At 44.6% G+C, this 144,179-nt stretch overlaps 1 protein-coding gene and 2 long non-coding RNA genes across 3 annotated transcripts; all 3 read left to right on the forward strand.

Moving 5' to 3' along the window:
- The first annotated feature begins 6,152 nt into the window (after window positions 1–6,152).
- Window positions 6,153–18,096, forward strand: DUSP7 (dual specificity phosphatase 7). The gene is made up of 3 exons (XM_083726642.1): window positions 6,153–7,191; window positions 11,170–11,598; window positions 15,546–18,096. Exons 1-3 carry the CDS (start codon window positions 6,777–6,779, stop codon window positions 15,851–15,853), a joined length of 1,152 nt encoding a protein of 383 aa, XP_083582768.1. The 5' UTR covers window positions 6,153–6,776; the 3' UTR covers window positions 15,854–18,096.
- An 11,046-nt stretch (window positions 18,097–29,142) lies between these two features.
- On the forward strand, window positions 29,143–108,944 carry LOC310838867. The gene is made up of 4 exons (XR_014561188.1): window positions 29,143–29,279; window positions 33,234–33,428; window positions 103,806–103,861; window positions 108,740–108,944. It is a non-coding gene; the product is annotated as an uncharacterized lncRNA (long non-coding RNA).
- On the forward strand, window positions 51,637–57,235 carry LOC310838883. The gene is made up of 2 exons (XR_014561205.1): window positions 51,637–53,561; window positions 56,815–57,235. It is a non-coding gene; the product is annotated as an uncharacterized lncRNA (long non-coding RNA).
- Window positions 108,945–144,179: the final 35,235 nt, after the last annotated feature.

A 144,179-nucleotide genomic window follows, 5' to 3' on the forward strand; every position in this document is an offset into this window, starting at 1 on the left:
TAGCAGTGTGACAGGGAAGGAAAAGAGGCTTGGAGGTGTGTGTGAAGTATGATCTTCAGCCAAGGGATCCAATTTCGCCCTCCCCCCTTCTCTTTTTCTTGTCTTTCCTCTTCCATGAAGACTCTGAGACAGAAGTGGGGACTGATTGTGACATCAGAGGAGGATGACTGGAAAGCTGACTTCCTCAAGGTTCAAAATGTCTCTGCAGAGGTATGTATGTCCATTTGCTATTTCAAACAGTCAGACTACTTTCTAAGTCCCTGGGACCTCAAGGAGAGAAGAGTTTTCCTGTGATGAGCACCTTAACTGACTGTGATTGTTTTCATGACCAGTTTTGCTACCATAAACATTCCAGGCTTTGATCCTGCCTCACTTATTCTGTCCAGCAGAGGGCAGGGCAGTGATACACGTATACAAAACTACTTTTGGAAGGTTTGTGTAGCAGAGAAACTGAGAAAAATATATTCCAAATGTTAAATCTCGCCAGGGTTTCAAATAAGGGTAAGTTCACATTTAATGACATTTCTGCCGTACTTCCCCCTCAATTGTTCTTAAATGTTTTGTTCCTATGGAAGACCCAGCATGAGAAGTAAAGTTTCCATCAAAGGAAAGCAAGTTTAAGTGAAAATACAGAGGAAAAAGTTAAATAACAGCCTCTGAAAAATTATTGACTCATCACACAAGCTACGAAGTATTGATTCCTGGGTATTTTACCTGCCAGTATAGCTAGTACAGCAATGTAAAAAAAGTTCTTTTCTGGGGTTAAACACTTAGAGCAACAATAATTTCCTCTGCCCTGGAGGGAAAGAAGCCACAGACTGAGGATGCTCTGTAAAACCTGCTTGTATTGAGAATGGATGGAGAAAAACAGTAACTAAAATTAAGACAAAGGTGTCAAAAACCTTTGGTCCAGCTTGTTCAGCACTATCAAATCCAACAGAGATCAACTCTTCAGGCCACTGGTTTTCCCCACCTGGGCTGGATTCCATCTTCCGCTGTAGCATGTGCATTGTCAAAGAAATATACCATACATGTCTCCTCCTTACAGATAATCAATGCTGATTTTGGGGGGAAAGTGTTTTTGTGGAACCCTGCCATACTTAGGATGTTGAATTCTATACCAAATTCTATGTGTGTGTTTTGATTTTGACATTTGCTTTGAATTACTAAATACACACTGCTTGTTTCATAAATGATCGCAGTGCTCCCTTCCAGCATTTTGCAGTATTTATGCATTTCCAGGGATATACAATCTCCTGCAAAGACCAGGAATGTTATCTGGGTGAAGTGGAGATGGTTTGGCTTGTGCATACTAGTCTGACAGGTTTGTGCCTGAGCTCTGCACAAGTAAGAGTGCTTCCAAGCAAATCTTTAAAAAAAAAAAAAGTACCGGTATGTATCCAGGTGGAAGCGTCCCATGCTCTTGGACTGTAGTTTATGTACTAGTTTCCAAATCTGGAAAGCCAACACCTGCACTGGAGTGATATAATCACCACCCTGATGTGTACACACACTCGGGACACTGAGGGGGAAGGGGGTATATTTTATTTAGTTCAAGAATAGGAAACAGCAAATGCAAAAATGGCAAGCATCCAGCATCAGAAGCAGCAACAAATGGGGACAGTACCCCCCTCCCCACATTCTTATTTGCTCTCTGAATTCTTTGTTAGGGAGCAAGCCAACAAGTTTTAATCATGGCTAAAGGTAACAGGTAAAGGGACCCCTGACCATTAGGTCCAGTTGTGACCGACTCTGGGGTTGCGGCGCTCATCTCGCTTTACTGGCCGAGGGAGCTGGTGTACAGCTTCCGAGTCATGTGGCCAGCATGACTAAGCCACTTCTGGCAAACCAGAGCAGCACACGGAAACGCTGTTTACCTTCCCGCCAGAGCGGTGCTGTGATGGGATAATGAGCTGCTTGTGCGTAAAAGCTTGATCCCTCTGGGGTTTGGCTGGTCACCCAAACCTAGGCACTAACGGAGCCCCCAAAGCATGACTCCGTCAGTCGCTGGTAGTATCCGACAGTGGGCGTCTACGGAACTTACTCCAACATAAAAGCTGTTTGACGGACATACGCCTCCTGGACTCTCTGCGTGACAGCTTCCGGCGAGGGGTGGGGGTTGCTAAAGGGGGTCTTGTTACCTCCTCACTGTTCTCACTAGAAGTATCCCAGAGCCTCTCCCCCGATTCCCTTTCCGCTGGAACTCCTGCTCTCCCCCTACTGGTTCCTTCTTCTGCTGTAGAGTCTCTCCTATTCTCCTGGAGCCTCTCCACCACCTGTCCCTCCGATGGCAGTTCCCTGACAGGTACCTATTTATCTACTTGCACTTTGAAGTGCTTTCGAACTGCTAGGTTGGCAGGAGCAGGGACCGAGCAACGGGAGCTCAACCTGTTGCAGGGATTAGGGAGACTGAATTGCTATAGGTTGTATTCAATGTCGTGTGAGCAAAAGGCAAGCCTGCACAATGCATCTTTCTCTCCTTTCTCCTGTACGGGGAAATCACATAAACTTGGGAGGTTTGTGCAAAGTGGTACAATAATTTTATGCCCAGTTTGGGGCAACTACTCCTGCACCCACTCACCTAATACAGTCCCATGAGACACAGTCCACAATGTTTGGTAGTCCACCTAACCCTGTGGAGTTTTTTTTGGGGGGGGGTTGGTGGGGGAGCAATGCAGGGGGTGGGGGAAGGGAGGAGCAAATACTCTGAGTGAGCTGCCTTCCACTTCTGCAATACTGGATGCAAATCTATGCCACCTTTTGCCCAATGTGGCCTAACAAGCCGCATGTTTTTGCATCTCACAGTGTCTTTAGAAATTGCAAGCAACAGCAGTAGAAACACAAAGTCTGTCAATGCTTTTTATAGTACCAGTTTGGGGGGGGGGGAACCTTCTGATCCTCCACGGGTTGGATGATGTCAAGGAACGTCAAAATGTTTATTCAGTTCTCCCATATCTGTAGGAGTGTTGCTTGTTTAGTTACAAGGTGTTCCCTCCGTCTTCAACCATTTGACACTGAAATAAAGGAAGGAACAAACCTCACCTGTGTTTCCTTGCTCTGTGGCACCGGAATAGGTAGAGAAAAGGTGAGTAAGAGGCAACATGATAGAAGTGTACGGAATTATTCATGGGCTGGAGAAAGTGGAAAGAGGAACATTTTCCTTCCTCACTTGTAATGCTAGACATCACGGACATCCAATGAAGCTGGATCGGACATCCAATGAAGAACACGCAAGTAGTTCTTCATACAGTGCATAGTTAAACTATGGAACGCTCTCCCACAGTGATGACCACCAACTTAGATGTCTTTCAAAGAGATTCGTGGAGGAGAGGGCTATGGATAGCTCAGTCAGTAGAGCATGGGACTATTAATGGGTCATGGGTTTGAGCCCCGTTGGGCAAAAGATTCCTCCATCGGAGGGTTGGATTAAGTGACCCTCATGGCTCCTTAGGTAAAGGTAAAGGGACCCCTGACCATTAGGTCCAGTCGTGACCGACTCTGGGGTTGCGGCACTCATCTCGCTTTGCTGGCCGAGGGAGCCGGCGTACAGCTTCCGGGACATGTGGCCAGCGTGACTAAGCCGCTTCTAGCGAACCAGAGCAGCACACGGAAACACTGTTTACCTTCCCGCCAGAGTGGTACCTATTTATCTAATTGCACTTTTAACGTGCTTTTGAACTGCTAGGTTGGCAGGAACAGGGACTGAGCAACAGGAGCTCACCCCATCGTGGGGATTTGAACCACCAACCTTCTGATCGGCAAGTCCTAGGCTCTGTGGTTTAACCCACAGCACCACCCGCATCCTTAGGTAAAGGTAAAGGTACCCCTGCCCATACAGGCCAGTCGTGTCCGACTCTGTGGTTGCGTGCTCATCTCGCTTAAGAGGCCGGGAGCCAGCGCTGTCCGAAGACACTTCCGGGTCACGTGGCCAGCGTGACGTAGCTGCTCTGGCGAGTCAGCACCAGCGCAGCACACGGAAACGCCGTTACCTTCCCGCTATAAAGCGGCACCTATTTATCTACTTGCACTTGGGGGTGCTTTCGATCTGCTAGGTGGGCAAGAGCTGGGACCGAATGACGGGAGCTCACCCCACCGCGGGGATTCGAACCGCCGACCTTACGATACCAAGTCCTAGGCACTGAGGTTTTACCCACAGCGCCACCTGCGTCCTTACAACTCTGCAATTCTATTATGGCTACAAGGCATGATGGCTATGTTCTGCCTCCACAGTTACTGAGACAGCAATGTTTTTGGATGCCAGTTGTTGGAAAAAAACAAGAGTGGGGAGTGCTCCTGTGCTCAGATCCTGCTTGCAGGTTTTCTATTGCACCTGACTGGCCACTGTGTGAACAGGATGCTGGAAAAGATGGGCCTTCTTTGAAGAGAAATTACTCATTTTGCTTTAGAGTGTTGATTTGCATAACAACCTATAAAAGTAAAAAGGCCTAAGGGCCATTTCACACCCCATTCAAACTCAGCCTTGCCAGCAAGTTGTTGGGGTGTTTTTTTTTTTTACAAAACCGGCAGCTGCAGCCAACCCCAGCGTCTTGCGTGACTCATCTGCCTATTTTATGCACTTTAGTAAACACGCGTTTCTTGCATACCTAACATTTACAGGTGTGCACTAAAAACACCTTGATCACCAAAAGCTTCTTCTGTGAGAGGAGGCCCCGAGTTGCCCATCGGGGCATGCCGAAGCCTGCACGCCTTGAATAGCATCAGCATGCAAGGAAGCAAAGGCAAAGGGCGGGGGAGCATCGCCTCGCTTTTCACAATGCCTTAGAATCAACCGCACGATAATCCCAGGAAGGCTAACCGCTGGCCTTCTGCGCAAGCCCGCTCTAGTTTCGCTGCTCCATTCACTTCCTCCGGTCCCCCTTCCCGCGCTTAGCGACTTGATACACAAGATTCTAAAAGCCCCGCCTCCCTCCCCTGATAGGCCTCTGACATTCCAACACCGCCTACCTAAGCGGCTCATTGGCGCCCCGTTAAAAGGCGAAAGTCAAGAAGGAAATTATTATTATTATTATTATTTAAATAAAGCAGCAAGGCATGAGGAGCAAGTTGTCAGTCAAGTACTCAGTATGAATGTAGAATCAGAATCCGGTCAATAACACTGAAAGCCGAGTCGTTCTATTCCCCCGCTTATATTTTATTTCCTTTGTATTACTATTTATTTTGTCTGAATAATGCGATCATTCTCCTTCCAGCATCCAGCTCTCTGGGGACAATTCTGGTCGTTTCCTGGGGCAAGCATTGCCTGCCTTTCCCAGGTTTGAAGCCGTATATTATATTTAAGCCCTTGCACGCATCGTGGACTATCCCGCTCATTATAACCTGACGTTGTGTAGAGGCGCACCGAAGCTCCCGACGGAATCCTACTATTTGTCCCACAGAGGCAAGCAAGCATGATAATCTCTGGCGGAGTTGGCTCATGGTACTAGTCCTCAAATCACATGAAAAAGAAACCTCACAGCAGCCCCAGTCTATTGATGTGGGAAGGCTGGTTATTGTCATAAATCACTTGAAGCTGAAGCGGTGGCGTTGAAATGTCTCTAGGACTAGGGACTGAGTACTTTTTTTTCTTTCCACTCCCCACAAGTATTATTATGATTCTCCCTTTCTGAGTGATAACAACTAGTCCATAAACACTGTTGCATTAAGGTAGGAACACTTTACGTGGTTCAGCCACGATCCCTTCTTATTCCTCCTTTTAAAGCGAGGCTAGGGACTTTTCAGGGGCTTTGAACTATTCTAAACAAATGTAAGGAAAAAGAAAAGCATTCCCTTCTGGTGGAATCGATTGCAGGCGCTCCTTGGACCAGATGTGAGTGAGATCCTATGGGTCCGCCGTCCGCCCCCCATTCCACAGCCCCCCTTTATTCCCAGAGGCAAATTTCACGGAGCTCAACGGGGCTTCCTATTTCAGCATCATTTAAATAAACTTGGCACACACACACTGGAGAACGGAGCAAGAAAGAAGCGTGCTTCTAAGGATGCCGAGTCAGGGAGACCGGGGGCGGGACACACGTCTTGGCTAGTTGCAAGTGGACATTTGTAGCCATCTGCCCGAGCGCAAGAGCGCCGCTTTCCCTTTAAGGCGGGCCTCTCCGCCCCGCTGGCCCCTCCCTCTGCGCCGAGTCCCGCCTCTCAGAGCATGACACGCCGATCCGATGGCGAAGCCCCTTTTTAATTGAGGCTGTCAGGCTGAGCCCGCGATGGAGCGAGCGGGGCAACGCGGCGCTTCCAGCAGCAACAGCAGCAGCAGCAGCGCCTTAAACCGAACCAAGTGAAAGCAGCCTTTCCCGGGGAGGAGGAGGAGCAGCAGCCCCGAGAGCCTGGCCAGCGCCTTCCTCGCCTCCCCCATCCCAGAAGCACGAGCAGAGCCAGGCTCTTCTCCCCCGCTCCCTCCCGCCTTCTGCTCCTGCAAGTGGAAGGAAACGTCTCTCTGCTGCGGGCGAGGAAATCGAGGGGAACGCGGACGCCGATCCGCTTGGAGCGCTTGGATCTCCAAAGCAGCGCGGGCTCCTTGGCCGGATCTCTCTCTCTCTCCCTCCCTCCCTTTAAAACAACGATCATATTTTTTTGAAACTAACTCTTTTGCTTCTTCGGTGATTTGGACAGTAGGCTGCAGAGGGCATTCCTCGCTCCCTCTCCCCCCCCCCCCTCCGCACCGCGCCAGTGATTTGTTTTCCACGCGCGGCCGCTCTCCTCCTCCGCTCCCCCCCCTGCGATTTTGCCCTCCCCCACCCTTCCCCCCCTCCCTTGCGATCCTCATGAAAAATCACATCTGGGGCAGCACCCCGCGGGCTCCCATGGCTGCGGCGATGCCGTGGAAGAGCGCGGAGTGGCTGCAGGAGGAGCTGGAGTCGAGCGGGGGCAGCTCGCTGCTGCTGCTCGACTGCCGCCCGCACGAGCTTTTCGAGTCGTCGCACATCGAGACCGCCATCAACCTGGCCATCCCGAGCCTGATGCTCCGGCGCCTCAAGAAGGGCAACCTACCCATCCGCTCCATCATCCCCAACAACGAGGACAAGGAGCGCTTCGCCAAGCGCTGCAAGGCGGACACCGTCCTGCTCTACGACGAGGCCACGGCCGAGTGGCAGCAGGACAGCGGCGCCCCCAGCTCAGTCCTCGGGCTCCTGCTGCAGAAGCTGCGCGACGACGGCTGCAAGGCGTTCTACCTGAAAGGTACCGGGGGCGCGGGACTGTGGACGGGGCTGGCAGGGAGACGGGCAGGGGTCGGATCGATTTGAGCAGCGCGGGGAAGCTCCCCACCCCGATAGCTCTGGTCTGCTAGCTAGCAGCACTCCCCCCCCATCGGAGCGACCGGCGTGGTTCCCGCCTAACAGCAATCCCACCCCCACCCCTAATCTCTCACCACCATGCAGACTGGATCCGGATCCGGATCGCAGCTTTCCCCCCCTTCCGTAGTTCCTGAGGATTCGCCTCCCGTTGTAGTGTGTTTTGGGAATGCCGCCCTTAAGAAATCAGGGATAATAATGGAAGGAAACTTCTGGTCTGCTGTTGCACTTTTCCCACCCTTTAAAGGCGATTATAGCTTTCTCGTTTTGGCGAAGGATTGTGCTCCTGCTCTTTCGCCTTTCAAAATGGTCTCATGTGCCGAGTACGGACAGATATTGGCCGCTGAACCTTCGGATTCCCCTTCTTGTTGCACCTCTTCCCGCCGGCCGGCCGCCCTTCCTCCCTCCCCGCGCGGTACAAATCTCTCGCGTGGGAGACACTATTCCCTCCCATCTCCCTTGTTCCAGCGACGGAAGGTCTTATTCCTGCCCGATTCTTCCATATCTATGAATGGGGCATAAAGGATCTATTCACCGAGTGAATCCTCCATGCCTCTTCATTCTGAAATCCGGTTTGTGAGCATCTGTTTTGGAATAGTCCCTCCTCCCTCTTCCTGACCACCATCCCTAGTTTACCCACCTGGTGTGGATCTATGATCTTCCCTCCTTAGTTGCCCTTTAGGAGATCTCCTCTATACAGACGGAGAAAATTAAATAAGGATCTAACTTCTCACACAGTAGCAACAATCTCCCCTAAAAGACTTATTTCACAACATGCGGTTATTTGAGGCCAGTAACCACAACTGTGGGAAGGGTGGGTGTATTGATCATATGCAGTTCTCCATCTCTTTTTGCACCCCCCTCCCCAAGTTTGATCTTGTGCATTGAGACTAGATCCAGGTGCTTTAGCAGTGCTTCCAGGTGTGTGTGTTTCTGGTGAAGGGTTGACTGATTGGATGTGCTTGCCTTTGGGCAATGGGTTGAATTAAATTACCTCTCTGGTGCCATTCTATGCCATGCTTCTGTTATGCCTCTCAATCTCTGAATGAAGTGCATTTTGAATTGAGATATTAGTTCACTATAAAGTCTCCATTCAGATCTCCTAAAACACCCGCCCCCCAAAAAAGAGGGGCATTGTGAAGCAGTCGAAACAGTCATTCTGAGTGAGCCTACCAGGATGAAGATAATAACTTTGCTTCCCCCAACACACACACACACACACACACACACACACCACAACACTGCTGTGGTCACTGGGCGGCAGGATTGAGGCAGGAACAGTAGGCAACACCAAATCAATATTGTCACTTGCAACAAGGCGGATGGATAGACTGGTAGATTGATTACGGGATTTCTGATGGCAGGAGGGCAGTATATGTGAGGTGCAGAGGAAGGAGGATGAAACTGTTATTGGGGATTCTGGGTCCTCTTCTTTCCTACTATAGGTTTCAGGGCTCTTTTTAGTAGCTGAACTCATTCTGCCATGTTAACTTCTTCAGCTTCTCTTGAGGACAGAAATGCACTGGTGCTTCCCATTCCTTTCTCAAGTTCCTAAATAGTTCTCATGAGGGTTCCGCGTTATTTAAACTGAATTCTGTACTCCTGGCGTCTCCCTCCTTTCTTAACTCCCCCCTAGTTCCTTTAAACTCGCATGCAATGGAGAAAAGGAGGAGTTAAGCTGCTGCTGCTTTCCCTTCGCTTCGCTTTTTTTCTGGGGCCTCAGTGGGAAATGTTTCCAATTAAAATTCCAAAATGGCTTCTCCATATTGTCTTTCTCCTTGAGGAGGGAAAAAAGGGAACCTTCTCTCTCTCCCTCTCTTCCCTTCATGAATGAATATGGCAGGGGTTGTGTATGCTGCTCAGTGACCTTGCCACAACTATGCCAAACCCCTGGAATTTCCAGGAGACTTTTCGTAATGACACTGTTTATCAGATCCATGTAATGACTGCTAAATGCCTCCTTCATGTACACGAAGGAGCAAATTAAATTTCTTCTTGTCTAATTGCTCTGTCGGAAAGAGGCGCCAAAAGAGAAATGATTAGAAGGAATGGTTTTACTCCTGACCTTTACTTGCACATTCAATAGATCCTTGAGTTTACTTAAACAATATTGGAGCAAGTTGCTCAACTCGGTGACGGGTTGTTTTCTGAGCTCTCCAGTTGTGCTGCTGTTCCAAGTGATAAGCGGCCAGCGGCCAAACACTCTATAATTTTGAAAAAGGAAACTTCTGTTCCTGTCTCCTCCTCACCCTCACTGGCCCCAGCATATCTTAATACCTTCCGCACATGTTGAGCAATATCTTTGAGACTAGATCTTACAATGCCTTCTATTTGAACTGGCTCTCCTTAATGAAGTTTTCATTGCTTGGAAATGAACTTTTGTTTTCAAGCCGAGTTGCTGTGAGAGTTGTCACATGCACACCCACCCAGCCCCGCTGCCCACGAGCGCCCCCTTTGCTTTTAGCCATTTACATGACAGGCAGTTAGTTATTCAACAGGTGAAGATTTCTTGTCACTGCATTTTCATGCTAGGAAGTGGCAGCTGCTGATTTTCTGCTCATCTTAAATGCACAGGAGCCGTCTGGGGGAGGGGGTGGGAGAAGAAAAATGGCAGGCATCATTTCTATAATTTTATTAAATGTTAATATTGCCACCCACTTTTTTCTTTCTCAAGTCAAGCATGCATGGCATATGTTAAATATGTGCTTAGGATATTCTTCCTTAAGAAGCAGGTAGTCAGCTACTAGTTTTTGTGGATTTAATTGCTTCAGACTATAGGTGAAGTGTTTTTTTCATGATTGAATGTCTCCCCTTAGCAAATAACAACAGCAGCAACAACAGCTAAGCAGCAACAACCCTACATGTAGAAAGTTAAATGTCTGGGAGAAGATTGAAGCTTACTCTTCTCCCTGATAGTCTAGTTTTCTGATATGCAGGAATTGGTTTTTAAACTGACAAACATTTCGTCATGTAATACTCATTACATCTCGAAAGATTACACTGAGGCACAGATTTCTCACCTCAGAGCATTTTCCTGGCATGGCAAAACGAAAAGGTGGAGCCATACAGCACATTTCAGTAATACTAGTGTAACTGATGTGTGATCAAGTGAAAACTGCAGCAGTCACCTGAAATTTCCTGCTGTCTTGGCACTTCTGTTGAGGCTGCCAACTTTTTTCCTGAGCCCCTGCTCCTGTGCTTCAACAGCACCTTGGTTCCTAAAACATCTCCATGCTATGAAAACTTTCACTGGCTGCTTCCCGGATATTAAATTGCTGTGTAAAGTCACACATGAACAGGCTAGGATTGTACTGTGGTGAGCTGGCAACTGTAATTACCACTGAAGAGGAGGGTGTGAAAACCGGGCACCTGCTAAGAAGTAAGTCCCATGAAACCCAGTGGGACTTACTTCCGAGTAGGCATGTATAGGATGGCAGTGCCAGTGCTTTTTTGAGCCCTTGGTTGGAATTGTAGAGTTGGAAGGGATCATTTAGTCCAACCCCCTACAATGAAGGGATACGCAGCTGTCCCAAACGGATATCGAACCTGCAACCTTGACATTATCAGCACCACACTCTTACCAACTGAGTTATCCTTCCCCTCGCACAGGGTGCAATGCTAGGAGCCATTGCCTTTCCTCCCCACGTGACTGTACACAGAGCAGCATGCTACCAATCTGGGCCTAATTCAGACCATACGCTTGAAGCAAAGAATTTAGGTAAATGGACTTTTCGGGGTGCGTTTAGCTAAGGAGGAAACAGATGGCTAAAATATGTGGCTTTTCCTGGTAACGAATAAGTATTCAGGTATTGGTAGCTTTAGGATGCAAGTGATATTAAAGTGCGCCTTCTCTTCGCCTCCGCAGGTGGATTCAACAAATTTCAGACAGAATACTCTGAGCATTGTGAAACCAATCTTGACACCTCATCTCCTACCAACTCTCCTCCTACATCTGTCCTTGGTCTCGGAGGCCTGAGGATCAGCTCCGATTGTTCGGATGGGGAATCGGACAGGGAGCCTAGCAGTGCCACGGAATCCGATGGGAGCCCGGTCCCAAGCAACCAGCCGGCCTTTCCTGTCCAGATTCTTCCCTATTTGTACCTGGGTTGTGCCAAAGATTCCACCAACTTGGATGTCTTGGGCAAGTACGGCATCAAGTACATCCTGAACGTTACTCCCAACCTCCCCAACATGTTTGAGCACGACGGAGAATTCAAGTACAAACAGATTCCCATCTCGGATCACTGGAGTCAGAATCTCTCCCAATTCTTTCCCGAGGCCATTGCTTTCATTGGTAGGTGTTGGACATCCTGTTCTCGGCGGACCAGCCCCTTTAGCAATCAGTAGTTTTCCATAACTAGTCCTGGGGGTTCAGTACCTGCTCACTGTTAGGTTCCATGCAATACATGTTACACCTCCTAATTTTGGTAGCTAGTGATTGTGCCAGCGTCAGACACTGATTTTCCCTACTTCAGACTTTACTTCAAAATCAAAAAGCTTTGCTTCAGGTGGCTGTGGTGGAACAGTTTTAAAGATGGCTTGTTTTTTGTCTGGGGCTTCAGGGCTGTGCCCTAAACTATAATTTCCACCTTTGTGGGCATTATATTTGCCACGAAACTAAGTTACATTGCAGAGATTTTAAATGTTGTTTAACAAACTACATGCTGGTGTTTTGAGACTGAAATCTTGTAAACTCTTACCTGGGAGTTAGTTCCATTGAAGTCCCTGGGGATTCTGGCTAAGTAGACACATGTAGGGTTGCCCTGTAAATGGTCTATTTTTGTTTAAATGTTATGATACTATATGTCCCTGGTTTCTATTCATGCTGTTTATGAGTAAATTTGAGGGTCCAATAACTTTGAAAACGGAATACCTTTTTGAAAGCTCCTTTGTGTTTTGGGAAGTAGATAAAGCAGGAATTTTTAAGCTTTAGACTTTGGGGGAAGACTTTTCACAAGGAAGTATCTGCTAAGCATCTGTTGTGGAACCCCCTGTGTGCTGCAAATGCTTACAGACATGTTCTGCAGTGCGTACACAGCGAGTATTGCCTATTGGCCCCGACCATCACCATGTGCCACCTGAGAACCAGGATCCACTTACCCATTGGAGGCAAGCTGCGGCAATAGTCTCCTGGCAGCGTTGCCAGGCAGTGAGGGGGCAGTGAGGCTGTGGGTGGGTGGAACCTGAGCATCCCACCCCTGCCTCTCCCTTCTCACTGAGTGACAGTGCTGCTGCAGCAGCTCTGCCTCACCTGGCAAACCACTCCTTCTGACACCTTTCCCTAGGACAAAGATGGGGAATGGCTGGACTGCCGGACACTGCTTGATTCCAGCTAGCAAGGCTGATGGATGGGGTTGGTAGTCCAAAACATCTGAAGGGCCAGAAACTCTCCATCCTTGCCTTGGGGGGCACACACCACTTACCTGCTCCAGGAGATGGCAGGGGAAGATCAGTAGAACTGGGCAATCTGCCTTTCAGAGAAAGCTGCCTGCCATTCCTAGCCTTCACATCATTGTGAACCCCAAAATTTAATGGGACACATTTAGAAAACCACTGAGAAAAAGAAAGATCTGTTTTGCTCATGTTGTGTATGTTCCTTGATTCCTAAAGATAAAGCTAAACATGTGAGCAAAGATGAAAGTTCTGTGTTAGAAACACGTTCAAATTACCTCTGGCTGCTGAAGTCATAAAATGATGGGTGTGCATGTGTGAAGTAGCTAGGCCCTGAACAGGAGTTTATGATTGCTATTTGGAGAGAAAATCCCTATGCTGATCATAACCCCTAAAGGACCTAAAACTTATTTTATTTAAAACTTTGGATCCTGCCCGTCAGCATTTCTGCTTCCATGGCAGCTCACAGATGCTATGAGAATGGGCATATCTAAATAAATTAAATTCAGCCAATTAATATGGCAAGAATGAGCAAGATAAAAACACAGTCATTTAGGGAGTGCCTTCTCTGTTATGAACATGCCTGTTCACAAATGTCATCTTCAGAAGTCCTTCTTTCAATGCACTTGGCTTCTAAGGTGAGGCAGATGACAATTGGAAAAAAGGGTCTTTTCAGTTGTGGCACCCTGCCTTTGTAGTATTCTCCCCAGGGAGAAAACTTTACTGTCTCTTCAGCACCAGAGAAATAACATTTTTATTGACATTTTTATTGGGGTTTTTTTTTAATGCCCACATTGGTCTCAAGAAGTATGTAGGACATTATTGGCATTGCATTTTGAATTGTGCTTGGAAACACAGTGTCCAAATGGATCCTTTCTAGGATTGTTCTAGCTTTCCAGAATTGTTTTTGTGATGCAGGAATAGATATATGGCTGCCAGATAATGGCTCATATTTACCTAACAAATTTGTGTGCCCTAAAGTTGAAAATACAACAGTCCAGGAGTTTGTTTCTGGCTAAGTCAGAATGCACACCCACTACTCAGAATATACCCACTGAAATAATTGAACTAAAGTTAGTTATGACTAAACCTGCCTGTCCACTGATTTCAGTAGGTGTACTGCAAATATGACTTAGGTAATTGGATACAAACCAGAGAGCTGTTTCGTTGAGATAGTGGACAAGTTCTGGTCTGCTTGACTGCACTGTAGGCTTGAAAACCTCAGTGCTGCTAAAGTTGCTTGCTTCTGTTCTGTGTTCTCTAAACCAGTATACTCTGGGGAAAAGTACAAGCTTAGTTAGTTTGTACTTAGTTTGTACTGCCCCAAAACCTCAATATGAAAAAGTCTATTTCTTCTATTGCTCTTATCAGTAGATCATTTTGCTTTTGCTTAAAGGCATGTGAGGGGAGCATGGTATTTAGATACCGGCTCAGTCAAAAAAACATCCCTTCTGTGCAAACCACACTCTGCTTTGGTTTTTATGACAGGAAATGCTTACCTCATTCATTCACTATAAGACTAAATAGAGGGGGAAAGAACCAGTGTTCAAATAGGACACCAGAAGACCTCTGGGGAATTTATTTTGCTTGAAAAGAGGCTGTGTTAGAGCAGTCTTTGTCACCTGGCACTGCTTCGTGACTTCTACAATAATGCGGGCTAAGAAGTCAAACTTGTTCATTCTTTATTTCCCTGCTATCATTGGCTATCTCATCTTTCCGTCTCTGGCTAAGGTAGTTAGGCTGTAAACTTTTCCGGGCTTAACAGCCAAGCCTTAACATGTACTTTTGAAGTAAGTCTCTTTGGCATCAGTGGAATGTAGTTCTGCATAAATGTGCTTTAGGGCTGTGTGGCCTTTGTTATGGGTCAACATGCATATTCACTGTGCAGTGGTGTGTGTGTGTGTAAGTCCTTCTGAGTTCAGCGGGGTTTAATCCCAGAGAAACAAACATAGGATTGCAGCCTCAAACTGACTGCTGTGGGAAGAGACACTGGCCTGTGTCAGTTAGGTGTAGGTATGTACCTTAAATACATGCTGCAGTCAGTCACCGATAGTATTTTTAGCTTGTGAAAGCTGTTTGTGTCTGCCACTAAACAGCATCTCACCTTCCTTTCCCTGCTGCTGTCTGCTTGAATATAATTATTAATCGATGATAACTTTGTGTGTGGAGCTCTGCTGCTATATTGCTTCCAAAAAAATGCCCCACAACTATTTAGCAAGCTTCAGTTTTTCAGCAGCATCTGAAGCTGATTCCGAAAATAAAAGGGACCTCAAAAAGTTAGCAGATTTGGCCTTAGTGGTTGTATTTTGACACATGTCAGTGCTGCCAAGTTTGACTAGTTGCAGCTGGGCACCTAGCTGTTGCTTAATACCAGAATTAAATTTGAAGCGAGAATGGCCTGAACTATGTCTTAAGAAGAGTCAGGGAACTCCAGAGACAGAACTACAATTCTGTCTTCCTTCCTCAAGAGACTTGCTTCCTTATCTTCTCCGTTTTATGACACTTCCATGCTTACATCATCTTTATGTGCCAAGATTTAATGAGCTAATATTTGTAAACTGTTCTGACTACACAGTGCTGATTGCCACTGTTCACGCAACTAGTCATCATGTGAGACTTGAGGAAAGCATATAGTTGTGAGGAAATACAAAGAATTGTGGGTGAAAACTACCAGCTATCCAGCAATACATGGATATTGAAATCCATGTATTATGATGATGATGAATAACAAATCCATTGCAATAATTGACCTAAGCTGTTTGATGTGGGCTTCCATCTCGCCCTGGTTTAAAGAGAGGCAGCTTCTTGTGGTCCAGCATATTCAACCTCTCCCTTTTTTGTCTCTTGCAGATGAGGCCCGTTCTAAGAAATGTGGCATTCTGGTTCACTGCCTAGCCGGCATCAGCAGGTCTGTAACGGTAACTGTTGCCTATTTAATGCAAAAGCTCAACTTGTCTCTCAATGATGCCTATGACTTTGTAAAAAGGAAAAAGTCCAACATTTCTCCAAACTTTAACTTCATGGGCCAGCTCCTGGACTTTGAAAGGACTTTGGGGCTCAACAGCCCATGTGACAACCGCTCCCCCACCGAACAGCTCTACTTCACCACTCCAACCAATCACAACTTGTTTCCACTGAACACTTTGGAGTCTACATGAAGTGGATTTTCTCTGGGGGACACCCCCCCAAAGCCTTGAATCGCTTCTCTTTGAGCATTTCAAATCCATTAAGCGGAAAGTCTTTCCAGCCAGCCTTGAAAGAACTGGTTTCTCCAAGCAGAGCTGTCTGAATTGCTGCTTTACTGAAAAGGCTTGTGCCATTTATTAGTATTCTGATGCTAAATCAAAATGGGTTCGGAGGAGTTACCTTATCAGAGTTACTTAATGTGGGGGATGGCCTGGCATTCTGAACACAGCTGTTACTGGCAATAGCTGCTTTCCTGGGTGTGTAGAGACTGACATGATACACACCGCACACACATGCAAACACACACACACATGTATTACACACGCACACGTTAAGAACGACTTGTGTGTGTTTGCTCGGTGTGGAAAGCAAAGGAGACTCATGCACTTGGCAACATTGATCAATAAGTGTTGGCCTGAGACTGTTGTTTTAAAACCCAGTTTACTTTTTTTTTTTTTTTAAAGAAAAGGAGGTAATCTTTACTCCTTCTTGGGTTCAAGCTCTTTTTAAATATGTATGTACCTGACAGTTTGTACAGACAAGGTTGCAAAACCAGTATTTTATTCTGTTCTTGTTCGAGTTCATGTTTTTAGATAAAAGACGAGGAGAAAAAAATCAAAATGTTTCTATTGACCAAATGCATTTTGCACACTTTGTAAAGCCTTGATATATTCTGGCATGTTACTGGGTACTTGGGAGTGAGAGAGCGAGAAAGTGAGTGAGAGAGAGAGAGAGAGAGAGAGAGAGGAGGGCACCTGTTGCTGCTGCTTGTTAGCATCCGGTTGGCGTTTTCTTGACTTGTGAGGGCCAGTTGGTGATAATACCACTCTCTGCCATGCCCACATTCACAATCTCTTCTGCACTGAATCAGCCAAGGTGACTAAGCGCCATTGTGCTTTCTTAAAAACACCACCTTTTGCCAAAAAAACAACTCGCCCCTACCCTACACCCATTGCCCTCTGGCCCCAGTTTGATGCTACCTGAGTCTCCTCCATCTGAGCTGGTAGAGGCATGTTTTGAGGCTCTTAGCTGCTCTGCGCAGCATATTATGACTGTTAACATCACCCAGCTGGCCTGAAATCATTCCAGTTTCTGAAGCAATGAAAATACTTTCAATGATGTTGGCATTTATCCAGCGCACTTAATTCTGTGTCTCTGTGTGTGTGAATTTGTGTGTGAATTTGTGTGTGTGTGTAGGGAGGAGCGCAGCTGAGAGGTGTGAGAAGAATCAGCTGATTCTGCTATTTTAAAAGACTTGAGCAGAGCAGAGACATTTTGGTGCGTAACCAGTGGACAACTCTCATACAAACCACAGGAGGGCATGGAATTATGCTGTTCAGAAAAGGGGCATGGAAACGTGGATTTTTTTCTTTAGCCCATTTGAGCTCTCTGGTGAACTTTTTTCCTGGGTAACTTCTTTGCTGTGCCTTCTACAACAAGAAGACTTGTTTATATTTCTCACTAATGTATTATACTGGAAGAGGGAGAAGTGGTGCTTATTCCCCCCACCCCCAGGAAGAGGGCATGACGGGCATGGGAAAACTTCCTTGCCTGCAATGTAGCCCCTCCCTTCTTCTCATCTCCCTTTCCACTTTCACTCTCAAAGTAACTTTTTAAAAGCCACGGAGTCCCCCCTCCTCAAAATATTCAGTTTTATACTCCCCTCCCCAATAAATAAATCTCTATGTGGAAGAATGTTTTAATGCTGTTGCATCACAGAACTGGTATGTGTGTGTGTGTGTGTGTATTTTATTTTTTAAAGAAACATTACCAGAATATCGGAATGATTTTTGTCTTTTTTGTTGTTGGTGGTTTTGTTCATTTTTGTTCCTTTTTTATGTTAGCAATGTTGGGGTTGCTGGGTCGTCGGGGCAGGAAGCGTGGAGTGCTTTGTGTGTGGATGAGCAAGCAAATGCGGAATCTCCTAACTGAATCTTACCTCAAGGAGGAATTTTTATTTTTTCAGGGATTTAGACAGTGCATCTGTATCTTGTTAAGCTGGTTTGTATAAAGGCTTCCTGTGCCAATGGTGGTCTTTTTTAAAATAAAGAAAGAAAAAAGAAAGATGCATCCTCTTCGTATAAATGAGAATTTGTTAGCGAGGGACAGTTTTGCTTTCTGTGTTTATGAAGGAAAAATGTGTGACCCTATATATCCTGAACCCAATATTGGGACTTTGTTTATATTGCAAATAAATATTATTTTTTCTTTAAAACCATGTCTCTGTGTCACAAATGCCACTCTGGCTTTCTGCCTCTTTATTCCTTTTGCCTTTAATACACTGCTTTGACCGTGACCGGTGTTTGCTGGTTGGTGTTTGCATGGCATTTGGTTCCATGCGCCGTTTATAATTTTGACAGTCCTGTGGTGAAAGTCTGGGGGGAAAGGGGCTGGATTAAACCTAAAAAAGCATAAAGAACCATTCTGAAAGACTTGACCTCATCTCACTGGCTGAGAACGCGCTGGTTGGCAGGAGTCGTGTGTCGCAGGTTTCTGTTTATTGGGATCCTGCCAGCTACTTCAATGGCGGATATGGATGGCCTACATCTGTAAATCAGCCAGAGCGTAGATTTTAAGATGTTTGACACCTAAAATTTACACATGAGTTAATAGGACCTTTTGGGGCAGCTGGCACCTTGGTTAATCCTGCTTTTCTGGTGCCTGATCTTTACAGACATGCTGAGTTCCTGACAGGAATCAGCTTTCTTGAAAGTAATGGTTGCTCTTGAACTATGACAGGGCCATGTCTCCCTTTGCTTCATTTGGCAGGGTGAGTTTTATTTTGAATGTCACCTGGGAATCGGACTGGGATGAAGGGCGGCTTAAGTCCTTGTCAAGGCTTTATCTGCCCGCCTTATGTGCTGATTCCTGTCAGAAACGCTGTGAACACCCTGTGAACACCTTACACTCTAATTTAACTGTTGGAATTGACAAAATGACGGCCACTTTGCTCCCTACTTCGTTCCCTGCCGGTGGAGGTTTGGTGCTGACTTTGGAGGGAAAAGGCAGCTATTTCCACTGCATTTTTAGGCTGGGAAAAGGTCTATGCCTATTAACTTTTTCTGCTTTCTATCCCAGCTCCTGCCAACCTAGCAGTTTGAAAGCATGCCAGTGCAAGTAGATAAATAGGTCCCGCTGTGGCGGGAAGGTAAACGGCGTTTCCGTGCCATCTGGCACTTGCCACGGTCCTTCATTCGCCAGTAGCGGTTTCATCATGCTGGCCAGCTGGAGCAGAAGCAGGCAAGGGGCATCTAACAAATTAAGGATACAAAATAGTAAACAACGGACCAGTGCCTGGATGCAGTGGTGGGATGGATATGGGAAAACAAGATAAGCTTGAATCTTAGAAAGGTGAAGGCACTGTGGCTGAGAAATTGTTTGCACACTCTCTGAATGAGGACATACACAATCTGCAGGTGCTTATGGATCCAGCTTTGGCTACACCTGCTATGACAGTTTCTGGACTAGGACAGCTTGATCACAGTAGCTGCTTGTAAACTTACAGCATCACACACATTCATTGAGGGAGTTAGTGTTTGGACAGGTGGTGAGAATTTTAACACACAAATGACAGCCTTTGTTTTGTTTTTTAAAAAGGGAATCTAGATTTCAGTTTCTTCCAGAGGTGGTAAAAGTCCCCCAGCATTTGTTCAGGCAGTCTGGATTTCTGGCTTCCTATTTGGCTAGTTGTATACCATAATAAGTTTACATGGTAAGCAAATGTGAAATGGTCATTTGTGTAGCCTCTGTGTAACATGGGAAGGGTAGCAGTCAGTCAACCTGAGGGTGGAAATAAGAATAAATAAGTGGGTGCCCCTGGATATAGCTGCTCCAAACAAGCCTCACCACCCAGCTAGAAACATGATTATTTCAAAAAAGATAGTGTAATTCTGTTTGTTCTAAGGCCCAGTCTGAAACTCAAGAATAGGATGTGTTTTTTCTGAGGGGGGAGCTGGAGTGTTGACCATTTCCCACATTGAGGATGCTTCCAGATTGCCACAGTTTTGTGGGAGGGATTCAGTCACATACTGGAAATTAAGGTTTGCACAATTAAAGTGTATAAAAGCACTCAGGTGTAACAAATTCACATAAAACACACCACCCATTAGGCTTGTTGCATTTAGAACAGTGATGAGGAAATATACTAACAAGTGTGGGATACAAATAAATGGATGGGAATATATATAACCTTCCCACAAATAAATCAGGACGATGAATGCTCATTGGCACATAACCCCCACACAAATAAAATGGATGCTCAATACAGACCATATTTAATCTAAACCACATAAGAAAATCAGGATAAATGTTCGATAGACAGGTGTTCTGGAGGAACCCAGCATGTTATACAGCAGCACATGTGCCTTCTATCTTGAGGACATTGCAACGGTAGTTCCTAAAAAAATTCTTTGACTAGTTTGGAGGATGAATTTAGCATTCTAGATGAAGGATCTTTTAACGCATACATCATTTTATATTAATGTTTGATCTCCAGGGATTATTCTAAAGTCGTATATAAAATAATTTAATTTCACACAAATGTTAACACTGGTTCACTATCCTGCAGTGTGGCTGTGCTTAAAGGACTGGCGACTGTGTGCGTGCAAAACTGATTCACCACAGGCAGCTTAGCGCACAGATGTATTTTGAAGGATGAAAACCAATGAGCAGAGGAGGGTAAACTACTTCCATGCCTTTCTTGCTATATTACAAAATACAGGGGTTTTGAGGACGCTTTCAAAAAGCACATATTAGTACAAACATATATTTCCAGCTGGTCTCACTGGCTGTAGTAAGACTGCTTTCTCTCCTCAATCAGGTATGCTTCCCTGGTTTTTGCTTGACATCCTTGGACAGGATTCAGTTTAATAATAGCATTTAGCATCAACTGTGTGTAAGAGTGTTTCTTTCCCCCTCACAGTAGCTTGTGTCTTTCTGGAACAGTACAGCAGCTATTTTTAGCTCTCTAACTGGAAGAAATAAGCATAAACTTAACATTCTGTGCGAGAGAGGCTGCATCACTTCAGAATGGCTTGATCTGAAGAGGACCCTGCAATAACCACCATGTTACACGTTTGCTGTGCTTGTGACTCAAAGGAAAGGATTTTTGACGTGGCTAGATCTCATTCAGGATCCTTACCTTTGGAATTGAGTGGTATTGCCCTAGCCGTCACAGGAAAGAGCGCTTTGTGGCCCTGGTTTTTCTGGCCTACGGTAGCCAGCCAAGCTGCATGAATGACCCACCTCTGTCTGAGTGTCCCTCACTGTGTAGGAATTGCTGGTATTGTGAATGTTTTGTGTATACGTGTTGCCATGTTTAGTGAGAAGGAAGCTTGTTGGGGAGGGGCGGAGAGAAACGCAATAAAGGCTGAAGCAGGAAAAATGGGGGTTGGTAGCTGAGAGATGGGGAACAGAAAAGTGGGTAAGAGAAGAGAGGGTGATGGAGCTGAGGCCTTGGCGACACTGGGACCTATTAATGGGTGGGATATTTTCTGCAGGGTGGGTGAGTTTTCCTTATGGGGGTAAAATGAGGTTGAGCGAGGGCTGCTCAATTTACCCCTGAGAAGAGGAAGTGAAATTTTGCACGCTTAAGTCACTCCTGGGAAATATGACATGGGCCTTGAAGGCTAAAAGAGGGTTTGCAGGATTTCTGGCTGCGGTACTTCAGTTTTCATTAAATCAGGACATTTCATGTGTTATTGATTATGTGTTGGAGGCCTTTTACTGTTCATGCTTGCTAATGTCAGGCTGGGCCTCGGACACTTGTTGGATAGTCAGGTGGGTGGGTTAGAGATTTATTTATTTAAATTGTTAATATTGATCCTGATTTTGCATTGGATTCTGTTATTGCAGTACTAAGTGTGACTTGTTGATGATGCCTTATTTGTTTTTATATTTTGGCAACAATTGTTTTTAACTGTGTTCCGTTTTGATATTTGTGTAACACGAGTCTCATTGGGCACGGCCTACCATCCAAAAGCGGCATATAAATTAAATTAAACTAAACTAATAAAAAACAGCCTAAACCTATAATGGTGCAGAGAGGAGGAAAGAGAGTGAAGATTATATGGGGCAACTAGAGAAAAGGTGATGATGGGATGCAGAGGAGCTTATTTGTGAGGAAAGAAAAAAACGAAAGGGTGGCTGAGAAATGAGGGTAAGGAGAGACCAATGGGGCAGGAGAAAAGAGAAATGCAGTAAACATGCAATAGTATTTGTTGAGAAGTAGTCTGTCTCGGTAGCTGGCATGCTATAGCTTACTATTTGACATGGAAGTCGGCTTTTGCCAATATCTGACACCAATAGATGACGCAGCCTGACATGCAGTAGCATTCAGAATTGGAATTCTCTGAAAGCTGACATGGTGGCAGTCACTATTTGAGCGTTTCCAACATGCAGAAGCATCTAGCTATTTGACATGTAACACAGAAATGTTGATTGCCAAAACATGACTTTGAGCCTGCCTTCCACGTTGTAGCTGTAGCTGAGGGGAAACGAATACTGTATAGGAAGTACAATCTTAATATGAACACTACATTTCAATTCTTGGTTTTCTAAGGTAGCAGGCCTGGTTTCCTCCACCTCCCACACACACGCACACATTTGTAGCCTTGAAAACATGAGAGCATGTAAATAGTTCTGCTAATCAACACATTGTATTTATAGGAGACTGGCACATGCTTGTTGTGAAGTGCTGCACGTGAAGGTGCTGGATTGAGATCACAGGCCCTCTTGGTTACTTTGAGGCTTCTTCCCCCTTGCCCCCCCTCCCAGCTTTGCTTGGTAGACAGGGACATGGCTGAAAACACCATAAATAGACCCGTGTTGGGCTACTGTTGGAAGAGTGGTCATGCGGCAGTCTTAGGCTATGTACAAACCATACATTTACAGTACATGACTTCCCCCAAAGAATCTTGGGAGCTGTAGTTTGTTAAGGGTGCTTGAAATTCTAACCCTGTGAGGCACGAACTACAGTACCCATGATTCTTTGGGGGAAGCCATGACTCTTAAAGTGCTATAAATGTGCCTTAAATGTTTGGTATGTATGCAGCTATGCTTTTCAGATGTGATGCAAGCCAGAGGCGGAGGCTGACAGGATGTGGGATTGCAATTCCTGTTCCTCTGCAGTTCCCCTGAAATTGATCTTGCACATCTCTTTCCTGTGAAGTCCTCTGCATGTCAGGTCCACTTCTTAGGGCATATCTGCTCCTGATTTGACACTAGTTGACAGCTATTTTACCCACCCAGCTTCTGGCAACGTAGAACCATATGACAGGCAGAAATTCAATAGTTGAAGCTTTGATCACATCATTGTCGTCATCATCATCATCATCATCATCATCATCATTCTATTGTATGCCACACAACAGTGAGTCTCTATGGTAGAAAAAAGCAGTGGCTGTTGAATTTCTGCCTCTCGTGGAGACACGTCTGAAAAATATATGGCAAACTCTCTTTGTGCAGGAAAATGTGCTTGAGAAAATGAGGATTGCAAAGTGTGGGTTTTGAACACCTTCCTCTGAATAGACAACACCATCATACACTTATATAACAGTAGTCAAATTCTGGAGTTGATGTGTAGACATTTTGAAGATGGGGAAAATCAGCCTGAACTGCATGTGGGTGACACGCGCCTTGTATGAGGGGATCTGGTCTGCAGAATTAAGAAGTGGGCCCTGCTCTTAGGCAGACAGAGATGGCTGCCTCAGGTGGTTGATTTTAACTATGAAAGGGCAGGAAACTCTTAGGCTACATGTGCATTTAAAGCACATGATTTTCCCCAGAGAATGATGGGGATTGTAGTTTGTTAAGGGTGCTGGGAATTATAGCTCCTTGAGAAGCAACTACAGTTTCTGGGATTCTTTGGGGTAAGTCATATGCTTTAAATGTATGGGGTATATGCAGACTGAGTTTGTTTTGGCAGTATTTGAGGTCCCATGGAATGGTGCACATGGGATTTTTGGTCTTAGCAATCCAGATAGTCTGGTCATCTTTGGGGTGCTTTTTTGGGGAGGGCACACCATTTCCTGTTCTGTCTCAGCCAGCCCTGATAGTATAAGGACTACCTAATTTCTCTTGTTTCCAGTTTTTCAGCTCTCCAGGAACCTGTATGTCTCACCTACAATAAGCATGGAAACAGACCTGGATAACAGCCAGTTCTTGTGTTTTTTAGTGATAGGGAATCAGAGTCATTCTTGTGCTTCTTGTTTTCTGCAGGCCTCGGGGCAACCTGATACCTGCCTAGCACCCAGTAGCACCCAGCATGGTGGGGCAGCACTGTGGAGCTGGTCTCCCAACACCAGTGTCACTACCGCTTGACTGGCTGGTGCAGAGAGAGGGACAGGGCATCAGTGAAATTGGATCCATGTTTTAAACTGTGGCCAGATACAGACTTCATGGCATCACTCTCAAGCAAAAAAACAACAACAAAACCTCTCTCTCCCCACTCCTTCCCATTGCTCTGATGAAGAGTGCGGGAGAACTCTTAAAACCTGAGCACTATTTTGTGATATTTTAATTGGCTTAATAAATTGTATCCTCCCTAGAAGAGGGCATGTGTTACAGTGAGACCTGGAGACTGACCTCCTGTGTTGTGGGTGGGTTGGATTGGTCAGACACAACACCCAAATGGTAGGTCCCTTGATGTTGGCTTCAATCTGGCCAATGGGGCGCAGTCTAAATGGATCGAGGGACCTATGCATGTTACCCAGAGCTTCCTCTTTTGGCTCATGCATTCGGAACAAGCTAGCAGCGTGTCCTCTGTGCAGCCAAGAGACTTACCTTCAGTGGATCGTCTTGGTGATTTCTCTCCGTTATTCTTTCCCTTTTGTTAATCCCTTCGTTAATTTCCCCCTTTTCAGTTGTCTTCTCCCCCCCCCCTTCTCCTTCTCTTTTCTGAGCGCTCCCGGTTGAGGAGCTTGCCGCCCCGCTCTTATAGCGGCTGGTGTCCCTGTAATTTGGCTGTGGTTGCAGCTTTGGAGTTTTTTCAGCCAACGTGACTTGGGCAATTTGCGTTTGTCGCTCTCTGGGTGCTTTCGTGCTTTGACTAATTTTGCTGCATCGAGAGTTCCCTCCTCGTTGCAATATTGATTTCCATGTGCCCTTTTGAGGAAAGGCTGGTTGGGTATTTGTTTGCGGGCGGAAAACCCCCTTCTTTTCATTCCGGCCTAGGTCCACGAAAGTTCAAAATCAAAAATCAGTGAGAGAGATGCCTGATATAGCCAGGAAAAAGATCAGGAAGGAACTAGTGTTGAGAAGGATGGCTGGACCATTTGAGTGCCCTCCTTACTCAGATTTACACCTTTCGCCGTTGGGTGTGGTGCCCCTGGGGAATTTCATTTAATTCACAATTTATCTTACCCACGAATTGAATCAGAGTTTGTCCCCATTGCTTTCCATGCAATGGAGCAGAAGGAATCAAGGCGTCTGGCACAGACTTCCATGCCGGGGACAGTCTGGTTTGCAAGAAGCCCTTGTCATCTGCTGATGTATCTGTTCCAGTTCCTTTGCAAGTTCCTCCCCTGGGCTCAGCTTGCCATCCCTGCAGGGACCCCCACTGGCCAAGGATCCCTGGCACAGTCTCTGGATTGACCTGTGCACCACGTCAAGAAGCGGCTGGGAACCGTAGCACGTGTCATCCTTGCCTTTGCTCCTCTGAGGTTCCAGCGTGCTTTCGGATATCTGAACGTCATGGAACGGGATTTGGTCCCCAAAGAGACATTCCATCCACCCATCAGGCAAAGGGAACAAAAGGAAAAAGGACGGTGTTACTCTAGAGGAGGAACTCTCCTGGGCTGAGCTTCTCCAGAAAGAACTACCGGATGAAGATGATCCCAAGGACCTGACTTATGAGTCTACCATCTCTGAGATGGACAGCGAAGAATACAAATCTCAGAACGACACCGATGTTAATTTGGAGGTGGAGAAGAAAGATTGATTTTTGATGCTGAAGGAAGACCCAGCTCAGCAGGAGGATCCAAGGAAGGAAAATGGTGCAGGGGAGGAGGCCCTGGACCCCCACTGCTCCAGGGACGGGAGTGAGCAGCCAGACAAGGAGGTGCCTGACAGTGGCGGGGACAGCCCGGGCACGAATCCCACCAGCCCTGCTCCGGAGAGCAGAATGCTCCTGCCATCCTGCGACCCCAGTGCTGAGATGACCTCCAGTGACAACCCCCAGGACCAATGGGTGAATGTGAGCAGCGAATAACGGCAATTGTCTCCTTTCCTGGCTGAGATTGGCACTGCAACATAGCAAGGTGACCATTTCCGACTGTCTGCCCCCTTCCAGCAACCGGATGCCCTCTTTTTGATACGGAAATGTCTTCTCTCTTTTTTGAATTTGCAATAAAGCCTTAATTTTTCACAAAAAAAATAAAATTATCTTACCCACAGAGTACATCAGTAAATGATGCTATCCCTCCTGAGTTGTGTTCTGTCAGGTATGCCACCTTCGACCAAGCGGTCAAGCTGATCAGGAGCTTTGGGAAGTGTGAGGTGGAATCTGCGTTCCACTTACTTCCTGTCCATCCACTTGATTTTAAGTTGCTTGGCTTCCAACTGGATGGAGCGTATTATGTGGATAAGGCCATGCCAATGGGCTGCTCTATACCTCCGTGCCAGCGGGGTTAAGGGATTGGTTACAGGTGTGAGTGGTTGGTAGCGAGCATGGTGCTTGTGTGGCGGATAGGCATTGGTTCAGGTGATAGGGATGGGAGAGAGGTCTCGCCATCCCTATGTGAAGGGTATTCCGTTAAGGAATCCAGGGACTCAACTGGTTTGGTCAACCCCCAAGAGGGGGTTGTGCCCGTGCCTGAGTCCAGGGGGGCATCTGGGTGGTGAACATAGTCTGTTCCCAGCTTTTCGCCTACCCAAGTGTTCACCCTTGGCTGACCTACGCTGGTGCCCTGGGTCAGTGCTGCCTGCAAGGGTGCAGGGAGCCAGTCGAACCAGAGCCTATGCAACCACTCACCTTCTGTAATCAATAAAGTTGTGGCCTAAATTCTGCCAAAAAACAAACCTAAACTTTGAGTCAAGTGTGAATTTACTTAGGGGGGAGGTCTCTGGATCTGAACCTGCAAATGTATTCCACTAAGAATTTTTTTTTTTTTTCATTTGTGCAACCAGCATGGCATTCTTTCTATCTGGGAGTAATTTGCTGGCCTCCTTACCTGGCCTGGCCTGACCCTGCCTAGCCTATAAGAGATAATAGGATAACAGCCCAAGGTGGTTTGACTGCAAAGCAATTCCCTGGTCCTGGAAAGGAGCCACAGAGAACACAATCTAAAGTGAAAACTCATTCTAGCCAGTGACACTTATTTTCTTTCCCACAAGGCTTCCTCCTCTAATCCCAGTATAATTAGTCACTGTGGCATCCAATGGGGCAAATGTAACTTCTCATTCAGAAATCCCCATTTCTTTCATCCAGAGAACCCGCCCCTCGCTTTCACTGGGGTTATTATGGGGCTCCCTACCCACCTTACCAACTTGTTCCCTGTGCCCTTCACCTCTTGCCTGCCTGCCTGCCACGGATGTTTTGAAAAGGTTTGTCTCCTTCCTTCCTCGACGTTATTCTCACCGACTCCCTGGTACCTTTTAAGCTTACGATACGCTGCTTTGTTGTCTCCCCTCCCAGCGTCACTCTTTGATTTCGCAGCCCCAATATGACATCCTAATCTTAGCTCCCTTCAGGATGTTGGAGGAGATGATTGTCAAGATAGCTCCTGGCAGCGAGCAGATCGTGAGGAAGGCAGGCTGTGCTACGTGAGGGTGACGGGCAGCCCTCCATTCCTCTCCTTGCCCTCCCTTTCAGACCTATCTCTTAATCTCTATTGCTGTAGCAAATGGGTAAGCAGGCCATCCTGAAAAGCAGCATGGCTTGCGGTGCCCATGTGGGAAACGTGCATGTCGCAGGAAGCCTTATCAGGCTGTGGCATTTACTCTTCCGCTCCGCTTCCTCCTGCTGTCTCTTGTTTGTTCTTTGTATTGTTGTTACTCGGATAATTATTCACTACATCCCCGAAGGGATGACATTTTGATGCAGATAACACTGCCTCTGCCGAGCAATATTGCACGTGCTGCTGCCGTTAGGCCGTAGCGAGGATTCCCGAGGGAGGGATCAGGACCTGCCGGTGGGCCGCACATCCCTTGGGTGGGTGGGTCGCCAGGATGTCTGCTGTGACCGCTGGGAACAATGCAGCCTAGGGAGTTCCCAGAGAAAGATACAGGCGTCATCAGGCCCAGGCAGAGCGGTTGGGGCAGCCAGGTACACTTGCCCTGGGCCTTGGAGGCCTAAGCTGGCCAAGAGGTCCTGCCAGCTTATGTAACCAGACTGGCTGCTTTTTTGTTTGAGTTTATAACTTTATTCCTATGGGACTCCAGCCCTGGGCCTCAGGCAAGCTTTGCAAAGGCCTGGGCGTAATGATGAGTAACTTAGGCTCTAGTAAACTAGGTTATGTGGGAGAGATGTGGGAACTCTTATCAGCTTGAGGACCATTTTGCCTTCCCTGTGACCTTCCGGGGCCACATGTCAGTGGTGGGTGAGGCAAATAAACACAGGTTTTGCCTTTGTACCATTGGCTGTACATCCACACCTGCTCTCTGTCCTTCATCCAGGCAAGCGAGAAGCATTATCAGAGTTCAAGGACAGATGAAAACATTCAAGGAAGGTTCAAAGTAGAGCTGGTGAGGGGTGTAGTCCAGGAGGGTGTATGGATTTGGGAGTGTCCTGAGGACCAAATAGAGAAGGCTGGAGGGGCCATGAGGTGCCCCATCCCTGGATGAGATGTACGCATGGTCAAATGGGCCCGAGTGCAAACAACACAACCAATTGCTAGGGCCGGTACAATGTTTTAGGGGTTACCGTTGAAACGGTGCATGCTTCGAGATGTGTGTCTCCCAGCCCCTCACTATTCTGGGATGTGCCTCTTGCCGCACATGCCGCCTCTGAGGGCAATAAAATGGCATGGGCCAACTCTGGTAGGAGTCGCATTCCTCTGCCAATTTCACAGCATGTCATTGTGATAACCGCTCTACGGGCACCAGTTCTTCTGCTGGAGAGTTGACAAGCAGCGGTGGTGGTGGGGAATAGTACACACAGTGAGTGTTGATAAATTGTTGAGATGTTCCAGTGCTACTGCAATGGCCTCATAATTTATGATAACTAGGGAAGAGGTACGAAGTGGAGCTGTTGTGTAGGATTCATGGAATGCCAAACATTTGATTGCTTTTCTACTTACGTTTTTTAATTTAAAATACAGTTTATCTGGGGCTGGCACACTCTCTGTCAAGATCTTCAACTTATGTATTTTAAGGCTTTTTGTAAACGCCCATGGGAACGTGGTCTCCCTTCTGTGGCAACTTGTAACCTCCAGGTGAAGGCGATGTATTTCCTCTGGTGTGGTAAGTTTGCTATTATATTCCTTTGCATTTGGGGGTTGTTATTTTGGATGTTGCAGTCTAATTTCTCTTGGTGCTATGAGATAATGTATTTCCATTGTATTCCTGTTTACTTCAGTTGGCACGACAAATACTATATATAGCTTATACCTCTCCTTTCCTCCATTGAGCGCAATATGGTCACTATTCCAAAGTGGTTTCATATCCAGGCACTGACTTAAGACTAGACCTGTTTATCTTCTGCAAGATTGCTGTATGCATGGGCAGAGCATGCAAACAAACAAATCTTCCCTCTCCTTTGCAGCATGGAACCAACAAGGGGGGAAGCAGAAAAATAAACAGAGGAGTGTGTCCAGTGACAGCTCAGGCATAGATTCCTGCCTTCCTTCTTCACTCACCCTATGCATTTGGTTGTCACAGCTTTCACAGCCTGCTTCCTTTTCATGCTATAAACAAAATGTACAGAGGTTAACAGAATGCGGCATATTTGCTGCACATGCTTACTGCTCAGTGAAGCAGAATCATAGCCAGCCACAATACAGAACAATGCAATACACAAGTGGTATGACTTGAATGTTAGTACTCTGTTAAGATCAAAGCAGGAGAGACACACAAACATACACATTGCCTTAGAGGATTCTCTCCCAACCTGGAAGCAAACCCATCGTTTGATGGTAGCTGGGGGTTGGCTCTGGGTCTTAATAATTTCCTTTCAAAGAGCCAGGCAGAAGATTACATGACCTTGATGGAATAGTGGAAGAGACCAGGAACAGAAGGCAGAGAGGATGGCAGGGGGAGGGCCAGGCAAAAGACAGAATGTATTTGTCGTTCTCATGTTTTCTAAGCAAAAGCCTCCTGTTTGAAGCTGCAAGCTACCTCTGTGGCTACAGGAGGTTGTCTAGAGTAGGCCCAGGGCTCTACACTTGCCTGTGTGAGGATGTGGCTGAGTTGCATTTTCACATGCCCAAATGTCGCCAAAAGTATCTGCTAGCTTGCAGCTCTGAAAAGGGGCTAAGCAGTGCAGCGGCTTGCTAATCCAGCTAGCACTCTCAAAGATTATAGAACCAAATCTGGTAATACTATATCATGCAGGGGAATCTGCAGCTGAATTTCACGTGACCCAATTCCCATGAGGCTTGCATTAAAAATAAAGCGGCTGTAAAAAAGAAAAGAAAAGTGAGTGATAAATATTTTAGTAGGGCTCCAGACACATTTTCCTTGCAAAATGGATATAAACGTTAATCTGTTTATTAGTTGGAAAAGTGAAAGGAAATACTTTAAGGACTGCGTCCTCTGTTCTCTTGAAACTGTGTAAACTGAACAGAGAATTATGGTTTGTGGAAGAATGTGGTATAAGGCATCTACTGAAAAAATGGGGTTGATACAGCCATGTTACTGAAGAAGTAAACAAGGGGTAAAAAATAGGGCTGATGCAATACATTTTGGCACCTACAAAATGGTCCCCCCCCCAATTTTGGTGAGTGAAGATCTACACTGGGAACAATGGGGAGAATCAAGTCAACCTTACCTGACAATTGAACTGGGATTCAAGGCCATTGTTGGAGGAAAGGAGCCCACTCTGGACCACACTTGGCTGGTGCAGAAGACCCCAGAGGGCACTCCCTGCCCATTTCCTCCCTAGAGTGTGGGAGGAAACCAGCAGTGCCTCCTATTTACCAAGAGACCACTGTAGAGGCAGCATTGGGTGGGCGTTACCAAGACGGCGGCAGATCTGACTTCCAACGAGCGTGTGATGCGTTTCTTTGAGGCAAGATCTGTCGCCCCTGTGAATCCTGCCGCCTGAGGTGATCGCCTCACTTTGCCTCATGGATAGGCCAGCCCTCGTAAAAATGTATGAGTAGCTTGAAATGAACATATCACGATAGTTATAGCTGTAACATGATTTGCTTTTTGCATATAGCTGCTAAACAACAGTATATTTTCAGTTTACTAAAGCCCCCAATACTAGGGTTCCCATATTTCAAAAAGGGGAAATCTGGACAGAAAAGTTGCTGAGGGTTTTGGTTATTTTTGGTGTGTGTTTTTTTGCAAAAGAAATTGGACATTTTTGAGCCATTCCTGAGGAAAATTGGCAAAAACAACACTGCCATCATACATCCGGATTTTCCTGGACATTTTCTGCCCTGACACTGCTTTATTGAATTTTATAACAAATAATGATACAAATCTCATTCATCATGTTATATACAATTATCCTTCCTCCCCCCCCTCTAGACTTCCCTCAACTCCCCCTCTGCTGAGTTATTTATTTTTATTTATTGTATCCTGCTTTTCCTACACAAAAATAAAATCCCTTATCATTTCTCTAAAATATCTGTTACTCAGATGAAATTGTGAACGTTTATTCAAATCCTGCCAGTGAATCCAGTCCATTCTGTTGTTTCTGCAAAAAAACTGTAAATGGTTTCCAGACTCTTTTGAAGTCCTTTTTGTCCTTCTCTCGTAGTTTGTCTGTTAGCTTAGCCAATTCTGCATAGTTCATCAGTTTTTCTTGCCATTGTTCCTTTGATGGTATTTCTTCTGTCTTCCAGTATTGTGCAATCAAGATTCTTGCTCCTGTTGTAGCATACATAAATAATGTCCATTTTTCTTTTGGTAACTCTTGATTTGAGATACCTTACAAAATGGCTTCAGGATGTTTAACAAAATTCATTTTAAACATTTTTTTCAATTCATTGTATATCATTCCTAATATTTTTTAATGCATTTGCATTCCCAGCACATAGATAAAATGTTCCTTCCTTTTCTTTACATCTGCCCGGACACTGCTTAAGGCTGCAGTATTCTGGATATGTCCAGGAAATTATGGACATATTGCAACCCTGCAATCCATTTGTGGATTATTAACAGAGCTGAGACAACAACAACGACTACTACTACTATTTTTTATTATTTGTACCCCGCCCATCTGACTGGGTTGCCCCAGTCATTCTGGGCAGCTTCCAACAAAGTATTAAAAACACAGTGAGACATCAAACATTAAAAATTTCCCTATACTAACCCGCAATGATGTCCCTTCCTGATGACACCATAGAGTCCTTTTCATCAGAGGCATGAAGTGTAAAGTGACAGCAATAAGGGATTGTACCTAACCCAAAAAAACTAGTAAAAATTAGCTGTGGAAAACCCACCTAAGAGGGTACAAACTCTAGCCCCGAAATCTAAATTATTTTGATGTTTACTGTGTCTGGTGCATTTCTGGTTTATCACAAAGTAAGAGGAAACTGTGAGTGCAAGAGCATAATTCAGAGTCAATCCTCAGAGTCTTTGTTTTGGTTTGACATGTCCCTCCCTGCCCTGCATTCATAATATATCTAAATGACAGCCCTTTGGAATGAGCTTTATAGAGCAGCTACACTTAATAGAAGGGTTTGGCTAGTTCCTGTCTCTATTCCTTTGTTTTCACTTTTGGAATGATAATCTGATTAGGTGAGGCTACTACCTTCCCTGAAAAGCTGGCTCGGTGCCTGACACCTCAACTCAAAGGCCTAGAATTCTTCAAAAGCACTTAGCATACATCGCAGGTTACGGTTATCTTCTATAAGAAACTTTCCACTAAACTCCCAACCTGTCGTACAGTTGCCAAGGCAGGAAGAGAAACAAAGAGAATATCCAGTGAAGTGTGGAAAACAGAAAACTTCTCTTTGCTATATATCAGATCTATGAAACCAGATTAATACAACAGCTGTTCAAAAACCACTGGATGCCCCAGAGGCTAAGAATTCAGCCCCCTCCCATACTGGCAGTGTGGTCATCAAGAAAGTACTTTAGGGCACTTGATGTTGAATTACCCAACAGTGTGTGCTTTGGGTGTGGAGTGTATGTTTGAATTTTAGAATCATGTTGTCTTTTCACGTGTGAGCTGCAACCCTATTAAACACTGGCATTCCTAGCGTGCAGAACTAAGATACATGTCATATCCGGCTAATTTTTCAGAGCTGGAAGATATGGACACCTTCAGTCATTCACCAGAACACAGAGGATCTGATTAATTTTTCCATTTATGGTGGTAGACAACACTTATCGGTATTTAAATGACCCCTCTGTTTGAAGGCCCGTCTAGCCCAAGTCCAATGTAATGACGAAAGACAAGAAGGAGGGAAGCCACCTGGTCACAGTCTTCCCACCATGGTGAGTTGTATTTCCATTCAAATTATATGTAGGAATTTAGCTTTGCACTGTTGTGATCTGTCTTCCCTCTCCTTCCCCCATTCTCCTGATGCCTCAGAGCTTGGGGGGAATTCGGAAGAAAGGTCCATTGCATTGTGCCGGCTCCCACTAGGGCGGAAACTGACCCAAATTCATTATTTTATCATTTGTGCCTGTGCATGTTGAATCAGCATATGTGAATATGAAGGAAATCTGTGTCATATCTGTCCTGGTGCAACGAGTTTCCCCCTCTCCTTTCCCTGCATGCTCCCCTATGCCGTTGAAACTGGTTCTAGGAAGGCTCAGGAGAACCCCCAGAACAGCACACAGATGGAGGAAAGGTGGGATTCTTTCGTCTGGCCAGCTGGGATGCTTGTGCTGATAAAACAATCAGAAGAGTGTGACATCGGATTCCTCCCTTATTGTAGCATATGAACTGGTCATATAAACTCCTCTTCCTGGGTTTCTGTTGGTCACAGTTTAGGTTATTTTACTTGTCAACAGAGAGATACTATGAGCAGTTTATCAGCTGGGCTTTCTTTCCCTCTCCCCCCTCCCTTCTTCCTGAAAATTGCAGCCTGTTTCCTCAGCCTTTATTTTTGCAGACACCCCACTGTCTTTCCCCCATGCTATAATGCTTTTTTAAACTTATAATTGCCTTGCACAATCAACTCTTTTGAAAATTAAGGTACAGTTGAGCTTGCATGCATATGATACCTTTAAATGACATTCAAAGCACACCCACACCCACCCATCCAGAATTCTGGGCACTGTAGTTTGTTCAGGATTAATGGGAATTCTGTGAGAGGTAAACTGCAGTGCCTACAATAGAAGGTACTCAGAATGATTCTTTGAAACCTGATGAGAGTTTGGGAAGTTGTCTGTAATTTGCCATGGTCCACTGTTTTTGAAATATTGTGTAGGGCAATCCTGGTCAGACTGACCTCAGGACTGCTGTGTCAAGCTGGTCAGAGTAGGAACTCCTCTTTCTGCTTCTAGTTTTTCTCTGGAGGGTTGGGGAGACACACTCAGCTACTTTAAATTCTTTACTTTCTCCACTGATGTCCATGCTTAGCTAATCAACATATGTGTCATTTACCAGCCATCCTGCATTGCAGGTCACAAAAGACTCCTTTAATGTTTTGGGAGAAAACGTTTGAGTCTGTGACATTTGGAGTTTTTAAGTACAGCACTTAGTAGCCATTAACTCTTTCCCCACTTATTATTAATTATTATTAATTGAGTTTATATACCGCCCTATATTGGGGCGGTTCACAGAATAAAATCAAAATATAAAACCACAGAATACATAATCAAATTAAACACAACAACCCATTAACCCCCCCCCCCAAACCCACATTTTAAAAGGGCATAGGATGTCAATCAAATCAACCAAAGGCCTGGTTAAAAAGGAACGTTTTTGCCTGGCACATAAAGGTGCATAAAGGCGAACTTCCCTGGGGAGAGCATTCCACGGGGAGCCACTGCAGATAAAGCCCGTTCTCATGTTGCCACCCTCCGGACCTCCGCACACAAAGAAGGGCCTCAGAAGATGATGTCAGGGTCTGGGTATGGGAAGAGGCGGTTCTGGAGGTATTGTGGCCCCGAGCTGTTTAAGGCTTTATAGTCAAAACCAGCACTTTGAATGAGGCCCAGGCCTGTGCAGTCAGACCAGGATTGGTGTAATATGCTCAAACCATCTTGCTCCGGTGAGCACCCTTGCCGCTGAATTCTGCACTAGCTGAAGTTTCCGAACCGTCTTCAGAGGCAGCCTGATGTATAACACATTGCCATAATCTAACCTTGAAGTTACCAGAGCATAGACAACAGTAGTTAGACTATCCCTGTCCAGATAGGGGCGTAGCTGGGCCACCATCCGAAGCTGATGGAAGGCACTCTGGGCCACTGAGGCCACCTCAGCCCTTGAGTGTCAGCAAAGGATCCAGGAGTACCCCCAAGCTATGAACTTGCTCCTTCAGAGGAAGTGTAACCCCATCAAGAGCAGGCAACCTCCCGCACATCAGGTCTAGGGAACCACCCACTAACAGTGCCTCAGTCCTATCTGGACTGAGCTTCAGTTTGTTGGCTCTCATCAGGTCCATTACTGAGGCAAGACACAGGTCCAGCAGTTCCACTGCCCCAGCTGCAGATGTAAAGGAGAAATAGAGCTGAGTGTCATCAGCATACTGCTGACGACATTGCCTCATTTTGGCTCACTGGATGGCTTCCGCCCACTGAGTTTGTCCAGTCCTGTTCCGACAGGTCTCTTCATCTGGTGCAAACCTTCTGCTGCTTCCTCTCTGTCTCCAGTTTGCGTAGGAGGTGTTCGTCTTTCTTAACTTGTGCTGACTTCAGTGTGTGCCCAAACATGTACTGATAACCCACTTTAGGACTCAAACTCTCCTGAGATTATTTATGCACCGAGATATCTTTGTTGTTGTTGTTAATGGAAGCATGTAGACATCTGAAGGGTGTGGAGTGGGGGCTGTTATTTAAGGCAGATGAAGCAACGTTCCCCCCCCCCCCATTTTCATCCAAAAGCTGACTCAAGCTACTGCATAATAGACAATATGTCAAGTATGGAGCATTTCTCAGAAAAGACATTGCCTTTCCTGGGGCTGAGTTTGTCACTGGGAAATGAATCTGAAAGAGGAAGGGGGACACCCAAAAAAACCACAACCAATGGTCTATGTTGCAGATATTTGAAACAAGGAAAGACCGGCCACTCTTTTGTGAAAGATAGCCAAGTTTCAAACAGAGACAGACCAAAAAGGTAAAATTCCCTCCAGTTCAGGTCTGAATATCTGGGACTTGGGGCGCTTCCAGATATTGGATTTTCCACCGTCTCCTTCCACCTGCACACACTGAAAAGACTCTCCTCAGAAACGTGTTGTGCGGCAGCTACAGAGTGGGGATGAGGAAATTTTATTTATTCTTATTTATAGAACGCTTTTCATCATGGATAGTCACAAAGTGGTTTACACAACAATCAACGAAACAAATCTGTCAACCAAAATAATATGGTGTTTAAACAGGACTTTTTCAGCTGGAACTCACCAGAACTCAAATCTAGCATCTCTCAGGTGGCATTATAAGATAACAAGGGAGGCGGTCATGGTGATTTCCATGGGGAAAACTTTCTGACATAAGAACTGTCTGACAGTGGGATTGACTCCCTTCAAAGGTGGTGGGCTCTCCTTCTTGGAGGTTGTAAAGCAGAGGCCGGATGGCCATGCCATGCGTGCTTTAGTTGAAATTCCTGTATTGCAGGGGGTTGGAATAGATGACCCTCGGGGTGTCTCCCAACTCTATGATTTAAAGCACATTCAACACACATTTAAAGCACATGGCTTCTCCCAAAGAATCTTCTGTTCATTAAGGGTGCTGGGGAGTGTGGCTATGTGAACTACAATTCCCAGGATTCTTTGGAGGAGACACCTGTGTTAAATCTGCATCTAACGTGCTTTAAATGTGGGATGTGAATCTGCTTGAGTCCCTTTTAATTAGACATTAAATGGGTGGCAACATTGTTAAACAACCAGGAAATGTTGTCTTAAATGGTTTATAATAGTGATCTAACCAAGAAACCACCCAAAGCTCATGACTTTTTGAATTTACATTTGAACCATCACATTCTGAATTTTTAAATCAATGTATTTTATACATTATATATATATATAATTCAAAAATCTTACATTGCAAAGCCCCCACCCCACCCTGAGGCTGTTTTAGCATGCTGGAGTTATAATCCATTGTGACCTAAGAATGTTATTTTCAGGATGTACAAATTGTCATTATTATTATTTACATGAAACAAGATTCTGTTCCTCATGAAGGTACTTTTCCTCCACTAATGCTCTTGGCATCTATGCAAAGCTGCTATCTTAGCTGGAACACTTTCTCCAAGGGAGTGGCCTCTTTTACTTGTAGGTCAATGAAGACGCATGCTTGTTAAGCTAGATGAGTGCTATTATCCAGGTCTATCAGCAGTGAAAGCGGAGGAATGAGTGCTGAGAGCAAAAGCCAAATTATGATGCTTCTCATTATGAGACTGAATAGCTCCTGCCCACACATTACCTGGCTTTCACCACCATCATTAGTGCCTTGTCTTCATGGGAACTAACTTCCTCTCCAAGTTTTAGGTAACAGATGATCTAACCAGTTGAGTGACTGGGCACACCCTTCAGGGCAGAACAAGAAAGGCTTTCTCTTCTGCTTAGCTGCTGTCATCATAGATCTACAACTGACTGACACATAACAAACATGCAATACCATTTTATTTGTTTCAGGAATTTTTACCCTGGCTCTTCAGGAAAAGAAAAAGAAGAAGGAAGGGGGGCCCTCTCGGAGTAGCTTACTAATCAATAAAAGCAGGGCAACCTCTACTCACAGTTTTACAGTCTAAAATAAATGACACAAAAGGAAAATGGATTGGGAAGGAAGAAGAAATAAGCAAACTCAGGTACCAGTTTCTTGTTAAAAATCCTTGTTCTTTTAACACTAAATTTCATCTGCCTCTCACTTTTATTTTTTTTAAAAGGTATCAGAACAACTTGACAATATAAAATGCAGCATACAAAAACATGTTAAAGCCAGGAAAATTCAAAATGATGACAGATTAACATAAAATCCTCATCCACCAATATATTAATAAGGACCAAGACCAGGGGTCAGCAAACTTTTTCAGCACAGGTCCCTCAGACCTCAGACTATATTTTGAAAATAGAGAAAAGAATGAATTCCTATGCCCCACAAATAACCGAGAGATGCATTTTAAATAAAAGCACACATTCTACTCATGCAAAAACATGCTGATTCCCAGAGTGTCCGTGGGCGGGATTTAGAAGGCAATTTGGCCGGATCCGGCCGCCAGGCCTTAGTTTGCCTACCCATGGACTAGACCTACCTACCCACCCCACTAAAAGATGAGCACCATCATAGGAGGCAGCATTAATGACAGAGGCAGATTTAGGGGGCATAGAGGTTTGGGGGTGCTGCCAGGGACGACACAACTATTATTTAGAATGGAGTGCGAGAGGTGGAGGGGCACCAAATTTTAGTGCTGCACTGTTTCTGAGTGGACCTGCATCCCTTCCTTTCCTTCCTTTGCTACATCCTGATGGTGTAGAGCTGCTGGAGGGAAGATCCTGGTTCCCCAGCAGAGCTGATGGTAGCCCTGCATCTGTTTCTTCTCTTCCGGGAGTGATTGGGTTGCATCCAACAAAGTTCTGATCTGAGCAGACTTAAGTTAGTCATGCCCACTAATTTCATTGGATCTACTCTGACTAACATTAGATACCAGATTATGAGGATGATGATGATAATACGGAAAAGAGCAGCAGCAAAAATGCAAATGGCAGCACACGGAAGGACACACAAAGGCAAAATTCTGCTTTCTTGCTTCTGAGATATTTAAAGGGGGGCATTTGCTTCCCTCCTTGCCTTATTGTCACCTTCCATTTTGTGTGTGTCAAAATTTGTCCTTTTCTCCGTTTGAGCAAGGCTTCCAATTTCTTTATATAAAAAAGGCTTCTTGACTTTGCTGTTCATATATCACACTGTCAGAAAAGGAGGAGGTTATGATATTTGTATCTGATGAGCTTGTGTAGTGAGTTCACAATACATTTCTCATCTATGGATGCAATGTCATGAGCCAGACGCACAGTTTGCCCATCTCCATTTGGCCTTGCATGTGCTAGATACTTCTTATCAGTGGGGAACCACCTCGAAAGAAGATCTGATCATGCTCCTAGCAAGGCCTGAGGGTGTTGACAAGGAAGAGGAACAAGAGGAGAAGGTAGTCTTTCAATGAAAGGAAGGAAGGAGGGTGCGAAACCACTTTATTGAATCGTTATTCCTTGGGTAATAAGCATGCTCACTGTAACTCTTGCTTATTGTGTAAATCAATAAACTAGTATTACTTCATGTATCTACTAAAGTAGACTCCATTCTAAAAAAGCATGTCCCATAATACATTTGTGAGTCTTTAAGATAACACAAGACTCTTCATTGTTTTTGCATTTAACTTGCAGGAGAGAACTGGAAGAATAAAACTTCCATTTGTGGTAGCTGCTCAGGCAGACACTTTTTGAAACTGGGCATGATATCATTGTGGTTTACTGCTGATGATAATACTGCATTCTGGTTGGTCTCTTGGTATTCACAGAAAGCACACCTCTTAGTAGTAGATGTGCATGAGAAAAGTTTGTTTTAAATAACCTACAGGTGTACGTTTTGGGCTGTGCAACCAATCAGGCTGAATTCCAAACCAAATCGGAATAATTCGGACTGAATTGGGGCTCTTATGGATTGGCAATCCTGGATCACCTTGGGGAAAAAGGGGGGGGAGATATTAAACATGCAGTGGGGCGGTGAGTAAGGAGAAGAAGATGACGCAGGTGAGAACTCTCTGTCTGCATCATAGATTACTTCGCCTCCACCCTGCCTGATCCCAAGGTTGTATAAGGTCCAAATTTAGTTTGAGGCTTGGAGCAATCAGGCCTGAATCGGGGCCCAACCAGGACCACCAAATTCAGTCTTGCCTGAACCCAATTGGTGCTTTGTACATGCTGTGTACATGTTCTTAGTATAGAGGTGTCAAAGATCCATCTATACTTTAATTAATAGTTTTAAATCCTTCCAACTCTACAAGTCTATGATTCTATGAAAATACACCATTGTTTTTCAGTCCCGTCCCCCCATACAAATTGTTAATTGTAACTGGAAACAATTTCAGTCAAATTTAAACACACCTAGGCCTGAATGGTTGTGTTTATCAATATCTCTCAGTTCCATAGAGGAACCTGTTGCTTTTACTACATTGTGATGTTGTGGCAAAGTGCTGTTAACACAGTTCTTGCATGAAAATTATAATATAGGATGGCCTTTAACATTTCCATCTCTATTCATCTGCTGGGAAGCTCACATGGGCCAAGCCTACAGAAGCTCCCATGAATCTGTTCATTTTGAGAAGACTTCTGTGTAGGAGAACACCTTGGAGGGTTGTGTGGAAGAGTCCCCTTATACCAGGGGTGCTGAGCATTTTTTCAGCCCAAGGGCCTTCCCTACTCGCACCTCTCTGTCCCCCATCTAGACAAGCAAGAGGCATATCAGAGTTCAGGTACACATTTCAGCCAGGCAAAAACACTTGGGGTGAGAAGCAGGGTCAGTGCAGGATGTGGCCTGTGAATTGTTCCAAGGGTCAGATAGAGGTCCGGAGGTCCAGATTTAGGCTTAGCACTGAGGTTCCCCACTCCTGTTGTATGTCATTGATTCTCTGATTTCTGGTGGTGATGCCTTAGCAATCTTTTGAAAAAGATATGGAATTGTTTGCAATGAGTGTTTGGGGTAGGATCATGTCAACCCTTTAGCCCATACTTGGTTCCACCTGAGTTCCTACTTTTTTTGTCAATTGGTTTAAAGATGGTTATGAACTATTGCATATCATCCGAAGACGAGCAAGGTTGAAAAGTCTAAATAAATAAGTGTACGGTAAGAGTAGGAGTCAATGTAATTAAGTTTCTGTAGGGTTATAAGGGGATAAATTCTGCAATGCAATGGTTATTGAGCTAATGCTCTAACACAGTTGAACAATTAGGGTGTGTGCTCCTATTATTTTACTTAAGCAAAGTATAATACCACACCCCGAAGTAATGTTGCAAGTTCTTGAGAACTAGCAATGTCTGGCCAGCATGTCCACACACGTTTATACTTGTTAAAATACCATCCTCCTCCTGTCTCTTTGGCCCATGAGAACATGTTTAGTGACCCACTTGTTGGTTAGGTTCCACATATTTTATTGACTTTCCAGACTGTTTTTCTGTTTCCATAAGCTGTCACATTAGTGATGATTAACGAAACAAAACAGAGAATTTAGTGTTGTAAATCACGACATAGCTTGTTTGGAAATTTCTTAATGTGAAGATTTGGACTGGCGATGACAGTAATGGCCAGACCCCATTGTTTGATCAAGCAAACGACTGCTTAGAATGAGGTATACCGGCTACTGCACCAAAATAAGGGCAAAAATTATAAAGTTTTAGCAAGGGACTGATTTCCTGGCACAAATATTTAAGATAACAAGAACTGCTTTGTGGGAGCAAACCATTTCTCTCAGCATTTTGTCTCCAGCAATGGACAGCTGGATTCCTCTGGGATCTTCATGAGCAACGTATAGGAGTACTATGGTAATAAACCAGGGGACACCTGGCTTACTAGCAGCACTTGTGAAAAGGATCTAGGGGTCTTGGTGGACCACAAGCTCAATGTGAGTCAACAGTGTGATGCAGCGGGGTGGGGGTGGGGAAGCTGACATCCACTGAACTGTAGTGTCCAGATCAAGGGAAGTAATGACCGCTCTCTGCATCAAATGGAGGGCACCCTCTGCGTGCCCGCGTGCAGCATCCCCGATCCTACGTGACACCTAGCAGAGTCCTCCTGGACTGCCTCTATTTTGCCTTAGTCAGACCACACCTGGAACACAGTGTCCCATTCTGGGTGCCACAATTTCAGGATGTCGACAAGCTGGAACGTGTGCAACTAGGATGATGAAGGGTCTAGAAGCCAAGCCTTATGAGGAACGGTTGAAGGAGCTGGGTATGTTTAGCATGGAAAAGAGAAGAGAAGATGAGAGGAGATATGATAGCCAACTTCATATATCTCAAGGGCTGTCACATGGAAGAGGGAACATGCTTGTTTTCTTCTGCTCTGGAAGGTAGGACTCGAGCCAATGGCTTCAAATTACAAGAAAGGAGATTCCAACTAAACATTCAGAAAAAGCTTTCTGACAGTAAGAGCTGTGTGACAGTGGAACAGTCTCCCTTGGGAGGCTGTGGACTCTCCTTCATTGGAGGTTTTTCAGCAGAGGTTGGATGGCCATCTGTCATGGATGCTTTAGCTGAGATTCCTGCATCGCAGGGAGTTGGACTAGATGACCCCTGGGGTCCCTTCCAACTCTAAGATTCTATGATTCTATGAATTATGCACTGTACTCTAAGTGTGGATTGACATCTTCATAGAGTTGTCCACCATGATCCCAGAGTCTTGTTCCTGGTCAGACACTGCCTGTTCAGACCCCATGACATTTAATGTGACATTTATTAAGCTAGCTTCCTGTAGTGTCCAGGAGCCCCTCAGGATCCCTTTTAAAAAAATGGTGTTATATTGGCCACTTTCCAATCCTCTGGTATGAAGGCTAATCTGAGTGACATGTTACATATTTTTGTACATATATCAAATTCCACATTTGAGGGGTTTTTTTTAGAAATCTCAAGTGGATGCCGCCTGGAACCGGAGACTTGGCAGTTTTTATTTTGTCTATTAGACCTAGAGCTTTGTCTCTTATCGCCACTATTTGCCTCAGTTCCTCATACTCCCTTCCTGCAAAGTTTAGTTAGGCACAGCATTCTGCCATATATCTTCTGCAGCGAAGACAGACGCAAATAATTTATTTAGCTTTTCTGCAATCCCCTTATCTTCTATTAGCACATATTTGACTCCCTTGTCATCCAAGGGTCCAACTGCTTCCTTAGCTGTTCTCTTGTGTCGCCCCCCACTTACTCCATATTTCACACTGCACTATTTGCAAGTTCAACTTTCAGTAACAGCAGATTTAGCTGTGCTTTAAAACTGGGCTTATGCTTCATCTATTATGAAAGCTTCCACCTCCCTCTCTCTAAGGAATATTTATTGATGGGCAGCTATATAAATTTAAATTAAATGCATAGTCCGAATTAAAGATTTGTTCACCTTTTTTCTCCAAACTAGTTTTCCTGGTCTCATGTCATTTTACTGATTTGGTTGATGCCCCTGACTTCTGCTATATTTTCTGTTATTTCTTTTCATGGCTATATAATGACCCAAAGGCTTTAGCCGGTGCTTGTTGAGATGATGCTTCACAGTGCCCTTGATCCTTTCAGTTGTCCTCTCTGTAACTTTTGAATGTCTATGAAGCTGTATCAGTCTATTAGTCTATTGCCCAGTGTTCTCTTTTGACCATCTGCACCTTTCCAAGATCCAAATTTTTTTCTTAGCCCTGTAGCTCTTTACCTGGAGAAGTCTGGGAATGAACACAGGGCCTTATGCACGGGGCTCTATCACCAAGCCCACTTTTTGGTACCTTTTGGAACAAAATAACCAGAACCGTACACTACTCTAATTTTTCTGCGCTGTAGATTTCTTCGATAATGACATTATATTTATTTCTGCTCTCTTTCATTGTGATAACCTTTAATACTGGGTTCGCCTTATGCAAGGAGTTCTCTAATAGTGTAGCTCTCCCGTTTTGCATAACTGGCAACGATAAAATGTGTTGTGGACTAAGCCATAGCTCCTATTGCAGAATAGCATTTTATCTTTGTGCTTTTAAAACTAATGTACGTTCCTAATTATATAACTTCCTGTTCCTATAAATGATTTCCTCACAGCACTATTTGCACAAGCTAGCAATTTACTTTTAAACTGAAACTAGTCTTCAGCTGTGGAATGTATTGTAAGAAAATCAGCAGAGTCCTGAATTTCTAAGTCCAGGAGAAACTTCATATGAGATGTAAATGGATGAAACTTCATTAGAATTGAGGCGTAAGGTTTTGACACCTTACACAGAAAAAGGAAAAAGAAAAACCCAGAAGAAATACAAAAGGGAGAATTACTCCTGCTCCTGTGAGTCTCCAGGTTAGCCTTCATTTGGCACTGCTCCATGAACACCATCGGTCAGAGGACAAAGGGTCATTGGGAACTTGCACTTCCTAACTCCCAGGAAGAATGTCACATCAAAGGGAAAACCAACCTGGCACCCTACCCATTGTCCAGAGAAGATCTGCTCCATCTGCCAACTGCCCTTGGATTTCAGAGCAGACGAGAAGCTCACTCTGGCCGTTGCCATCAGCAGAGGACTAAGGGCTGCTGGTTTGTTTGTGTAGTTCTGCTTACGTGTATTTTCTCTGTTTTGTACTGTTTCAGTCTGCCTTGTTGGTGCAATTCAGAAAGCCAGAGTAGTATAAAACTTCCAAATGAATAAATCAAGCAGGTGTGCCTGTAGCCAGGCTCATGTTCCATTTCTTAACTGGGATCAGCACTTTCAGTCATTTCAAATGCACTGCACTCTTTAGGAAGGTACACACTGGTGTAGGAAAAATCAACCCACAACCCTGTGTATGCTGGTGAACATCATCACGTCAAGGGTCCTTCTGTTGCATGTATGGCTTGTTGGACATTCACTGTCAATAGTGCCTTCAGGTTTTGCTCCTGGCGTTAGGCAGAATGAGGGAGAGGCAGCCACCTCAAGCAGCTGATTTTGGGTGTCACAAAAGAAATGAAAATCATTAGGTATTTTTTTTATACTGTTGGGGAAGTGTTTGTGGATTTTATTTCTGTCTCAGGTGCCCAAATCAGTTTGCTGGCCTTTAGGACTATAACCGCCCCCGACCTGCCGCCCCCGGTGTGTGTGTGTGTGTGTGTGTGTGTGTGTGTGTGTAGGCCCCATTTGCTGGTCTGCCTCAGGCAGCTGAGTGCCCTAGGCTGGTCCTTTCTAATTTGTGTTCCTTCTCCAGAACAAATACACACAACAAATTTCACACCTGGCAATGTATATTACATGCACACTTTCTCCCCCTGCATACATACTGAAAAAGTATTGGAGTGAGCCTATATTTTATGTGGCAATGCATTACAATGTTTTTTTCTCCCCTCTGCAGTAAGAGTGTAAAATGTGAGTGGCAGCCGTGCCTTATTGAATACCCATGATAAATGTGCTTATGAGCTCTGTTTGGGTCACAGATCTCTAGTGCATGTGAATGATGCGCCTCTGCCATTCATACTTCCAGCTTGCTTTGGGAAGCATCACCCCATTGTGAGCACAATTGTTGAATGAAGTATAGAGCTTGCAGGTACAACCAGCAAGAAGGAAGAGTAGCTTTTGCGTCCCAATATAAAGCCCTGCATTGGTTTGAGGTGTGTTGCAGGAGATTTTTTACCCTACATTCGTAAGGGGACTGTATTGCTTTAAAGGACCATTTAATGAGGATTTTTGGGGAAGGTTTGGGGAGCCTTTCCTATAAATTACTAGTAAGCTCACTGAAATGTCTGACGCTGGAGCCTGGCATTCATGTGTGATCAGCCACGTGAATGAAGAACTCCAGGGATCAAAAAAAGAATCACAGGAACAGTTTGTGAATTATTTACAGGCTCTCTAAAATCAGTCGCTGAATAATTGAACATCATGAACAAAGTCATTAAAAAAGTGCAGATTCTCTTAGTAAATTTATGAATGGAAAAAGCAAATGGATAAAGCTGTTTAATAAATCACTTGGTGCAAGCAGTTGAACCAGTTCTGGTTCCACTTCTACGAGAGAGAAGGGGTGGCGGTGAGTTGTTTCAGTTGAGTTGTCCAGTGCCAATGGATAATTAAGAAAACTTGTTGTTTATTGCTTTTAAAAAGAATCACACTCCAGAAGGTGAAGTTGCTTTAAACATAGTTCTTGAGTACTTCTCTGACACCTTCAGAAAATGCTTATTAGTTGGAAGAACACCAGCTTTTTCCAGTAGCCAAGTGACTGACAGTACCAGCAGTGTGGTTTGAGTTGGCCCAGAAGCAAAATGGAGGCCAATGCAGATGAGTTATGATTTGTGCAGTGTGTTCTCTTTGGCTGGTCCCTGTGAAAAGTCACTCTCTTCTCTCAGTTTTACGCTAGATGTTGCTAATGTGTGAGACAAAATGGGACTAGCACTTCAGGGTTAGCATCTGCCAGTAGAAGCTCATTCCAAAACAGTACCCACCCATCCTGTAAGTTCATTCAATGAAAACTAATATTAAAAGCCACTCATTGCATGTATATGATACACGGCACATGAACCTACCCAGCAGAATAACATTTCTCATTACTCTGGGTTGTTTGGATCTGCTGCTGGGACAATCATTTATTGTAATAACATCAAGTAGGTCATTGGGTGAGGAAACTTGAAATATGCTTAAAGATGCCTGTGGGGAAGGGAAGATGTTTGGAATATGTAAGAGTTTCATGCTAGAAGGAGCTGACCTCTTCTGAAGCCAGGCACAAGAAAGTGTGTCACTGACTCAAAGCAAAAAGAAATGGCTAGAAAGAGATACATCTGATGGGGATGGATGAATCCATTTCGGTTTTTCCATTTGTCATTTTCCCAATCTTAAGTTTAGTTCTCCATGTTTCTACATCAGTTTGCCAATCTGCCTTTAAAACATCCTGGTGGGAAATTCACCAGAAATTTAGAGCGAATATATTTTTACATGTCATTTCCCCCAATGTGCATGCGTTTGCAAGCTATTTCCCTTAATATAATGCATTTCCGTATGTTATGTTCACTAATTATGCACAAAAACCACAGAGCCTAGGACTTGCAGATCAGAAGGTCAGCGGTTCGAATCCCCGCGACGGGGTGAGCTCCCGTTGCTTGGTCCCTCTCCTGCCAACCTAGCAGTTCGAAAGCATGTCAAAGTGCAAGCAGATAAATAGGTACCACTCCAGCGGGAAGATAAATGGTGTTTCCGTGCGCTGCTCTGGTTCACCAGAAGCGGCTTAGTCCTGCTGGCCACGTGACCTGGAAGCTGTACGCCGGCTCCCTCGGCCAGTAAAGCGAGATGACTGCTGCAACCCCAGAGTCGGTCACAACTGGACCTAATGGTAAGGGGTCCCTTTACCTTTACCTATATGAGTTTTTCTGTACATTGGTTAGCTGGAGAACTGCATTTGATGGCTGTGTTTCAGTTCGCGTATTGTTTTGGAAAGTGCAAATCAGGTAGCCTTTAAATGTGAACAGGACAGAATTTCTCCCCCTTGTCTAACCTGACCCCACTCTTGTGGAGATATCTCAGCCTGGATTTCTTTGCAAGTGCTGTTTCCGTTGCAAGGCAGACTTTCTGCATTCCTCACTTGACCACGATCTGCACAGAGAAACATCCCATAACTCTTGTGAATGAGTTCATCTTGTGTTTGTCTCCCCCACACCATGCCCTGGAGAAGTTTTGAGAGAACTTTGCATAACTCTCTCCCCACAGCATGTTTTGGAAGCATCTCTTGATCCACTGGGTTTGGAATATGTATTATGATTCCTGTGCCCATGGGCTTCACCTCCTCATTTATATTTTTAAGTAGTACACTGATCTTCCCCTTTCAGCTGAAGAGAACTTCAGAAAATGAAGCAAGTGCAAACTAATGAAAGGAGGGAGGAGGAGAAACAACAGCTTCAGAGATTTTATTACATGGTTAGAAGGAAACTTTCACTCACTTTTATGTAAAGAATCCAGCTCCATTTCCTCAGAACAACACTCTGATTCTATGGATAGGCAATGCATCTCTCCATGAGTCTGTAGCATTTTTCATTCTTTAAAATGTTACTGATTTGGGGCTTAAGTTTTAAAATGCAAAAAGCTTTTTCATTCCTGTTGCAACTTGCTGGGCACAGTGGACATGGCCTCATAGGCTTGACAGCATATACAAATACCCTTCTTGTCATTTGTTACCAAGCACATATTATATATAAACTTTTTATTGCATTCCGTTTCTTTACCCAAGAGTAAACAGACCTTCATTGAACCAAGTAGTGAAAACTTGCAGGGCTGCCTTCTTCATAGCAATGACCCACCATTTCATTTGTTTGTTTCCCCTGTTGAATTTAGTTTTGGACGGTATTCAGCTCCCTCCCTCCATAATGGCAGTACAGTGGTACCTCAGGTTAAGTACTTAATTCATTCCGGAGGTCCGTACTTAACCTGAAACTGTTCTTAACCTGAAGACCACTTTAGCTAATGGGGCCTCCTGCTGCTGCCGCACCGCCGGAGCCCGATTTCTGTTCTCATAGAAGTTCTTAACCTGAAGCACTTTTTCTGGGTTAGCAGTCTTTAACCTGAAGCTTATGTAACCTGAAGCGTATGTAACCTGAGGTACCACTGTACACATATTCACCCCCCCCCCAGTTTATATACCAATATCATGCAAAAATATCACATCATATTTGGTTTGGTTTCTTTGATGTACAATATTCCTTTTTGTGTCATTAAGCTTATTTTCATAATGCATAGGGAGAATGTGAAGGGCAGTACATTGTTTCATCTCAACCTATCAAGTCTCTCCAGGAAAGTTCTTAGGAAGCTGCTGGTGAAGTCCCATTTTCACTGATTCTGGAATGTAGAATGAACCTGTGCCACCATCTAATGAACTCATCCTCTATGTTGGTTTTTCTGGTTGCTTGTACTGGCTTTGCCTATCTTTCCATCAAGGCATATTGCTGTGTTAAATTTTCCCATTCATCCTCCGTCTTCAGCTTTCCAATTTCTTGCTGTTAGCTTTCTAGCTGCAGTTAACAGCGTTGATAACATTTCTTTATATGGTGCATCTGAGTTTTGATCAACAAATGTAGCTGAGATTTTACTGGCTCATTTCTTTCAGTGTGTGATCAGAAATTTACAACAATAAAATCAGTTAGAGAGGAGCTTGATCCCTTGTTTGCAAAAGGAGATTAAACAGGACATAAACTGCAACATCTCTTTAATTTCTGCAAGGGAGACTGAATGGTAATCTAGCATGAATGGGAAACTTTGATCCACCAGATTTCAATGCACATACTCAAGTGGGGCCTTTACATAGTTTGGATGCCGCTGGGAAGGAAGAAGCTTCAGCTGGAGCCAAATAAAGGGACATTGCAAGGAATTCTGTGCAAGGATTTATAACAAGAAGAGCAGCATATGCTGGTGATTTTTGTGAGTACTTCCATGGAGTCTTCTGCCAAAGCTGGAAATATCTTATAAAAGCCGCTAGGTTTTTGTTTCTTTTTAAAGCAGTAATAATTTTCACACATTCCTTAAATTTTCTTAGTAAAGTGCTGTTGGACTGTTTCTGGTGTACCAGATTGAACTGGGCATATGTAAATACTGTGCATGGCTTGCTGTTGTTGTTTGGGTGGGCAATAACCAATAAAAACATTCAACCTAGGGTCACAAGACAACAATAGAACACAACAATAAAACAGTTTAAAACAAATGACGGTCACAAGAACATCTTGAAAAATGCATCTCAAGTGTCAAAGATCAGGATGAAGAGTTGTATTTTCAGGATACAGTGAAAGCTGTATAGTGAAGGGGCCAGACTCACTTCTGTGGGGAGGGAATCCTACAACTTAGGACAGTGGCAGAGCTTCATGCTCCGGCACCAGGGGGTGGGGGTGGCGGAGAGCAGGCGGGGGCGGGGCCGGGGCTGGCATGTGTCCTGGGGGGGTGGCGCCCAGCATGGGCAGGGGGGCAGCCGCGATGGCACCCCACTGGCATCGTGCTGCCAGGGGCGGTGCGCTCCCCCCTTCCTCCACCAGTGGTCAAAGAGAATGCCATCTCTGCCCACCCTGAACTTCTGAGAGCAGAGGAACTACCAAAAGCACCGCCCTCTGCTGATCTTAAACACCCAAGAAGTTAATGGATGGATATTGGTATTTTCCTGGTGCCATGTATGAAAGCTGCCTTGGGTTTGTATGTTTTTTTAAAAAAGATTGCTTTTTTAGTTCTCCCTCAGCCCTGGTTTTCCAGCCTGGATAAGAGTTTGACGCTGGTCTTTTGCTTAGCAGGTTGAAGAATCATAGTGCACTTTGGATTCCTGCATCCTTTTTTCTTTCTTTCAGGAGCCAAATGAGTAATGAGGTCAAATTGCTGTATTGTTACAGGGTTTCCCCCCCCCCCCATTCTTTGACAGAGTGGCATCCTCCACCTGGTGACCTGCTCTGCCTTCTCACTTTTGGGTTTCAGAGAAACAGGTGCAGGTGCTGCATCCGCGCTCTGCCAGGTAGCCTGTGGTGGTGTTTTGGCGGCAGCCCAAGCAACACCTGCCGACTGCTGGCAGCGAGCAGGATCTCTGGAGGCACCGTTTGTTCTGTCTTCATGTTTGTGATCAAAGGAATCGGCTCTACATCATTACTGTGATGAAAGGGAGGGAGGGCTGGATGTGGCACTTCCAAATATTTCTAGAGGTGGCAGGGAAGAATAAAAGAGAAGGAGAAAGAAATCTTAACGATCGTCAGGAAAAGGGATGTAAGAAGGCGCTGTTCTCTGCTCTGCCCTGTATTCATCACATGCATCACTTTCCCCCTTTTTCTGCAGTTCGTCTTCCACTGAAAACTACATTATTTGTCCACTGTGGCGAAATTGCGTAATGTAATGAATTACATTGTCGTCACGCTATTCTACCCCATTCATCTGAATGCAAAGAAAACACAATACAGATGGGGGGAAACATAATAAATTACATATCATCTTGGAATGAAAGCAGCAACACAGTGAATGTCGATTGTATTTACTGGATTGATTTCCGTTCCGTGGGACGGATAAGCGAACACCAGCCATTCGGTGCAAAAGCCAGCCTGTCATTGGTGACATCTCCCTTGAAGACAACCAGAATGCCAGTTGGCTACACACTATGTTTCAAGTACGAATCTCAGCATCGCCATTTTCAAAGGGAAGCCAAAGACAAAATAGACTGCAATATGACAGCTGTCTTAAGAGTCTGAGATGTGGAAGGAAAGTTGGGGTGTGTTCTGTGCGCACATGCATGTATGGGTTCCAAGCACCATTCCAAATTTCATGTTCAATCCTGAGCTCATCCTCCACATAGTGACAAATCCACCTTTGGAAGTGCCTCTGGGCAAGAAGAAGACAAGACACCTCCCGTGGGCCCCCCTCCCTCAGGGAGTCAACCTCCTCACCACCGGGAGTGCTATGCTGCTAGTTCCCCTGGAGCTCTCAGGAGCATATGATCCCATTAATCAGGGCATCGTTCCGGGTTGGTTGTCAGGGATGGGCATAGGAGACACCATTTTGTGGTGGAGCTGAATCTTCCTAGATGAGCATTCTCAAAAGTTGGTCCTTCAGCTCTACCCTGTGACAATTGACGTAAGAGGTTCAACAGGGGTTGGTATTGTCCACCATGCCTTTGAACATCTACATCAGGGGTCGGCAAGGCTTACCGAGCATGGGCCAGATCACTCCTGTGGAGATCCTCCGTGGGCCTGACCAGTGCAGCGTGACACTGGAAATCGCGTCTGTGCATGTCTGTGGCGCCGGAAATCGCTTCTGCGCATGCCCAGATGCAGGAAACCATGCCTATGCAGAAGCAATTTCCTGTGTCTGCGCATGCGCAGAAGCGATTTCCAGAGCTGCAGAAGATTCGAGTCCCTGCGCCAGTTTAGTGCAATGCGCGGGGACTCACCAAGCGGGAGGCTCGGTTCAGGGGTGGTTCGTGGGCTGGTTAAACAGCCTCTGTGGGCCACTTCCTGGCCCATGGGCCTTAGGCTGCCAACCCCTGATCTACATGAAACCACTGGGGGAAACCATCTGGAGGTCTGGGCTGCAGTATCACCTGTATGTGGTTTACAGTTCTATCTCTCATTTCTGTTTTCCAATCCCAGGGAGGCCGCAGAACTCCTAAATTGAGCAAACAAATTCTAGTCCAGATGGAAGTTCTGTGGGTGGAGGCAGGGTTGCGTGTTCCAGAAGGAAGTTTACATCTAGTCTAGGATGGGGTGGCACTTTCTCTGAAAGAACAAGTATGCGGTTAGGGATTTCTCTTGAACACTGCACTAACTTGTGGCAGTGGTGAGCAGGAGTTCATTTCTTCAGCTTCAGCATCAGTCAAACTGAGCCACAGTAAACTATACCCAGTCATGTCTAGGCTTGACTACTGTAATGACCGCTCCCCACATCAAATGAGGGTGCGCCTTTTGCGTGGTCGCGCACAGCCCCCCGGATCCCAGTGCAGCTCCTGGTAGTACGGGCTGGCTTCGCCCTCCCCAGGCTGGATACCTGGAGGTCTCCGCCTACCTCAGCCAATCGCCCAATCCCGCCTGGGGAGGTGTTGCCAAGGGATCGGCCAGGTAGGGGGAGGGACCGCTCTGCCCAATGTGCTCTATGTGTGGCTGCCTTTAACGATGGCTTGGAAACTTCAGCTGATTCAAGATGTGGCTGCCAAGATGGGAGCAAGGTGGTCAGATCTTGTAACACCCTTATTACGCTTGTTGTATTGGTTGCTGGTGAGTTTCTGAGCCCAATTTAAATTACGGGCTTTAACCTTGAAAATCCTGAAGTTGTTTGAAGGGCTGCCTGTACCCCTGCCAACCTACCAACACATTAAGATCAACAATTGACCCCACACTTCATTTGCCTGCTACCTAGGAAAGTAGAATTGGCAGGCGAAAGGGAGAGGGCCTTTTCAGTGGTGACCCCGCAGCTGTGGAATGTATAGACTCTGAGCCTCAGGAAGATCACTTCAGTGTTCTAGAAAGGGTCTGGTAACTTAAATAATTGCTCTGTAAATTGTGAAACCAGGTTGGGATGGTTTATCTGTTATCTGGTTTACTGCTGATGGTTAATAGCGCTGAGGTACTTTTCCATTTCTATTTTGTATTGCTGTTGTAGTTTGAAATCTTTAATGATGTCAGCTGCCTTGGGAAGCTTTGATCGGAAAGGCAGTCTCTAAATAAAAGTTAAATCAATAAGTGGCCCCTATCTCTTGTCCTTTTTACCACCGCCATTTTCTGGGGCAGAACAAGAGACATATGAAGAAGGGAGATGCTGAGCTGCAGAGGAAGAGCTCTTGCCTGTGCACCTCCTGTTGGTGTGTGAGACCTTGGCAGATGCCCAACTTTGCCTTTGACCTTTGACACCTGCCCAGTCTCCATATCCATTTTCAAGTGAGCCAGGACAGTGAGGGAGGCCTCTCAAAGGCTGTGCCTTCCTAGCTGATTTGTTTCTCTCTCTGTTCCAACACGACCTTCAAGGCCTCAGGGCAGTTGCAAGAACCTCAATCTCACCTCCGCAACAATAACAATCCTGCAAAGCAGGTTAGATTTTGGTTCGTCCTCGACTCCTGGTTCACACGTTGGATGGGTCCAAGCAAGTGTACATCAGGGGGTGACTGGGACTGCTCATGTGTGTGGACAGGGGAAGCAAGCTCATTGGTTGTAAAGAGCCAAGAAAGAGTAAGACCTCTGCAGTAGCAGCTATGGGAATACCCTTGGAAGGGAAGGAAACAGATCACGGCCGCCACAGAAATGAGGTGTGGTGCCCTTGGCTTTCCTGCCAAGACAGGTGGAGGACGGAGAGAAAAAGTAAGTGCATGTGGGTGGTGAGAAGGAAATGGGGCACTCTAACCAAGAGGAGGGCAAGTGGGTGGATGGCTATAAAACCATGTGAGTATGACGCATGGAAAGATATTGGGACACTTAGTCTACATGTCAATGCCCAGCATCGGTATATACTGTTTAGTTCTTTGTGTTGTCCACTGTTTGGGAGAAAGGGAATGAAAAATAAAGGGTAGGGTGTTCTAGGGGAAAGAGGAGCTTGTGTGAACTTAGGGCAGAAAAAAAGCAAGTGCATTGCTTTGACTTCCGGGTTAGCGCCATCGCCTAATGGCGGATTTGTGGAAAAATGTGGCATAGCTAATTGGATTGGACCCCAATTAGGCGCAGCTGCTTGAATGGAAGCCCGGCACACTTCCGTCTGGCGCTTCTGCTCCCGGTCCTCCGACCTCCGTCAGCCACAGTTTCAGAGTTTACCCGCAGCATGCTGTTGCTCCCTGGTGTTAAGCAGATCAAACACACTTAGGCGTCAGTGTCTTTATTCAAGCAGTTAAACAATTACAGAGCTTTCCTGGGCTCAGAGCGCACATTTTGCTTCTGTCTCTTTCGGAAGCAGAGACAAAACAGGCAGTGAGAAAAGCCACTCCTTCCTTCTAGTCACGCCTCAGGAATGGAGAGACGTCACTCAGAACTCCTTAACCCTGTGAGTTCTGAAACTAGCCACAGGATTCCCTCCGAGCTTTGGAGGGAATCAGCTCAGCAGGGGTCGGGTCCTGCCGCGCCGGTGACACGGGGACCCTTAAAAACCACGGGGGTGGAAGCCTGTGGACGTGGTGACTCGGCGGGCACCATTTGCGCCCCCCCGACCTGCGAAGGAGCCTTTTTAAAGGCTACGGAACGGGGGACGGGGAGCGGCGCGGTGCTGAGAGTCCTGTGCTTCCCCTGCTGAGTGAAGCCGCATGCCATGGACGGAGAGCGCTGACTTCTTCCTTTGAACATTTGGATTAAAAGCAACAACCCGTGAGTAATACGGAAATTGGACTTAAAAGAGAATTATTATTTTTTTTGAATTTGGTACGATCGGGGAAGACACAAAAAGGAAGTCCGTCTCCCCGCCTTGTAAACAACTTAAAGCAAGGACTAAATAACTAAGGTTGAGAGAATATCTTCTTCTTTATTGGATAAAAGTAATTAATTTCACGATTGGACAGTACAAGTAATTTTGCTGGAGGATAAGAGTTGATTTTGAGAGCTGAAGTGCAATCCCCCGGAACCGGGAGTGATCCACGAGAGAGCCTGGTGAAGAGATATAGAAGATTTTGACAGCTGTCAAAGTAGCTGTCAAAGTTGGGGAATAAAAAGAGAACATTGTTTCTGGTGCCTTTGCTGGCTAGATTTGATACAATTTGGATATAAATTGTTGAAAACAAGGAATAACAAGTTAGTCTGACTTTTGGGTTGGAACTGGAAGGATACTAAGTAACCATAATCCCTCTAGAGGGGGTTTGGGACATTACAAGAATGGCTGTAAGTGGAAAAATACTCATTGAGCTGAACAGGACTTTTTATCTCCTGGGAAAGCTTCAAGAAGAAAGCAATATTTTGACTACAGGGGTATCCACATTGAAGGAGACAGTAAGCAAATCTACTGAAAATGGAGGGGACTTGACTCAAGTTTTTGTTCCTGAACAAAAAGCCCCTGTAGCAGAACCAGAGGTTTTTGCAGCTGAGCAGGGAAAGAAACCTGAGAAATGTGATGAAAGGGAACAAGAGACACATGATGATCTGGAAGGGAATGAAGGAGGAGTCACATTGCCGCAGAAGATCAAGGAAGGCCAAAGGCCTGTTAGGAAGGACATAAAGGAAAATAAGAATTGGATCATGAAAATTTTGTTTGAATTGGACAATGAAGATTGGAGAGATCTCCTGATGTGGAGATCTGAAGACCTATGGATTACAAATTTGATCAAGATGGAAGTTGGAGCATTTGGGACATTCAGACTTAAAAGGATTAAGAAACAAGATTTGAGCTCCACTTTTAAATATAGAGGTCTGGATGGAAGAAAAATGGATATTTTCGAGATAGAGCTTCTCCGAGATTTGGTGCTTGATATAAAGGACTACCAAAAAAACCGGCAAAGAGGAACTGAGAGAGAATTAAGGGCCTCGGATGTGAGGTCTCCAGGCTGATAGCAGATAGACTGATGGACATTAGGGATCGAAACCGGGAAAGGGGGTTTGGAGTTTGGGAATCCAAAGGGTGTACAATTATATTTTGAATCTTCTTTCTTTCTTTTGTTTTGTTATGAGTATAAAAAGGGGGAATTCGTGGAAGGGAATTGGGGTCGACCTTAGAAAAAGACTTTAATGTATAAGACTGTGGATTATAAAGGGAAAGTGGCTATATAAAATGAACTAAAATTGAATAATGGGCTAAATACAATAAGGTCAAAAATTTGGGATAAGAACTTGTTGAACTAAACAAATGGAAATGGAATACAAGAAGGGGAGGTGCGGGGAAGTCTTGGAAAGATGTTATTGAAAGTAAGGTTTAAATGTAAATGTTTTCTTTTTTCTTTTCCTTTCCTTTTTTTGGATTTTATTTTTGAAAATTTCAATAAATATGTTATTAAAAAAAAAGAAGCAAGTGCATTGTCCCACAAAGCATAATGAATGTAAGGAACTCACTGTCCTAAGAGGTGATGATGGTTTAAACATGTGCTGTGCTGAAAATTGCTCCTGATAACCATTCTCCATTGATAAGAAAACAAGTTACATTTCAAAATTATCAAAGGGGATAGAAACTGCAAACCATATTGCCAGTCGTCTGTACCCTGCAGCCTTCCTGGGTGTCCACATTTCAATTTAAGCCCAGAAGAACTTGTGAAGAAACAGATGTGGAAGTGCAACCAGTGAGGGAGGCTGCAGGTTGCAGGGGCATGCGGAGGGCACCCGGTGGCAGTGGGGGTGGCAGCCCCCTTAATATGGGGGGGGGCTGGGAGAAGCAAGCATGGATGACCCTGCATCTCCCTAAGCATTGTGGGTTGTGGCCATGGGGCTGTAGCTCAGTGATGTTGCTTATGCATTGCATGCAGTAGATCCCAGGTTCAGACCCAGGCACTTCCAGTTAAAAGGATCAGGTAGCAGGTCCCTAGGAAGTCGCTGTCAATCAAAGTACAGTTGGTACTACTGGCTAGGTGGCTTAAATAGCCTGACTGAGTAAAGGCAGCTTCCAATGAGTTCCTAGTATTTGTTGCAAACAGAAACTCTTTCTTTATCTCAGCCAGAAGCCTCTCTTCATGACTTCCCAGAAGCTGACATGGAACAGTTTTCTTGGAAAGGGATGTCAAGCACCCTCCATTTTCCTTGTATCTTGAGCCATAATCACCAATAGGCACTGGCTGCCAGAACAATAAAGTCAATGTGAGCTTTTCTGAACAAGTAGGAAGAGGTTGCTGAATTCCATTACCTCTCCCAAACAACTGCACATTATCCCTTTATATTGCTTTATGGCTGCTGATTGATTGTTCCATTGTTTGGCTCCTTTCTCTATTGCTCATTTGGTTTTTATTATTTACTGTGTATATCTTAAACTGATTCTTCTTCACTTCTCTGTTAGCTGCTGCAGACATTTGTGGGTTTGTGTTTTCGTAACAGAGAGGTGGAACAGAAGTGTTTTAAATAAAGTCAAAAATAAATTTTCAGTTATCCTATGACTGTGGTGACAATGGAAACTTTTCCACAGAGAGATTTGGCTTGGGTTCAGCCTGGATCATTCAGAGTCTGGTGTGTTCTGTGGCGCTATTTCTTCTCCAGAACAGAAGGACGTTTCGAGATGTTAAGTGCACTAATAATGACAGGAACTTTAGTTGGGCTGATTAACGATGATGACAGTATTTAATGTAAAAGGCTCTCTAAATCCTTCTGTACAACAGCACTAATTACTTTGCAGTCCGATGTGCTGCACTATCAGAGCTAATGAGACCACATAAATCCAGATAATTATTCCTCTATTATGGTTTATCTATGACCTTAAATGCGTACTCTATCCATAGGATTGCACCCCACTAATATTATTCCATCCTGTTTTCCCTAGCATGTTAGTGTGCTTATGTTGAATGGATCCTGAAAAAAGAGAGAGACTTAAAGCTCCCACTGCAAGTACCTTGTCAATAATTTGTACAGAAAGACCTGTGTGGCTGTTTGTTTCTGAAGACTGCTGTTATCGCATCCCAAGAAACAATCTGAGGTGCCCCATGGATTTTGTCTTGCACCCCTTGTTTCCCTCCAATCCAATGCATATCAATCAATTCTGAGATGCAGGAGATAATCATGGCAGCCCCATAGCCGTGCCCCAAAAATGAATCTAAGAATCTAAACATCTGTATGTGTGTACAGTGGTACCTCGGGTTAAGTACTTAATTCATTCTGGTGGTCCGGTCTTAACCTGAAACTGTTCTTAACCTGAAGCACCACTTTAGCTAATGGGGCCTCCTGCTGGTGCCGCACCACCAGAGCACAATTTCTGTTCTCATCCTGAAGCAGAGTTCTTACCCCGAGGTACTACTTCCGGGTTAGCGGAGTCTGTAACCTGAAGCGTATGTAATGCGAGGTACCACTGTAGCAGTAGCAGTACACAGCACAATGCCGAATCTATTAGAATCAGCTGGCAGTTACAGACAAGGATAGTGCCAAGCTTCAGGAGACCCATGCCACAGATGCCCCCTGCCATTCACTCACCCACTGTTGCTTTGGCAGCGGCAGCAACACACTTACCACCCTCCTTGCTGGCCCCAGGGCAGCGTTTTAACATTGGATAGGTGGCAGTTTCATTTTTGATTCCAGTCCTCTGTAACCGCCTGCCGTTTTAATTTGTCCGAAATGCAATACCCTGCTCTAGATCTGTAAAATGTGTTGATGGAACTGCAAACAGTGGGTTGCTCCCATTCAAAAGTGGCGCCACAGCCCGCCCAGTGCTTGATACAATGGAGGGTGGGAAAGTGGCACAGCCAGGTTGGGTTCCCGGGGGGCCCTTCTGAGCTGCTGGGGGGTCCTTGGGCAGTGCCTGGCTTTGTTGACTTCTGGCGCTAGGCCTGGTTATAGAATAGTGAGCTGGCAAAGGAGGGGTGTCGCAGTTAGCATGTTAGATTTGGGCTGGGGAGAGCTGGGCTCACATCACTGGTTGGCCATGAAGTTGCCATGAGCTTACTACGTTCGTCAAAAAGCCCCACTTCCAGATGCAACAGGTCCTGCAGCGAAAAAGGAACCTTAGATCAGGACAGAAGCACTGGCTTAATCACCAGTAAAATCTATGCAGTGTAAGCCTGTCTGAATGAGGCAATTTACAGAACGACAACATTGGGTTGTCACTTGCATACAGGGCAATTTCGTAATCTTCGAAACCATTTTTTAAAAATATGCTGCATGCTTTTTTTTTTAAAAAAAAAGAATTTATCTGGGTCTAAACAGTATGAAGACGTTGGAAAGAGGAAGAAAACTCAACCCAGAGCACATGTGCATGTGCACAATAAGTGGTGTTTACACTGACTTCCTCAATGTGAAAGATGCATTATCATTTATCTGGGCACACTCTCCACTGGTTAGTCCTGCGTTCAAACTATACCAAACAGCCTGAAATGGCAAAGCCTTGGGGAAACCTAAGCTTGTTCACTTCTGATCTTAATGGGTAGAGCCTAGTTAAAATGATCACAGCAGTCAACATTTTTGAAACAGCTGGAAAACATCTGGAGCTTCCAGCTACCCCAGCGAAAACAGTTCATAGTTGTCACCATCAGAGCAGATCTGTTCGTCCTTTGCTTTTGGCATTTCCCCTTTCAACAAAGTCCTCAGGGCAGTTAAGGAAACCACCAGTCCCTTTTCCTGGGGAACTTTTGGGATTATAGCTCTGTGAGGGGAATAGGGGCCTCCTAACAGCTCTCAGCATGCCTTAACAAACTACACTTCCCAGGATTCTCGGGGGGAAGCCATGACTTCCCCCAGTAACTAAGATCAATGATGTGGCGCAGCCGTGTTCTCCTCATCTTAGGCCTGAGGGTGGGGGCAGAAGGGGCAAATGGTTGCTCTTGCCCTTTCTTCCTATCTCACTCTAGTTTTCCTTGCCATTGTGTTCCAAGACTGGTGTTAAGGAATTGGTGCTTGGAGTTGGGAATAGAATGGATGAAGGAAAAGGAAATGAAACTTAATACAGACAAAACAGAGATGCTCATGGCCCATATGCCTGTGGCTCAGAGAGTGGATGTTCAACCTGTTTTAGATGGGATAGTACTGCCCTTGAGGAATCAGGTTCTCTCTCTCTCTCTCCTTCCTCTTTGCTGTCACTTTCCAAGCAAATCCCCCCGCCCCGTTTATTTCTACTTTTGGCTGGCACTTGGCCTATCCATTGGCTGATTTTAACTGGATAGCTTTAATCTCTGCTGCCATATATATATTGCTTTGTTCTGTCTCTACTTTATATTACTTTCTCTTCTTTCTGATTCTTCTGTGTAATTTTTTTTAATATATCTTTTAACTTTCAATGAATTATTCATTGTTAGCCACCTTGGGCAATATTTCTCAGAGAGGTAGGATGTAATTGCTTTTAACAAACAAATAAGATTGAAAGAAATAATATTCCTACGTGCAAGCTAACAGGGTATTTATAAAGATACAATTTTTCTAATTCACATGGAATCAGAAGTGGGGCCCTCTGGTTTAGTCCCATCTCTTTGTCACTCACAATTGCAAACTGGGCATACTTTATGTGGCAAAGTTGGTAAAAAGCAGCAGTGTCACCAAAAAAGGAACTCTTTGGGGACCATAAGTTGCAGCTTGATTTTCACACCGGTTAGTTCCTCTTGTGATACAGAACACCCTTTTGACCCTTCAAAATGCAATTGTTCAAGAAAGACACCAAATACCAAGTGGACAATGACTCAACACCACCAAAAGAGCCATTTTCTGCCCACAAAAGACTGGTCTTTGCCAGTGTGGTATTCCTAGAAAAAGAGCTGTCAGAGATCACCATGAGCTCCTTCCTTGTTCTCTGAGGATGGCATTGGCACTCACTTGGAAAAAAAGCCCTGGATACTGTAGAGTGGCTGGGGAAACCCAGCCAGATGGGCGGGGTACAAATAATAAATTATTATTATTATTATAGCTTACCTGACCCCAAAGTGGCACAGAATTGGTTCGAACCAGAACCTCATGACTTTTGATCTGCCAAGGTGAGCATTGTCCATCAGCATTCATATGCTGGGATCTGACAGACCACTCCAAGCAGGGAACAAAAACAGAGTATCAAGCCTCTGTAGCCACCATACATGGCTGGTGGGCTCCATTTGGCCTGGTCAGTCACAGTTTGAGTAACCCTGGTTTGAAAGGCTGGTGCTGCCTGCTCACTTATTCCTATGCCCCCTTCCCTGTTTCTCTGATGCACATTTATTTTCCATGGGAAACCGGTTTGAGATGATCTAGCAGACAATAGCAGAACAAGGCCGATGGATGAAAGAACAGGAGGCAAGGGAGGCGGGGGATGACGGCAGCATCTCAAGGCTATAAACCGTTTGCAGGAATGCAATAAACTCCACCTGTAGACAAAACACTATCCATGTGTTTACTCCAAGATCTGGAGTTTTATCGCTTCCACGTTTGTTTCACGGCCTGTTATGGTCTGTGTTTGAAGTGAGGGAGGAAATGAATACCTGGTGACTTGACATATTTCCACCCTTCCTCTCATGCTGGAAGACAACAACACATCACATTCATGGAGTTGCAGTAAATGGAGAAACTCTCTCACTCCATTAAATCAATTTCCTTGTGCTTCAGTCTAGAGTCACATGTTCACCAGAACCATGGAACGTTTTGGCTTTGGGCACTTTGCTAGGCATAAAAAATAATTCAGCTGAAGTGGCTCTCCCAGCAAGAAAGAGTGGGATGATTCAAAATGAAGGAAATTCAGGAACCTCCTTATGGTGGTTTGCACTAAGATATATACAATGAATTGCCATTAATTTCAACGGCATTTGCTTCCTTAAGTTTACCTACAGTGGACTAAGACAAAATTCACCTGTGTAGCAGAGAGAGAGGAAAAAAAATATATATTTAGTAGTCTCTCTTAGCCTCACCAGTTTTCCACCCTGAGCTACAGCCTCTCACACACAATGCTTCATGGTTCTGACTGGAATCTTGGATCGTGAATACGAGGCTAATAAACAACAGATGTGAAACTGTCTTTGGGATTTGGTCTTCTAAACATCAATTCCTTCTCAGGTAAACCAGTCCGTCAAATCCCGGCCAAATACGTTGAGTGTGTTTGTTTGTTTTAGTATTTGGAAAGCCACAAATAATAAACCACCTATGCACATGCCCCATTTTGTTCCATGGGACTTCTTTTTCAGTAAATGGAGATAGAATTGTTGCCTGAGCACTTGCAGCGATGGACCTTGGGGTCTCAAATTTCAGCGGCACCCTGTGCGACACCAAAATTTGACACACACCCCTCTACCTCTCATCTTCTATTCTACATCATAGCTGCGGTGCTTGCTGTACTGCCCCCAAGGCTTTGCTCCCAGTGTGACTGAACTTTAGCAAATGCAGACAAGCTTCATTGTGAGCATTTTGACCCCCATCCCAATAAAATACGTCTGGGGCATCTATCTCTCACTTGGTTATTTGCTGAGAGAGTTCAGAAAATGCTGATCTCAGTCGATTTGCAAAATTACTGTGAACCAGGGCAGGCGAGATCACATGTGCCAGTTACTCTTTGCTTCTACCTGTCATTTCACACCAGCTGGGAGGTCTCCTTGTCTAGCTCATTTAAAGAATAAAAAGGTACCTGCTATGAGTTGCAGATAACCACGGGATGGGGAGGGTGGAAGTGTTGGGAGTGACATGATTCTTTGGTAGAGAACCACGGCCGCTTTGATTCTTCCTTTACCAATAGAATTTGCCCATTGTTCCTTTCATACTGTTTGTGTTTATGTGACAGGCGTCTAAAGGAACCTCCTGCTGCAAATCAAGGGGTGGTGAAAGCCCATGAAGGAATTTCATATCAGCACAGGGTGTCAGATTGTTGCAGAATCCCTCCCCCCGCCTCCTTATCTTACTGTGGTGAGCCAAGCATCCCCATAGCCTGCGCATGCCAGATACCATGGTGAGAATTGTACAAGGCTTTTTGTCACAGAGACCAGATGGTAGGCTGCAACACATGCTCCTTCTCTCAAAGGCCCTTCCAGAAGGGGGAGCTTAAGGGCTTCACTGTGTCCTGCGGAAATTCCTTCCCACAAGGGCAGTTCAGCTGGTCTGGCAATCACTGCCTTGGAGGTTATGCAAGGTTATTTCAAAGCCATGTCTCTGTATGATGTGATTTACAAGACACATTAAGAAACTGATGCATATTTAATATATTAATATATTATTTGGCCTGGATACGAAACATGATGAGTTATAATTTAGGCCAATGGGCTGCATCCGCATGGAATAACATATACAGTTTATACTAGACAAATATTCATGGTCAATCTTCCAACAGTCAGGCAAATATCAAATATGAACAAACAACTTATACATTAAGTTTAACATTTAGTTTTCCCAAGAGCAATAAAACGTACAGTGGTACCTTGTTTTTCGAATGTAACCTGTTCTGGAAGACCGTTCGAGTTCTGAAACGTTCGAAAACCGAAAACTCAGTACAGAAGCCTCAGAACGGAAAACTCAATATGGAAAACTCAGTACGGAAGCCGTGTTTCTGATTTGACTTCTGAGGCACATTTGAAAACTGAAGCATTTACTTCCGGGTTTACGGCATTTGAAAACTGAAATGTTCGTCAACGTAGAAGTTTGAAAACCAAGGTACCACTGTACTTGAAACCACACTCTTGCACCAGTACTGCGGACTAAATGTCTTCTACATAAGGCTGGCCAAGCATACTCCAGGGGTTGCCAATGTAGGACTCACAGGCTCATGCAGAGGCCTTCCTAGTGCTCGCTGGGTTCCCTTGGATAAAGGATTGACTGTTAAACCACTCTGGGAATTGTAGTTCTGTGAGGGGAATAGAGGGTCTCCTGACAACTCTCAACCCCCTTAAGAAACGGCACTTCCCATGAATCTTTGGATGAAGCCACAGCCGTTTAAAATGGCATGATGGTACTTTAAATGCACAGTGCAGATGGGGCCTAGGTGTAGCATGTAGCCTGACCTGAAAACTGGGTATACTACATTGCTCATGATATAATTGTAGGCACTCCTGGATTTATAAGTCTTGTGTCCCCCCGCTCCCTGGTTGAACTGATGGGTAACCACAAAAAAGCTTCAATCAAAAAAAAAGCTGACAAAAAGAAAGCTCTTTGAATAAAGTGACTAATAAAGCTAGTCAAACAACAGGGTGCTATATTGGATTTTCCTGTGCATAATAAGAGTCAAAAGCCTTCAGGCTCCATCCTGCCTGGGAGCCCAAACAACAAGAAAGCAGCTCTCAGCTTTGTTCCAGACGTAGTATGGATCATATGGAGGCAATGAACATATCATCTAGGCAAAAAAATATCTAAGGATGGATGCTGCCTTCTGATGAAAGGGCTACATCAGCAGCCCACTGAAATAAAGAGAAGCTGGATCAGGTCCAACATGCCTGGGCAGCACATGATAAGACCAAAATGAGCCATGAATTGCCTCAGCCACAGCTTCTTGCTTGGAGGGATGGTATTCCATCTGGAAGCCATGTGTGTGATGGGGTAAAGCTCGGAAGCTGCAGAGACAGCATCAAACTCTGTACGAGGTCCTGGGTTTATGTTACCTTTTGGAGAATGGACAAAGTTCACCTACCTCTGCCATGGGGATTTTGTTCATGGAATTACCTATGAAATGTCAGCGCCAGGTTAATTCGGTTCCTACCATTTGTGCAAACTACCATGGAAACCATGATGGTACACACCTGTGGGTGGCTTTGCTCTAGTGTCAGAGTCAGAGGGAAGCCCCGTCCCTCCTGCCTATGTGTTGATGGGATGTCTTGATCCTGGTAAACTATAAATATTCCCAGGGCAGCTATCAGCCCATAACAGATTATTGGGAAATTGTGCTTCTGAATTCTCATGCCCTTTATTGCTGCCTACCCTTTGGGCTGATTGGCTGGTGCATGTTATTGTCCCCAGTCAACAGTTCAGAGGCATTCACAATGGCGGCAGCCCCTCTTGGATTTGTACAAGTTGCAATTGCATCAGTCGTGCTGCTGTCCTGAGCCTTTGATAGTAGCCAAGAAAGGTTTAACTGTGTGAATCCAAAACTGCCAGTAATGCCACAAAATGGATAGGATCACCACTATCTGACATTCAGTCAGACCCAGATATAAGATCATAGCTATCCTGTTATAGTTTATTTGAAAGCTTGGATATAAATAACATAGGCAATAAATGACTGCCTGAGTTACTAGAGACCCAGCTTAAGAGCTGGTTCAGAATGCCAGTTCCTGGAATGGTACAGTCCTCTAAACACAACTATAGCCCCTCAGATTTCATGTGGGAAAGATGCCATGCCCCACATGAAATATTTGCATTTCTGATGCATTAGGCCCAAAGCCTTCTTTCTGGAACATAACACTTTCATGTGGAATAAATAAAAATAAAAAATTGTCCAGTAGCACCTTAGAGACAAATTAAGTTTGTTCTGGGTATATGTTTCCGTGTGCACACAAAAGCTTATACCCAGAACAAACTTAGTTGGTCTCTAAAGTGCTACTGGACAATTTTTAAATTTATTTCGTCTGTGTCAGACCAACAGGGCTACCTACCTGAATCTACTTTCATATGGGACACAGTTTTGATGTGGGAAAACGTTTTACAATATGCAAAGCCTATGTCAAGTTTGAAGTGGTAGAGTCACTTGAGAAGACTGTACCATACCAGAAACTGAATGTATGTATTAGCCCTAGATATAATTCTACAAGAGCTTTCTTTCCTTCAGTCAGGGTTGGGATGTGTGTTCTGTTCTTCAAGGCTGAGCTGCACATCTTTGTTCTTCCACTTTTATTTTTATTTTTTAAAGGCCCTGTCAGTTTGTGAGAACTGGGGGGTAGAGTATGAATGAGAAACTAAAGTCACAAGACAAGAGTCAGGACCCAGTGGTGAGCTTTTGAGAAGGCACAGCATCTTCCTCCCAGAACTTAAGAGATGTGCTCCTGTCCTCTGTAAAGCCTTTTCATTGCACCCCTGCAATCACAGCCATTGTTCCGAAGCTTTTTGTCTCAGTAGTCATAAACAAGGTGAATAAACTTGCCCACAGGTAAAATAAATACAAGGTACCCACTGGACTAATATTTGTTGAGCTGTACAGAGCAAACACTCCCCCCCTTCCAGGAATTATACATTATCCGGCAAGTCTTTTCTTTTCCACATATAGCTTCACTTTTGACCTACAAAAGCCACATCAGATTGTCCTCATGGCAATTAGTCAGGACAGCCAGGTGAACAGACGCTCATGACAATGAGTGTCCCTAAAGTTCCCAGTGATTGTTAGCCAAAGGTCACCTGACTTGTGGTGATCGTCTCTTCTCCTTTAACATGACAGCTTCCTGCACAAGGCAAGTGGGCAACCTGATTCATCTGCCAGAAGCAGAACTTGTGGCTTCCCTTCCCAACCTAATGCACCTTATGCATTTAGGCACGGATGCTGTTGGAGGGTGTGCGTGCGTGCAAGCGAATGTGTCTATTGGAATTATCTGAGAGTTCTTTTGTTTGCATCCAGAAAGATGCTGATTGAACGCAGAGTCCAAATGAGTTTAAAGCATTGCATAAGTAGGCGTAAATAACCTTTCATCTATAAATAGTTGTTTTTTTTAAAAAAAAACTTGTTAAACGAATGTGTTGGGAAAGATTTCGCTTGCTGTATGGCAGCAAGCCACAAACATCTGCTACAAAGGAGAGAAGTCCTATCCCCGGCTCTGAATTGTGGTCCATGTGTGCCTTCTATTAATCTCTGGTTTAGGAATTTTGATAGATTGGCCACCTCCGGGGTGTGATTGTGGTGTCCTCAGTTCTTTTCAAGGCTTCCCTTGTTGTTTCCTGTGTAGGCGTGCTGCGGGTTTTTTTGTTTTTGTTTCTGAGAGGGAGTGTCATATGATGGGTCAGCAACTTCTGATCTCTCTGTCTGATCCCACTTCCTTCCTGAGTTTGATAAACAGTCAAAGGAACTATTTATGTGCGCATATGGATGTTTGTGTCTCAGATGTTTGCCTTGGCTCTTCCAGTTGTATTGGGTTTTGTGGGGGGGGGGTCACTTGTTCTATCTGAGCAGATCCGCTCTATCCTCTTATTAAATCTCTTTGGCTTAACTGAGCCTGACAACTTCCCTCCCTCCCGCCTAATAGTTTACAAAATTAAATTTTGCTTCTTTGCATTTCACTTCTTTTCCTATTCTTGTTCTATCATTACCTAAAATATTAAATTACTCAACCTGAATAGGTAGCAATTTCATCTTACAAATCTTCAGATAACCATACTAGTGATGTTAATTGCTTACAGTTGTCTTTCAAATATGATTTATATTTATTCCAGTCTTTTTGGAATTCTTGGTCTTGCTGGTTCCGGATTCTTCCCGCCAGTTCTGCCAGTTCTGCAAAGTCCATCATTTTCATCTGCCACTCTTCTTTCGTTAGTACTTCATGTTGTTTCCATTTTTGGGCTAACAACATTCACCTCACATTTAAAGGTGAACCTAATTCACAAGCCGAACTGAATTTTGCAGTGCTCTTCTCCAGGCAAGCAATATGTAGAAAAACACAGTGCAGGTAAAAATGCATTTCTTAGTGAAAACAGCATACACACGTGCTTTAGAGCAGGGGAAATTGCTTTGTAAAATTGTGCACATTGTGCAAACGCCATATAAAAATGTGCCTAATAGGAGAAATCAGCGCTAAAGCACTGGTGAAATTTTGCGAGGTGTTTCTTTTTTAAAAAAAAATTGCAAACTGATGTGGAAATGTGGGAAATGGTACTTAAGATTGGAAAAATGAGAAACTGAGAGAAATCAAAATTGACAAATTTGCCCATGTCTGGCTTCAAGTTGTGTCAGATGGTATGTGACCACCACACAATTTACTTAAACTAGTTTAATAACCATGACCTCTCAGTAGGCAGCCCTTGGAGCTATAGTTTGTGACAGGAACAGAGAAGTCCCATAACCTGGTCCTTTGCCATACTATAATTACCAGAATTCTTTGGGGGAAATCATAGCAGTTTGATTGGTGTAAAACTGCAACAGGTTCTTAGCATAGCTACTTCAGAATTCTCTTACTTGCAGCACTAAAGTGTCTGGCTATGGAACCTCACAGTATGAACACATACCTTCTAGCATTTCATAGGTGGTGTTAAGGATACCCTTGTGCATTTATATCATTCCTTTTCTACAACCAAGAGGTGCTGCCTCAGAGTCCTGTCCCTAGTTGCTGAATAATCTTTTCAGCAAGAGACTGTCCTACATTGCATCTAAGTAAGGTGCACTAATAAACACATGGCACTGGTGCATTTAGGTAATTTAGGTAATTTAAACTCTGGGTATTACAATATTACAGAGCCTGTTCCGCTTCCCATTCTTTTTTTTATGAAATCATTTTTATTGATTTTCCAATAAAAACAGCCAATCAACATATCCACATCATAATCCAATTAAAAACAAGAAACTAAAATAAAAAAGACCAAATTGTAATCCAAATTGTAATTATTAATTTTTCCGGGCTCCCCATAGTCTGGACCTTTGAAGCATATCTCCAAATCTTCAGTCCTGCCTCTTCTCATTGTTTTCATATTTTCCGCCTTCTGGTCTTAACGCTTTAAAGCTCTCTGTCCCTGGCTATGTGATTCTCAGTCATGTCAAAAATCATACAGTGGTGCCTCGCAAGACGAAAATAATCCGTTCCGCGAGTCTCTTCGTCTAGCGGTTTTTTCGTCTTGCGAAGCAACCCTATTAGCGGATTAGCGCTATTAGTGGCTTAGTGGCTATTAAAGGCTTAGCGGCTTAGCAGCTAAAAGGCTATTAGCGGCTTAGCGGCTTGGAAAAAGGGGGGGAGCGAAAAAAATCGCAAGACTCGCAAGACGTTTTCGTCTTGCAAAGCAAGCCCATAGGGAAATTTGTCTTGCGAAGCGCATCGAAAAACGGAAAACCCTTTCATCTAGCGGGTTTTTCTTCTTTCGAGGCATTCGTCTTGCGGGGCACAACTGTATGGCCTTTCATCCACCGAATACAGCTTTATTAGTAAATATATATTTTTGGCTTCCCCCACTCTTTAGATGCTTACTGGGAGCATGAGATACAAAAAGGGTTATGTGCATGCCCCCCACAAAGGGCCAGTGGCGATTCACTTGTGGCATTTGCCAACTTATCCAGCTAAATGTTAGGTAGTGCTTATGAAAATTGGCTTTGCCTGTCCACATGCTTGATCTAGTCTTCTCCTCCTGTATCTCTTAGATGTGCAGGCAGGCAGTGGGCCTGCACATAACATTTTATGTTAACAGATGGGAGTCTTCTTGTCATGTGTCCATGACAGCCAATGAGCAGGCCCAGTGTGGTGTAGTGACTGGCGTGCGGGATTGAGGACCTTGGGAGACCAGGATTCACATCACCACTTGGCCATGAAGCTCACTGGGCGACCATCTCTCAGCCAAACCTAACCCACGGGCTTATTTTAGCATAAAACTGGAAGAGGGAGATTCGTGTATGCCACCTTAAACTACTTGAAGGAAAAGGCAGGGTATAAATGTAATAATAATAATAATAATAATAATAATAATACAGTCATACCTCGGGTTGAAGTTGCTTCAGGTTGAGCACTTTTGGGTTGCGCTCCATGGCGACCCGGAAGTAACGTGTTACTTCTGGGTTTCGCCGCTCGCGCATGCGCAGACGGTCAAAATGACGTCACGCGCATGTGCAGAAGCGGCAAATCGTGACCCGCGCAGATGCGTGTTGCATTCGCTTCAGGATGTAAACGGGGCTCCGGAATGGATCCCATTCATATCCAGAGGTACCACTGTAATAATAATACTACTTCCGTAGAAATGAGCTACTTCTGCACCATATGTCATTTATTTCTGGTTGGGGAAAAGGTATTGAATATATCTGTCTCACTATCATACACACATGACTCAGTAGTGATAAACACAGGAAATGGTAAATATCCTCCAGTTCCTAGTCTACTCCGTTTCAAGAACCCCTTTACGCATTATATTTTAGTGCATGTGTGGCTAAAGCTGAGTGAGCATGTTTACAAATATGTTCATGACACACAGGTCTGCTTGGCAAAGAGCCAGCAGCGACCTGAGCTCTTGGGTCTAGTATACATTTAGTGACAAACCTGTGTTTCCTGCTTTTATGGTGCGCTCTCTCTCTCTCTCTCTCTCTCTAGTATCATGAAGCCTTTTTGCATTTGTTACTGGATTGTAGGTTAAAAGTTGCTTCTGCTCTTTGGTGCCCTGAAACGCTGGTGGTGGAGGCATGGCATGGGGTCATGTGGACTCCATGAGCCAAGCACGAAGGGCTGGTGGACGGAGACCAGACAAAGGAGATACCACAACCCTCTACATTCAGGCCTTACAGGCCTGCCTGTTAAAGGAAAAGGAAAAAGGAAAGGAAAGAAAATGATAAACTTTTGTATGAAAGATATGCACCGCTGCCAAATGCAGATCACAATGCCTGTTTGTATTTGGCTGGAGCGGTTATGCTGCTTCTTATATAAGGATGAAAAATGTAAGAGCTGCCAGGAGACCTGTAGCTACAGTGTACACAAAAATAGCTAATTCATTCTTCACCAGTACTTTGGTTCACAAGGCTGGCCCTACCATTAGTCAGAGTGTGAGGCAGTTGCCTGAGGCGGCCTCCTCCCTAACCAATTGCCCCAAGCCCCCTGGCCATTTCCCTCTGTTGGATATCAGAGCTGGGTGTGCCTCACAGCCTCTCACTAACCCCCTAAGCTGTCCTGCTGCTCTCAGCTGCAATGGACGACACAGCTCTGTTCCTGTTGAACTTCCAATCCAGACTGATAGGAGAATCTTTTCTTTTGCCTTAGACAGCCAAATGTTTCAATAAATGAGTTCAATAAACTCTCCCCATGATCTTGTTTCCAGAAGCATTTTCTTGTGCATTTTCTAGATCTGTACATTAGGACGGCCACCTTCCTCCCGCCCTCAGTTTGGCCCACTTTCCACGTTACCTCTCATGCCGAAATTTCTTCCTTGCGGAAGTATGGATAGAGTAACTATCTGCACTGCTGCCGTTTTGTTTGTGCTCGGGGCACAATGAAGAGGGTCATTTCATTCATTCCAGAAAGGCTCTCCGGACACACAGAGGCCGTGTTGTGCTGAAGTGAAAGGCATCTTTGAAGGAGCGTGTCATCTGCCCCCACTTGGCCTTGCTGTAGGACTGGAATCAAAATACCAAATCAGACTTTGCAGCACGATTCATTCAAGCCACTCTGGACAGCTCTCACAGGGCTCCCTTCCCCAAAATAATGCCTGAACTTTCCCAAAGGCAACAGACCAATTCCCCTTGACCCTCTCCTTGCACTACGGCCCTCCCACCCCAGGCTGAAGATACCCTGGAAAGCCAGATAAATGAGGCCTGTAGTTGCTGAAATGTGATTGTGAAACAATGTCAGCTATGAGTTCCAGGGGAAAAAAGAACCATGTTTAGCTGTTAGCAGTGTATAATAACAGCATAGGAACCTGCCAGACCATTGGTCCATCTGGCGCAAAATTGTTGACTAACTGGCAGCGCCTCCCCAGGATTTCAGACAGGATTCCCTCCCAGCCTTAGCTGGAAATGCCAGGCATTGAACCTGGTAAAACAGATGCTCTACCACTGCTCTACAGTCCTTTCCCTAAAACCAATCAACAAATCCTCCTGTGTCACCAAAGAGACTGACAGGTTTGCTGTGGCGTGAGCTGCCATAGACCTTGACTCAGTCCCTCTCATTCTGACTTGTCTCACAGGTTTGCTGTGAGGGGGAACCTTCCCCACTGGAGTAACCAGGGCTTTCCCCGCAGCTGGAACTGAGTTTTGGCACCTCTCAGGTGGGCGCCATTATGAGAGAATGAGGGAGGCATTAATGGTGAGTCCCAGCATCTCCTTTTCTAGAAAAATAGCACTGGGAATAACCCTATGTTAAGCAACTTGAACTGCTGAGAGGCAGAGCATAGTATATTTCACCAGATGCAAGCCGTGGACCAAGGAGGAGCCGGGTACATATGTGTGTTGGAGCACTGAGGGCTGTCGTGTGAACCAAAGTCACAAAGTGAGAAGAAGTAATGGATAACAGGAATCTGGACCTGGATCCTTGGCACATAAGCCTGCCTTGAATACAGCTCTCATTTTAACTGGAGCCATATTTGTCTATAGCTTGAGAAGGACCGGTGATTGCTGCTGAAGCCGAAAGGAAGACAATTCCATTCTGTAATAAATCCCAGCCCTGCAGCCTCCTCCCATGTACTTGTCCTTTGAGATTGCTCTGTAGACATACAGCAAAGCCGCTGAGAGGCCAGCAGGGTTTTATTGGCACTTCATGGGCTTCTGTAAATAATATACGATTCCAGATCTCCTGGTATGGGAATTCTACAAAGCAACTGAGAAAGCCCCCTCATGCACACGGGAAACATAAGAAGGCCTCTCTCATTGACCTTAGAGCCAGGGCAGCCAATGTGGTGCTTTCCAGATGCCACTGGACTACAACTACCATCAATCCTGATTATTGGCCATGCTGGCTAGGGCTGATGTGAACTACAATCCAGGTAATGCAGAGGGCACCCCATTGGCTATCATTGCCTTAGAGGCAGGAGCAGGGGGTGGGGTGAACACCTGAAGGTGGGATGCTAGAAGAAGGAAGCTTCCCTGCATGAATGGCTGTGAGCTGAATCGAGACAGCCTGAGCCTCATTTGTGCTTGCACCCCACCCTGTCAGACGAGTCCTCTATTTGGAAGACGGCTTACAGATAAAATCTGATTCAAAGATAAAGAACCTTATGAGAGGAGAGCAGAAGGGGCCTTGAAGTTGTCCAACAACAGCAGCCCCCAGACAGGCACACACCCAGGTCACAGTCTTCCCCACCATGGTGAGATGTATTGAGGGCCTATTTGAATTATAATAATTATTTCTAAAATTGCATCTCTGAATAAAATTAGCATACCCTTTCCCCTTTTTAAAAGAGATATAGGAATGGCCATCTCCCCCAAGACAAAAAGATATGGTGGACGTGATAGACTTTCCCATCCATGTGCAGATTAGTTTTCTCCCTTACTGGGATCTAAGAGAGGGGTACATATCCCAGGATCTCTGGTGGGCAAAGACACTCCCTGGATGGAACTGAAAGGCAGAGTGTCTTTTATTGGCTGGGGACCCTGGTACTTAAAGTCATGTCCCTGGCTCTCAGTCGGAAAGAGATTCCCTGCACATGAATAGAAGCACCTTCTCCCTCTGCTTCCATCTCCTCCACTGCCTTCGCTAAATTCAGTACCCACACCACCCAAGGAATGGGTGAGCAGCCAAACCAGGGCTTTCTGGATGTTTCAGCCGAGCTCTTAAAATGCCCGTTGAGGCTTCTTGAAAATCCAGAGCACCCCAAAAGCCCCAAAGAGCACTTAGTGGGCAAGCTAGAGAGTGGGTGCACAACAATGCACATCTTAGCTTTAAATACCGTATTTTTCGCTCTATAGGATGCACCCGGCCATAGGACGCACCTTGTTTTAGAGGGGGAGAACAAGAAAAAAAATCTCCCCCTCTCTGCGCAGTGCCCCTTCAGTGAAGCGACAGGAGAAACAGAGCCCCCTCCATTTCTCCTACCGCTTCGCTGAAGGGGCGCTGCGCAGCTCTCCCTCTCAGTGCAGCGCCAAGAGAGCGAGAGGGGTTGGTGCGCACCAACCCCTCTCGCTCTCCAGGCTTCAGCAAAAGCAACCCAAAGCCTCCGGAGCATGGCGGGAGCGCTCCCACTGCGCTTTGGGGGCTTCGCATTGCTATCGCTGAAGCCATGGAGCCTGCACTCCATAAGACGCACACACATTTCCCCTTAGTTTTTGGAGAGGGAAAAGTGCGTCTTATAGAGCAAAAAATACAGTAGGTAGTGCCCAGCAGCTTGACTCACACCTGGAAAGAGAGACTCACACCCTTCATTGTTTCAGGGTTACAATTCAGGGTACAGGGAATTGTTGTCATTGTCCTTCATGTACCTGGAGTACAACATCACAGCTCTGCTTCCCGTTTGCTCTGTTCAAGCGACCCTATGCTGTAGCGCTATAGACAGATTTGCCAGCTGCGTTGAAATTCCAGAACTTTCTTCAGTCTAATCGTGACATCCGTTTTAACCGCAACGCCGCAGTTCCCTTTCACAATGCTGTAATTCTCCCTCGGAGCACTGCTGTTCAAAATGCATTGATCCACAGACGTCAGCCCTACTACGGAGACATAAACTGCGGCTTTGTGAGATAGTCAGAGATGGTCTGGCTGAAAATGCCAATGGTGGACAATATATCCTTTCTTTCCATCGAAAACAAGTCTGGTATTTCGGAGGAAGGGGAGTAGTGGGCAAAACAGTGGAATTGTTCAGATTCTGTGCGTAGATATAACCTTCTGTATGCTGACAAGAAGACCTTTTGCTCCTCCGTCCTCATGTCAGGAATAGCCTGTGCCCATCAGTTCTGATGTTAAAGGGCCTCAAACAGGGAATGTACTCATGAGAACAGAGTGTATCAATTTGTAATGTATACTGTTTACACCATACAAAAGGTGTGCTCAGGGATTCTAAAGGTCAGTTCCGGGATGCTAATTCAGTGTCACTGATTGTAACTCTGCATATATCCAGAGGAGAAACCTAGGCTCATTTCCCATTCAGTCATGAAGGTTACTGGGAATGGCAGGAACATTCTCAGCCTATAACACCACATAACCTGCTCTGACTCATGGGAGAAAGGAGAGTTACAAATGTAATAATCATCATAATCGTTGGCCCTGGTTAATACAGTCACTGATGAACCCAACTTCCATGAATGTGTACATATCTCTGTGTTGCTGTTTTAAAAAGTAACCAGACCCCGCTGCCTGCAGTGAGAAAACACAATTCATGGAAGGTTTTTCGAATTCTGATTGAGTGCGTCATTCTGAAAGCCATAAATGATGTGGGGAGGAGGCCAATTCCCCGACCGTTCTCTCACAGTCGCTACAGCGAGCTTGGGAACTAGCACATGTAGAGCAGACTTGAGGGTTGGGAAGTGCAATCCCAGTGACGAAGGGTTGACAAGCAACCATTGGTGGTTGTAAAACAAGCATGCAAACAAGCAAACCGCCACTCACAACACTGTAGTTCTCTTTTGCAATGCTGTTTCCTTCCCTCCCCGCCACCTTCTGGTCTCCTTGGTCTTCTGGTCACCTTGCAGGTCTCCCACAGGCTTCTGGTTCACCACTGTCAGAAAAAAGGATGCTGGACTCGATGGATCTTTGGTCTCATCCAGCAGAGCTCTTTTTATGTTCTCACTGGTGCAAGCAATAGAGAGAGGGGACACCTCAGAGACACGCTGAGAACATTGTATTAAGGCCCAGCACATTTCAACTGATTCAGCCTCTTTAAGGGACATTGTAACATATGCTATAGCTCAAGTAACTGAAAGTTAGCTTGAAAATTAGCACAAGTTGTGCTAAGCTGGGCCAGCCTCGCCAGTGCTCAGCTACAATACATAGCAGCTACACTGTGATGGCAGAAATGAATTATTGCCCATGGTACAACTATCTTTGAGCCATATGGTTTTCCTAGGGCACCAAGTGGCTGGACTGCAGGAGCCAGACATGTCCTCTGGCAAATCTTTTGAGAAAAGAGGACCATATAAACAGCGATGGCCTAGGGATTTCACTGGAGGTTTGAGGCAAGAGAGGTTCTTCTGCAGCAGAGAAAAGATCTGCAAAATGTTACACAGGCTGTATGACAGAAAGGAAAGTGCCGTGTGCAAAACGTTTGGCATGAAAAGGGTTACACAAGTTCCATATCTGTTCTTGCTTTTGTTCACATCCACAGATTTCATCCACATGCCTCCTAGTTTTAGAGAAACCTCTCCACCTATCCTTGTAAATAACTTTTCCTTGGGATGCCGGCAGCCTCTCTCTCTCTCTCCTAGCCTGGGGTTTCTTTCTTTATAAGGAAAAAGTGTGGTATTGTGGTTAAAAAATTCCATGGGTAATTAATGCCTACATTTCCTGTATATATGTAAGCCTGAGTACCGGAACTTTCTTTTTAGGCTTGGACAACATCAAAAGCAATCTCCTGCTTAATGCAGCAGGCTGAAGGTTAAGAGAAGTCCCCTCATTCTTCCATTGTAGGGCAGAGGGTCCCTTCTCTGACACCTGGGAGATGTTTCTTTCATCTCCCTGAGCTATTTCATTGCATGGTGTGTGTGTGTGTGTTTGTGAGTGAGAAAGGAATAGTCTTGGAAATGGTTACATATGCAGCGTAAAGCTGATCAGGACTTATCTGAGAAACCCAAGCGCTGCCCCTTTTAGTCCAGCACACCACTTTTCGTGAGCTCCGGTTGCCTCAGGCTACAGGCATGGTCTGGATTTGGTTCCTCAGAGGTACACAGCATGAAAAACTTTGGCTCTGAAGCAAGAAGGCATGATTTTTATTAAGGGCTTTATTGGCTGTGCGAGCCCTGGAGATCGGCTTGCCTGCCAGCATCCTCCAGTGGAAACCCCAGGCTGCTTCTCCCCTTCCCTCCTTTTCTTTTTTACCTTGAATAAATAAGTGCCGTCTGAAGGCTGGTGGGCATGCCAGCTGGAATGCATTCAGTTCCTTTTCAACTTGTTAGACACGCAGGACAAGTTTACAGTTTGCTAGTGTGTGATATTTACAGTTCTCCTGAAAGCCCGTCCTGCGCTCCCCTTTGCCAGATGAGGATAAAGTCTGGGCTTTGCTGATCAAGATGAAAAGCCACTAGAAGAGGGAGGGCCCTCCACCCCCCTCTCCCTTTCGCTGCCCTATAGATCCACAACAAAAACCAGAGCCTGCAGAGTATCGATTGATCAGTGTGGAAGAACAGAAGCGAAGATCACAAAAGCAGCTATTCAGTTACTAAAGTTGCCCCTAATTGCACAGCCTCAGCACCTTCATCCAAACATTTCAGAGCTTTGAACTGAGCTTCAAACACCCCTTTAGAAGTGAAGTGAAGCCATTAACCTGCGACTTGCCCAAGGCCAAAAAGAAAACTTCTGTCACAAGTCAGGCTGCCTTCTTAACAATCTTGCTGCAGCCACAGATCATCTAAGTGTCCCTGTTTTCCAAGGACAGCCCTGGATTTACAGAAGTCATCCTGGTTTCTGATTTGATCCTGGAATGTCCTTCTTTTCCTTAGGACATTCCTATTTTCATTGGAGAAATGTTGGACGGTATGGAGTTATGCGACCCCCTGAGCCAAGGAGATAAGTAGCTATATAATCTTTAGAAGACATCAGAAGGCAGACTTGTATAGGGGATTTTTTTTTAAAAAAAGTTTAATGCTTTGTTATGTTTTTATATATGTTGGAAACTGCCCAGAGTGGCTGTGGCAACCCAGTCAGATGGGCAGGGTATAAATAATAAAACGATGATGATGTTGTTGATGATGATGATGGAATAGGGCATGGACACAGCCAGGATTTATTTTAGGGAGGCAGACTTTATGTTGGGGAGGCAGAACCAAGTTATCTGTGACAAAATTGGTCATTTAGTTAAGTATTTTTATTTACTTACTTGATTTGGGAGGGGGAAGCTGCCTTCCCATCCCCTGGCTACGCCCATGGAATAGGACATCTCTATTTTCATTGGAGAAATGAAAAGGCCAAACATATGGAGGCTGTATGGGTACCTGTGAAGGGGGACAAAAATGAACTCATCCTCACCCACTGACATGTCTAAGTTGGCTCCCTCTAACCTGGATGAGCCTGCTACTTTTTTTAAGAAAAAAAAGAGAGAGGTGATCCATTCTGAATCTCATACAGTCTCTTCAGATTGCACCATCTTTTCACAGCATGTTTCTTCTCCTTCCACTTTTGTGTGTATGGTTAATATCCAGCCTGAGAAAGAGTTCTGCCAAGCTCAAAGTCTAGCTCAATATCTAGTTGGGCCTAATAAAGACAATGTTTTACAAAGTAGATTCACTTTCCCCTCCCCAAGATCCAAATTCTGTGTACTTTTACAAATCTACTATATTTTGGGTAGGTTAGAGGTTTGTCTATTTGCCCTTAAGATACCGTTACATGGGAGTAAGCCCTGAATTCAATAGGTCTTACTTTTGAGTAGACATGGTTAGGGTTGGGCTGCCAAATAGGCATTCTAAAATAGTTCTCCGCACTGCCAAGAAGGAATTGAACCTACCTGTCCACAGGAGACTAAAAGCAGTGAAGCCAGAATACTAAGCAAACACTAAAGGGTCTGTGGTGGGTTTCAAGGCAATCTTTGTGAAGCTTACTCATGTTGACTAGCCCTGGGTGTTCTTGGCCTGCGACACAGATGGCCCTTTGCGCGGCCAAAACTCTGTGGGAATGACTGGAAGTAGAAATCAAACAGAATACATCACTTATTGAGGTAGAGCCAAGATCACAGCCACCATGGGCTGTGCAGACACAACTAAGCACAATTCCCGCTTGCACACCACCCCATTTAGAGCCTACTGTGGGCTGATCGCAGAAGAGAACATGGGAATGATATGGCCCCAGCTAACATGGCTTACAGGAAGGGTTGCCAACCCAAAACTGGCGGCAATTTTAAGCATTCCATGGCAGTGATGCAGCAAGGCCTCCCAAGTTCTTGCTGGAGCTTTGCTGCTTTGTTGTTTGCTGCCCTGGGCTCCTTTGGGAGGAATAGCAGCCGAGAAAGTTAAATAACGACAAAAACTTTGCCCATTCCTTCCTGCGCCCAACCCCGGCTGTGAGGCTTAATTAGAATCCAGTCATCTACATTTCAAGACTGCCACCTCTCCCACCACCACCACTGCTGCTCAATGGAGGGCCCATCCTTTAATAGTTGAACAACAGGCAGAGCTTCTTCTGCCTGTGATGCAGTTGTTAAAGAAAGAGAGCCTCCATGAGGAGAAAAGTTGCCCAACCTATGAATCCTTCAGGAATGACGATCAGAAGTATATTGTGACCTAGTTGCATAGTGGTCCTGAAGAAGTTTCTAATTTGAAACAGGGAGCAAATAAAATATGTTTTTGTGCGCTTGAGGTTTTTTCCTCCTCTCTCTCTCTCCCACTCACTGCACTCTCTCCCTACCTAAGATGAGACAATCTCCCACCCCTGTCCTGAGGGAAAATATATAATATTGAAAGTCAGTGTGGTGTAGTGGTTAGAAACTGTGCTAAGACTGGGGAGAGCTAGCTTTCAAATCCTCACTTAGCCATGAATTTCACTGGGTGACCTAGTGCCAATCGCTCTCTCTTATCAGCCTAACCTTCCTCACAGGGTTGTTGTGAGGATAACATGGAGGAGGAGGAAGAATCCTGTGCATCATCTTGAGCTCCTTGGAGCAGGAGCGAGAGGCAAAATGGAAGACAACTGCAAAAGCCTCCTCTAACCTCCCTTCTCAGACCGCCAATGCCTCTTCTTTCCACACTGAAACTGAATCCAGCTCTGTGGGAGGGAATTGGTCCTGGTTTGTGCCGAGTTTCATAATGTCTTTCTTATGGCAATCTGATGCAAAACCAAACAGCTGTGGGTGCTTCAGATCCTGGCTGAGTGTGCACCGTTAATGCACATTTAGTTTAAATGCACACACATGCACATTTTGAGTTGAGAGAGAGAGAGATCTAGACAAATCAGAGACGGGATAAATTTAGAACCCAGCAGTCCCATGTGAACAATCATGTTCTTATTGTAACCATAAGGCAGAAATATTTTCCTGTTGCTCTTACTAAACACTGTGAGATCCTTAGACAGAAAGCCTTAAGCCAACGAGCAGCCTGGGACTTTTATTAGAAACATCAGATAAATCAAGTGGCTGGGTAGACAGTGGCCTTTGGCCAGTAGAGCAAAGAGCCCATCTTGTGCACTGAGCTGCTATGTGTTACAGCGCTGTCCTAAGCATGTTTATTCATGTCCTAAGGAGCGCAGTGGATCTTTCTGTCTGGAATTACAGCCTTCAGCTACAGCCCTAACCATGCCAGCTCAGAAGGAAGTCCTACTGAGTTCAATTGCTCTTACGCCCGGGTCAGTGGGGTTAGCATTAGAACCTGTCGCTGAAATTTAGGATGGCCATGTGGCCTATTTTACAGAGGGCGGTCCTCTATTTGAAGGAGATCTCTGAAAATCTATTCAGTCCAATTCCAGGAACCATAAGAAGGGAGAGCAGGGGTCTTGTATTTGCCCACCAACCACAGTCTGAGCAGCAGATGGGTCACCGGGCCACAGTCTTCCTCAGATGGAAGGGTATACTGTATTTCTGTTTAAATTATAACTATTGTACTTATTTCTAAATTTGCATCTAAACACATAAATTAGCACACACAGCTCTAATGTATTTCTGTGTGTCTGTCTCTCTCTGTGTGTCTGTCCTCTCTCTGTATTATCTTCTGCTGCTTATGCAGGGACTCACTACAAGTTAATGGCTGAACAAACTTGATTTCTGATGAGGCCTGGGAGCCTGCAAAGAGTAGTAGCTAACTTCTGCACCCAAGCCGCAGCTCTGAATCACCTCTCCAGGAGCCAGCCTCCTCCTGGGTCACAACTGTTTCTCTTCAAGGGGCTGTGCATGAAATTGTTACTCTGGCAATTTAGCCAGCAAAATTATCTCAAACACGGTGCTGTTTTGCATATTACAACAGGCGTCCAATAGTTCATTTATCTGGAAATGAATGCATGGCTGGGGCAGCACCAACACTGCTGGACTTGCCCCTGGCCCCCATGTGCACAGAGCCCGTACGCAAACTTGTATAAGCCCAGCCCCCATGCACACGATCCATAACCCACAATGTGGAGGAAATGAATCTGTGCATGTGGGACCCTTGAGCATGAGGAGGTGGGCAGAGGGATGGGGAGAAATTTGATTCAGTTCACATTTAAAGGCAAGCCTACTTAGTTCACACTTCCTGAAACAATATGAAAAGCAAAACACAGCCGTCTTTTGCAATCTGTTCTTCTCTGAATTTTGTAATGCAGTTCTCCAGCCAAGTAGTTTGTACAAAAAAAAAAAATGCATATCCCAGGGTTCCACTCCAGTCTTTTGAAACTCGTAGTTCTCTGAATTTTGTGATTCAGTTCTCAAGCCAAGTAATTTGTACAAAAAAACAGTTCTGCAAAAATGTATATCCTAACTAATGCATGTTAATTAAAATAACATAAATATTTTAGGGGGAAACTGCTGTGCAAAAATTGCATTAAAATGTGTACATTAGGAGAAATCCACATTCAAATGATCTCTCTCTCTCTCTGTGTGTGTGTGTGTGTGTGTGTGTGTAGTACACACTGATGTGGAAGTGTGGAGAACTGAACTTAAGGATGGACAAACGAGAAACTGAGATAAACCAAGATTTACAGGTCACTAGGCTGGGGACAGGGCCCATGGCACTTACCTCCCAAAGTGGGGAAATGTATAAATTTCACATGCATTTGGAGCTGAAACTGTCAGAGAAGACAATGTGCAGCAAAAAACAGAAGGGTGAATAAAGTGCAGTCTCCTTTTCTTTCCATATGTCAATGCTTAAAAGAGCTCTCAATAGAAACCATTTATTTATTTATTTATTTATTTGTTTGTTTGTTTGTTTGTTTGTTTGCTTGCTTGCTTGCTTGCTTGCTTGCTTGCATTAGTTTAGAAACTAATAAAATTGTTTTTTAAAAATCACATTTTGCATTATGAGCATTACTTAGCAACTCACCAGAGCTTCTGATCTCTTGGCTGCTATGAATGTTTGTTTTTTGTTCTCAATGATAAATTGAATTTTCCATAGGTGAAACAGAACAGCAAAGTCTGCCCAGCTCTGAGCAGTGTATTTACACAATTGCCACCTCTGTGAAGTTCTTTGAAAGACACAGGAAAGGGTTTTTTTTGTATTTTAAATGTTGTTAATAACCCTTGGGGATACAGGAAATTAATCTTCCTGTTTTGCTACCCACATGTCCTCCCTGCCACCCCCACATTTCCTGTTGAGAAATAGAAATGGTTCCTCACAGGAAGTTAAACAAGGAAGTGGTGAAGGAAGTCTTTTCAAGGGCAACAGTAAAGCATTTTTTCTTTTGAACTTTGCATTTGCACACTTTCTGAAGAGAGAACTCACAGGCCCTCTAATATATTGGTTCAGAAGGCTTTTGTCTTGCTGGCATGCTGACTCACCTCTGTTTCACCCCCTACTGTTTTTTGTTTTTTTTAAAAAAGGTGCAGCCATTTGACATAATTCAACCAGTCAAGTTGACTGTTGCTTAAGCAGAGCAAATACTCTTCGTGGCCCCATACTAATATGCCTCTTTATCTCAAACAGCTTAAACTCCAAGGAAAGAAACAATAGAGGATCTGAACGGAAGACCTGAAATTATCGTGAAGGGTTTCTCCAGAGCTACCAAAGCTTTCCTCAACGTGGTTGATACCTTTGAAGTAGGGAGGACCTTCTGGAGAAAGACATTTGCTTCAGGGAAGGAAATGGCCCTCTGCTACCCTCCCTCCTGTCAGCCATTGTTTTCCATCTGTGCCCAGGGCTGACCTCTTGGTTAGCCTCCCCATATAAAGTATGATTTACCTCACAGTTGTATCAGGTATGCAAAAAAACTATATAGGAAGGACTCCTGTGGCACTTGATTATGTGGAATTGGAACTGTCTCAGAACGTAAGAAGAGGTCTGATGGATTATGCCAGAGGCACATCTAATCCATCACCCTATTCTCACGTTCGTCAAGCAGATGCCCACGGGAAACCCAAAAGAAGCCTCTTAACACAACAGCACTTTCCCCGCTTGTGATTCCCAGCCACTGCCATTCAGAGGCAAGTCTGCAACAGTGGAGGTCAAACACAGCCATCCTGGCTAGTCGCCAATGGTCTAACAGAAGGAAAGAAACCATTGATGCTGATTTTACTCAGGTAGTGAGGAAATAACTGGAGTGACATCACACCTGAATAAGACTCTGATCTATTGTATATTGGAAAATAGCATTCAAGCAGTTAAACAGAGCCAGGAAGGAAAGCAAGCAAGCAGAGATGTGGAGGGACATTCCCAAAGTAATATAGCTAGGCCTGCTAATTTTATTTGAGGAATAACATTTGGGGAGGACATTTGCTCAGAGAACCAGCTTTGTATGCAAATGTTCAGTCGGCAGGATTAGGGTAACTTCTGGTTTTGCAGAAGTATAAAATGTGCAGTGAAGAAGAAGAAGAAGAAGAAGAAGAAGAAGAAGAAGAAGAAGAAGAAGAAGGCCATTAATAACATCCAATGAAGGACTGAATGCTCAGTGGCCATGGAATGCCAGTTGACTATAGGGTGGAAGAAAATGAAAAATCAGGTGGGAGAGAGAGTGGCTGGAATATCCTAGAAGAGGATATGGCCAGCTGGAACAATGCTCAGGGGCACTCCAGATTGCAACATTTTGTTGCAGGTTCCACTTCTCCCTGCTAAAAGAGAAGTGCTTCTAGGGGTGGTGACACCTGTGCAATTCAGTTATGGCTGCCTAGTCCCTCCTGGCAGCTCGCAACATCTGCAAAGGCCCTCGGTGTGCAGGAAGGTGACATCTGCATAGGACCTTAAAGGGAACTTCCTCCCCTTTGACAAACTTAGCCACCTGTTATTTTACTCAGTCAGAATGGTTAAGGAGGAGGAAAGGGCACATGGTTTCCATTCCATTCCATCCAAAGAAGGTTTAAAAGCTGTGTAAAAGTTTTAAATTGAATCCCACTGGTGATTTTGAAAATACCCCCAAATAATTAATTGGACATAAAAGCATTGACACAGGATTGCAAAGAATGATGCCATAAACATTCATTGAAACAATGGAAAAGTACTCCCACTTTGGCTTAACTTTTAGCCTCCCTGATTGTGTGAATAATTGTTTGGTTTAAGACTGTTAAGGGGTAACTAATCTGCATTAAGTGATCTTGACCAAAGTGCGGGGGGTTGGGGTTGGGGGGCCCCTGATCATTCTAATCTTCATTAGTGACTGTGAATGCAGAAGAAGAATTGGTATTTGTTCTGGTTCCATTTGTCAAAAAAAAAAAAAAATCAAAGTGATCTAGTAAACACCCACGCACTGCGTGCATAGAAAATCACCTTTGTCATTCTTCACTTATCATGTATAAGTACCTAGATAGAGCAGAATATAATTTAGTCTGGCTGCCGACTCATTTATGCATGAGTCATACCTTTTGCTGTGGCTTCAAGTATTCTCACATTCCGGAGTGCAATATCTCTAAAAATATAATCAAGCCAAAATATATTGAACTATTTTTTTTTAATAGAACTTGATCCAATGCAAATGACTGCCCTGATTTTACTTTCCTTTCTGGTGGGGAAAAAGTAGCTTGACTGTGCATCCAGACTATGGAACACCCTCTGGCAGTTTCAGTGAGTGCTTTGGATGGCTAACTTAGAAAGCCAACATGGTGGCACAGTACGCACCAGCAGGTGAAGTTCAGGATCGTGCATCAACTTTGTTCTGGAGGTGGAGCCAGGTGTGAAACAGTGGTGGTGGACAGAGCTTATGTGCGTGCCTCTTGCCCCTTTTATCCTCACAGGTTAGGCTGAGAGACAGTGAGTGGCCCAAGATCACACCGGGAGTTTCATAACTGAATGGAGAGTTAAACTAAGAATGAGTAGACTCTCTTCCCTTTTGTGGGACCAGTCAGCAAGCTGTGGGCATTTTCCAAGAACTGGTCTATTCCAGAGTTGCTCTGCCCTCTCTCTTCTTTAATCTGTAATTCAAGTTCTGTGCCACTGTGTATAAAATGAAACTCCATGCTCCCCACCTAAATCTTAAATGGTGATGTCTTTTGGCCAAAGCGGGTAAAATGTGCAGACACAGGAGCACCTCAGAGTGGATTAAGCCTGCCAAAGTAGTTCATGTGCTTTCTGCACCCCTCAGCAGAGTCACTGCATATCCCTAGTAGATGTATATCTATTCCCTTCTGCAAGTGCTAATCTTTCTTAATAGGTCTGAGGGATTCCTTTCACATTAGAATAGCCAATGATGAGACATGGCAGTGAACCTAAAGCCCTTCTCACTGGACCATTCAGACTTAGTAGCCACTCTGCTTTGCTGAGACCAGCCCAAGATGTTGACCAGCAGAGGCACAGCGAATGAGCTGTGTTTGCTGCATATTTTGTCCCTCTTGCTATGCTCCTATTCTGTGAACAAGAGTAATGTCCATTTAAAAATACTATTTAATGCATAATTTAGATGCTTCAAATATCTTCCACCCTCACTACCCCAGTAAGGCAGCCTGCAAGGTATTATTAGCCTCCAGAAGATGGGCCTACCATTTGATCATAATCAGCTCTCAGAAGTCACTGCACAGTAAATTATGCCTATCGAAAAGTTAATGTAACCTGCCTTAACATGGATGTTTTAATGTTATTATTCCCATTGAAAGTGGCATTCATCATTGCCCCCCTCTCAAAAAAGGAAAGGGGGGGTGGGAAAGCATCTGAGTGGACCTGTGTAATAGTTCCAATTACCGAGCTCTCTTTTAATGCCTTTTTTATAACAGTTCTGCAGCCTAGTATTACTAGCCATTAATGTGATTTCTCCTCTGTCGATTAATTTTCAGAATCACCTCTTTCCCTCCCTCCCTTTTTATGTAATGGCACTTTGTCACCTTCATGCTTCCCATAAAACAAGACTGCAGGTGACATGGGAAGATTTGTGATGACCCAGCCACAGTTAAATATAGAGTGCGCTCTCTCCCTCTCTCTCCCTCTGCCTTTTGGCTGTCAGACAATGACAGGTTTGTGTGGTGGAACGGTGAAAAAGTTCTTCCACAATCAATGCTGGACTTGTTCAATATGTGGACTTGTTAGCAAGGACTCAGGGCGGCAAAGTCAGTTCTCCAAACCTAACCATGGTGATGGGTGACCAGGAACAAAACAGCCAGGAGTTCAGCGCTGCAAATAAATCATAGAGTCATATATTGTAGAGTTGGAAGGGACCCTGAGGAATGTCAACTAAATGCAGGAATCTAAACTAAAGTAGCTATGACAGATGGCCATCCAACCTCTGCTTAAAAACCTCCAAGGAAGGAGAGTCCACCAACTCCCAGGAAGCCCATTCCACTGCTGAACAGCTCTTACTGCCGGAAAGCTCTTCCTGATGTTCCAGAATCTCATTTCTTGCAATTTGAAGCCATTGGTTTGGGTTCTCACCTCTGGTGCAGGGGAAACCAAGCTTGCTCCCTCTTCCATGTGACAAGCCCTTGAGATATTGGAAGATGGCCATCATATAGCAAAAAGCAAACAAGTTGGGGACTTCCATGTCCTGCTTGCCAGTAAGTGATCAGCCTGACTTCACAGCAGTTTGCTGACTTCAGCAGCAGCAACAGCATTTCTTGGTAGCATATGAAGGGCCTCCTCTTCTTTAGTATAGCAAGTTAGCACCTTTCAATCTGACCACATGGCTTCCTCACATTTTGAGAACCTTGCATATAACAGCACAGTTACTGGAGATCATCCCTACCCTAATACGTTTGCCTTCATCACATTCTCCCGCCATGTGTTAGAAGGGCTTCGCATGATTAAAAGGGCTGTGAGGCAGCTTCCCGTTTTCCTTGCCCCACTACCCTCCTGCTGCACGTGCTGTAATTCTTATATATTTCAATATTTCTCTGGGTCCATGAGCTTTACAAGAATTGAAGCTGTCCAAAATGATGCCTATGGAGCACTGAAGAGTTCTTTTGTTGAAGCATAAAAGGCTTTTTTTAAAAAGTACAATACGGATTTGTAAACATCTGTTTGATGGCTGAGATATGCATTTCTATCATGCACATATGATATATGTAAGAATCATGTATCTTTCCGCACCAGCAGACAATGAAATGGAAGAAAGATTTGTGCAAAATAAGCCAGTTTCTACAGAAAGAAAAACACCATATGGAAGTGCAAAGGCATGTTGGGATGGATTGAGGCACATTTGCACATCCCTGCACCACACACACAACTTAATTTGTTTTCCATAAATTCAACTGGCTTAATTTTCCTAAATTGGAAAATTTCCATACAACTGGCTTTGTTTTCCATAAATTTAATTTCTCACAAAATAATACCAGATTTTAGGACTGCCAATTAATCCAGTAATGACTGTTGTGAAAACTGTAATTAAAATGGCAAGAATTAACTGCACCAATGTAATTCATGGATGAAATCATTCTCTATGTGACATCTGTGTAAATAGTTACCGTTTCTCAATTATTGCAGAGCTTTGGTAATAATAAGCTGTCAGTTTACAGCCACTGGATTTTTTAAAAAATATTATTCTCTCTAAGAGATGTATCAGCAGAACATTTTTCAAAGGCATCCATTTAGAAAAAGAAGAAGAAAAACAAAAATAAGGGACCTGGCCCTGTTTCTAAAACCATATTGCCGTGTTTGCAGTTGAAGGTTCTTTATAAGAGCTTTGAGATCCATCCTGCTTTGTTTCCCCAAGCAAGCTTGCCCCTTGCTATGTGATGTTGCATGCCACCCCCAATCTCCAAGAGGTGTGAGGTTCCAGGAAGTCCCAGGCCCACTTACCCAGGGTCCATGTTTCCTTTTGGAAAGGAGGCACAGAGGAGGCTGTGGTGTCTTTATGGTATATGGTTTATCTGCACATACATAAAACCTGAGCCTACAATGGAGGGGTTTCCAGCATTCACACTCAAAGCGGGCTTTGCTTCTCCCATAGCCACAGCTCTGGACTTAAACCAACATTAGCATCATGCTGTCTGCCTCTCTCTCCAGCTCACTGCTTTACTATCACATCCCTGACTCCCTAGTCTAAGGTTCTTTCTGGCATTGCTTCTAACTCCCTCTACACTAAGCTCTATTTATCTGTAGAGAGAGGCCCCACTCATTTGTTGCCTCACACCAAGCTCCTATAATCCTAAATGCCCATTACCCCCAGGCTATCACCTCACATAGAGGATTAGCCTAGTTTAATTCGCTTTTGACACCCTAAGCCCTAATTAAATTCTAGCACCTATTGGACCCAGGAATTTAGGGTGTCTTAACCATAGCTGTCAACCTTTCCCCTTTTTAAATGGAAATTCTCTTATTCCGAATAGGATTCCTCACAAGAAAAGGAAAAAGTTGACAGCTATGGTCTTAACACCTACAACGCTAATTTTTGTGCCTAGAGTAAGGTGAACCAGGACCTTCAGCAGCCAGCCTCTTGTGCCTTGCTTTTTGTTCCACCAGTATTCTGGTCTCCTTAGGTAGCTAGCCAAATAAAGTCTTGTGAGTCAAGGCAAAGGTGTCCTCTGGGCTACAGGACTGGTCTGAGTAAGTGTCAGCTGATCTGACAGCCCAGCGGTTGTCAGCTGACCTCACAAGCCAATAGAGACACACCAGATATTTCCTTGGAAACCTGCTCCTCGGACTGAGAAACTTGTTGCTTGCTTTGCCCACTTGATCTAGTGCCAGGCATCTGTCCCATCTGTGACCACAGCGACTGCTTCCAGCTCACCTGCTTAACCGCAGGTTTTTGCAACTTTTTGGTTCACACTTTTGTACTTGCCTCTCACCCTCAGATGGGGCTTCACACCAAACCTCAGCAGTGAAGCCAAATTAGGTGCTCCTGAACTTTTCACTGGGACCATCAGCAGCACTTATCTGAACCTGCTGGCTGATAATAGCAATTTTGAAGCCAGCAGGCAAAATCCTTCCAGATGTTTTGTGGGGGGGGGCACATTCACAAAAGTCACTGGCTCCTTGCTTGATGGTGTCTGTGTGATGTTGATCCAGAGGTACATCATTTCTCCTCCTCCTGTCTGGTTGCAATTTTTCGTTCAGTTAGGAACCACCCCCTCCAACTTTTTGCTCATCTCTCTCATATTTTTTCCTGGATGCAGTGTGCTCACATGTGCTATGAGCACTCCAGCATATTTCTCTAGGATTTTTTTTTTTTTACAGGAATCTAGAACAGGAGGCTGTCTTCCTTGTTGGCAAGAACAGTCCAATCTTCTTCCATGAAGGAATGAGGATAGCACTGCAGATGGCAAGCACTAGCAGTGTTACTGCCATGGAAACTACCAGTAATTTGGAATGGTCATAAATGACCTATATAACATGGCAACCAAGCTAATGCACTACTTCAAGTGTCACAGCACTGGTGTCTACTGCTTTGGAAAGCTGGGTGCTAGTGGTGGTCTCCAAGTTGATGAAGAAACTCCCAGTGGGCAAATGCAATAAAGGAACAGCCTGTTGTCCTTGCCTCTTCATGAGGAACACCATTTTTTGTTTTTGTTTTATTTTTATCTGACAGGGCTACGTGGCAGCCATTAATACTACTTGTGCATCTTTCACCAGTCTGGAGATGTCATTTTAACAAAACAATAGTATTCTGCTCAGGGATTAACTGCTAAGGTCCCTGGAGATAAATTCGAGACCCTGGGGGAAAGATGTCTATGTGGCTTCTGTTGTCAGCCTCTGAAATCCGCATCCCTGGTTGTGTAGGCACCATGTATTTAAAGCATCTTCTCCCCCCAAAAAGAATCCTAAGCTTGTTAGGGATGCTGGGAATTGTAGTTCTTATGTTCTTCTGATGCAGGATATCCAGACCTAGAGCACCCTGAGCAGCTTCCCTAGCAGCACAGGTGCCTGCAAGATGCTAGCTCTCTGATGGAACCCTCATCTAGCTCTCTACTCCCCATAAATTGTGAATATTTACTCTCTGAATTACAATGTTCACAAGCCTAATCTCACCAACAGATTCAGCAATGGAGGCCTAGGTAATGTTTCCCCAAGCAGAGTTGTGCTGTTTCCAAAGCAAGAGAGATACTAAAAATGGTTGAGAAGGTTCTTTGATTAGATCATGTTGATGATGGAGAGACTTTCAAGGTTTTGTCCACTCTTCAGAAGCCAAAATTTAGAAGACACAATATATAGGTGTTGGGTTCTGTTGTTTCACATTTGCCAGAGGGTAAAGGGACCCCTGACCATTAGGTCTAGTCGTGACCGACTCTGCGGCACTCAACTAGTTGGATTAAAACTTGGGGTGTTGGCTGTATAAATTAGAATATAACAACCCTGTATTCTCTGAAGAGAACCATTCCATTTGTTTTTTGTTTTTCTGTGTCAGGTGATTCCATAACAACGTCACGGGATCTATGTAGCTATGGGCAGAGAAGCCAGTATTCATTAACAAATGAATTGGAATGAGCTCCAGTACAGAGGAGGCACCTGGCAACGTCTTCTGTCTCGCATGGCCAGGGTTTCATATCAAGATCGGGACATACACAGCTGATTTCTCATTAGAACACTGGTTGTCAGCAGGAAGCCCCTAAGATTAGGGCTGAACTGAAAGGTGGATGAAGGTGTTTCATGGATATTTTCATCAGAAATTTTAAAAGTCCTCCTTGGACAATTGTTCAGTGGTCACTGGAACATGGGTGAAAATGCTGAGTGCTGTCTTTCCCCCTACCAGGCAATTTGCAAGTGCTTTGTCCAAAGAGGGGGAGGGATCATGCCGCAAAACTCCTCCTTGAAGTTATCAATTTGCAATAGGATTTAATGATGATGGCGACAACAACAACAACAACAATTTATTTATTTATATATATGTCACCCATCTGGCTGGGTTGCCCCAGCCACTCTAGGAGGCTTCCAACAAATCAAAACATCCAAACTTCTCAGGGCTGCCTACAACTGTCTTCTAAAAGTCAGATAGTTGTTTATTTCCTTGGCATGTCAGTGTGGGCCAAGTACCCAGAAGTCAAAGAGGTTGAAGGAGGAGGAGGAGGAGCAAGAAGGAAATTGTGTTAACAAGAATATCACTGAAAAAATGCAAACGTTTGCAATAACTGCTGAAAATAGCTGAAAATGAGAAACACTTTCCCACAATCATGGCAACAATCAAAAAGCAAGTTTAGCTTAGTTCTGTTAAGAGAATCTTCTCAGTAGATCTTAGAACCTATCATATTAAAGAACGAACTAGTCTCCCTGAACTTCTTGTGTGAAAAACACTGATAGTCTAGCACAGGGGATTGGAAACCTGTGTCCCTCCAGATGTTATTTTGGACCAGCACGGCCATGGGTCCAGCCACAATCCAGCAACAACTGTAGGGACACAAGTTGTCTAGAAAAGTGGCCTAGAAAAAATAAATATTTAAATCCCAGAGGCCTTTTTTTTTAAAAAAAAATGGAAGATATGTCTTAGTGATGTGGTAGTGTTCCACAGAGATGTACTGATCTCAAGGCAGAAATAAATCAGTTCCTCAGTGGCTTTCTCTGTACGTTTGCCTCAGACTGCCAGGTTATTCTCTGAAGTGGCCACAAAGTCAATCTCAGACAGAATTTTAAATCTGGTTGATTTCTACTTTTTGTAGCTCTTGGTTGCTCAAGGAAGAATTTTCTATATGACATGTCAGGTAGAAATCAATCCTAATAATTTTGGTAGCCAATAGTTTGTGTACATCCAAAAACATCAAAGCTTATTCTTACAACTTCTCTTTATGAGACACATTTTCCTCTCTGTGCATTGATGCTCCCATGGTTCTGTCATTGGCCTGCAACACAAGAGTTTTCCAGATGTGGCTTCTGATGTTGCAATGAGAAAGAGCATGACCTAACAGGATATTGTAGCTGTGAGCTCAACACACATCTGCTTTGTCAAATGTGGCGGAAGAAGTTGTAGCAACCTACTCTTCACTTCCATTTGAGTATCTTAAGCAACACCAATGATGAATGAACTCAGGGCAAAGGCACAGCTTGCCAAGGCAGCACTGTAGAGTTTCTCCTGATGAGAAGATAGACACTGTAGTTCTTCAAGTGCATAAAGAGGAGAGGTTGAAGGACCTGGGACGCTGGTCTCAATCTTTAAAGACCTAAATGCCTTGAGACTAAGCTACCTGAAAGACTACCTTCTGCCATACACACCTATCTAAGCCTGAAGGTCCAATTCAGAGGCCCTGCTCCAAGCGCTCCTAACAAATTATGTAAGGCATAGCCATTAGGGGTAGGGCATTTTCAGTAGCGGCACTCCAGTTATGGAGTAGCCTTCCACAGGAGGCTCACCTGGTGCCATCTTTGTCATCCTTTCTGCATCCAATGAAGACCTTTCTATTCACTCAGGCCTTAGACCTTAGTCTGGGCTTCTGCTTTATGAATCTGTGGGAGGTGTGGTGAGTTCTGTTTCCTTGTTATTGTTTTGTTGTTGTTTTGCTTTGTATTTCAGTTGTTCTTTCTTTCTTTCTTTCTTTCTTTCTTTCTTTCTTTCTTTCTTTCTTTCTTTCTTTCTTTATCTTTATTGTAAGCTACTCAGAGAATCCCATGTTATAAGGTGGTAAACAAACAGGGATGGGAGGGAATTTCAATTCAGTTATAGGAAGACTTACCTAAACTGCATTCTCTGTAATGCTTAATATTTTTGCATTTCCCTGAATTTTGCAACGCAGTTCTCAAGTCAAGTAATGTGTACAAAAGTGCATATATTAGGGTAAAATGTGCACTAAAATGTACATAATAGTGCGGGAGATACCCACAAAAATGCATTATATTTGTGGAAATCGCTTTATAAAAATATATGTACTAGGCAAAATTGCTCCCAAAATGTGTATATTAGGAGAATATACTGCTCTACAATGCAGATGAATTTTCCTTAAAAAATACAATTTGCAAATGTGGCAAACTGAACTTAGGAGTGGAAAAACAAGAAATGGAGAGAAACCAAAACTTGATAGATTTCACTTTCCCTATATACAAATGTCATCAGTTATTATTATTATTATTATTATTATTATTATTATTATTATTAATACAGATGCCCCACATAAAGACCTGGATATGCAGGTGTCCCATCTCCCCCTGATGTTGTCTTTTTGCTCAAAGAAGGATTTTCCCAACCAGGCAATTTTAGGCAAACTGTCCCATTTTTATTTTCATCTGATGGAACCAAAGTGCCTGTTTGCCACCTTTCAGCTGCCAGTCTTTTTTTTGTGGAAGTCCTTGTAAGAATTCAGAGGTCTCCGAAATGGCATAAGTGAGGCCCAAGTATGTGGAAAGTTAATAGCGGATTGGTACAAAAACAGTTGAAAGGGCAAGAGCTTCCCAGTGTGCATGTGCTCCTTCCCTTGCCTTTACTGCAAATAATCATTTAAGTGCTTTATAGCCTTTATTGCTTTTGCCTCCCAGCAACTTGGTGGTGCATTCATGTTGTTCCCATGAGGAGCTGAGGCCGAGAGAGGGGTTTGCCTGAGGCCACCCAGTGTGTCCCATGGGCTATATTGCTCTATATCGACAGAACCACAGAGACTCTTCATGCCTGTTTCCAGAGTATCTCTTTAAGCATCTCTTGTGCCAAGTCTTCAGTCTGTTTTTTAAAGGGGGAGGGGGGGCGTGGAGGGGATAAAGGTTTTCCCACAGGGTGGCTTCTGAGAGAGAGACTCCCAGAAATGCTCCAATGGGTTGATGCATGTACTCCTTTGAATCATAAGAACATCAGAAGAGCAGAGACCTATCTCATCCTAAGCCTGATTTTCCACTGTGGCCAATCAGTTGCCTAAGGCAGGGGTCAGCAAACTTTTTCAGCAGGGGGCTGGTCCACTATCCCTCAGACCTTTGGGAGCGGCGGACTATATTTTTTGGGGGGGAAGAAAAGAATAAATTCCTATGCCCCACAAATAACCCAGATATGCATTTTAAATAAAAGGACACATTCTACTCATGTAAAAACACGCTGATTCCAGGAACATCGGAGGGCCAGATTTAGAAGGTAATTGGGCCAGATCTGGCCCCTGGGCGTTAGTTTGCCTACCCATGGCCTAAGGGAACCCCACAAGCAAAACATGAGGGCCAGAACCACCACCACCCCACTATTATTCCCCAGCTACACACTTCACATTGGCACACTGACTGTACCTTTATGCACGCGCGCACCCACAATTTCTGACATTGACTAGATGACCTAAAAGATCCCACCCAACTCTATGGCTGCACACACAACCATGCAGTTAAAGCTCATGACTACCCCCAAGGAATCCTGGAAGCTGTCATTTGTTAAAGGTGCTGGGAATGGTAACGCAGGGGTTACTTGTGTGCTTTAAGTGTGCTTTTGTTGTTGTTGTTTAGTCGTTTAGTCATGTCCGACTCTTCATGACCCCATGGACCAGAGCACGCCGGGCACTCCTGTCTTCCACTGCTTTAAGTGTATGGTTTATATGCAGCCTATGATTCTGTCAAATGCGAACAAAGCCCAACAAATACCACGAGCCGCTGCAGACTAATTTATCTGGCTCTTTATATTTCCCCCCGATAAAGCTTTAAGAAAACAAGCTTTATGCCGTGCATTGTGAGTCAGTTGCTCCCGAACAGTCCCGTTTGCTTTGATTAGAAGGCTTCTGGCATTAGATGATTGAGCAATATGGTTGCATGATCCAATGCAAGTGTTGTAGAGAGATGATAGAACATTATTCTGTGGCTCCTTTTTGTGACTGTACATCCAAACTGTTGTTTATTTATTCTTTATAAATCCTTTATTCATTTGACATTTCGGAGTGTCTTAATGAAACCGCAGCACCACACGCTTTTAATTTAAACCAAAGTTGCAGGGAAAGCACTGAGTCCACTTTTAGCAACCATGAGTCATTATACACCTATTCTCAGCAGATCAAGTTTTGATCGAATATAATGATGAGGTATGCATCGATTGGGGGTGGGGAGTGGATCTCTGTGGTTTATCAAACGGCTGTGATGAATTATATCCGTAAAACTTTGCACTGCTATTTTTAGGTGAGGAAGATGTTTTATTTTCTTTTTTTCAAAACGTCTGAATGCCCTTCTTCTCTCTTATTAGGATACCAGTTCAGCAATAAAGTCTCCATATCTGGTGCAGTGGTTCTCTGTTTCGAACGTCTTTTTTCTTTCTGGCTGGTAAATATTCCTCTGGGATTCCTTGCTGTGTGTCAATGGCCGTCTGATTCCTTCTTCTGAGGGTGAGCAATCTCCTTGAGAGACTCCAGCAAGCCTCGCTTTGGAGCCAATTGTGTGCAGACCCACCCAGCGAGACATATACCTCGGGGAGGGTATGCCGTTCTTTGTAGAAGGATTAGGAAACTCATCCTGGCTGGAAAGATTGCACAAGTAACCAGAAGCGATATTTATAGGGCTGGCAGGGAAGGGGAAGCAGACTTCTAAATGCATACCAGGCACTTAAATGTGGAAGTTTACAATCAGATATCTCAACTCCCTGAGATTGCGTAAAGTAGAGATGCCATTTCCTACAGAGCAACTAATAATCTTAGCTGATGTGAATCGTGCAGACCTGAAAGAGCCAGGTGAGAAGAGGGAATTTCTTCATGTTGTGTGGTTACCAGGACACAATGCATGATATTTTAAAGATGATTCAATGTAATGGCAAAGACATAGCCTGGTGAATTTGCCACTGGAGCTTAAGGTGAAATAATTGGCACATCCTTATTTACAATCATGAAATCTTGGTTTGTGGATTTACAGTTTTTTTGAAATACAGTGAAATCTGACAATGGCTGCTCAGCAAACACGACACTTTCAAGGACTTGTCTGTACCAGAGGCCTCAATTCATATGGTTTTGGTTTTGTTTCCAGATTGTGCCAGTTCACTCTGACCCCTTTCTTTTCAATCTCCAAATGTCCTGATGAATACTGTAAGCTTTTCCTTTTTCCAACTACAATAATTATCTGAAATCAACAAATTCCAAAGAGGCAGCTGTGTTTTTCTGTTGCGGGGGGGGGGGGGACACACACACCGTTTGTGTGGCACCTTGAAGGCTAACAAAAATATGCTTTCATGGGCTGGAACACTGTAAGTGCTAAAAAATGAGCTTCACCTCGATTTAATAATGATATTTCCCTAAGAGAACACTCGTGATAAGGGTCCACTTATCTAAGGAATGCTCTCTTTTCAAGAGATCATTGCACCACCATGATACGCACTAAAGAAGGGTGGTGGTAGAGCGATGCAGAGTGGCAATCTGGTTTAGTTTGCAGATCTCCGCCAAACTTCCTCAATTGCACCCTGAGGCACTTCCACCGAAGTGAGGCCCAGGAACAAGACAATCTCCTCCAGGACAGCAACTTACACGTGATGCAGCAGAATCAATGAGTACAATTCAGAGGAAGCTGAGCTTGGTAAAGCATTGCTGGATTCAACAGCTCTTAATATTGGATGATCACTCATAGCACAGCAAGCCAAAACAAACAAACAAGCCATAAGCAGCAGCCCAGCACAAAGGCAGCTGTTTTAGCCTAAGAAGCTTGCCGTAGGTGAAATGGTTTTCTTAAGTCTTATCAATCTTGCTTCAGAAATTCAGGCAATCAGACAGGTTCTCTGTCAGAGAGGAGGTTAGGAAACATGAGGCATCTTTTTCAATAAAGATCTGTGTGAAGCTGAGATAGGGATAGAAAGGTGGACAGAGGTGGGGAAGGGCCGGGGGAGTGAGACTGGCAGAGAGAAAGAAGTCAAAAGTGTGGAACTGTGTGGATTTTGTTTCCTACACCATTTCCCCAATGTTCCTCAAAAAATTTTCCCCTACACTCCTTTTGCTAAGAGTCAGTAGCAGCCCGTGGGTCAGCATTGCTCACTTGGCTTCCCAGTGTGAAAGTCACTGCTGGGAACTGGGAGGGCTGGCAGGAGCAGTGTTGACACGGTGCAGACACAGCAACAGACCCAATCTGACAGTTCTGCTACTGTTTCCGCCCTGCGCTGACCTCTGTGCTGCCTCATTTGGTTACCAGCAGCAGCCTCCACACTGGGAAACCAGGTGAGCAATGCTGCCCTACCCTGCTCCACCAGCCACTACTGCTAAGGGCAGGAGACTTACGTTAATACAGTCAAGTGTCTTTTAGTCACCTGTCAGATGTGCTATTTACGGGGAGGAGGCCGTGCAGCAATGGTGCCACCAGGGTGCATCATGGGAAATGAGGGAGACATGCACACAAACAATGCTTGCTGGAGTCTTAACAAATCTGCTGTGCTTAAAAACTAACTAACAAATACAGAGCTCTTTAGTGCTCTGCAGGCAATATTTTGGAGAGCCTCACTTCTTACAAAACGCGGACCTAGACAAATGTAGAGATATACAGGGAATATAGCACAGCGGCACAAGAATTTGTGGGGTCCCCAAACAAACTTGGGGGTGGGGGGTTGCTGACGTTGAGCTGTGGTTCAGGAAGGGGGAGACCCACAAATCATCCAAATTTGCCCCATTCAGCTCCCACTCTATTCAGATGTACACCCTTAACAGATACAAGATCAAAAGCACCCTGTGTTCATTTGTATAGGAATTTTCCATTCTAGACCTGGCTACGGTTGCAAAGGAGTCTTATGAAAATGTTGCAGAGAAAACGATAAAGATGTGAAGGATGACCATCCCCCCGCCCCCCGAGAATCTCTCAGCAGTGATTTATTGTTTTGACTTCGTGAGGTTTGCTTGAGCTGCTGCTTACTGTTTGGATTAACGCCAATGCTATATAGGAGGCACCTGCATGTGCATGAGAACCTCATGCCTCACAGTATAGAATTTCTTTGGCTTTTTAAACCTGCGCAACTGCAAACGGGCCGCCAGCAACCCAGTTATTATACAAGGCCTACAAATGCATGCAGATGGAAGAGAGGCCAGGGGTCACGAAGTTTCTAAGGCTGCTTTTAATAACCATGAGCTGCTGAAGAAACATCAAGGTAAATCCAAAATGGGAGTTTTAAAGGAGGGGAGGGAAGTCAGCCTTAAAGAACGCAGGCCTGACTGTCCCTGTGTACGCAGTCCCCCAATGAGAACACGTGAGGGGAGCTTAGTTCTTTATGGGCAAAGCACTCAATTGCATCAGCTCCTAAGGTGCAAGAGTCACAGGCTCAACAGCTCCTTCTTCACACTTGGCCTCCAAACTGGACAGTTGGCGCAACAGTGCGACTACACCTGAATCAGCACACTTACACCCCCTCTTCTGACAAAGTGTGCTCAAGGAACCAGTGACTTCTCCTGGGCGGCAGCTCCAGCTGCTCCTGCTGCTTTTAGCCTCTGCTCATCCTTGGAAATAGTAGAGGAGAGGACAGAGAAGATTCCAACAGCTCAACTCTCTTTGTGACTTCCTGCAACTCTTCTTCCATCTCTTCTTCACTTGTCTCTCACTGCCTGGACTCTTCCTCTTTCCCCTGCTTCACGCGTGGCACAGAACCTCATAAATCACTGGCCCTTTCACCTGGATAATCCTCCTGCCCCCTGCCTCCTCTGCCCACCCTTGGTACCCCTGCCTGTCCCTGACAGCACATCCTTCAGAGATCCACAGCTGCATCCCACTTTGCATTGCTATCTGGGAGTTCCTGTGGCTCTTACAGTGCTTAGAATGTGTCTAAAATTTTCCAAGTGCTCTGCATATGTTAAAAGATAAGCCATCCCCTGCTCCATGGGCTCATAGGCACAATTCAAAAGAGGGAAGCAAGCATTCAAGCAGCTGATGGATGAGGCCAGGCTGGTCTCCCCCTGGCCACAATGCTCTTCCTGGCAGGCAGGGGAGGTGCAGATTCCCATGGAACATAAGAAGGCTTGGTTAAGACAGTGGCAGAAGAAATGAGCCCAGGGAAGGGAAGGCTGGAAGATGGAAGATGGAGCAAGCTTGTTTTCTGCTCCAGAGGGTAAGACCTGGAACAATGGTGTCAAATTATGAGAAAGGAGATTTTGACTAAACATTAGGAAAAACCTATGCAAGAGTGGATTGATATTAGATGAAAGTTAAAAGTTAAATATGCGATGAAAAACAAGTAAAGATAGACCAATAGGATGAATTTGATGAACTAAGTTCCTAAATGGAATACAAAAAAGGGAGGCGTGAGGAAGTCAGGAAAACAAGTTAATCAAAGAAGAGAGACTAAAAAGTGGGATTTTTTGTTATTCTTTTTTCTTTTTCTTCTTTTCTTTTCTATTATGTTAATTGTTTGTATTTTTCTATTTTTCTATTTTTGTGTTTTTGTATTTTCTCTTGTGTTTTTTCCCGGTTATTGTCTTATTTTGAAAACTTTAATAAAATATCTCATTCATATATATATATATATATATATATATATATATATATGCTTTCGTAGATTTTCACGGGTACAGGAATGCAGGTTTTGGTGTCCTCGGGTGTCTTCCCGTGTAAAAGTTGGGGTGTCTAGGCGACGTTTCGACGAGGTCTCACTCGTCATCTTCAGGCTGGTGCTTTCGGCTTCTTGTTACTGGAACAGAGCGGGATCTCAATGTTTGAGTTCCTATAAATACTGTAGAGGGGGTGTGGTGTCTAGCCTCCAATGTTCTGGGCAGAGAGGAAGTTCCCAGGCTAGTGTGCCTTTTCTTCTTTTGTTCCTTAATTACTTGAGAGATACCTTGAGTGATTTCTTGAGTGATGTCCTGAGTACCACTTAGGTGGGTCATTAGGTGTGGATTAGTTGCTAAAGTCTTTGTGTCTTGACCTCTTGAACTTTGTGAAGAGTTTTCCTGAGAAGATGGCTGTATTGCACTTAGTTGTGCTTTGGCTTGGCTTCGTGTATAGGGGCGAGCTGTGGTTTTGTGGCTTGTGTCAGCCAGATCTGTGTAGGGATTGCAGGGGGGTGCAGCATCCGGAGGTGCCACCATGGATTGGCTACTGGATGGTGTCAGTAATTCATCTGTGGTCGTCTGGTGTGGTTGATTGGTGTTGGCGTTCTGTGTGCCTCTGGATCTGGTGTCAGTTTTTGTGGGGAGATAGAGAAACACCCTCACAACATGAACAAGCGTGACGACACATCCCGCTTGCCAGACATCTGGAAATTAGCCCTCCCCACAAAAACTGACACCAGATCCAGAGGCACACAGAACGCCAACACCAATCAACCACACCAGACCCAAACCCAGACCCTCTCCACAGATGAATTACTGACACCATCCAGTAGCCAATCCATGGTGGCACCTCCGGATGCTGCACCCCCCTGCAATCCCTACACAGATCTGGCTGACACAAGCCACAAAACCACAGCTCGCCCCTATACACGAAGCCAAGCCAAAGCACAACTAAGTGCAATACAGCCATCTTCTCAGGAAAACTCTTCACAAAGTTCAAGAGGTCAAGACACAAAGACTTTAGCAACTAATCCACACCTAATGACCCACCTAAGTGGTACTCAGGACATCACTCAAGAAATCACTCAAGGTATCTCTCAAGTAATTAAGGAACAAAAGAAGAAAAGGCACACTAGCCTGGGAACTTCCTCTCTGCCCAGAACATTGGAGGCTAGACACCACACCCCCTCTACAGTATTTATAGGAACTCAAACATTGAGATCCCGCTCTGTTCCAGTAACAAGAAGCCGAAAGCACCAGCCTGAAGATGACGAGTGAGACCTCGTCGAAACGTCGCCTAGACACCCCAACTTTTACACGGGAAGACACCCGAGGACACCAAAACCTGCATATATATATATATATATATATGCTTTCGTAGATTTTCACGGGTACAGGAATGCAGGACACGAAATTAATTTTGAAAGAAACAGGACACGAAATTAATTTTGCAGATTCCAAATTGCTCTTTAACACGGAACATCACCACAAGAGAATAATCATGGAAGCCATCGAGATAGAGAAACACCCTCACAACATGAACAAGCGTGACGACAAAGTTCAAGAGGTCAAGACACAAAGACTTTAGCAACTAATCCACACCTAATGACCCACCTAAGTGGTACTCAGGATATCACTCAAGAAATCACTCAAGGTATCTCTCAAGTAATTAAGGAACAAAAGAAGAAAAGGCACACTAGCCTGGGAACTTCCTCTCTGCCCAGAACATTGGAGGCTAGACACCACACCCCCTCTACAGTATTTATAGGAACTCAAACATTGAGATCCCGCTCTGTTCCAGTAACAAGAAGCCGAAAGCACCAGCCTGAAGATGACGAGTGAGACCTCGTCGAAACGTCGCCTAGACACCCCAACTTTTACACGGGAAGACACCCGAGGACACCAAAACCTGCATATATATATATATATATATATATAAACACATTAGGAAAAACCTTCTGACCACAGCAGCTGTTTGACCGTGGACCATACTACCTTGGAAGGCAGAGGACTCTCACAATAAATTAAAATTAAATTAAAAACTGGGACAAAATGGGGATGAAACACTTTTGGGATGAACACTGGGTACATGAATGAGCAGACTGTAACAAATGCTAGAGAAACCGACAGATACATGGAACTGAATGCTGGAAAAGAAAGTCCTCGCTGGAAGCCACAGGAGGCAAGAGAGCTCCTGTGTTCAGATCCTGCTTCTGAGTTTCTTATAGGCATCTAGTTGGCCACTGGCCTGATCCAGCAGGCTCTTCTTACATACTTATCTGTTTTGTGGGACTCAACATCAGCAAAAAATGTGACATCTGTATCATTTCCTTGCCTCCTTCAACACACCACACTCCTTTCAGTTTTCTCCTCTCTCCTTCATTTATTTAGTTTTTTAAAGAAATGCTTCTATAAATCTATAGCTTGAGCCAATGTCTGCTTTTTTGGTAGGGAACAGAGTATTCTTTTGCTGGCAATGCTGCAGCTAAGGGAACTGGGGAGGAGGTGACATCAACTTAACCTTTCTTCTGAGCTAGGCGAACAAGCCAAGGCAATACAAGTGGGACCTTTGCAGGAAAGCTTGTGCAGCTGCAGAGCACAGACCTCTTCCTGGCCCCTCGGTATAAGGAGCTAGTTATTTTGCCTGCAAGGAAAGAAGCAAAAGGCCAACAATAGGAAGGTTTATAATATGTCCCAGTCTCTCTGCTGGGGGGGGGGAAATCCCCCCTATCCCTTTTGAAAATGTGCTTGCTTTTCATCCTCCTCTGCTCCTCATCACCCCCCGGGCAGCAGGGTTACCAAGCACTGTATGGACTTCATTAAATCTTTCTCCATGTGCCCATCTCCAAAAGAACCCAGGAAAAGATAAAGCTGAGCAATAGAATGCAAACCTTTATCTGATTCTTATTGGTGGGCATCTCAATTAGATGCCTTGCTTGCGTCTGAATGCCAGGTAAAAATCCCGTCACCCAGAACAAAAGCGTTCCTCCCTTAAACATGAATAATAACCAAAGATGAAAATCAGTCATTTGTGCGGAGCAGGAAATTTATTTCCCCTCCCTTTCTGTTGAAAGGGCAAGACTGAGATGCATTCACTGGGGTTTCAGTCCATCTCCATTGCTCTACTGCTAGCAGGGGTGGACTTTGGTTCTATGGCACCCTGAGCAAGGCCAAAATTTGGCACACCCCTCCAGCCCTCGCACCATGCCAAACACTTTCTGAGGTTCCAGAGGGCCATTTACTATGTGTGCTGTCATTCATAAAAAGAGAGCTAAGTATCAACAACATGATTTTGCTGTACCCTTTGCCACAGGACCCTCTTTCGTTGAGTTAGCTTCTCTGCAATACCAGCTGCTCTCAAACCCCAATCTATGAAAGAGATCTGGAACCTTTAATGATGTGCGATCTTCATAGCTCAAAAAATATCGGTAAATGGCTCTCTCTGGGTTTGGATTGGCTTACATTGCCTAACATATTATTGTTGGACAGCATTAGCTAGAATGATTATAAAGGAGGGCACTCCAGCATACCACAATCCCGCTAACATTATGGAGAGAGCTTTTTATGTATGTGTCATAGCTTGATATAGTACAACATCACCAGAAAGTTTTCTGTTGTTGGGTTTTTAAAAACCTCTTCCTAATAATTTGTTTCGGCCATTTAAGAGCACTGATTCACTGGTGTTTTTGTTTTGTTTTTTAATCTGGCTTTTTAAATGCTGGGGCGTGCTTGACAAGACAGCAGTAATGGTAAACCCTTTGTCTCATGAAAGCTGGAGATTACTTGCCCCTAGATGTTTCCGTAGGAAATTCAAATGTTGGATTTCCCCCCCCACACCACCATCTACTGCTGAAGCTGAATGAAATGCTGAGTGAGGCAACTAGTGATTTCTTTGCATTCTTGGATCTGGTTTATTTTTCTCTGCAATTGTCTCCTGTCCTCAAAGCATCTCATTGTGAGTCGAGGACCCACCACCTGCACAGGAGTATAATAAGACACAAAGACACATTATTTTAGGTTTATGGGCAAAATTAGGCCACAACTTTTATTGGTTACAGCATGTGAGTAGTATTGGCTTAGGCATTGGATGAAACAGCAATACAAGACTCCACCCTGCACAGCTGGGAGTCATATCAGTGTTAACAACCAATGCGAGTTGTTGATGCAAATACAACTGGAAGTTCCCCCATGACGTCACCGGGGGTCGTGCCATGGCCCTAGCCACCAGCAGGGCATCAGACAGGATCCACGAGCGCTGGATTCCTTTAACAGAATACCCAAAAGAGGAGGGGTAGATGATGGCCCATACCCAATCCTCCAACACAGCACACATATTCCAATGCCTAACCGCCAATACCAGAAAGTTGTGACGAATTGCTACGAGGTAGGCAAAAAAACCAAGAGGCTGGTGCCAATTTGCCAAATGGATAAAAAAGTCCTACCAGGCCCCTTGGGCAACCAAGGCAACCAACCGAAGTCCATAGCAAAGTCAATATGCAAAAGAAGCTAACCTAAGAGGGAGGGAGGGCGGGAGATCTGAAAAAAGCAGGAATAGACTGGGAGCTGAGCGCTGCCGCGGCTGTTTAAATGTGGCTAGCCCCGTCCACCAGCCAGCCCTATTGATCAGCTGGAAGGCTTGGCCACGGCAGCAGAAGCAATCAGGAGCAGGGAGCCGAGTATGCCTCCCTGCCCCAGCGGGAAGCTGCTCCCACTCACAACCCCTCCCCTCTGGGAGGAGGAGAGGCCAGGGGTCTGATTTCCTAGCTCACAATCAGAGATTTGATAACCTTAGAAGTTCTGCTTTCCCGTTTATTTCAAATGAAAATATAAGTTGCTTGACTGATGGGTTCACTGCAATGGTAGAATGCTTTGCTATGTTTTTAGGGCTGAGATGCAAAGGGCTTCTTAGACAGTACCCATAATACTTTTGTACATACACCAAATGTCTTCTCTTCCCCCCCCCAGTCAAATAAGGATAGAAGAAGGCTATTATGTTCATGTTCTGCTTGTGGGCTTCACACAGGGATCTGGTAAATCACCATGAGAACAGAATGCTGGATTAAATTGATCTTTTGTCTGATCCAGCAGGACTGGATTGTCTTCTCATGGACTAAAGCAAGAAGGCCCCGGTTGCAAGATGGAAGGTAAGGGAGCCCAAAGTATGTAAAAGCTTCTTGCAAAGTATTTTGGATCCTAGCCTAACTCAAAAGGGAAAATCTGGGTTTGTGTCCAAGAAAAACAAAATTACACCACAAATGTCTTTTTAATATCACTTTTTTTTGCAAAACGACAAGCTTTAATTTGCTATTTGCTTTACTCAAGAGCTATTCAACATGTATCTTCCAAAACATCATTTAATGATGATACATTCGGTTTAGATGATGTAGAATGTGGTGCCATACAATTTATCAAAAATTATCACTCCAATGGAAATGGCCACCAGCTATTTTTGTTGTTGTTTAGTCGTTTAGTCATGTAATTGCGCCAGCTATATATCAGTTTAAAAACACTGCTAGGTTTTAGACTCTTCTTCATAAATATCATATTTGCCTGATATTTTAAAAGAATGGTGACTGATTTTTCTTCCTCTTACTTTAAAGTTCATGGTGGTTCTTTGTATTTTGTGCTATTGCAGTTTATTGTTTCAGTTTTGTATTTTGGTTTCACATTGGTTAAACGGTCTCCATTTTAAATTTTAAGCCTCTTTGGGGATATTATCGGGTGAAAATATTAGATGAGAAGTCTTTCAGATAAATACCATTCCATACCACAAGTGAGGTTTAAGGGGCAACTCTACCTGACTTTGGTTTTATTTTGAGTGAGAGAATATCACCACCACGGCTGTACTTGTCTGTTGCCTTCAATAGTTATAAGCATGTTCAAGGTGGCTTACAACATGAAATGATTTACATAATGATGCAAGTAGTCATAAACAAAGAAAAGTCATCAAAAAGTACACATCAGTCTGATAGGCATGAATGGCATAATTTATATTAAACAGGCTTCAGAATGAGAATATGTTTTGTGTAGACTCAGATGATGCATAATTTCTTTTAATAGTGAACCTTGGGATGGTTGTCTGACCTTCATTATGTAGACGAAACAGGCACCATCCTTGGAAAAGGGAAGAATAAGCATGCTCGTGAGAGCCCTGTCGCTTGGTAAAAGGCTTGGTAAAAGAGATTCTCATGTGCAGGGCAGAGATCAAATCCACAAGTGTGGTGCCACTCAGATAAATTATCTTGTCAGAGCACGAGCCAGTTGCAGACTGTAGACAGGGGTGGGTGGGTTTGTGCTGAGTTGATGGAGTAGGAGAAAGGAGAGATAGAGGAGAGGGAGTTCAAAAGCATTTTAGGAGTCTTGGCTTGAACAAATTTGTATATTCCAACGTATCTTTATTATCACTGTGTAAATCAAGGTGTTGGCCTCTTTTTGTTGATAAGCCCAAGACATTTAACACAATCATCTTCCATTTTCCAAAAGTGCATTAAGCTTCTTTGTTACTCATTCCTTGTATGATGGAGGTTGGGTAGAGTAATGACTTGGAGGAATCGCTGAGCAATTATTTAAAAGATCTGTGAGCTAATTATCTTCTTAGAATGTCCCAGACTGTGTGTCTGTTGAAGGAACCTTTAATTAATTGCAACCTATTGAAACTAGGAATGACTCTTCTGCATACAGGATCACTTCTAGCTTCTGGAGACAGCCTGTCCTCTCTGTCCTCCTCTTGGGAGAAAACATCTCAATAAATTAACTCAGTGGTACCACTTCATTAAATTTCCCTTCTGTAGTAAGCCAGTCTGTAGCAGCATCTGAGCAGCACAAGGAGCCTGGGATGGACTGGCTATCCAGCACCCCTCCTGTCCTTGACGAAAACCACCAGTTTCATTACACGGCCCAGGAGAACATTTATGGAAGCAAAGCATCAAGAAGACTGAACTGGAGAGATAGGAAGAGGTCCTTTGTGACCACAGTACAATTGTTAGTATTTGTCCTGAGTAATCTGCACTAAGGGGGAAACGATGCAACAAATGACTGCTCCACCCCCCCACAAAGAAGTCACAAGAGTGTTGTCTGAACATAGTTGTCAACCTTCCCTTTTTGGGGGGGGAAATTGCCTTATTCCAGCGACGCTTCCCGCTACTATCCCGGATTGTTAGATATCCCATAGATTGTCCCCGGGACAGGTGAGGCTGCTGATCCCTTATTTTCAAATCTGAAAGTTGACAGCTATGTGTCTGAATAATCACTTTTGGAAAGAGTGGGTGTTAATGGGAGGGTTTTGGTCTCCTGAGTACAGGCCTGAGGTTTCAACAAATGCAAAGCCTCACTTTTACATGTATGATTCCTCCCAGCCAGGCTCAGTAGCTAATTGCAATGAAGGAATTTGTTCTGGCTTTGGTCTATTTGCACTAACAGACTTCATATGAGTCATAAAGGCTGTTGCTCCAGAAAACCCTTTCCTTGGTGTAATTTCAATGGTGTACCATTGGCTCACAAGGCAGACTCAGAATGGCCATATGATACTGGTATTTTTAATTTTAATTTTAATTTTAAAAAGGGGAGACTGATGCCCTCATTTGCCCTGTGGCACTGTGTGCTGATGCCAGGCCTAAGGTTAAACATTTCTGCCAACCTTTCTCTGGTGTCCTGCATAAAATAATTCTGAAGGTGCTACTTGACCTTGGAATTTGCATTCAGGAAACTTTCACCCTAGACAGATGAGATCCGTCTAGCCTACAGAAAATTACTCTAAATTGTTGCTATTATGCTAGCGAGGCTTGAAATACTTTTGACCTGAGTGAATTGCTTGCTGAATGGCAACGACCAAAGATGGGAGCGAGAGGCAGGGGCACAGGGAGGAAGCAAAAACACCTGACTTTGAACACACCTGCCTAATGCAGTATGATTGAATTCTCATTTAGAGATAATATCTCTAGATTTGAAAGGTTTTATAGCCTGGCTATCTTTTGAGACTAATCTCCTTTGCTGGTGAACATGCTTCAGTCCTGTTGCACAACACATTGGAACATGTATTCTTAATTGCAGGCCAATAATAATGTATTGGTGCCTCAAAAAGAAAGTACAGAGGCTTTTTGTGTGGTGCACATGTGTCAACTGGTTGTTGTTGTTTAGTCATTTAGTCGTGTCCAACTCTTCATGACCCCATGGACCAGAGCATGCCAAGCACTCCTGTCTTCCACTGCCTCCCGCAGTTTGGTCAAACTCATGCTGGTAGCTTCGAGAACACTATCCAACAATCTTGTCCTCTGTCGTCCCCTTCTCCTTGTGCCCTCAATCTTTCCCAACATCAGGGTCTTTTCCAGGGAGTCTTCTCTTCTTATGAGGTGGCCAAAGTATTGGAGCCTCAGCTTCAGGATCTATCCTTCCAGTGAGCACTCAGGGCTGATTTCCTTCAGAATAGAGAGGTTTGATCTTCTAGCAGTCCATGGGACTCTCAAGAGCCTCCTCCAACACCATAAGTCAACTGGTAAGCGGCTCTAATTACCCAAAGAGAGAGTGAATAGAAGGCAAGCCACTTTGCAAAAGCTAACTGAATTTTAGTAGCCAAATGCTTGTCTCACGTGAGGCCCAGCTAACACAGAGAGAAATTCTGTACATGTTTTCTCACAAGGAAAACTTAATTGTGTTCCATCTTCAATGGTGCTTACCCCCAGACAACTGTGCATAAGATGGCAGCTACGTTTATGATAAAATTTCTTGATTATATTTGTTTTACTTTGCATTTCAATTCCCCCCATTTATTTACTGAAATCCATCCAAAGAACTTTATGTTGGGGTGTGTGCATGCATGCAAATGTCTTTGCACTTCATGAGTCACAGCTAAAAGTGTGAATACATTTCACTAAAAAGCATCAGGTTCAAGGTGATACCAGGAGACAAAAATGGTACATCATATCTGTAATGATCCATGCCCACAAGGCTTGATGTTGTGGTCATCATGAGATGTACATTTAGGTGTACACCTACTCACTCTATTAAACCACCTAATTTCCAATAAGTTGTGTTATATGTGTGCACTCATATTGATCATATGGCATCATTGGCACATACAGCCAAATTTCACTGTGAAGGGCAACCCAGATCCTTTGTCAAAGGTGGCTCCTGTTCTTGCAGAATTCCTTGTCATCTTCACTCTGTAGTCCTTTAGTAGAATTGAAGTCCATGGAACTTGTTTGCAGCCTATTGTAATTCTGTGTAAAGTATTAGAAACCATGTAGGATTTTGCTGCACTGTTACTTTAGTTAGCGCACTACAATACTTACAGGAATGAAGCTCTATCACTGTCTTCAGTCCTCCATCACTTTGATCTACTACTACTTATCTACTTCCTTGCTGTATACAAAGCTGCTTAATGTAACATTATAACAGCTGATAAAAGAGCTTTTAGTTGATTGATCACCTGCCTTTTGTTTAAATAATTTTGCATACTACCAATGCATCAAAATTCTGCCTTTTTGTGACATTGAAGAATAATAAGCCAAATTACCTCTTAAAAAGTGGAAGTTATCACTCACTACCTGATGGAAAGGGCACCTTCAATTTCTTCTTCTTCCTTTTTTTGGCCTGTTACAAACAAAACTTCAGTTGCAGCCCTGCCAATTAAAATTGCCCTGATTATTTCTCTAAACTTTCAGGCATTTGATCTACAGATTAAACCAATTCACTACCTGTTAGAAATCTTTGATGCAGTTTTGCAAAACGGAAAATACAGAACCCATTCTGGTCCTAACAGCGCACACATGTCTACTCAGAAGTATGCCCCACTGAGTTAAAATGGGGTCAGTCCCATGTAAGTGTGTGCAAGATTACCCCTTGATTTCTTATTTATGAGAAACTGCAATCCAGTAGCAATGGGAATAAGAAAGGAAAACCTCCAATGTCAAGCCAAAGACAATGTGCAGGTAGCAGCAACAAAGCATTAAGCACTTGATGAACCTGGAGATAACAGAACTTCTATTATTGTTGTTGTTTTTCTTATTATCTTATAAAAAAAACAGGCTCTGCTGGAAGGATCAGATCATAAGAATGATAAATGGGACCCCATCTGATTCTTAACAGTGTTGATGAGATATAGGACCACTGCTGAAGGTTTAGCGGTATAGGTAAGAGCTTGGATTACCGAGAAATGAGGCAAGGTTCAAACAAAAGATGATTCATTTGTCACGTATGCATCAGGTCATTGGTTTTGTGTTTTCAGCCTTTAGGCTAAGAGACGGCATCAAGTAGCATTTAATTTTAGTTCTTCAGCTTTTTTTGATCCCTTCAGTGGGAAGAGCCCATACTGGTTTTCTTGAAACCTTCTAACCATGAACACATAGAAGCTGTGGCCCATAGTTGCTTCACATTTACAGCAGGGGTAGCCCCCAAAGGTAGCCAACATCTTAAGATGCTTTGGACTACAACTCCCATCAACTCATTATGGCCAAAAGTCAGGGGTGATGTGAGTTGTAGCCCATAACATCTGGAAGGCAGCACATTGGCTGCCCTGATATATACAGTGGTAGCTCAGGTTACATATGCTTCAGGTTACAGACTCCACTAACCCAGAAATAGTACCTTGGGTTAAGAACTTTGCTTCAGGATGAGAACAGAAATTGTGCTCCGGCAGCGCAACGGCATCAGGAGGCCCCATTAGCTAAAGTGGTTCTTCAGGTTAAGAACAGTTTCAGGTTAAGTACGGACCTCCAGAACGAATTAAGTACCGGTACTTAACCTGAGGTACCACTGTACTGTGCTTCTGCCTTCCCACTGGATGTGATTGGCAAGTGTTCCAAAGTTTAGGACATCCTTCTTCTGCACCTAGTCTTCTGTGGAAACACCAGTGTTTTCCTTCCTGCCTGCCAGCAAGGCAGCACAGCTCCGCCCCTTCCCCCGACAGCTCGGAGTAGGTTTGGGAGTTGCGGGCGGGTGGGTGGGCACCGAATGTCACCCCCCTCAGTGATGACACCTGGGGAGGACCGCCCCCTTCCTCGGCCCCTGATCCCAATGCCCATCTGACTGGAGACTTGAGGCCCTGGAGAGAACAGGGAAATAAAATGCAGGCAAAGGAGAGAAGCTTCCTAACCCTTTTTTTGCAGGCACTCAAAACTCTGCATCGAACAGAATCTGCACTCTGGGGGGACACAGCTGGCGCCAAACAGCAACACAATGCTGACTGGATGCAATATTAGGTCGCTTAGAAACAAGGCGCTTGTCTGGTGTATCATTCTCCTGGAAGCAGAGTGGAACATATTTTCCTGGTTAAGGCAGGGAAGGCCTACAAGACGCAGCCCTAACCATTCTCAGGACTGAAAGAAAAAGGCACCACCATCTTTGTTTGCCACACACAAATGGCTTAAAATAAATGTTTGCTATTTTGCTGAACTAGTTTTTTAATTAACTAGGGAGCTTCATAGGCTTCATTGTGTAGATGTGAAAGAGACTCTGTAATTAATTTATTACGGGAGTCAACAATAAATTGAATATGCGAGTTGCTTCTTGCCCCCTTGTTATGAAGCGAGAGTGATCCCCTTTGGTGTATGCGTTGCTGATTAATTAACAAACAATATTGCCTAATTAATGTAGTGCACATTAATGCATGTTCAGAGTTAACAAGGGACACGTTGGTGTGTTTTTTGGGGGGGGGTGTTTTTGTTTGCCTTTGCAGCATTAATAGTTCTCTTCCTCCGCCCATTCTGCCGTAAGCACCACACATTGAAAGGGGTTTAATTCCCCTTGGTAGCACCAAGGAAGCTCTTCAGTTCTTAAATGGTTGGTTTTCACTTCCACTCAGAGTTCATTGCATATCCCCCAAAACTCTTAGCTTGTGTACACATTACTGTTTACTCCGGCTCTAGTGTGCTCCCACCACTGGTGTCAGAAGCTGAGTGCACATGACATGAGCCACATTCCATATGTATCTGGCCGTTTTTGCTATTTGATGTGTTTTCCTATCAAAGCAGCTTTCATCTGATTTGAAAAATTAAGCCATGGTTAAGCTGAGGTGTGTACATTTGAAACCACCCTTGCGCATGTACACAAAGAGTTGAATTGTACACGTGCACAGGTAATGTTCAACAAATGTCTAGTTTGTGTACCTGTGCACACTCTTTCACACCAACACTTGTACATACTGACACCTGTACAGTCAAACCTCGGCTCGCAAATGCCTCCATTTTGGAATGTTTCAGCTCACGAATGCCAAAAACCCACAAGTAACTGCTCCGCTTTTCAAATGATTTTCAGAACCTGAATGGCTTCCAGGGAATTTTTTCTTCTTTTTTCTCCATTGACTTCGTTGACCACACTTTGATCCTTGCTTGTCAAACTTTTTGGAAGTTGAATGGTCTTCAAAAAGGATTACGTTCGACAACCGAGGTTTGACTGTACTTGGGTAAAGACAGTTTGTACCTATGTCTTGTGTAACCTGTGAACAAGCATTACTGTATTTTTCGCTCTATAGGACACACTTTCCCCCCTCCAAACATGAAGGGGAAATGTGTGTGCATCCTATGGAGCGAATGCAGGCTTTCACTGAAGCCTGGAGAGCGAGAGGGGTCAGTGCACCCTATTTGTTTTCTCCCTCCCCCTAAAAACTAGGTGCACCCTATGGTCCGGTGCGCCCTATGGAGCGAAAAATACGGTATATTACACTGCAATGTAACACACCATCATAGTGGAACCATAAGATCAGGCTTCCTTTTTCATAAAGTTATGAAAAAGGGACTGATATCAATAGTTCAATCTATCTGGAGCTCACCTGATGAGTCACACCAAACTTTGTTTTCGTTTCAGGTCTGAAGGAAAGCGTAGAAACAGCACGTACTATGCCAGCTTGACTTGGGAGAAGCATGTTTGTGTTGTGAAAACTTCACATGTGAACTGCAATTGCTGCATGAAACGTCAAATACGTTAATTGCTTTTGTTCTCATTTCCTTTCCCGTCTCTTCAAGACACCCTGGTGCCATCCAACCCTTTCATCTTTCACTGCCGCCTGCCATGAATACGTTTATCTTCAGTTGTGTAACAGATGAATGGGAATCAATGAACCTTCTCACACATTGGCTCCTTGCTAAGGTTCCAAATTATCTGATTGGCTCCCTGAGTCTGTGTTAAGTGTTGCCACACCTGTACTCCAGGTAAGCTCTCTAAACTGGGAGCATCAGAACCCAAGGGCGGGGGAGGCGGAACCCTTCACAAGTTTAAACAGGCAGCAGAATGAAACACGAAGCCACGCCAGCTATGATATCACCATGCCTCACCTTTTATGGCCTCCCCTATGCCTGTGTGGCTGAGTGAACACAGGAAGAAGGTGTGGCCATGTTTATACACAGTGAATGTTCTGTAGAACTACGGAGGGAAACCAAGTCTATAACTATGAAAGTTGGCTCAACCACTGCTTGCCATTGATATATACCTAGAGTGGAGAACCTGGTGACGTAGGACTCCAACTCCCATCAGCCCCAATCAGCATTGCTTTTGTCAGGCATGATGGGAATTGTAGTCCAGCAGCATCTGGGGGGTTGCAGGTTCCCCACCCCGATGCATATGAATAGGTGTCCACAGAGTGGTTTGTGTTTTCCTTACTCATTTTAATCCTATAGCACACATTTTCTAGAATGTAATATTCAGAAGAAAACTACAAACGAATAGCCAGGAAGCTCCAGAAAGATGGATACAAAGCAACACATCTGTAGTCTGTTATATCAAAACTGTACCAGCATTTATAGAAGAATTTTCAAAATTGATCATTGATACGACCTATCAGCTTTGTTTGAAACCTAGCTAAATATGGACCTGAATGCTGGACTATTACTTATCAAATTTGTATACCACTCTTCATCCGAAGATCACAGAGCGGCTTGCAACTTATATGCTAACCTTTCTTCTCTTCTGCTCAAGCACCGCAGGCCTGATAAGTGAATCTTGCTTGTTCCAGCATTAAGTCTTAAGGGCTTTGACCAAACCCGTTTCAGCAAATTGTTTAGGCATGAACTTCATTTGCTGCAAGTCATCAGTGGGTCATGTCGACACCAAGACACCCTCAAAAGATATCTATATTCTTTTTTTTAATTACCTCACAACTTTATGATGACAGCACCCTTTAATCTGTCTCGGAGTAGTCCAATTGGCTGTATGACTCAGCGGAGCTCATGCCATCAAGGTAAGAGCCAGAGTGACACCCACTTAGGCTTTGCACATAGTTTTCCTGTAGTGCAGCTTTCACATTTTAAAACCATGCTGATGGGATTCTTGAATGCCGGGGTGGGAGGGACGTGCATCAGGCCTCCAGCCACTCTCCTGGCTATTGCTATTGTTCCCTATATTGCAGGTTCCCAGGGCTGCTGTGCCCTACAGTTATAGGTGTGTAACAATTACTCCAATCTAGCCATGCATTGCCACTGTGTTCTGTATGGGACTATCTCCTGACTTCTCACACCCTCCTTCCCTCCTAGCACATGGAGCAGGGCAAAGGAGTGTGGGATGGTTCCTTTTGTGGAACAAAATATGATACCATTGTAAACTTATATACAGTGATACTTCGGGTTACAGACACTTTAGGTTACAGACTCCGCTAACCCAGAAATAGTACCTCGGGTTAAGAACTTTGTTTCAGGGTGAGAACAGAAATCATGCTCCGGCGGCGCAGCAGCAGCGGGAGGCCCCATTAGCTAAAGTGGTGCTTCAGGTTAAGAACAGTTTCAGGTTAAGAACGGACCTCTGGAACGAATTAAGTTCTTAACCCAAGGTACCACTGTACAGGGCTGGCCCTACTATTAGGCAGAGGGAAGCAGCTGCCTAAGGTGGCAGATGCTGAGGAAGGGCAGCCCCCAGCTATTCCCCTTGAGCTGCCCCACTCCCCACCATTCTGCTCTGTTGCCACTTAGCCTGCCCTGCCTCTGCCACCAATGTGTCCTGCTGTTTCAGGTGCAATAGAGTTTACTATTACTAACAACCAGTCCTGGTGGTTTCTGTACGTGGAATGGGAAGGGTACGCCATCTTTGCGTTCACGTCAGGCAGCTAAATGTTTTGGCTTCCACATCACACACCCAGAAAACCAGGGGTTTTTTTTGGGGGGGGGGTGTTACAGAGCAATCTAGTGCTAACAACCCTCTTTGCCTATGTTGGGAGAACAATTGCTTCAGCAGTGTCTCTAGGCCATGCACGGCACTCTACAGATCAGTTTAAGTCAGAAGTCGGGGAAAGCACTGTCAAAGATCTGTCTCATCACAGCTCTCTTCTTGGATTTGCCATGGTTCCTTTATATGGAAGAAGAAATTGGCCAATAAAGAAAGTGTGTATATGAAAATAGGAAGGGGGCTTAGGAATTACTACCATGCATGAATTGTAATGTGCAGATGTATGGATTTTGCAACATTCCAATAATTTGAAAAAAATAAATAAACAAAAGAAGAGAAAACGGAAGCTTGCCTTGACACACTGGGTTGACTATGGTTCTAATGAAACCTATACAAAGTGTGATGATATGCATTTTTTCATTCTACCTCAAAAATAGATTTGCATCTTTCTGAAAATTTGCATCTTTGGTGAAGTTGTGTTAAAATAATGTTAGCTTTCTTATAGTCTCAGACAGCAAGCTGCTTCTTAAGAATGCCCATGATTAAAATTTCAGGTCCACCTGTATTTTTAAATTTCGTTCTTCTACTTTAAATGCGGTACCTAAGGCAGCTAATGCTATTAAAACCCCCAATACCCATTGACCATAAATACAAAAATTAAAAGCCAAATGTTCCATTTGACTGACTATTCAGTGCGTCCAGCTGAACGAATCATGCTGTTTTAAAGCTCGTGCTTTTCAAAATAACCTTAATGGTGAGACAGATCCTGAAAGCCTTTTTGGTGAGTAATTCTTACTTTCCTGACCATCCCCATGGAAACAAATGGAAGTTTCCACATGAACAAATGTTTCATAAAGCCATCCCACCACTTACCTTTTGTTTTGTTTGGGGTTGTTGTTTTTTTTTTTTTTTTGGCTTGTTTTGTTCTCCTTTCTGCTCGCTCTTGTTATTGCAACTTTATTACTGGCGTGATTCAGATGAGCTTTTAAAATGCATTGGCTTCACAATAGGGTTATAGCAATGGGAAGCCATATTGGACTCAGACATGCTCCCTCAATTATAGCCAGTTTTGTTTTGTTTTTTCCCCTAAAAAAATGTTTAGGGGCACTCTCATTTTCCTACTCCTATTGAAATACTGCCCCTCAGTGAGGCCAAATTTAGATCCACAAAATGTTTCGGGGTGTGCATACCACTGCGTTCCCCCATAAAAAAAAGCACTGATTATAGCCCTGTTTCGAAGAAAGGCTTATCCTTCCAGTCTATCAGCTGGGGTGGGGCCTTGCTAAGCCCCCTGCAAAACACCATCTTGTGGCATGCTCTGCAAGACCCATGTGGGCGAAAAAGGTCACATGGTATCATTACGATGTCAGGTGACTAACCGGTGGGTGGATTCACCCCCTGCCAAATTCACCCCACGAGGGGTGGGGGAGATTACAGTTTGGCCCACTGGCTGGATATAATTCACCACAGCACTGGTTTGTCAAGGGTTGTGTTCTTCTTTTTATAGCAGTACCAAATTGGTCTGGAGAAGGAAAGCTGGAACGGTGTAACCCGATTATTTCATATTGAAGCAGTTACCAGAACCTGACGGTTGCTTCTGAACACATTTCTGAATCCTGAAATGCGAATTGAAATATGAATTGAGATGCACATCTCCAGGTGACTCTAGCTTCTAAGACCCCCTCAAAGACTGTTTGCTTTATTAGCATGGTTTCAGAAGCCCTGGAGTTTATTTTGGCTTTCATGCTCAAACAAACCAATTAACCCAAATCAAGCTCTCCCCAAACCACCGGGTTGGGCTTGGTTTTAGACCCAACCACAAACTGTTTTTTTCATATTCACATGAAATCACTAAGCTATTATGCTGGGCTGGATGCTGTTAACTGTTTCACAGCAAAACATAGCTATGGCCATAATTGGGGACTCAAGACATGTGATCACAGGAACATAAGAGGCGCCTGTTGGATCAAGGCCAATGGCCCCTATACTCACACATCCTGTTCTCAAAGTGGCCATTCTGTAGGAATCCCACAAGCAGAACCTGAGGACTCTGCCTGCCTGCAATTTCCAGCAACTGCTATTCAGAAGCATTACTGCCTTTGAGCTACACCCCTTTTCCCGAGTCACCTGGAGTTGGACACAGACAAAACTGTGGTAACGATGCCCAGCAGGACCTACCATTTGTTTCAAGAGGATGATAAGAAGGCAGAATGCTTCCAATGAAAGTAAGCTGGCAACACCAAACATTAGCAGCCCTGTGTTCTTGCTGCTGCTGCTGACCTCGGAAGTGAGGAAGCCAGGTTGATCTATACTCAGTGTCACCCGCAAAACACTCTCTGAGTGTTCTGTGCTGGAGATGAAATGCAGTTTATGCTGCTGTTATTATCACTGCACTACCACAACCCACAATTTATTATGGAGGTGAACCATGTGGCATCCCTGCACAATTCAATTCCCCAAGCATCTATTTGCACATACCATATGCACATTGGTATCACCATTCCTTTGTATAGCAGAGAGAGGAAGAGCTGCCCTTGGTCTACAGTGATGGCAACCCTCTCCACGAACAAACTCTCAGAGCGTTAGGAGAGTGACAGGGTTGCTGCTTCCCGGCAACTTTTTAATTTCATTTCCCTTTTACTTTGTAAACAGCCTTTCAATATTACTATATGCACAAGGTGGTTTACAAGTTGAAGAAACAATGAAATATATGGCAAAGATCACACAACTCTTTCCTAGGCTGCTTTAGTAGCATCTGAATCCACTTTGCATGCAGATCAGTGTGATAAGCAAGGATGCTGCTGTCCTATCTCCCACCATGGTTGGTGCTGTCGTGTTCTGCACGATCCACTCTTACTATGCAGGTATCGGATTTCACTGCATTGCCAGTGTCATGAGGTAGCAATACCCACACTGTTCTAGTAATTTAAAAATCAGCTCTCAGATACAGTATGGGAATATTGGACTGGTTTCTGTGGAATGTGTGTCACATAAAAAGTCCAGACTACCTTGGAAGGTGCTGGACTCTCATTGGAGGTTTTTAGACAGAGGTTGGGTGGCCATCTGTCAGGCATTCTTTAGCTGTGATTCCTGCATTGCAGGGGGTTGGACTAGATGACCCTTGGGGTCCCTTCCAACCCTTCAATTCTATGATCCTATGGAAACCAGTGAAGCATTTTATAAATACTTGCATGTGCAAGTAATCATAACAGATGTTGAACCACTGAATAATAATATCACAATCCCTGTTTTGTAGATTATTTGTGATGACAAATGTGGTGACAAACTGTCAATATGGAATTTATAAATGGTGCCAAAAATCCCTCGATCCAAACAAAGCAATGAGAAATGAGACTCTGGATTCTGCTCAGAAATGAGTTGGCCAAACCCTGATGCAATCCGTTCTGTAAGATCTTTGCGAAATCTTGGGATTCTCACCCTTTTTGCATTATTCTCAAACAAGGAGGCAAGCGTTTGACTTCATTCTGTGCCCAGACGTCGATTGTCCCATAGACTGCTTGAGTCATAAAGGGCTCATCTCTGCACGATGTCAGGCGGGTCACAACACACTGGAAAGAGGTTTACATAAATGAATCTAAAGGAACTCACAGGAAAATGTGTAAAAAGGAAATGCTCTGTCAGCCTGAGGCAAAAAGGAGGCTTCACCATGGCTAGAGGAAGAATATCAATTTACTGCCGTACTCTGGCAAACTGTACATTAAGCCTTAAGGTGATATATAATGATTACGGTCACATGCACACCATACATTTAAAGTACATGGCTTCCACCAAAGAACCCTGGGAACGACAGTTTACCTCGACGCTTTAGCAAACTACAGTTCCCAGGATTCTTTGGGGGAAGCCAAGGTGACGTTTGGACTTGTTTGTCAGTTTCTTAAACTTCAAACAGCACTTGTTGGGAGGCCCAATTAGGATCAGGACCACAGTGCAAGGAAGAGGGTTTTAGTCCTTTAACCCCAAGCTATGGACCTAGTGAAAATACCCTCACACCAAGCTGCTATTTTTTATTTGGAGGAAAGTTGCCTTGGGTACAAATGACATCTTTCTTCCCCAAAAGCAGCTCCAGGGTGTTTGTGACCTGTAAGCCACATTCCGTAACCAATAAGCCTTTGCCCGGCAGCACTGTGGCTCATAGATTGCAGCAAAATACCGGGCAAGGTTTCACCCAGTGTTTTCTCTGTGTGATAGGCTCATGGGAAAAAGCTGTCCCATGAGCCCTTGCTGAAGAGGGGAGGGGAAAGCCTAGATAAGGCTGCTTCCCCTGGATCTCACAGCCATTTTGCTTTGATTGCTTCCTGATCCTGCCGCAGCTGTTATTTAAATGGTTAAAAAAATAAAGACACAAGGGCAAATTCTGTGTTCAATATGTAATTTGTCTCTGAAGATTTACAAAATTAGAATTGAGGAAGCCCCCAGAAACGAGAGTGAGTTACACAGCATCTGACGGTCCCACATTTTGATGAGGCACAATACTGAATTTGGACTTGACACCAATATTCTGAAGTTATGTTCCATGTTTATGTTAATCTATTTTTATTTTTAGTGCTATGATGCTTTTTCACCTAGTTTTAAAAATACAGGGGAAATGAAGTGAAATATTTTTTGCAACGGTAATTGATCACAGGTTTGTTTAATTTACTTGGGAAAGGCTGGAAACAACAGACTCTGTTGGGGAATATGTGGTCTCCAAGTCGCAATTGTTTCCAGCCTTTTGGAAAGAAATAATTTTTAAAAAACCACTTACAGTAATCAATTACATTGAAGTGCTGTTGCAAGAATATTTTCAAATGCAGCCGGAAAAGTGATTTAGCGCAATTTGTAAAGTTTTGATAAAAAATGTAAAAGCTGCTCAGAAGGGCATCTTATATGCAGTGCCCCTCCCCTGTCCACATGGTTACGCCTAATGGTTTGAATGGAGTGGAATGTACACAGACATGTGGAAAGTCAGTTTCAATTTCACATGTAGCTTGCAAGAGAAGAGCAATGCCTAGTAAAAGTCACTGCTAGGAATGGAAAAACCTGTCCATTTCAGTTCTTTCCATTTCTGGCTTTCCCACTCTTCTTCACATTTTTGCAGTGATTTGTGGTTCTTTATTTTAAAAAATCTTCCTGAAAATTCACCAGCATTTTATTGTGAATTTCTCCTGACGAACACATTTCTATATGCAGTTTTGTATATACAATCTACATACTGTACCTCCGCAAGTACTTTTCCCTGATAAAATGCGATTTTTGTACGTCCTTTCCACGAATACCTTATTTTTTGTGCACGCTTTCCTCTAACATATATGAATTTTTTGCAAACATTGTTTGGGGTGAGAACCGCATCACCAAACGAGCAAGGTCACTGCCAGGGCCAGACCTGAAGCCAGGTTGAAATGGGTCCAAATACTCCTATACTTTCAGTAGCTGCTCACATGAAGGAGTTTCAGCAGGTTCAGCCTTTCTCATCTAGGCCTCACAAGCTCCTTTATTTAACAGGATGGTTAAAGACACTGGTGCCTCTTATCCTCTCTCCATGAATACAAACACAGTCACCATAAGCATGGGTAGATGGTACCTGCTCTAGCATTGGGGAAGTAAATGGCTTAGTCTGCAAAGACACCCCTCTTTTTATGAGATAGGCAGGAAAGGGGAAATCCTTGGCTAGTATTAGCCATTAAAAACCCCCAAACAGTTTTGTATTTTCTACTTGCCCATGTGCTAGGAAGTTTCAGTGGCTGTTTTTTACTGGCCCCTTCTGCTGTTTTTTCTAGTATGTGTTGAGCCCACAGGGAAGGAGGCAAGCACCCAAACAGATTGAGAGCTTCTAAAGCTTTATCACTTCTTCCAAACTTTGATCCCCACCCGCAATGCTGCTCCTTGCCAGGCATATGCAAAGCTTTCTTCTTCCCTTGGCTACATTGGAAACTGGCAAAAGGTTTCCCTCCGGCTGCCACCCAAGCAGGGATGATGTGTTCAGTTGCTGCAACCCAGCAAAAAACCCCACCAATGCTAATTTAAGCAAGCATTTTCTCGCCAATTGCGGAAGCATCATTTGCTATTAAGCTGAACTGACGCCTAGAGAAAAGGTCACATCTCCTATTCAAAAAAGGATGCTTGCAACGATATTTGATGGCTGTATTTTGTTATTACGGCACTATGTGTATTCCCCACACTATAGAATTATATCTACGTCAGCATAAGGTCTTGCTTAATGTTCTAATGTTTTCATCCAGCTTAGATTTTCGTGTTACCTCAATTCTTCTAAGACTCAATGAACATTCTCACATCCAAGTGTCACAGACACAATGAACAGCCAGATTGGTTTTCCTCATTTTGGAACCTTTAAAGGGACAAAGGCCTGTATTCTAATTTTGTTGTTATTGGGTCTGTCCCCCCATTGGTCAGTATGGTATAGTGGTTATAGCAGGAGACCAGGGTTCAAATCCCTACTCTGCCATAAAGCTCACTGGGCAACTGACCTTGGGCCAGTCACTGTGTCTTAGGCTAACCTACCTCATAGACATCTTGTGAGGATAAAATGGGAGAGGGGAAGAACCGTATATGGCATCTTGAGCTCCTTGGAAGGACAGATGAGGATATTGTTGCTGTGTGGCTGATTCCTGAATATTTGACTGTGTGCTCTGGTCATTACAGTACTTCCTAGTGACAACTTCCACCGTGGAGCAGCAAAGTGGAAGCAAAGGCGGACCAAAAAAAAAAAAAAAAAAAGGCCCGAGGAACATATATAGGGAAGAAGGCATGTATGGCACAGGCTTGGCACTTTCTGTTTATTCCTAGAAGTTGTTATCTGCGCCTTCAGAAGAGGAGTTAGAGCTCAGATAGGAGGACTTGGAGCAGCTCTTGTCTTTGGGAAGAAGGCCAAGGCCCGGAATGTATCAGGGCCGCAGCGTTTTTTGGCGTTCCAACCTGTCATCGACGGCTTTTGCCTATGGAAGATATCAGCATTCCATGGGAAGCACATCAACACCCTCGCTTGTGCCAGATAAGGTCCTCTGACATTTTCTGCCTGATAGAGCCACAGCTACTATGGCTGAAAAGTTCAAAAGGGGTTTGTTTTTTTTAAGGTCTCAATCCTCTTACTGTCCTCAGTGATAACATGCAGACCAGCCTGTTTTTCTCAGTCGAAATGGTCAACTGCCCCTTGTGATAAATCACAACTTTATTTATTACTTACTTGCATTCACAAACCGCCCCCAGGATCCCAGAACAAATATGATAAAATGACAGGAGTTAAAGCGTAATGAAAATGACATCAAACCAATAAAAAGAATTTAGCATCTGTGTCAAAGATGGCCATATCCACTCACAGACCTCCTCACAGTGCCTGTGTGCCAACAGCTATATCCCGAGTTGTTGCCTGAAAACCATCCGTGGGAGGGACAGGCTTATTTTCAGAGGGAGGGAGTTCCATGAACAAGGGACCATTATAAAGGTGTAAAAGGCGAGATTGCAGGAACAGTAACTATTTATGGCCTTGTTGCATGGGTGGGATACCCCCCAGTAGTGGGTATCTCCCCCCCCCATTTTAATATACGTATGTGTCTTTTTTTGTTTTTGCTTAAAATATTGTAAGTCGCTTTGATTTGCTGTAGCGAAAAAGTGACTTGTAGATTTAATAAATAATAACAATATTAATTCATATTCCTGTATTCTTGTGATCACATTTCCTAAGTTAAAATATTATGAATCCAGACCTTTGAGGTTTCAAGTACAGTCGTACCTTGGTTGACGAATGACTTGCGAATCAAACATTTCTGCTCCCAAACGCTGCAAATCCGGAAGTGAGTGTTCTGGTTTACGAGCGTTCTTTTGGAATCCGAACATCCGGCATGGCTTCTGCGGCTTTTGATTGACTGAAGGAGCTTCCTGCAGCCAATCGGAAGCTGCGCCTTGGTTTCCGAATGTTTTGGAAGTCAAACGGACTTCCAGAACGGCTTCCATTCAGTTTCCAAGCTACAACTGAAGTTATTAACAAATACAGTGGTACCTGGGTTACATACGCTTCAGGTTACAGACTCCGCTAACCCAGAAATAGTACCTCGGGTTAAGAACTTTGCTTCAGGATGAGAACAGAAATCATGCTCCAGCAGCGCGGCAGCAGCAGGAGGCCCTATTAGCTAAAGTGGTGCTTCAGGTGCTTCAGGTTAAGAAAGTTTCAGGTTAAGAATGGACCTCCGGAACGAATTAAGTACTTAACCCGAGGTACCACTGCATGACGTTCTTCATATGTGCATACCCTCCTATGGAAATGGATGGGAGATTTATAGAAGGAATGTTTGGGAGATTCCACCTGATCGGACTGTGGATTTTTGAGTCATATTGTAAACAAATGTGTTATGGCCAGATCTATTTAGCGATAAAGTGCACTGGTGCAGCACTCTAAGCAATAGTGGTGTGTGTGTGTGTGTGTGTGTGTGTGTGTGTGTTTTAATAAGATTTATTTCAGTGAAACCACAGCCACAAATTTGACAGATGCAAGATGAGATTCTGGACCAGCAGAACTTAGAAACGAGTGTGTTTAGGACCAGGTTCACAAGCGCAACGGGATATGACTCATGTTGAATAAGGCATAGAAACAAAACAAAGCACAGATGATTAATAGTGCTGAGAGGCATGTGGGATATTATTGGTAAGAAGAAGGAAACAAATGGTTACTGGAAGAACTTGGAACAATTGTGCCCTGTTTGGGGTTCAGCAACAGGAGCCAATGGAGTTTCCTCACCCTGTTACACGAGGGAGAGGCAAACATCTGACAGCACACAGGGCTTGTTCAGCGTGGCAGTTGGCTGCAGCTCCTGTAGACCACACAGGCTACGGCAGAGAATAGACAACCCAGTTAGCAAGACAGGGAAGCAGAATGGGTCCAAAGCCAGATAGTGGGTGTCTGGTAGATAGTGATACGGAGATGTTGTAAAAACAAGACGGAGCTTAAGGCTTAATTCCCACGTGGAAGCAGTTCCCCTAGGGCTTCTTTCAGAGAAGTACTAATAGGGGAGCCACGTGGGAAGGCAGGAATCAGACAGGATGAAACATGTACGCATAAGGAACCAGGTCAGGTGGTGTGGCTGTGGTGTTTGCACTGTCTTCCCATGGGAACCCAAAGCTCTCTGGTGGCTTCCCCTTCCAGACATTGATTAAGTAGCATAAGCAGAAGTCGCACTTAAGAAGCTTCCCACATTGCTCCTGGAAAGCATGAATCAGGCCTTAGTCAATCCTCCATTTGTTGAAGCGCTATGTCTATGTGTACTCCTTAGTGAGGCCTGGCCACTACCTCTTCTCCTAGCGGTCAGAATCGCCCACATGCTGTAGAGTCAGGGCGCACACTTAGTTTGGACAAGTCATAGGAGGATGGAGAGCAGGGTTGCACATGCTTGCCCCATGATATGCATTCACCAGCCTGCCCCTGCAATCTGGGTCCCCACATCCAGCAGCTTGCCCCACTGCAAAGATGGCCTAGGTCCATAGTTAGTGTTGTGGGGAGAGCCAATGTGGGATGGTGAGAGAGTGTGCCTGACCCCTCGGTTGCTTATCTTCACATGTTTGTGAACTCCTGACTAAGACTTATCAATCTGCTAGTTGGGTTTGTCATCTCCTAGCTATTATGGCGGGCAACAACCATTGAGAAAATGTTTTGATGAATGGAGGGGACAGCAAATAAATATCTGGAACTTTGCTCTCTCGGCTCACAACAATACATTCATCTTCCAGGAAAGCAAAAGCACTTTCATGCAAACATTGGCGGGCATGAAGCGTCTTCTTTTTCACCCATCATTTTGTGTGTGTTTAAGTTGTTGCCATTGACCGACTCATCCCCAAATGGAGATTCCCAGGCAGACACATACTCGCAGTCTGTCACATCAGGGCTTCTAAAGGTTAGATTCACTTTCAGTATAACCAGGCAGCCCAGGAAATCCATGCTGCCAAATAGCCGTCAATGATCTACCAGAGGATATCTTATCTCCTCTGGGCAAAACACATTGGTGCTGTGAATCATAGATAGCTCTAACTGCTATCTGCTATAAATCTGTCCCAACTGTTTCCATGCTGCATTTATGGTGATGGCACAAGATAACCAAGCTGTTTTCAAGAAAACAATTATGCAAAGTCGGAAGATGTAGGCCTGAGGCAGTCGAGCTCTAGAACCTTCTTGGAAGAGGGTCTAAGGACATCACAGGGTGGCCAATCTTTATGGTTAAGTTCCATAGTTTTCTTTTTCTCTTCTCAAAGCTGTGCCACCTGGGAAATGAAACCAAGGATTCTGTAGGTTACATTTTTATTACTACAATTATACATCTTTCCTTTAAGGAGCTCAGTGTGGCATACATGGTTCTTCCCCTCTCCATCCCATTTTAACTTCACAACAACCCTGAGAAGTAAGTTAGGCTGAGAGGCAGTGACTGGACAGAGGTCACTCAGTAAGTTTTATGGTTGAGTGGAGATTCGAACCCCATTCTCCCAGGTCATAGTCCAGCACTGTAACCACTATACCACACTGGCTTTCATAATGGCAGAGGGCATTGTATTCCAGGGCTACATGATCCCAAAACACTGGCAATGCTTCTGGAATAGCTGCTCCAGCATAGAAAGCAGCAAAGAGACTCCACCTATTCAGTTTAGATGAGTAATATCAGACTTATACAACCCAACCCTGGAGGCTAATTATTGAACAACTGCACAGAGGTGGGTGGGTGGATGAATACCTTTGGACTACACAACCAACCAATGATACAGCAGTAAATCCTCACAATTTTACTGTGGCACAAACATTTGTTGACCACAGCCCATTTCCACTGATGTTCAGGAGTGGGCTCCTAGCGGTGGCGTCACTGCTGTGTAGTGGGGTGCTGTGGGGGCAGGGCACGGCAGTGGCAAGTCAGGGTGGTTCAGGCAACCAGTAGCACTGGATTGGCCATGTCGGTATGCTCAAACAACCCCAACCTCACTGTTGCCCTGTCAACGCATTATCCTGGCATATGGCCGCTACAGATCACTTCCTGGTGCAACTGGACTTCTCCGCAACCCTTCCCCGTCGCAGGGAGGTGGGACCGATTCGGATGGTCCGCCCCCGCCACTTAATGGATCCAATTGGCTTCCAGAGAGTGGTAGGGGATGCTTTATCCCAAGTTGATGGCCTTTCAGCTGATTCCCTGGTGGCCCGCTGGAATGCGGAGTTAACCAGGGCTATTGACTGTCTGGCTCCGAAGCGCCCTCTCCGATTGCATGGAGCCCGGACAGCCCCGTGGTTTTCCCCGGAGCTGAGGGTGATGAAACAATCGTTGAGACGGCTAGAGCGCCGGTGGCGGAAAACTCATTCTGAATCAGACCGGACATGGGTTAGAGCTCAACGTCGAGCCTACCAAGTGGCAATGGCGACTGCAAAGAGGGCCTTCTTCGCCGCCTCCATTGCATCTGCAGAAAACAGCAGCAGGAGACTTTTTCAGGTGGTTCGCAATCTATCAGAACCACCTGTACCACCGGGGCCTGGTAGGGACCCCAAGATCTCCTGCAATGCTTTTGCAAAGTTTTTTGCAGATAAAATCGCTCAGATTCAGAAGGAGGTAGACTCCACTGTGGGAGCAGGGCCAGGGCGGGAGAGTGCTAGAGTTCTGTCTGGTCCTGTTACATGGGATCAATTCCAATCTGTTACCTCCGAGGATGTGGACAGGCTGCTTGGACGAGTGAAACCGACCACCTGTCTCCTTGATCCTTGCCCATTCTGGCTGATAAAAGCGAGCCGGGAAGGGCTGGGCGATGGGCTCTGCGGGGTGGTGAATGCTTCCCTCTGTGAGGGAGCCTTCCCAGACCCGCTGAAAGAGGCGGTCATTAAACCGCTTCTTAAAAAAACATCTTTAGACCCGGCCAATTTGGCCAACTATCGCCCAGTCTCAAATCTGCCATTCTTGGGCAAGGTGATTGAGCGGGTGGTTGCTGAACAACTCCAAGCACGCCTGGAGGAAACGGACCATTTGGATCCCTTCCAATTGGGATTCAGGCCTCACCATGGGACTGAAACTGCCTTGGTCGCGCTGGTTGATGATCTCCGGCGGGCTAGGGACAAAGGTGAGAGCTGTTTCCTAGTTCTGCTGGATCTCGCAGCGGCCTTTGACACCATCGACCATAACATCCTTCTGGACCGTCTAGAGGGGCTGGGAGCTGGGGGCACTGTCATACAGTGGTTCCGCTCCTTCCTCCTGGGCCGTGTCCAGAAAGTGGTGGTGGGGGGTGAGTGTTCAGACCCCTGGGCTCTCACTTGTGGGGCACCTCAGGGTTCTGTCCTCTCCCCCATGCTTTTTAATACCTATATGAAGCCGCTGGGAGAGATCATCAGGGGGTTTGGACTGGGTGTTCATCAGTATGCAGATGACACCCAGCTCTACCTCTCCTTTAAATCAGAACCAGTGAAGGCGGTGAAGGTCCTGTGTGAGTGCCTGGAGGCGGTTGGAGGTTGGATGGCGGCTAACAGATTGAGGTTGAATCCTGACAAGACAGAAGTACTGTTTTTGGGGGACAGGAGGCGGGCAGGTGTGGAGGATTCCCTGGTCCTGAATGGGGTAACTGTGCCCCTGAAGGACCAGGTGCGCAGCCTGGGAGTCATTTTGGACTCACAGCTGTCCATGGAGGCGCAGATTAACTCTGTGTCCAGGGCAGCTGTCTACCAGCTCCACCTGGTACGCAGGCTAAGACCCTACCTCCCCGCGGACTGTCTCGCCAGAGTGGTGCATGCTCTAGTTATCTCACGCTTGGACTACTGCAACGCGCTCTACGTGGGGCTACCTTTGAAGGTGACCCGGAAACTGCAGAATGCGGCAGCGAGACTGGTGACTGGGAGTGGCCGCCGGGACCACATAACACCGGTTCTGAGAGATCTGCATTGGCTCCCAGTACGTTTCAGAGCACGATTCAAAGTGTTGGTGCTGACCTTTAAAGCCCTAAACGGCCTCGGTCCTGTATACCTGAAGGAGTGTCTCTACCCCCATCGTTCAGCCCGGACTCTGAGATCCAGCGCCGAGGGCCTTCTGGCGGTTCCCTCATTGCGAGAAGTGAGGCTACAGGGAACCAGACAGAGGGCCTTCTCGGTAGCGGCGCCCGCCCTGTGGAACGCCCTCCCATCAGATGTCAAAGAGATAAAGAATTACCTGACGTTCAGAAGACATCTTAAGGCAGCCCTGTTCAGGGAAGTTTTTAATATGTAATGCTGTACGGTTTTTTTTTTTTTAATAATATTTTTATTAATTTTAAGAAATACAGAAAAAAGAATAAAGGATGGTTATAAGAAAATAGAATAGAAGAATAACAAATTTCCATGTTCTTTTTCCATCCAGTCTAAAGGACTTCCCCACATCCTCCAAACCCTGCATTCTCTGTCATATAAAACATCAGCAATTTGTTAACTTATTTCAAAACTTATTGTATCTTCCATTTTATCATGTTCCCTGATTTCAATTTTACTATAACCCAATTCTTGCATGCTTTGTATTAAACACAATAAAGTTATTTCATTGTTTTACCTCTAAATTCTTGTGTCTTAATTTTCATTTCATAAACTTACATTTGCTGAAGCTAGAGTTTCCTAAAAGGTGCATTTTTTGTAACATTCATACAGCTTATAGTGTTTTTTCAAATAGTCCTTAAACTTTTTCCAGTCCTCCTCGATTGTTTCTTCTCCCAAGTCTCGGATTCTGCCAGTCATTTCAGCCAATTCCATATAGTCCATCAACTGTGATTGCCATTCCTCCAGCGTGGGTAAATCTTGTGTCTTCCAATATTTTGCAATCAAGATCCTTGCTGCTGTGGTAGCGTACATGAAAAAGGTTCTGTCTTTCTTAAGCACTCTCTGGTCTACCATGCCCAGAAGGAAGGCCTCTGGTTTCTTAGGTAAGGTAAATCTCAGTACTTTTTTTAGTTCATTATGGATCATTTCCCAGAAGGCCTTCACTTTCGGGCAGGTCCACCAGAGATGAAAGAATGTCCCTTCCGCCTCTCTACATTTCCAACATTTATTGTCAGACAAATGGTATATCTTAGCTAGCTTAACTGGGGTCATGTACCACCGGTATACCATTTTCATAATATTTTCCTTCAAGGCAGTGCATGCCGTAAATTTCAAACCGGTGTTCCATAACCTTTCCCAGTCTACAAACATAATGTTGTGCCCCACGTCCTGCGCCCATTTTATCATGGCAGATTTGACTGTCTCATCCTGTGTATTCCACTTAAGCAGCAAGTTATACATTCTCGAAAGTAGTTTACTTTTTGGCTCTAACAATTCAGTCTCTAGTTTCGATTTTTCCACCTGGAATCCAACCTTTTTATCTATTTTAAAGACCTCCTGAATTTGCGCATAGTGCAGCCAGTCTCGCACCTTAGTTTTCAGTTTTTCCAAACTCAGCAACCTCCAATTGTCTCCAATTTTTTCAATTATTTCCCAGTATTTAGGCCAATGGGCCTCCATGTTAAGTCTCTTATGTGCCTTGGCCTCCACCGGTGAGAGCCACCTCAGAGTCTTACTCTCCAATAAGTCTTTATATTTTGTCCAGACCATCAAAATTGCTCTTCTGACAATATGATTTTTAAACAATTTGTGCACTTTAACCTTGTCATACCACAAATATGCATGCCACCCAAACGCATTGTCAAACCCTTCCAGATCTAGGACATCAGTGTTCTCCAATAAAATCCAATCTTTCAACCAGCAGAAGGCTGCAGATTCATAATATAACCTCAAGTCTGGCAGGGCAAATCCCCCTCTTTCTTTCGCATCAGTTAATATTTTAAACTTTATTCGGGGCTTTTTGCCCTGCCAAACAAACTTAGAAATATCCTTCTGCCATTTTCCAAAACATTCCACCTTGTCCACGATCTGTAGGGCCTGAAACAAAAATAACATTTTCGGCAATACATTCATCTTTACAGCAGCTATTCGGCCTAACAAGGAAAGTTTCAATCTTGACCATGTTTCCAAATCTCTTTTGATTTCTGACCAACATTTCTCATAGTTATCTTTAAACAAATTCAAATTTTTGGAGGTCAGGTACACCCCTAGGTATTTTACTTTTTTAACCACATTCAACTCCGTTTCTTTAGAGAACTCATCTGTTTCTGTAACTGTCAAATTTTTTGCTAAAACCTTGGTTTTTTGCTTATTTAACTTAAACCCCGCCACCCGACCAAAGTCAGAGATTAATTCTAACACTCTTTTAGTACTGGAGACTGGTTCCTGTAATGTTAATACCAAGTCATCTGCAAATGCTTTCAATTTATATTGTTTCACTCCGACCTCAATTCCTTGAACCAACCGGTCCTTTCTAATCATGTTTAGCAACACCTCCAGAACTGAGATGAACAATAGGGGGGATAGGGGGCACCCCTGACGTGTCCCTTTTTCAATTTTAAACTCCTCTGTCACCACATTGTTTACTATCAATTTAGCTTTTTGTTCTGTATAGATTGCTTCTATACCATTTTCAAACCCCCGCCCCACTCCCATCCCTTCCAAATTTTTCTTCATGAACATCCAAGAAATATTATCAAAGGCCTTCTCTGCATCAATAAAAATTAAGGCCGCTCTAGTATTAAGATTTGTTTGTAGAAGTTCCAAAATGTCAATAATGTTTCTTGTGTTATCAAACAAATGCCTACCAGGGAGAAAGCCAGCCTGGTCCTTATGGATCACTTCATTTAATACTTTTTTAAGTCTACTTGCCAGAATATCTGCAAAAATTTTGTAATCCACATTTAGGAGTGAGATGGGGCGGTAATTCTTAAGTTGAGTCTTTTCAGTTTCTAGTTTAGGTATCAATGTGATGAAAGCTTCTTTCCACGTTTCCGGTGCCTTCCTTCCCTCCATAATCTGGTTACAAACCTCCATCAAGGGTTGTATCAAATAGTCCTTTAAAACTTTATAATATTTGGAGGTTAGACCATCAGGGCCTGGAGACTTGCCCAATTGAAGATTCTGAATGGCACTTTCAATTTCTTGCTGTGTGATGTTACAATTCAGGTTTGTTCTCATTTCCAGGGGTATTTTTTGTAATCCATTAGTTTTAAGAAATTGATCCACCTCGGAAGCTTTTTGCGGCCCTTGTGAGTAGAGTTCTTTGAAGTATCTCTGGAAACACTTTCTAATTTCCTCGGGTTTCTGAACCATTCTCCCTTCAATCTCTAGATTTGTAACTGTGTTAATCTTTTGTCTCTTTTTCAACTGCCAGGCTAGCAGTTTCCCACACTTATTCGCCGATTCGAAGGATCTTTGTTTCATTTGTTTAATTTTCCATTCCACCTCTTGATTTATCAATTTTGAATATTGCGCCTGGGAAAATTTCACTTCTCTTAGCACATCCTTCGACTTAGGCCTAGATCTTAATTTTTTCTCTCCTTCTCTTATTTTCTCCAATATCTTCTCCTTCTTTTCATTCCAGAGCCTTTTCTTAATCGTGTTTTGTTGTATTAGAAACCCTCTCATAACTGCCTTACTTGCGTCCCAGATTATTCTTTTTTCCACGGTGGTATTCAAATTTATCTCAAAATAGTCCTTTAAAGTTTTTTGGGCCTTCTTAGCAATCTCCTGATCTCTTAATATAGTGTCATTCATTTTCCATCTGAAGGATCCGGTTGTATTTAGTCTCAATTCCACTTTCAAAGCATTATGGTCGGAGCAGGTTTTTGGGCAGATTTCCACTTTTCTAGTCTTAGGTGCCAGTCCTCTAGTTGTCCATATTTGGTCGATTCGTGTCCATGTCAGATGAGCTTCAGAAAAGAAAGTCCCTTCTTTCCCTAGAGGGTTCTTAACCCTCCATATGTCGACTAAGTCCATATTGTCAGTCATTTCAAAAAAGGTTTTAGGTAGTCTGCCATCTTTCGATATGTTGGCACTTTGTGACTTATCCATGTTTACAGACACAACCCCATTCATATCACCCAACATAATGATGTTATTATAGTCCAAGTAATCCAGCATAGTCTCATGCAGCTTCCTGAAAAATTCCGATTTTCCCTCATTTGGAGCATATATTCCTAATATCAAAAATTTTTCTCCTTGTGTCTGTATTTCAATCGCCAAAATTCGGCCATGTTCATCTTTAAATAAGAATTTCGGTGACAGGCTCTCCTTTGCATATATCACCACTCCTCTTTTCTTAACTTTGTCCGAAGAAATAAATTCTTGGCCTAGTCTTTTATTAATTAGCACTTTTCTGTGGAGCCTTGTCACATGTGTTTCTTGTAGGCAGATAACGTCCAATTGTTCCTTTTTCAAAATGTGAAAAACTTTCCTTCTTTTTTCCGGGGAATTTCCGCCATTTATGTTCCAACTGAGAAGCTGCAGAGACATCCTGAATCAATTGACGGGTTCTACAATGGGGTGTCTAAGCTTCCCTCCGATCCCGGAGGAGGTAGTGCTGGTCCAGATCCAGGTGGTATGACTCTTGAAGGTGGTCCCGGTGGTGGTGGAGGCCAAGAAGCTGCAGCTCCTTTTTGCAGGTCCTCCTCGTGGTCGTGTAGGAACTTCTGCTGGTCTTCAGGTGATTTAATTTTTATTTTCCTTCCTTTGTAAGTAAATGAAAGTCCTTGTGGAAACTCCCACCTATAAGGAATTCCGTTGTGTCTCAACAATTTAGTCAGGTCTATATAGGTAGTCCTAAGTTCCAAGAGATATTTGGGTATATCTCTGTAAATTTCGGCCCTTTTGCCTTCTATCTCCAAAGATTTCTTGAAATGTAGGCCTAATATCTTATCCCTCTCTTCTCTTGATCTCAGAATAACTAAGCAGTCTCTGGACTTGTCTTTCTTTACAGATTTTCCCAGTCTAAAGGCTGTCACAATTTTAAAGTCCTTTTCTTCCTCAATTCCCCAGAATTTGGAGAACAAAAGTGTCAGAAATCCCTCTAAATTGTCTTTCTCCAGTTCCGGGATAGCCCTTATCCTGAGATTGTTTTCTTTACTTTTCAGTTCAACCAATGACAGGTAGGCTTGTTGTTCCCCTACCTGTCTTTTCAGAGGCCTTACTTCCCCTTTAACTTCATCAACCTTTATATTCACCTGTTCTGCTTTTTGGTTGGCTTCCACAGCTAATTTGTAGTTTTCTGCCGTAGCTCCTTGCAGTTTCTCAATTGCCTGGGTGTGCTGCGAAACCTGTTCAGTTAATTTGCCAATAGAGGATGTAGCTTGGTCAATTTTTGATGTTTGATTGTCCACTTTTTGATTTAAAACTGCCAGTTGTTCCAAAATTTGTTTCAAAACTGTTTCAGATCCTCCAGTTGCCATATCTTCTGCAGCAGGCTGTACAAATTCCACCTCCTGTGCTGTCAGCACAGTTGGGACGGATGATCTGCGGTGATGAGTTAAAGTTGTTTGCATTAGTTGCCCAGATTTTTTCTCTTTTTCTTTATCTTTGGCTTTAGCTGCTCTTGTTCTCCCTGAGCCGCTCATTCCACACCTGCCTCTGTTCAAGGTCAAATGATCTTTTGTCCCATGGGAAAGACAAGTCCAAAGTATAAACAAATTAAACCACAAAGAATTTCAATAAAGTTCAATTCCCAGGCCACTATACTTCCACAGTCCTATAGGGGGAGTATTTCAAAGTTTCAAAGAAGAAAGGAACTATTTTCCGCCATTGAAGTTCCTATATTCCCCATGTTAAATTTTTGTAGTTCCCAAACACAAAAGGAAGGTTTCCAAAGCTTCCAGTCTCTTAGAATCCAGCCACAAGGTGTCAAGAGAGGTCCCAGCAACAATGTTAAACATTAATGTCTCAGTCTATGCAACAGTTTAAATTTCTGCAACAATGTCGTCAATTTGACAGCAGTTTGACAGTTCTCTTCCATACACTGGCAGCCCGATGACGGGGTTATCCCTTTCAACTCCGTTTAGCTCAAAGATAGGGGGACAGTTCCAGAAAGCAAAAGTCCATAAGTTTCACAATTCTTTCCCTTTTATCCTCAAAATGCAAAGTCTATCAATGCACTCTTTCTTCCAGTTTTACAATCCCTTTTAAACACTTCAGCTCGCTTCAGAGCCCTTGCTTTGATCTAATTAGCAGAGTCGGGAGGCGGACTTCCTGTTACTCGCCTCCCGTTTTCAGCCGAATTTCTTCAATTTAGATTAAGAATTTAAACCCCTTACTCACGGGTATGTTGCTCCAATTCCGATATTTTCAAGAAGAAAGGTCAGCGCTCATCAGCAGCAGCAGCGCGGCTTTGCTTCCACGAAAAGAGCGATGAACTCACAGCGCCGCTCCCCCTTTCACGTTCCGGAGCCTCTTACGAGGCTCCTTCTCCGCTTCTGGGGGGGCTCAAGGCGCCCGCCGAGTCCCACGGCCGCAGGCTCGCTCTGCCTGCGGTTTTTCTTGATGGGTCTCCGCTTTGCCGCAGCGGACGACCCTTTTTCGCGGAGCCCCTCTTCACAGCGCGAAGAGGACCGCCATTGCTGTTTCGCGCCGCCTCCGGAAGTCTCGTAATGCTGTACGGTTTTTAACACTGATTGGGAGCCGCCCAGAGTGGCTGGGGAAAACTCAGCCAGATGGGCGGGGTATAAATAATAAATTATTATTAATTATTATTTATTATTACAGGCCAGGTCTGTAGCCCTGCCTCTCCTCACTGGCCATTCCTACAGATCAAGAGGCAGAAACTGATAGAGACATACATGTGTGGTTTGGGAGAAATGGGTGTCAAGAGGCCACAAAATGCAGGGTCAGGTAGGGGGAGTGCTCCACATTTCTCACCGGAACATGACTGACACTGCCTCCTTTTAAAGTTCTGTTTAGTTGGTGTTGGTTTTGAAGCTGGGATCTTATGTAACAACACTGAAACTTCCCCAGCTTTTGCTTCAGCAAAAGACTAGAGAAAACACCATCTCACTTGATACCATGCATACAATCTGTGCTTTTTTCTGGTGGTACAGTATGCAGTACCTGCACTCCCCCTTCCCGCCCCGAGAGACTAAACTGCATGGGGAGCCAGGACCTGAGCAAAGCCCTGCCAGGCCCTGGCCGCTGCTGCCACCCCTCAAGGCTGGCTGGACCACACGAGTCCCGCTCCCCAAGGAGTATGAGAGTGGGCAGTGCAGAATGTGACCTGCACTCTGCTGCTGGCCATGTGCACCCTGGTCTTCTCGCTGGTGGCACTAGGCACCACCACCTTTTTTTCTAGAAAAAAAGGCACTGCATGCAATCATATTGTTGGTACAGTATAAAATGTAGGTAGATGCAGACTGCCATCTACCAAGTGGTGAATTACCACAGCATGATGTAATTTATTGGTTACGTGCATTAGTAGCACCCCACTAAATAGTGAGGAATGGTCCCCCCCCCATTACCCACCCCACCCCCCGCTTTCCAGAACTCCTGTCCGGGCCTAGATCTCTTCACTCCATTAGCCTTTATCAGAAATCCTCATGCATTTTGGATAACACCGTGTTGTGAACATGAATTAAAATCCCAGCACCGGAAACACCGCGAGTGAACAATAAACAGGAGTGTGAACAGAGTCTTGGGTGCTCTGGTTTCCTCCTGCTGCCACCTTTGCCTGCTCAGTGTGTCACAAGCCACCTGGACAATCACCTTTGTTAAGGTTGTTTTTCCTCTTAATTGCACACCTGACATTGGACTTATCTGCCTGATGTGTACATTAAAAAAATAAATAATCTGAAATAGCCAGACTCTTGCAGGTAGGCACCTCACCCACTTCTTTCACTGCCTAGAGTATCTTATTTTAATGAATCACTTGATGGTTCCAACCTTACAGCAGTAAAAAGCAATATAATGACTAATTCCTTAAGTTCTGTTTACTGTCATGGTTTAACAATCATAGACAAGTTGGAAACAGAGCACCGTGCCAATGACTGCCATGTGCAGGAACAAACATGATGGAAAACCTGGTGTGTTTACTCAGGCTTTTCAAGGCCAAGTACTTTAATCATGAATGGGCCGAGTCCCTTCTATGCCCTATGTAAGCCAGTTAGATCTGAGCGACAAAGTCGTGGCTTCTAGGAAAGATTGCTCCCTTCCCCATGAGGTTGTCTTGCTGTACACTGTGCAGAACCAAATGCCCTTTTCAGTGGAAGTAGCCCCCCTTTGATGGGCATGAGGGTTTAGAGGGGGGACGGACCTCAGGCCAGGGACAATTGCAGCCCACCCGGCCTAGTTATCTGGCCTTCTTCCCAGGCCACAATCCAGCTCTGCACCCTCCTCAAACACTTTTGCCTGGCTGAGCTGTGTCTCTTGCTTGCCTTAATAGAAGATGGAGAGGTGTGTGGAGGGGGAAATCCTGCCTTCTGTGTGGCTGGAATGTAGCCTACTGAGTCATACCTGTTGTGTCAATTTCCCCTCCCCTTCCTGCTCACCACTAGCCCATGGTCCCCAGAAAATTGTCCAGGAGGGAATGTAGACCTTGGTCCAAAAAATGGTTCCCAGAATGAATGCCTGGCTTAGAGGCCCCAGAATGAATGTCAGTTGTCTGGGCCTCAGCACCCTGGCAGAGCCCGCTTCCAAAGCCAGAAAAGGCAGCCATTTTGATTTCCTGCAGTGGTCCTGAGTACACAATGCACTGTTTCTGCACCACACTGAGTTCCCTGTGCTTCCCCTCTTGGTAAGCGGCAGCAACGTACGGTGTCAGGGAGCTGAGAGAACAACACAGTCCCCACCATGCTGACCTGACTGGCTGCTACTGGGTTGTGGCATGTTCCTACTTATCAACCAAGTCTCCTGGGCAGACCACTGTAGAGGTCCAAGAGTACGAAGCTTCTTCATGCAGCACATAGTTAATCTATGAAACTCTCTCCCACAGGTGGCAGTGATGGCCCCCAACCTAGACATCTTTAAAAGAGGACTAGCCAAATTCATGGAGGAGAGCCACTGATGGCTACTAGTATGATGGTTACGCTCTGCCTCCATAGCTGCTTGCTGGTTTCCCACAGGATGCTGGACTAGATGGGCCATTGGCCTGATCTAGCGGCCTCTTCTTATGTTATGATCCTGAAATAGCAGACATGAGTCCAGGTAGCGTGGCCTGCCTTCTACCATTCGCTGCCTAGTTTCAGTCTTGCATCAAGCAACCGTTTCAGCAGAGCAGGTCCCATCACATGCTGCATCTAATGCAGCTTCTGGGCAGCAAAGCAGCGGCTATTTGCATTGCGCTGGTGCACGGAGACGCATGTGCTCTCTCACCCTGCTCAAGTGGCTTTTCAGCAGACAATGGCCTCGAGCTGTTCATCTCCCTTGGCTTTCTTTTAATGAACCGCATTACAGATTTCCAATTATTACTTTTCCTGGCCAGACCATTGCCTCTCTCCGCCAAGCACTGCAGCTTTGTGTAATTTCTTTCTGCTTTTCCCCCCCCTCCTTTTCATCATGCTGACCTTTATCATATTAGGTTGAGTGTTGGGAAAGTCACTTGAACAAACAGCGCATAGGAGAAAGAGGCAAAGGGCTGGTGGACGGGAGCCAAGCGCATTGTGCCACCATGGCCCTCCTGATAAGAAAGGACATAATCCAGGCATAAAGTTGCCACCTGGCCAGTCTCAAGCTGGCACGCTCGTCTTCAGTGTTGCTTTAAAATTATATAATGTGTTCCACTCAGCTGTACCAATGTAGCAGAGCTCTGGTGCTTGCTAACATGTAAAATGGGCATGTATTTCAAGGGATTTACATATGTAAACGAGCAACAGCTGGCCTTCTGGTCCATTCCTTTCTGAAAAGCCAAGGCTAGCTACAATTTTTTTTACATTTCAAATGTTAGCCAAAATATTTACTACTACTTCCTCATTCTGATAGCCAGTTCAGACTGAGTAGTGGCTTCGGATGTTGTAGCTGTCAGGGATGGAGTTTAAGATATTGTGACCAGATTAATGTTCAAAAACATGCTAAAAACATTTCTGCTTAGGCAAGCCCATCCAGGCATGTGGAATGTTGACATGTGTTTTAATCTGATTTTTAGCTTATTGTTGATTTTCAGTAATTTTTGAATGTTTTTGAATGGGGGGGGGGCAACTCCCATCTCTTGCGGGGGCGCAATTAGTGCCAGCACTGTCCGTTAAGAATTTGGGTGTAATCTTCGACACCTCCCTTTCCATGGAGGCGCAGATGGCAGCTATAACAAAGGCGGCATTTTTCCATCTCCACCAAGCTAAGCAGTTGGCTCCTTACCTCTCTCGCCCTGACCTAGCCACTGTGATCCATGTGATGGTCACCTCCAGACTGGATTATTGTAACTCGCTCTACCTGGGGCTGCCCTTGAGACTGACCCAGAAACTCCAGCGGGTGCAGAATGCTGCAGCGAGACTCCTTACGGGGGTCTTCGCTGCGAGATCACATTCGCCCGGTACTATACCAGCTGCACTGGCTCCCGGTGGAGTACAGGATCAGGTTTAAGGTGCTGGTTTTAACCTTTAAAGCGCTATACGGCCTAGGACCCTCGTACCTACGGGACCGCCTCTTCTGGTATGCCCCATAGAGAAACTTACGGTCTTCAAATAAAAGCATCTTGAAGGTCCCAGGCCACAGAGAAGTTAGGCTGGCCTCAACTAGAGCCAGGGCTTTTTCAGCTGTGGCTCCAATCTGGTGGAACACTCTGTCACAAGAGACAAGGGCCCTGCAGGACTTTCCGCATCTTTCCGCAGGGCCTGCAAGACAGAGCTGTTCCACCAGGCCTTTGGTTAGGGAGCAGCCTGACTCCCTCCCTTGGCAATCTTCGCGGAGCCCTGGCCCAATGGTTGCCAGTGGCTTGATTTGAATTAATTTTATAATGAATGATTTAGAGTGTTGTTTGTGTTGTACTTTTGTACTGTTTTAATGTTGTTAGCCGCCCTGAGCCCGGCTTTGGCTGGGGAGGGCGGGATATAAATAAAATTTATTATTATTAAATAGCTGTTTTGAACTGATAATATTAGTGTTTTATTCTTTTTGTAAAACCACCTTTTTTACAATCAAGTGGTATATAACTTGCTGAAATGTTTTTTTAAAAAAGGCTGTCCACACACCATACATTTGAAGCACGCACAGACCCCACCCAGGAATCCTTGGAGAGCTACAATTCCTAGCACATTTAACAAACTACAGTTCCCAAGATTCTTTTGTGGGAGAATGCACTTTAAATGTAGAGATATGAAGGCCTGGGGGAGAATGAAGAAATGGGAAACCCTTTGCCCCTCCTCCCCATTTTTATGGGACCTCCCCACATTTTCCTCAGGTCTTCACATCTTAAATGTACAGTTTGTATGCCGACTAGGCCTCAACCCTATACACTCTTTCCTGGAAGTAAGTGCCGTTTAACAATGATCCGGCTCTGATCCTAGGTTAAACAGAAAGTGATGGGTCTCTTCACTACATTTTCTTCAACTGCTGGATTTCTTCTCACTTCTGTTCCAGTTGAAGACTTATGGAACAAATGTAGGGTAACTTGAAGAAGTAAATCACTGGTTAAACCACACTGCCTAGCCCCATTTTGAGTTATGTAATGGAAAAGGCAAGGTCTGCAAAGAACTTTGTAACCCTAGACTTTGTAACCCTGTTCAATGAACGGCAGTCAAGCAGATAACCTTGCCCTCTTATCACACTGTAAGTTAGTTCCTTCCTGCCCTGGGCTGGCAACAACACTGTTGGTTTATGCGATGGGCATGTGTGTTGGCACGTTTCTTGTGTGAGCACAAACAGGCCGGCTGTGTGGGTCGACAAGAGGGTGACTTTTAAACCAGTGACTTGGCAGCACTATGTGCTGCAATGCAACTTAGCAGGCCCTAGCAAGCAGTACCTAGCACCAGAGCCTAATCATTGTTAAGCAGGGCAGTAGGCTAAGAATTGTGATGGATGATGAGTGCGCTGAAATTTTAAGTACAGTGGTACCTCGGGTTAAGTACTTCCAGAGGTCTGTTCTTAACCTGAAACTCTTCTTAAACTGAAGACCACTTTAGCTAATGGGGCCTCCCGCTGCCACCGCGCCGCTGGAGCACGATTTCTGTTCTCATCCTGAAGCAAAGTTCTTAACCTGAAGCACTATTTCTGGGTTAGCGGAGTCTGTAACCTGAAGCGTATGTAATCCGAGGTACCACTGTATATCTCTGGAGCACAATTCTCTGGGCTTATAAATGTGCCTACTTTTTTCTGCCAAGCCATAGTCTATTTCTACTAATAACCACCACTACTACTACTACAGGGACGTGGGTGGCGCTGTGGGTTAAACCACAGAGCCTAGGACTTGCCGATCAGAAGGTCGGCGATTCGAATCCCCGTGACGGGGTGAGCTCCCGTTGCTCAGTCCCTGCTCCTGCCAACCTAGCAGTTCGAACGCACGTCATGTGCAAGTAGATAAATAGGTACCACTCCAGCGGGAAGGTAAACGGCGTTTCCGTGTGCTGCTCTGGTTTGCCAGAAGGGGCTTAGTCATGCTGGCCACATGACCCGGAAGCTCTCTGTGGACAAACGCCGGCTCCCTCGGCCTATAGAGCGAGATGAGCGCACAACCCCAGAGTCGGTCACGACTGGACCTAATGGTCAGGGTTCCCTTACTACTACTACAAGTGGGATCAGCAACAATATGTTGAAGTTTGGTTGTTGATATGTTTGATTGGATAGATCACATTGGGCAGGTCTGTGGTGGATGAACCATCTCACAGCATAGATACAGAATGAACTGGGCATCTGCATGAGATTCTGCTATGCCTTGCCTCTGTAAACTCCAGTACAAGGCGAAAGAATGTCCGTATCTACAGGGGAGGAAATGTCGGTATCTCCAGTGCTTATCCAGGGATGTGACTAGGTCAGAGACAAGGGGGGAGCTGAATCACTCTCTCTTTTGGAGACCTTCCCTTCCCCCCCCCCCCACTGAGTCAATTTTGTTCCCACTTGAAGTTATTCCATGGAGCATGTTTAAGGGCAAAGTCACTTTGGAAATGAAATAGGTTACTTTGGGTACTGACCAGTCATCAAGTGGAACACAAAACTTCCTTGCTGCTTGATCCAAAACCTCAAGAAGAGGATGGAAAGTGTTGCTAAGATCTGTCGAATGGATCTATGCCACCCAAGGAAATTTGGAACAGCCTTTTCCTTCTAGGAGTTTTGATTTTCAAGAATATGGGAAGTCCAGAGACCTACACATCTGAGTCATCCATATGTGACACCCATGTCCTGCTCATCTGCTGCCTTTTCCACTTATGAGCAAGTACATTGCGGCTGTTGAATGAGATGAGCCTATGACCTGCTCCAACAGGGCTGTTCTTATGTGCTTGGGAAGCAATTGCCCCTATTTACGTTAAAATCATAAGCTGCAATTTCCTCCCAGAAGTGGACTTTATCCTTGGCCAATCAGGTTACACCTCACCCACTTCCCAATCATCTGTTTTTGTTTCCTTAGATGTGTACTTTGAACATGTAACTTCTCTCCCTCTCCCCTACCTCTCTCCTTCTCCCTGTCCCTCAAGAGTGGCAATCAGGGTGCTGGGCTGGATGGTTCAGAACACTTCTTATGTTCTTATATGTAAAACATGCTTGGAGGATGTTCTAAGCTCTTCAGACCCATCATCTCCAGTTCATTGAACTCATGTATCAGGGCTGGGAAATACCATTTCTTGAGGCCATGGAGAGCCAATATGAGTCACAGCAGAGTAGACTGTATTATGCTAGCTGAATCAGGATATAATGTGGAAGGCTCTCATAGGAATCTCCCATGATTGTCGATGGGGAATTTCCTCCCAGGATAAATAACAGCCTCAAAGGAGGGATTTCCCTCAAATTGCTGTGATCTTGATAACTGCCAATCCCCACAGCTGATGTTATTTGGACTTCTAGAAACCAGAACATTAAACACAAGAGGCATTAACATCCCAGCCTAAAGTTGTTTCGATGTCAAGCTCTAAACGCAGTCAGGTTCAGGAGGACTATGAAGCATATACACAAGGTGTCACCACAGTGGTACAAGTCACAAGAACCCAGGAGACCAGGAGTGCTTAAGGAACCTAGATGGGTGAAACTCTGTATAGTTTCTGGGAAGGATCAGAATGCACTGTATCTAGTCATTTTGATCTGTGTGTCTGAGCCATTGGGGACCACCACCAAAGAAGAGAAGAAGAGAAGAGTTTGGATTTTATCACTACCCTTTCCTTTCCCTTCCTTTCCCTTCCTCCCCCCACAACAAACACTCTGTGAGGTGAGTGGGGCTGAGAGACTTCAAAGAAGTGTGACTGGCCCAAGGTCACCCAGCAGCTGCAGGTGGAGGAGCGGAGACGCGAACCCGGTTCCCCAGATTACGAGACTACTGCTCTTAACCACTACACCACACTGGCTCTCTTCAAAGACTTCCCCAAAGATCTTAGAGATCAGGCAGGGATAGAAGAGATCTTTAAGATTAGAATTTCTGAACAGAGCCACACAATCACAAGCCTGGCTGGCTCAGTTGGTTAGAGTGTGATGCTGATAACAGCAAGGTTGCAGGTTCGATCCCTGTATCGCATAGCTGCATATTCCTGCAGGCAGGGGTTGGACTAGCTGATCGTCAGGGTCCCTTCCAACTCTAAAATTCTATGGTTCTATGTACAAATTATGCATTCAGAAGTTCTTGTGAAATATATGGAGTAGGGCCAGTGGATACAATCCTAACCTCCAGTGCCACATGCTCACTGTACACAATGTCATGCACACAGGGCTCATGACTCTTGGATATTATAATTAAAATATTTTCATCTTATATATAAATGCCTGATGGGAGAGCCAACCCTTTGTGTCTGGAAAGAGGTGTGAGGGCTCTGACAGGGTCCTGGAGTCCTCCTTCCTCCTCCCCAGAGCCTGGCAAATGCTTACTGGGCTTTGGGAAGAAAGAAGGTGAGCTCTAGGACCCTGCCAGAGCCTCACACCTCCTTTCCAATACTTAAGTTGGTGCCGTGAGGGCTGTGGGGAGGACGTCAAATGGCCTTGCACAGGGTGGCACCATCTTTTCCTTCACTCCAAGAAGCAGACGTTCTTCAGCTGGCCCTGTTAGCTGTCAGTCTTTTTCTATCACTGGCTACTAGCCACAACTGCTGTGCTTTGCATCCACTGTCAGAGGCAGATGCCTCTGAATACCAGATGCTGGGAGTCACAGCTGGGCTGTCACACTCATGTCTAGCTTTCAGGCTTCCCACAGGCATCTAGTTGGCCGCCGCAAGAACAGGGCCATTGGCCTGATCCAGCAAAACTTAAATTTGCTTCTTCAAGAAAGATCCCACTAAACAGAATAAATCAATATTGAATTAAAACGCATTCCCAGATTTGTATCAAACGAAACCATTATACAAAGCAGCAAGCTTAGCATAGCACATTAGAACTTGGCTCTTAAGGCCACCTCAAGCCCCACCCCACTCACCTTAAGGCCTGCTGAAACAAGAAAAAAAATCTAACTTTCTGAAGGTAAAAGCAGAACAGGCTTGACAGGCATCTCTGTTCCTTGATAAGATCAATCTAATTGATGCCATTACCTGATGAAACATGTCAATAACAGGGGGGTTAATGTCTGCCCAACTCTAAAACACTCAATACCATACCCTGGTACAACCTACAAGACAGTGGCATAAAAATACAGACAAAATGGAGCACTTATGTATTCTGCAATTCCATTGGGGACTCACACCACATGCTTAAAATCCTTTTGGTTAAAATTAACAGAAGTAAAAGTGCTTAGCTCCGGATGGATCAAAGTCAGTACCGTGGCAGCTTCAAACATTAACATAAAAAAAAATATCAGGGACCTGTTACAGAATATTAACAAGGAAGCAAGAACCAGTCTTCCTTAAAAGCTCAGCACAGCAGTGTAAGAAACTTCCAGAGCTACCGTATATTGTTGAGCCACAACTCTGCCTTAGGACCTGATTTCAGTGCCTTGGCACAGTCCTAACCCACGTGAAATAAAATGCCACTGGCCATGCACAGATAATTTCCTTTCCACGTATGTTAACAACAGCTGATGAGCATGCTCAAAAAATATCACAAACCTAATATTTGGTGTTTACTAGAAACTATCTCACTGGTGTGTAGGAAGATATTGAGCTGGTTCATCATATCAGCTGATTAACACAGCATCAACTGATGGTGATTTATATTGTTTGTTTGTTTGTTTGTTTGTTTGTTTGTTTGTTCATTTTTAAAGTAGATCCACTTTTGACTTCCACCAAAAGAATTCCTCAAAGTGGCTTATAAACAGACATGTGTTGATTTGTTGTGTGTGTGTGATCTACTTTGGACATATTTATATGAAAAAGCAATATACAAACTGAATTAATAAATACATGGAGACATTTTTTTAAAAAAATAATCCAACCATTAAAGCACAACTAATGAAACTAAAAGCAGCAGCAGTAAAAACACAAACTCTAAAAGGAGCACTTGCATTCAATGTGTTAGGCAGCAACAGAATCAAAAGCTTGTTTTAAAATGATTTTTTATTTATTGTGAGTGGAATATAAGAAGGAAGGTGGCCTAGGGTTGTCTCCAGTGCTAGTCCTGCTGAAGTAAACAGACATGACTAACATAGGCTCATTAATTTCTATGAACCTGCTGTGAGCAGAAATAACTTGGCTACATCCCCTAACCCTTTGGAGCAGGGAGTTCTCCCTGCTGGGGTCCACCATAGAGGAAGCCCTCTCTTAAGTTGTCATGGCGACATATGCAAGACTGACACAGCCATTGCTCTTAAAGGGGAGGCTGGTCCATGTAAGATGGCCCTTCAAATAGTTTATCGATAATAACCCAGCACCTTGACTTGCACCCAGTAATGGACTGGAAGCCAGAGCTGTTGATACAACAGTGGGATGGCACATGCACACACATGACCCCAGCTCGTTGCCCCAATCAAGATTTTAGTAGCAACATTCAGCCCCAGTTGAAGTTTTGAGCATTTTTCCAGGGCAGCTCCACATAGAGTGCATTTCAGTAGTTTGTCTGAAATGTAACTAATGCACGTCGCACCATGGCCAGATATGAATGAGCAAAAATATCTTTTTGTAAACCACGTTGATGGGGTTGTTTTTTTTACAGTCAAGAAGTGTATAAATGTTATGAAACAAACAGACAGACAAACAAATTGCAGCACAGGCAGAAATTTTCAGATCATCTCCATGTCCACACAAATTGGTCTTAAAAGCAGCTCCATGTGTTTACTGTTTGTGTGATGCACTCTCCTGCCAGGGAGCAAGAGATGGCACGTTGAAAGTGGAATTCCACGACCTTCTTACAAACCACTTCCGATTACCGCAAAGAGGAGTCCCGCTTTTGTGAACTGACAGATAATAGCTTCAGGCTGGGCAAGTATGAGCCATGTTTCCTTGCACATCTTGCGAGTGCCTGTTGACATCAAAGAACCTGACAGCTACACCGTCTTCCTTTTCATGGACTTG

Source organism: Podarcis gaigeae (genome assembly GCF_964106915.1).
Source record: "Podarcis gaigeae genome assembly, chromosome: 2".
Lineage (NCBI taxonomy): Eukaryota > Metazoa > Chordata > Lepidosauria > Squamata > Lacertidae > Podarcis > Podarcis gaigeae.

Coding starts and splice junctions, on each gene's coding strand:
- DUSP7 (XM_083726642.1), top strand. CDS start 6,777: ATGAAAAATCACATCTGGGGCAGCACCCCGCGGGCTCCCATGGCTGCG. Junction 7,192..11,169: donor CAAGGCGTTCTACCTGAAAG/GTACCGGGGGCG, acceptor TCGCCTCCGCAG/GTGGATTCAACAAATTTCAG. Junction 11,599..15,545: donor CGAGGCCATTGCTTTCATTG/GTAGGTGTTGGA, acceptor TGTCTCTTGCAG/ATGAGGCCCGTTCTAAGAAA.